Genomic DNA, 138,609 nt, shown 5'->3' on the forward strand with positions numbered 1-138,609 from the left:
TCAACCTCTAGACATTTTGGTAGCCAGCAGATTTTTGCTCCAAAATTACCTGAAATCGAGGAAAGTCACCAGAAAACGTGAGAATGCTTAAGAGTGATAGGAGACTGGGGTACAGAGCCCAAAATCTGGTAACTCCCGACTTTTACACAAGTCAGACCCATTGCATGCTGGGTATTGTAGTCTTACATTAAACTTGGCAATTGGTAAATTGTAAAACAAAAATGACATTACCCAACATGCACTGGAAGACACAGGCTTGGCACATTAGGGCAAGAAAAAAAATGTTGGCTGGTTTCCAAAGTACAAACCAGCCAAAAAGTAACCCAAATCTGTACCTTGGCTAGTTTGTACTTTCAAAATCACTTTTTAAATTAGTAGCCCAATTTGGCTGGAAAACCTCCAACCTGGCAACCCTGGGTGACATGTTAATGTTAAATCTGGTGGAATCAGTGGCTAGTTGCAGCCTATCCAGGTGATTTTTAGAACTCCAGGCTACTAAAGGGCTTTATAGACTTATTTGTATGAGATCACTATTTTAATATAATCCAGCCCTCAAACATGTTGTAAGAAATACATTACATGGAAAAACTTGGACTACACTGATTTTTATTATCCTTTGTTCTCAGTAACGACTAGTTTTATTCATTTGTATTAGGGATGCACCGAATGCACCGAATGCACCGAATCCACTATTTTTGATTTGTCCGAACCCCAGAATCCTTCATGAAAGATTAGTCCGAATACTGAACCTTCATTTGCATATGCAAATGAGGGGTGGGAAGGGGAAAGCATTTGTTACTTCCTTGTTTTCTGACAAAAAGTTGCATTTTCCCTCCTGTATATGCAAATTAGGGTTCGGCCGAATCCTGCTGAAAAAGGCCAAATCCTGGATTCGGAGCATCCCTAATTTGTATGTATTTTGTGTATACTGGATGCGTGAGCCGGAGCTAAAATTATTTGTTCGTTTGGAATAGGGATGCACCGAATCCAGGATTTGGTTCGGGATTCGGCCTTTTTCAGCAGGATTCGGATTCAGCCAAATCCTTCTGCCCGGCCGAACCGAATCCTAATTTGCATATGCAAATTAGGGGGGGAAATGCGTGACTTTTTGTCTGAAAACAAGGAAGTAAAAAATGTTTTCCCCTTCCCACCCCTAATTTGCATATGCAAAGGGTCGGGTTCGGTATTCGGCCGAATCTTTCACAAAGGATTCGGGGGTTCGGCCAAATCCAAAAAAGTGGATTCGGTGCATCCTTCTTTTGGAACATAGAGCACCAGAATCACGTCTTTGCATGGTGAAAGGGTTATATAGGAAGATGTCATTTGTGTTACTTTGCAATCTATTTAAATATAAAAAGCTGCTATGTGCAGCAGATAAATACTGAGCAGTTCTTAAAATTTAAAAAAATATTTATAGTTTTATATTAACTCTCCTGTTTCTATTTCATTTTTCTTGTTTGAGTCATAATATTTCTATGTTTTTTTTTTTTTCATGTTACCTAAAGAAATAACACATTACTTTTTTTTGCATCCTCTTCCCAGAACACACATTTGTACTAAAATTACTCTGGAACCGGTGAAACTCTGGTTTTCATTACAAAAAATAAATAAATATTTTAGGTTTCACACACAAGGTTTTTTCAGGTTATTTATGAAGTTGAAATGAGTTCCACCAGCACTGAAGAAGGATTTGAAAGGTGACATGTTTGGGATTTTTCTTTTGAAATGCTGATTAATATCAACTCCTTAAAGGGCAACTAAAGCCTAAAATAGAATAATGTTAGAAATGCTGTATTTTGTATACTAAATATAAACATGAACTTACTGCACCATAAGCCTAATTAAACAAATGATTTATGATTTTAAAGTTGGAGCAGGGGGCTGTCAACTTTGTTAAAAATCTTTGCAAGACTACGCACATGCTCAGTGTGGTCTGGGCTTCAGTTGGGAGGTTAAGCTTAGGGATCGTCATAAATGATCAAAACAGCACAAGTCAAATAATATCTGCCAGAAGCTGGTACAGCAAGACTGATTAATAATCAGAATATACAGACTGCATTGGGTCTGTGAATACAAATCTACACAATTGTTATAGGGAAACAAACAAAGCTGCTCGAGTTCTGGGAAGTAAGGTGGGGGGGGGCTCCCCCTGTCATTTGAAAGTATGATTGTTTCCCTGCACAGCAGTTAGGGACCATCTGAAGTTTCCTATCTGCAGCAGTCAGAGAGCAATCATTTTTTCCCTATTCATCCCCTTTAAAATGTCCTACATACAGTTGCACAAAACGTTTCTGCATACATACGTGATCAGGTGTATTTCTGCATACATAAATGTCTTGGTGCCGAATCATTTCAGCTGTCGGCTCTACTATTAAAATGTTACTGCCCTGTTTTTGTCACCTGTTGGGAAAAAGAATAACAGCAAATTGAAGTTGGAAGGCTCAATCTTGTCCTGCTTGATTTTTATGATGTATGTGTAAGGAATAGAGGAGGGGCAGGCGATATTTGATTGACAGCTGAAATTTTTAAATGAGCTATGAATGCTTTAATAAAGAATAGAAATTGGAAATGTAAATAAACCCTCAAAATAAATGTATGTAGACTTGCTCAGACCTCTCTTGAGCACTTTTTTGCAATTTACATTTTTCTTTTTAGTTTTAGAAGGTTCACATTCATTTTTAGCAGTTATAAAATTACGGAAACATACAGAAAGGAAATATATCTGCTCCTTGTATAGATATCTCATATATTTATTACTACAGTATTGTTATATGACACTTATGTTCTATACTGGTTTTTTAAAGAACCTGATCAACCAATACTAATACATGCATTTCACCATAGTTAACACTAGATGGCACTAGATACTAGAAACTGATGATTGTTCAGTATATTCTGAAAGCATGCATTTTCAACGTGCACTGTGATAAAATGTGGAGTCATCTTGCTTTTGGGTAAGATTAGCTAGACTCTTTAAGGGCAGATACACATGCTCCAGCGACAAATCTCTTCTTCTTCGACTAATCTCGACGAACTGCCTCCCGCCAGCTAGAATGTAAATCGTTTTCCGAAGTTGACTCATGAGGAAACTTTGGTCGGCTTCAGAAAACAAAGCTCTCCGAGTGCCATCCTGCCGGTGATTTCGATTTTAGCCAATGGGAGGCAGTTCGGGGGGATTAAGAAGAGGCGATTTATCGCTGGCTGACTAAATCTCCCCGAATCTGAGCGCGTCTCTGCCCCAAAGCGGAACATACCCTTAATAAAAAAAAACCTACCCAACATAGACCCTGTTGCCCCCCCCCCCCGCCTGTGCAGATGCCCCTAACTTTTTACCCCTCCTTGCAGGTTCTGTCCAGTGGAGTTCACGGACGCCATCTTCTCTTTACAGATTACAGAATTGGCTGAAGATGGCGCCCGTGAACTCCGCTGGACAGAATCTGCACGGATGTGTAAGTAAAGGGCAGGACTCCACGGACGATTCCGGCGCAATCTGACACGCTGTGCAAAAATGCAGGCGTCACATCGGATGCAACTGAAATAATGTAAGTAATGCTATTGTTGGATAGTGTCGCATTGTAGATGCGTCTGCATCCGACAGTCGTGTTGTGTCGCATCAACAATGCGACATGATCTGACAATAGCATTACTTACCTTATTTCCGTTGCATCCGACGTTATGCCTGCGTTTTTGCACAGAGCGCAGGAATCGTCCGTGGAGTCCGGCACTTAGGGGCTTTTGCCTGGGGGGCAGCTAGGCTGGGGGGAGGTCTATTTAGGGTAGGGTTTTTTTTTTTATTCAGGGTTTGTTTCTCCTTTAACACTTTATTTGTCAATAATGTATGACTATGAAGATTTTTATTCATCCAGGTCATGGTATTTTTAGTATAAGCAATGGACTTACTGAGTAATCATTGAAGATGTATCAATGTTCATCCGAGCAACTTCTTCAGTCCAGCTGACTAGTGTGGGACTAAGTCCTCAGCATATAATTATGTACAATAATGTACGTTCTACATTTACAGATTGAATGGGAATGGAGAAGTGTGACACTAGAGCAGTAGTATGCTGTCTTTAAGAATGATTGTGGAAGTGGTGTTGTTGGTTGTATGCAGATCTGTACTCTTGAATTCAAGTTTTAAAATGCCTATACCAGTTCCTGGACATACACAAGCTATTGTCTTCTCTTGCCTGAACTGACAGACTGGCCTGATAGTGGTCCAGCAATACACTTATGGCACATGGGAAGCATTTGAGCATTTTTTTCACTGCCTGCAAGTTCTGCATCGCAGAGTTATGGCAGTGTAAAACATGTGAAAGCTCCTTTCCTAGCAAATGTATTAGAATTAAACATTAGGAAATAAAAGCCAAATGTGCCAGGTGCCTAATGCAGCCGCACACTAGGATTAGTCCAGTTAAGTGTTTGATGTGCCAAACAAAGAATAAAAATGGCGTTCTAGCTTGCACTGTTGTGGCTAATCTATTGGCAATAAACTGCCTTTCCTTCTCCTTTAAGCATGGAGGCTACCAGATGGTGAAATGTAATTTATCCCTCCCTCCAATGTTGGAGATGTTTATATCATAAGGGCTGTTTGATCACCAATAAAAACGCCATGCTCCCTTCTAATAGTTCTTGCGTCGAAATTCCTTCTGGAGAAAGTCTGGAACCTGGCAGTAAGTTTTCAAAAGGAGGATGTCATTTTAGTTTGTCCAGATACTTTTGGTCATATATTATGCAATGCAGTGATCCAGAGAAGGATACATAGATAGATCTACTTCTATATTACTGTATGTGTTTAACTTTTTTTAACGTGAACAATTAAACTTTATTGTTCACAAATGAGGTACAATTAGGGATGGGCGAATTTTTTCGCCTCGTTTCACTGGAAAAATGATGCCCATAGACTTGTATGGCGTCACAATAAAAAGACGCGCGTCAAATAAAATGTCACCGCGCGACAATATTTTTTGACGCCCATAGACTGTAATGGGCGTTGGCGACATTTCGGAAGTGAAACGGGTCATCCCTAGGTACAATCAATGCATAATAGGTTTGTGGATAATGTAATATATTTATATGCTGCCCCTCAAATTCCAGGCAGCATAGTTTAGTGTCATGAAGGAGCAGGCGTTGAGCGTGCCAGTGTGCATACCCGCAGTAAAGAATGCTTTCAGTTTATGCAGCTGGTTTATATCTGCACTGCACAAGCCCTGGAAAAATGTTGTCCATGAACTACAGAATGTCTTGTGCTCTGGAATACTTAAAATATATCTGTTCCTTCAGTAAACTTTTAACCTATACAGTTATTGTGCCAGGTCATCTAGAAGATTAGGGGGCCCATTTACTTAGCTCGAGTGAAGGAATAGAGGAAAAAAACTTCAAATTTCAAATTTTTTTTTGGCTACTTTGATGATCGAATGGGCTACTTCGACTTTCGACTTCGAACTAAAAATTGTTCAACTATTCGACCATTCGATAGTCTAAGTACTGTCTCTTTAAGACAAAAATTTCGACCCCCTAGTTCGCCACCTAAAAGCTACCGAAGTCAATGTTAGCCAATGGGGAAGGTCCCCATAGGCTTAGCTAGCTGTTTTTGGGCGAAGAAAAATCGTTCGATCGATGGATTAAAATCCTTAGAATTGAACGATTCGAAGGATTTAATCATTCGATCGAACGATTTTTCTTCGCCCAGAAACATCTAACTTCGACAGTCGAATATCGAGGGTTAATTCGATACTCGATATTCGATTCTCGATATTCGACCTTAAATAAATTTGCCCCTAAATGTAGAATTAGATGTAGAAGTCAATGGGGCAAATTCACTAAGGCGCGAAGCGACGAACGCTAGCGTTAATTCGCTAGCGTTTGGCATTTTCGCTACTACGCAAATTCACTAACTACGCAAATTCACTAACTTGCGCAGTGTACTGAACGCTACCTTTTACGCTAGACTTCCTTCGCCACCTCAGACCTGGCAAAGCGCAATAGAGTAGATAGGGATTGTTTAAAAAAAAAAGTTATAATTTTTTCTAAGTCCCAAAAAACACTGGCGTGTTTTCTACATGATGGCTGATAGGCTGAAAAAGATCGAAAAATTTTTGGGGCTCCCCTTCCTCCCCCCTACATTTCCTGACTCATGGCAACTTACCTAGACAGTGGGCACATGTGTAGGGCAAAATAAAAATTTTATTTGCAGATTTGAAGGTTTTCTAGGCATTTGTAGTGCAGATAAGTATTCCTCCATTGAAATCTGAATTTCGCGCCGTATGCAAATTAGCCTTCGCTAGCGCAACTTCGCTTTATATAGCGAAACAACGCTAGCGCAACTCCGCAACCTTACGCTACCCCTGTGCGCAACTTCGGATTTTAGTGAATTTGCGAAGCGCTGGCGAAACTACGCCTGGCGAAGTGCGGCGAAGTTGCGCCTGGCGCAACTTCGCATCTTAGTGAATTTGCCCCAATGGGTGTTGTCCTAGGCCAAATTAAAGCTATTTTTTTCATTTAAGATTTTCAAGTTTTTGGAGTTTATTTGAGCGTGTTAAGTCACAAATTCATTTTTTTTTTACATGATTATATTCAATCGTAGTTGTTATATTTGGATTTTTTAATGAATATACAGACATTCTACGTGTGAGTTTTTTCAAAGTAGAAAAAAAAACTCTAAAACCTCACTTATTCCATTTTTTTATAAACAAGCCAACAAGAATAGACATTTAGATAGTAGTGTGGGAATTCACTCATATGTTAGTCTTATCAAAGTAGAAAGGCTGTGACATCCAAGTTTTTTAAACAAAAATGTGTCTGTTTCATTCAAAATGGAGTTCTAAGAGAGAAGTAACTTGTGCAACAAAAGTAACAATAACTTACAAAGTTCATTAACCAGTACAGGTCTCCTTACAGCTAAGTGCTAGCCCCACTTGAGATAGTTAGTCTATATATCTTTTTACTAGGGATGCACCGAATCCACTATTTTGGATTCGGCCAAATACCGAACCGAATCCTGATTTGCATATGCAAATTAGGAGCAGGAAAGGAAAAAGTGGAAAAAAATTGGTTTGCTTCCTTGTTTTGTAACAAAAAGTCACGTAAAATCCAGCCCTCCCCACAATTTGCATATGCAAATTAGGATTCGGTTCGGCCAGGCACAAGGATTCGGCTGAATCTGAATCATGCCGAAAAAGGCCGAATCCCAAATCGAATCCTGGATTCAGTGCATCCCTACTGTTTACACACCCTTGGTTTTCTCCAGAGTTTTTCACCCAAACTCCTTTCTTCAGAAAGCCTCACAACCTTGCATGCTTCCCTTCAGGGAGCTCCCCTCCACCAGCTAGTGACATCACTCATAGTAGCTGCATTCGTTACCTGCTGAGTCTCATATGCTGGGTCTCATAGAGCATTCTGGAGATGTACCTTCTCTCCAGTATTTTCCCAGACACTGTGCCACAATAGATAACATGATCCATGGATACAATAGTCTTGTACACAATAATTAAACATATCACTGGATACATGGATTTTGATACTAAGGGGCATATTTATTATGCTGTGTAAAAAACGTCAGGATAATACACCAGGCTGTCGTGAACCATTGTTAAATATTTACTTGTGAATTCCCCCAGAAGAAATGTAAAATAGTGGCATCAGATCTGTTGTTCGCATGGTGTAAAATTACACACACCTTGATAAATTTGTCATTTATTTTACACAGCTTTTCATACATTTTTATAAGCGTATTTTGTTTTACCCAGTGTAATAAATATTCCCCTAAATTTGGAATACAAACCCATCCTGGCTATCCACAACAACCGATTTGTGTCAGTAACCAACAGTTCCTTCATCACATCCCCTTCTATCCACATAAATCTCAGGAACCTCATGTGGGATTGTACACTGACCCATTCAAATTGGATTTATTTTTCATTCCCAGGACCCAACTACATCCATGACCAATGTTCCCTCTAAGCTGTGCATGCATATAGTTTTGATGCCATCATACACAAAATTGCGGTGCGCACAAAGGATTTTGTGTGAAAACAAAAATTTCGCATTTATTCTGACCTGCGCACACAAGTTTTAAATGCGCTCACAAAATATTTTTTTTCTCAAGAAAGAATAAGAGGGAATATTGGCCTTGACCCCTGAAAACCACTGTTTAATTTCTTGTAAATAAATGTAATATTCTGTAAATGGGACTACAGTAACGAAATGTAATTCATTTCTGCAGCAGTAAAAAGGCATTTTGCATATCCTTCTTATTTTGTTATCCCTGCCTGATATATTCTGAATTGTTTTCGGCCCAGAGAAGCGCCATTAGGAGGTCAATTAATGTAGTTACTTTCAGCAGTTCATTTAAATTCAACAAATGTTTGTAATGTTGAGTTGTGGAAACAGTTATATTAATGAAAGCAGTTAAGTAGCACCTTCTTCTTAGATCATTTGTATTTCTGGCATTGTTTGATTTTCTTGGTCTTTGCAGCATCATTTATCAAGCACAATTAGCATTTGCTGCTAAAGCCACATTCATTAATAGTCATTCTGAATCTTAGAAAAGTCTAAGCTCTTCTCTGTGAATAGACCTTTGTCTTTTGGCTTTTGATCTGCCAAGCCAGTAATTCATCAGGCAGAGCTCTTGTCTTATAGTGACGTTGCTCTGTTGAATTGCTACAATATTATTTTGGTGGCACAGTCAAAAGTCCTTTTAATTACAAATGAGTCCAAAGTAGTAGTGTTCCCAAAATGAAATCTATACCATTTTGTGTTTCATTAAGATCAACTGATACATTGTTTCAAGTTCATTTCTTATTTATAATGTAGTTCTAAAAATATCTGAAACATTTCTTTAGTTGGATCTTATTACAGTTCTGGGTTATTCCATCTCAGAAATTGCATAAATTATCATTTGTGGGGGTACTGGGTAAAAAAAAACTACTCCCCCAACATTAAGGGATACTGTCATGGAAAAAGAAAATTTCAAAATGAATCAGTTAATAGTGCTACTCCAGCAGAATTTTGCACTGAAATCCATTTCTCAAAAGAGCAAACAGATTTGTTTATATTCAATTTTGAAATCTGACATGGGGCTAGACATATTGTCAATTTCCCAGCTGCCCCTGGTCATGTGACTTGTGCCTGCACTTTAGGAGAGAAATGCTTTCTGGCAGGCTGCTGTTTTTCCTTCTGAATGTGTCTCAGTGGGACATGGGTTTTTACTATTGAGTGTTGTTCTTAGATCTACCAGGCAGCTGTTATCTTGTGTTAGGGAGTTGTTATCTGGTTACTAGGGATGCACCGAATTGCAGTACAGCAGTAAAGAGTTATTGACGTTTATCAGAGCACAAGTCACATGACCAGGGGCAGCTGGGAAATTGACAATATGTCTAGCCCCATGTCAGAGTTCAGATTCAGAAATTGAATATAAAAAAATCAGTTTGCTCTTTTGAGAAATGGATTTCAGTGCAGAATTCTGCTGGAGCAGCACTATTAACTGATTCATTTTGAAAAAATTTTTTTTTCCCATGACAGTATCCCTTTAATGATTTTTTAACAAAATATTTCCCAGCAATAATAATGTTTTCGTTTTTAATCAGATGGAAGGGGAAGTGGGTTGGAAATTATGCGTTTATGGGTAGGACTACATGGACGTTTTCAGTGCGATGCGACAAAAATAAGGTAAATGAATGCATTGGCGCATGATGTCGCAGCTGCACGCTGCGTCTGCATCCGACAGTCGTGTCGCGTCGGATCAACGCTGCGACACCATGCGACGATGCATTCACTTACCTTATTTTTGTCGCATGCGACTTGTAGCAGATGTTTTGTCGCAGCCCGCCGCATCATGATGAAAACGTCCATGTAGTCCTACCCTTTAAGAGACGTGGTGCAACATGTTAGGATCCATGTCCCCTCCCTAACATCAGTCCAATTGTCAAAAACTCAACCAATGAGCAACACGCAAATGTGTGCATTGTTGGAAGGCTACCCTGCAGTGTCACACTGGGATGCCAGGGGCCCACCAGAAAACCTTAGGCCCACTTTCCAAACTATTATTTCTCCTCTCACTCAACCTCTTTATTCTCCTACCCCCATATGTAATAAGAGTCACTAAGTTTGCCCAGGAGCAGTAACCCATACCAACCAATGAGATGTTTGCTTTTAAACAGGTGACCAATAAATGCTATCTGCTGATTGGTTGCTATGGACTACTGCACCTGGGCAAATCGAATGCCTTTTATTACATAACCCCCATTGTCTCTTATATTTACTTATATTCTTCTTATATCTACTATATTCTTTCATTTCCTGATTTTTTTCCCCATAAAGAAATATGGAATGAACATGAAATAAGCTAAATGGTTAGACGCATAAGGGCGCGCTGGGAGTATTCCTGGTATCCCCGTGGGCCAGTCAGACACTAGTACCCTGTAGTTATCATAGCACAGACCGGTAACGTAACTGGAGGGGGGCGGGCCCTGGTGCGGGACGTGCCACCGGGCCCCCGCCCCCCTCCGTACCAGATTATTTGACCGGAAATCGTCAGTGCGCGAGCTGCCGGGGGGCCGTGAGGAGATGCGGGCCCTGGCCCAATTGCACCCCCTAGTCCCCCGGTAGTTCCGCCACTGGCACTGACCTTTACAAAATTAGAGAAAGTTGTGTCCATATCTGCAACTAACTTGTGCACTAATAGCCATATTAATGGCAAATATGGACAGCATGGGGGCTCATTAGGTAGCTGGCTGGAGTTTGATTCCAGCCAGCCACTGTCTGCAATCTACCGAGAGGGGATTCAGTAGGAACTAGACAAGGGTATATGTCTCCCAGGTAGGGTTAAGTAACAAATAAGAGATATGGGGGGCACTATTTACACTCTTCAGGTGTTGTTGCATATGGTGGTGCTATTCCTTAGACCAGGGGTCCCCAACTTTTTTTACCCAAGAGCAACACTCAAGTATAAAATAATATTGGAGAGCAACACAAGCATGCAAATGTAAGGGCTGTAATTGGATATTAGTAGCCCCTATGTGGAGACTCTCCAACAGGAGACTCTGTTTGGCAGTGCGCATGTTTTTTATGCAACTAAAACTTGCCTTTAAGCCAGGAATTTAAAAATAAGCACCTGCTTGGAGGCCACTGGGAGCAATATCCAAGGGGTTGAAGAGCAACATGTTACTCACAAGCAACTGGTTGGAGATCACTGCCTTAGATGTATGGCCACATTCAGCAAAATTTCACAGGAAAGGCAAGCACTTCACCACTTCTTGCTGTGCAAATAAACCTTTATTTTAGCCAGTTGTATCACAACAACAGAACAACATTTCGGGGGGGGGGGGGTTGGACCTCCCTTTGTCAGGTTCCTGAAACGTTGTTCTGTACTTGGAGTGATACAACTGGTTAAAATAAAGGATTATTTGCACAGCACAGTGGTGAAGTGCTTGCCTTTCCTGTTAAATTTTGCTCCCACCTGGCCGGTATTTTACAGGCCTGGCCGGTAAAAATGTTGCTTGATGCCAACCATAAAAATTTTGGAAGGCCGGTATTTTTTTCCAGAAAAGGTGACAACCCTGCTCCCAGGCCTTGTGCTGTAGACCAGTGTATTGATGTTTCAGACAATCAATGCTTAGATAAACATTTCTTTCCCAGTTCTCTTTAAAATATACAGAGCTGTCTTAGGGGCCCAATTAAAGTCATACCTGAAAAAAGGAATGTAGGATTCCCTTCCATGGCTCCTGGTTCCATAGCAATAGGCTGCATGGAGCTTCATGCAATGGATCTTACATCACACTACAGGGAGAACTGCTGCTGCTGCTGCTGCTTTTGAAACTCGGCCAACTCTTGTGCTTCAGAACAGCTCAGTGTTTTCAAAGCAGTAATACCCAAATAAGGTCCCAACTCACTGGGATTGGATTTACACAATATAATACCTAGCGTACAAACTAGATGTCTGATGTCAGCCAGACTCCCTCCTGCCCTTTCTCACTGTCCTGCTTTATATAGAATACTCGGCTCAAACTATAACAAACCTCATGGCACTCAATGCTGCTGTTTGAGCATCTAATCACTCGAGTGCAGAAGAATTAAGAAACCGAGCCTGAAAATTACAAACGACTGGTTTTATTTATTAATGAGCCACCTTTTACTTTTATTTACAGACTTAAAAGTTGATCACCACACAAATAACTTTGTTCCCATTTACTTTACTAAAGAAAAAGCATTTCTCATATTGGTTGCTACATGGTTGCTTGGATAGCTGATAGCAGCATTTGTGCAGTTTTTTTTTACATTTTTTTAAATTAACAGCAAAGTCTACATTGTGTGAGAAATTCATGAAATTGTCATTATGTGGTATAAAGCCATATTTTTACAAAAGAAAACTCATTTCAACAACACACATTTATGTAAATGGCAGTCAGGTCAGCCATCAGGGGGGGGAGAGTTGTAGGGGGCCCCTCTGAGAGCTGCTGACTTCGGGAAGGCATGGACGTTTAAGGGGCCCTGGCCAACAATTTACTTATAATGTGGGTGGGGGGGCCAGGCCACCAATTTTTTTTTCTCATATGGGGTCCTAGCCACCAATCTTTTTTAATGGGGGGCCCTGGCCACAAATGTTGTTTTATGGGGGGCCCTGACCATCAATATCTTTTTAGTTTTTATTAATATGTGGGAACCCTAGCCACCAATATTTTTTTTGTTTTTTTACTGTGTGGTGGGGAGGGCGGACCTGTAGGTGGGGCTTGCAGTGGGCGCAGCCCAGGGGGCCCAAGAAATTTTGTCGTACGGGGCCCTGCGATTTCTGATGGCGGTCCTGATGGCAGCTTAACACCAGCCGCTCTCTTACCTGTGTGGGGAAGCAGATCGTGTCGGCACAGGGGATTGGGTGTGGTCCTGTAGGTGTGGTTTGGGTGGAGAGTGGGTGGAGTACAGGTGGGAAGTGGGCGGGAGGATGAGGATCAGAGTGCACTGGACCCCTCTCAAGATTTTTTTGCAGGGGGGCCTGGCGCACTTGAAAGCAAGATTGTTTTTGGTCTAGGGGCCACAGACAGTTTGTCAGATGACCCCCCAAACACTGAATTCAAGTCACAGTTCAGAGTGAAGCCGGTGGCAGTAACATAATACTTGAAGAGGTCCTGTTGCCTTATGACGATAAAGAAATACCCTTGAAATGGGTGTTTCAACAAGACAATGACCCCAAACACACCAGTAAACGAGCAACATCTTGGTTCCAGACCAACAAGATTGACTTATGAAGTGGCCAGTCCAATCCACGGACCTTAATCCAATAGAAAACTTGTGGGGTGACATCAAAAATGCTGTTTCTGAGGCAAAACCAAGAAATGCAGAAGAATTGTGGAATGTAACAGGTGCCAGAAGTTGGTGGACTCCATACAACACAGATGTGCAGCAGTTCTCAGAAACACTGGTTCTACAACTAAATATTAGTTTAGTCATTCAAAGGAAAGTGAAATCTTGAAACATCTTTCAGTTTATACAGTGAATGTTTGAGTTTGTAAAGAAGAATTCAGACACTGCTATTTTTTGGAACAGCCTAATATTTCCCTTTTTTCAAGGAATAACACAAATGTGATATGTTTCTTCATGTTTTGATTTGGAATAGAATGTGCATTTGCATCCAACATATTAGTTTGTATGGAAATAAAAGCTATTATAAGGATTTTGAGTTGAATTCACTTTTTTTTACAAAACCGCTATTATTCTGAACACAACTGTATGTCCCATGTGGCCCCTCTACAGGTCACTGACTAATTAAGTGAAAGGTCACACGTGTCGTTTTTACGTTGCGTTTTAAAAAGGCACAGTCGAGCGTAAATACGCCAATGAAACCACACATGCATGATATTTGTTTTTCAGGCCGTAGCTTTCTTTTCCCAACATGCATTTCTGTTTTTTCTCATTCCCCACAATTTTACGATCTCCGTCGGACGAAAAATGTCAGGACTCTCCACACACGGTCAGAGAATCGTACGAATCCTCGATTTGTACGATCAGATTTTTGCGTCTATGGCCAGCTTTAGTTGTGCGAAAAAAGCCAAGTGGAAAAAACTTACATGTAGAATGTAGCCGTACTGCTTATCAACACGCAACGTAATTATGTCACCAGCATACAACGCTGTAAATACCTACAGTATATACAAAATCCATCTCGCGAGAGTTTGACCGCGAAGTTGAAAATACGCATCGTATTTAAACAAAGTGTGTTTCCAAACCTGCAGATCCCATGGAGATCAACTATATGGTGTTTACTTGGCGTATTGGCGTTTCTGCTAAAAAACGCAAATACTGGCGTCTTGTGGTGGATGTTGGCTCGCAAGCGCCCTGTGGGAATTGCCATTGTGTGTATTCCATTATTTTCAATAGGGCTTCATTATGTGCGTATTTACTCTCGGCTGTACGTTTTTAAAAACGCAACGTAAAAACGCCCTTGACCTTGAGCTAAGAGTGAGTCAACTACTTCCTGAAACGCAGGAAGTAGTGTTCTGGCTATTATGTTATACATCAAATCACTCCAGCCTTTATACATTACATTTTTGGCTAACTAACTATATTAGAAACATTTTTTATTTTGCACAGCCTATCTATTTACACAGTTTTTACTCTTACACTGAACTGTTCCAATAATTTAAAGCTGGTCCTCCCTTCCCTGCTATTACCGTAATCTTCTGGGAAGGCTTTCACTATTGTTGGTTTGCTTCCAATCGTACGTATTAGGTTAGGCACTGATGTTGGGGTTAAGGTCTGGATCCCATTGGTGTTCCAGTTCAACCCACAAATGTTCAGCTTGGTTGAGGCCAGTCAAGTTCTTTCACACCCATCTATGTAGACCGGTTATATATTGTTATGGATTCAAATAACCCATACTTAAAGTATTTCATATCTCAACTCAAAACAGGTTGCTTGCCAAGGAAATTGTGGGATTTCATTCTGTAATAAAGAAATGTATTATCCTGTGTCCGAAACTGCTATTATATGAAATCTATACCTAGCATGTTGAGTGAGATGACATTGTATTATGTACAGATACAGCAGAGTAAATAGAGGTAGAACAGCATGAAAGTACAAATACACACCAACAATAAGTGATTGCTAAGTTCACTGTAAGAAGAGTCATTGTAATGTTTGGAATCCATTTTCCCTTCTGAAGGTAAAACTCACTGGGGCTTATTTATAAACACTGGGCAAATTTGCCCCTGGGCAGTAACCCATAGCAACCAATCAGTGATTAGCTTTTTTTCCGCCAGCTGCAGGTTGAACACTGAAAGCAATTATCTGATTGGTTGCCATGGGTGCAAATTTGCCCAGTGTTTATACATAACCCCAGTGTGTTCCAAGCTCAGTCTCTTTTTGCATACTTGGCTTTATACATGTCTTGCTTTGAATTTATACCTCCCAACATTTTGGAAGTAAAAAGAGGGACAAAAAAATTTGGCAGGTTATGAAAGTTTGAAAATATTTCTCCTTATCTAAAATGTGTTTTTGTGTCTCAAAATTGTTACAAAGTATCTTATTTGCACCTGTTAGCTGTTCTGGGCTCTCTGCTAAAAGCCAATTAAGTGAGAAACTTTGTTTCTTTTTCTGGCTGTTCAGTGCAGAGAAAAGAGGGACTTTCCAGTACAAATGAGGGACTGCGGGTTGAGCAGTCAAAAGAGGGACTGTCCCTCCGAAAAAGGGACAGTTGGGAGGTATGTGAATTGAGTTATCTTTTTTCTTTGATGACTCTCTCCAAAAGATTCAAACCCCCATCTTATAATAATGTTTATAAACATGGCCATATTCTATTAAACAGGCTCTCACTGGAGGATTCAAACTAGCTGATTCAAACAATATGGCAGCCACACATATGTAGACTGTACGTACAAAGAATGTTATAAACCAACAGTGGAACAGGGGAGCCCTGTATTTAAAAGGGACATATAGGATAAATGAAAACCCCCTAGTTTTGTAGGCAATTATGAGTTATATGGTGTTGGTTTTACATGGTGCTAAAATTAATGTTATCTTTAAAAATAGCCCCTTTATTGCAGCTCCCTATAGATGTTCTCTGGTCCCTGACTGTGTTTCAAATGAGGGGTGGGTGTGTCCTAACGGTCCCTGCCAGAAGCTCAGTAGGAGGGGGACAGCCAATCACAGTCCTGCAGTCACACAAGCACAGACACGCTTCAGTTCCCTATCAGGTCCTACTAGCTGCTGATTGGTTCCTGTCCTACAGTGCAGTGAGCTGAGAGCTGTCGACTCCCCTGCACAGCCTGGGGATTCAGGGAGAAGGAAGTGGAAGAGATGGGAGGGATTATTAGGGTTTTAGCAGAAATATTCAATAAATCAGCCTGAAATACTACTACTACTATAATGCACTGGTACATTCTTATTTTTTTACACTAAATTTCTCTTGCCATTCCTGGGTGTTACATACAGGGCTTATGATATTTCTTAAACTCATTAAAAAAAGGAGAAATTGGGATACCCTTGATTATCTACTCATTATATCCTCTTAATTGTAGTTGAGGTCCGACATAAGTCAGTAAATTGTAAGAAGAAAAGTACCTCACTTGTATCAAGTTAAACCTTTGAACTGGTCACTATTAGACTACTATATCTCTATTTTCTCCAATTAGCTGTGCAGAATTAAAAATATAAAGTGAACACTGATATTGTCACCTAATTAGTTAATAGTCTGTGCAACGTATTACTTAAAGTCATGGAAAAACATGTTTTTTCCAAAACACACCAGTTAGTAGTGCTGCTCCAGTCTAATTCTGCACTGAAATCCATTTCTCAAAAGAGCAAACAGATTTTTTTATATTCAATTTTGAATTCTGACATGGGGCTAGACATATTGTCAATTTCCCAGCTAACCCAGTCATGGGACTTGTGCTCTGATAAACATCAGAAATTTGAAAAAGGCGTATTTTCACAGTCATTTATTTTTTAGACTTTTTTCACTGCACATATTGTGCTATTTTTGGGCTACTTTTGAAGTGCCTGTTGGCTGGTTTTGAAAATGAGACCTGGCAACCCTGTCAGAAAGATCAGCAGGAGAGCAGGGGGCTAGGCTTAGGGAACTGTCAGAAACCATTAAAAATCTTTATTTTCAAATGATTTATATTGCAAAGTTGATTGAAATTATGTTTACTTTTCAAAAAGCTAAAGTTATTTTTTTGTGAAGTTACCCTTTAAAGAAGAATTCAACCCTAAAGTTAAAATATAAAAACCTACCCCCCTACCCTACATTGACCCCCCTCCCTCCAGCCTGTTTCCCCTGGGCAAATGCCCCTAAGTTTTTACTTGCCCCCCCCCGTGCTGATTCTGTCCAGCGGAGTTCACAGGCGCCATCTTCTTCTCTTCAGTAATCTTTGCAAAGTAAGTGCCATATTGGCGCATGAGCAGTTGGAGCAATTTTCTGTGTTGTGACAACTGCTCATTCGCCGAAACTCACTAAAGCTGCTGAAGTGCCGGTCGCAATCCTGCTGGGAATTGTAGTCTTACATCCCCTCACATTTTCCAATGACTTTCCTCAATTTCAGACAATTTTGGGGCAAAAATCTGCTGGCCACCAAAATATGTAGAGGTTGACCTGTTTTACCAATATTTAATGAAATTGTATATGTATTAGGGCCTTATGGGGCAACTATACCTCCTTGGCCCCATCTGTAGTTAAGCCCACTGTTGGACTGGGCCCGAGAAAAAACCTGGTGGGCCCCATCGGCCCAAATTCGCTTCTTAGTGGCGCGACCCCTCTTTGTTGGAGGTGGTGGTGAAATAAAAATGTTCCGCATGCGCACTGATGTCACATTGCGTGCACTGCATACCTTACAAACTCGGCACCACATGTGTGTGGATAAACCCGTCGCTCCAGAGCGGAGAGGGGGGCCCTTAGGCAGTAGCCCCCAAGCACCCCAGTCCGACCCTTGTTATGATGGCAAATCTGTCCCATTTTGCACATATTGTGCTATTATTGGGCTACTATTTAAGTGCCTCTTGGCTGGTTTTGTAGCTGACTTTGGCTGGTTTCAAACAGTGTCGGACTGGCCCACCGGGATACCAGGCAAACTCTGGGTGGGCCCAGGTGTCAGTGGGCCTCTTGCTTCTAACTATTTGGACTATTTCATGGTCATTCCCTATTAGGCTTAATAATGGAAGAATAGAGTATAGGAAGTAGATATAAAAGACTAGGAGAATAAAGAGGTTGAGTGAGGAAAGTGGGCCCATGGTCTAAGGTTTTCTGGTGGGCCCCTGGCATCCCAGTCCGACACTGGTTTCAAAAATGGCAACCCTGGGTCTGATGCCTAGGGGTCATTGGACCTAAATACAGCTGGGGGGGTCTATGTAGGGTAGGGGGAAGGTTTTTGTTTTTTTACTTTAGGGTTTAGTTCTCCTTGAGGAACTTCTGGAATTCATAAGGAACACATCCCTCTCACAACGTTTATATTCCCTTAGCTCTCTGTCCACATTTTTAAGGTCTCAGGTTTGCGTTTAGGGAAATGTCTAACGACAGCAGCCGTAGCTGATGAGACATCAGTGCAGAAGGGGCACATTCACCCTCTGAGAAGCTACAGCAAAAGACTCCATAACTCCTCAGTGCGAATAACGGGACAGCAGAGCCTGCATCTCCCTCCGCCTCTCTCTCTCTCTCTCCCCACAGCTCCCTGAGTCCCGGATGTTGGATCCAATTCTGTTTTATTCACTTCCATAAAAGGGCAGCGGCCGTGGAAGCTCCTCGGGACTTTTTTTTTTCCACACATTCGCTGAATCCAAACATCAGACCCGGAGTTTTCTTTTGCCTTTAATTTGTGAGTCCCGTCTCACCGCCTCCCACACTCCTCCTCCTCCTCACGCTCAGTTTGAGGAGCTGTGACTGCTGCCCAGTGAGAGACAGGGGAGTGACTGTGTGAGACTGTGTGTGTGTGTGTGTCTGTGTGAGTGCGCGCTGCAGGGGAAACCAGATTGAGAAGCAGTGACGTGACCAGAGCTTGGGAAGAGGAGCTGGGGGACTCCATTTGCTCAGAGCTCTCAGGTTGGGAAGGAAAGGAAAGGACAATTACTCGTGCCCCTTGCTGGCGGAGAGGAAGAGGGGAGGGCAAGGTGAGTCGCTGCCTTTATATTACATGGAGCTCTGCTGCTGCAGCTGGTGGGATAGTTTGACTCCCCCTCCTCTCATGAGGCTACTGCTGCTTCTCTCCTCCATCTCACTGAAAGTTTATGTTCCACTCGGGCTGGAGGCGGCAGGACCGGTTGGTTCACTTTGGGAAACAGGTGAACAACGGTTTGTGGAGCAGAGATGTGTAAATAATCCGGGGAGATGAATTAGAGAGAGAGGGAAAGGGGATTCAATCATCATGGGAGCAAAGAAGTGTCTGATCTGGGGCAAGGAGGGGCTCTGCTGGGGGATTTACTCCATTACCCACTCTACAGATACATTACCCACTCTACAGATACATTACCCACTCTACAGATACATTACCCACTCTGATTATTCCCCAACTCTCTAAATCATATTCTCCACAATAACAGGGCGGACTATAAACTACCCCAATTAACCACAAAGTGATTTCTATTGTGTTTGAATGTTTCCTGTCCTTGTGATTATGTCTGTAAGTATGTAGGGAATCTGCTTGAAAAAAGGAACTAAAATGTCCTGAACGCTTGCTATGATTATACTTGTTAGCTAATAAAGGTGTCACCCTTATACCACTTTTGTTCTTTTTTCAAAAGGGTTGCCCTGTAACATGTATGTTTAACATATATATATATATATATATATGTCTTAAGAAACGGGACCAAAACGTTGACAATAAATTTTCTTTTCTAAACTGCATTAAGAAGCCCTGGAGTGCGTCAAATCTTGGGGAACTAATATATATATATGTATATGTATATATATGTGTGTAAAGGTTCCCAGGCGGAACCGAAACGTTGGAGTTATGTGTGTTTAATAAAAAACACTTTGTTCATCGCAAAATGGAGTGTGCTGATCCTTCCAACCTTTATATATATATATATATATATATATATATATATATATGTATGTATGTATGTATGTATATGTATGTATATATATGTATGTATGTATATGTATGTATATGTATGTATATATATGTATATATGTATATATATGTATATATATATGTATATATATATATATGTATATATATATATATGTGTATATATATAAAATCATCTCACTCCACAGTGGCCTTTTTTTTTCAAAATGACACATTTTTCACTGATGCCCTTTGGATAGAACCCGTTTATTTTTAGTCTCCCTAATTCTCCTTTTTTCTTTCTGTTTCACTGGATTAGCTGGAGAAGATCCCGCTGCGTTGGGCTGTGTCTCTCAGTTCTGCAGTCCTGGGTGTGGAAGGGCTGATACATCACCAAGGGAAAAGGGGGGGAGGATGCTAGTGGGATTTCCTCTTAACTTCAGAGCAGTTTGGAATGCAATGCTGCACATTCCCCCTATTATCTTTGATGGAACCCTTTTGCTCATATATATATATATATATATATATATATATATATATATATATATATATATATATATATATATATATATATATATATCTATCAAGGATCCACAAGTTGAAATAAAAACCTTTTTTTCACGAAACATTGGAGTGCGGGTCCCTATCCAATTACTGTATGCTAAAGCCTTGACCCAGCACCCACAGTAATTCCAAGACTGGATCACAGTGCGAGCGTTTGTCTGTGTGTATATATGTATATATATCTCTCAGAATCCTTTTAAGGAGAACATTTTACTTGGGCAGGATCACATGTATACGCACTAATATTCTTTGCCCAGGAAAGAGTGTTACAATGTAGCAATGATGTATGCATGTGCATTTTATTTGCTTTATACATTGCTTGGACATCCTTCATTTTATGGAGTCAGAGATTTTTATTAGGGGTCTGCTTCTAGCTAATGTCATTTCCTCTCTCTTGTCAGGAAAGGAACCATGGCTTTGGATGGTATACGGATGCCAGATGGCTGCTATGCAGATGGAACTTGGGAGTTAAATATCAATGTGACTGATCTGAATCGAGATGTTACCCTGAGGGTTACAGGGGAGGTGCACATTGGAGGGGTGATGCTGAAACTGGTGGAAAAACTTGGTAAGTTGCACAGGCTGTACGTTGGTGTGGTTGTGTTAAAGAACTTGTCTTGGCTTTTTCTGCTATCCCCCCCCCCCCTCAGCCAAGCCAGAAAGAATGGATTCATTTACATGATGCATGGGGAGAAAAAGTTCTGAAGCTGAAAGTTCTGAAGCTGCTTTGTACTGTATGTAATCCTCATGAGGGGTGGGAAACTTGCCGCCCTCTAAGTAATGATGGGCCATAACTCCCCATATCATTTAAAGAGGACCTGTCACCCTAAGAAATAATTCCAAATTCTTTTCTATCATGTTAATTGAGCAAAATGAACTTTACTTACACTGTATTTGTTATTTAAATTCTGTTTCTGTCTTGGAATTAAACAATCACAGCAAGCTGGCAGGAGCCATTATGTAGACACTGTAAGGGTAAGGCCACATGAGGAGATTCGGGGAGATTTTGTCGCCTGGCGACTAATCGCCTCGTCTTTTGCGTGACTATCTCCCCGAACTGCTTCTGTGTTTTTCCCCATAGGCTACAATGCAAAGTCGCCTGCGCTAATGCACACGTGGCGATGCGTTTTCTAAAGTTGCCCGAAGTTGCCTCGTGTGGACTAGCCCTTATTAAGAAAAATTGTGTATCACCCCAAAATCTTGCGTATGCACCAGAATGGGGGACCTAATGCCCTACATAATTATAGAGCCTGAGGAGGGAAGGGGGCAATGTGAGAAGAGCAGTGACATGTAGAAAGTTCTGAATGGAAAGCGAAAGTAAAAGAAATGCCTCAGGCATAGAGGTGGGGCATATAATATTTGATTGACAGCTCAACTATTTCAACAGCTTTATAAGAAGTATGGTAGTTTTAATGAAAAAAAGAATTTGTGATACATGTTTAATTTTTCAGCTTTTTATGTGTAGGTGACATGTCCGCTTTAATGAGAGATGTGGCAGTTCAGCACCGTTTGAACTTCCAGTGGGCCCTCATGCTTCCATCCATTGGGCCTATGTCATGGGCAATCCCTATTTCTGTATGGGAACGAAGAGGCTAAATAAAAATAAAGAACATATGGTAGAGAAAAGAGACTAGAAAAATAAAGAGACTGAGTGAGAAAGGTAAAATAGCTGGAGAGTGGGCCTATGGTCTAAGGTTTTTGGTGGGACACTGGTATCGGTCCAGCACAGGTCCATGGCTGACACCTCTGATGAAGGATATAGCTGGCTTACTTAGTTTTCGGTGTGATTTTCTCCATGATAATGTGTCGCTACTTATTTGTTTTGTACTGCAGAGCCAAGCGCAATGTTCAGTTGCTGGTGAACTGTATTTATCCCAAGAGCAAAACGGGTCAGGGCAGATTCGGGGAGATTAGTTGCCCAACAACAAATCTCTTCTTCGGGGCGACTAATCTCCCCGAATTGCCTTCCCGCCATCTTAAATGTAAATCACCGGCGGGATGGCACTCGGAGCGATTCGTTTTCCGAAGTTGCCTCACGAGGAAACTTCGGGCATCTTCGGAAAACGAATCGATCTGAGTGCCATCCCACCGTGATTTACATCTTAGCCGCAGGGGAGGCAGTTCGGGGAGATTAGTCGCCCGAAGAAGAGGAGATTTGTCGCTTGGCGTCTAATCTCCCAGAATCTGCCTGTGTGCCCTGATCTTTATGGGATGATGGGCAATCAAAACGTATTGATATTCCTCCTTTTTGTTGAGTACTAAATGTTTAGTGTTGCAATTTTAGATATACTTTGTAAAGACTACACTTTTTGCTATACTTTATTACTAGCAGTTATTTAAAAAGACTTAATGGTGATCTGAAAGTAAAAATTTAAAAAAATGCAATTGAAAGCCCTAATGGTGAAAGCTTGTGTCTCAAATAATACATTTGTGTAAGAAAATAAAAGGTGTTTGTGTGTATAAATCCTTTGATAAACATGAGACTAGGAAAGAAGGGTTTTGCTAGTGCAGACCAATGGCAGTCTGTAATAATATGTAATGCTCAGGTGTTGAAATGACAGGTTCTGCATTCAATTGTTACATAGAAACAGGGGTAATTATAGACCCTCTGGGGCAGCACATACCCTTGATTAATTAGTATTTTGCCCACATGGGCTCTTTACATGCATGTATAATACTTTTTATACAATGTAACATCTGCTTGGGACTATTTAGTGCTTCCATAACTATTTCACCACTTCTATATTTAAAAACCCAGTGTTTTTCGGGACAAAGGCTAGATAGTTTTGTATCACTGATTAATTTAAAAGGTATTAGGCCTATAGAAATCAGGTAATATGAAGTTTTCTGTTTATTGTGGAGACTGTAACTGACCTGCTCTACAGCTCCCTCTTTTGTCTGCTGTATCTGCTTTCTGCCTTGGGAATAGCTAGTATTGATCAGCATAAACAAGGGCGTGCTATTTGGTTTGTCCCTATGACAGGCCCTTTTAAAGGGGACCCGGCACCCAAAAAAATTTATTCCAAATCCTATTTTATTATGTTAGTCAAGCAAACTTAACTTTAATTACACTGTATAAATTATTTGAATCTTGTTTGTATCAGCCCTACAACTCATAATTATAACAAGCAGGCAGGAGCCATTTTTTTGGACACTTTTTAAAGGGGTTGTTCAAATTTGAGACAACTTTTAGTATGATGTAGAAAGTGACATTTTTTATTATTGGATGGTTTTTGAGTTATTTCGCTTTTTATTCAGCAGCAATCTGGTAACTAGGGTCCAAATTCCCCTAGCAACCATGCATGGATTTGAATATGAAGAGGAGAGGGCCTAAATAGAAGGATCAGTAATAAAAAGTAACAATACATTTGTAGCCTTACAGAGCATTTGTTTTTTTAGAAGGGAGTCAGCGATGCCCATTTGAAAGCTGCAAAGAGTCAGAAAAAAAAGGAAATAACTATAAAAAAAATATATAATAAAAACCAGTTGAAAAGTTGCTTAGAATTGGACATTCTATAACATAATAAAAGTTACCTTAAAGGTGAATTACCCCTTTAAGGCAAGCCTTGCATCATCTCAAAGTCTTGTTTGTGCACCAGAATGGGGGACCCGATGTCCATCCCGATGTCCTGGCTACACAATTAAATGGTTAAGAGAACAGGGGGAATGTGGGGAGACATCTACGAAGTGCTGAATGGAAAGTGAAAGTAATTGCTCGCCCCGCCTCTATGCCTAAGGCATAGAGGAGGGGCAGACAATATTTGATGGACAGCTTAGATTTTTTTAATGCGTTTACAACAGCTAAGAACGCTTTAATACAAAAAAGTATTTGGATTTCATGTTTAATTTGAAAAGGACTTTTATTATACAGTTTTTTTATGTCTGGGTGACATCCACTTTAACAGAACTTCATGCCCTTACATTGGATTCCATTTTTTTTTTTTTTTTTTGAAACTATTCTTTATTTACTACATGCTCCACTATCCTCACTGGAGACTTCAGGTAGCAGGATCTGTTTGCAAACACAGACATGTAGCCATAGGAATATGATTAGATTTCATTGGTAGCGGTAGCACAACAGAGAAGGGTTTGCTCAAGTAAGGACTGTTATGTCACTTCAAGAATGTGATGGAAGAAATTAAACTGGAATAACTGTAACGTCTGAAAATACACCTTCCAGCTGTAGATTGGTATTTTACCATATATGTGTAATACTAAACATTTCCCAACACTCCAACCTATCATTCCATTCAGTGTTATGTCATGGGGAGGAATAAAGTATAGTGTGTATTTTATTAAGACTGATGTCCTTGCAGGCTTTTCCTTTATTATACTGCCCTGCCTTTGTTATATAACCTTTAGAAAAAAGACTCATTATTATTTGCTATTTTCAGACATGAACAAGTACAGGTATGGGACCTGTTATCTAGAATGCTCGGGACTTTTCCGGATAACGGATCTTTCCGTAATTTGGGTCCTCATGCCTTAAGTCTACTAGAAATTCATTTAAACATTAAGGGGCCCATTTACTTATTTCGAGTAAAGGAATAGGGGAAAAATAGTTCGAATTTCGAATGTTTTTTTTGGCTACTTCGACCATCGAATGGGCTACTTTGACCTTCGACTTAGAATCAAACGATTCGAACTAAAAATCGTTCGACAATTCGAACATTCAATAGTCGAAGTACTGTCTCTTTAAAAAATTCTTCGACCCCCTAGTTCGCCACCTAAAACCTACTGAGGCCAATGTTAGCCTATGGGGAAGGTCCCCATAGGCTTCCTAACAATTTCCTAATCGAAGAAATATACTTTGATCGATGATTTAAAATCCTTCGAAACATTCGATTCAAAGGATTTAATCGTTCGATCATAGGAATAGCGCAAAATCCTTCGACTTCGATATTCGAAGTCGAAGGATTTTACTTCAACGGTCGGATATCGAGGGTTAATTAACCCTTGATATTCGACCCTAGGTAAATTTGCCCCTAAATAAACCCAATAGGCTTCCAATAAGGATTAATTGTATCTTAGTTGGGATCAAGTACAAGCTATTGCTTTATTATTACAGAGAAAAAGGAAATCATTTTTAAAAATTTGGATTATTTGGATAAAATGGAGTCTGTGGGAGACAGCCATTCCGTAATTCCGAGCTTTCTGGATATCGGGTTCCCGGATAAGGGATCCTATACCTGTATAAAATTACAGCCTATTTTGTTAATACAATAATATTTTCATACTTGCATTTGTGTATATGAGCTGGGGTGCCATATTGGTAGTTGGGGAAAAGTAGCAGTATCGCAGCTTCCACTTATATACATTAGTGAATTTCAGGCCGGCCCGATACCTGCAGATTGGGCAGGTTCTGGCCGACCTAGGCTCATCTTTTGCGTGTCGCAGGCAAGTTCAGGTTGAGCTCTTCTGCCTGATTTCCCCCCGTCACCTTATACTGGCAGCTTCCGGTTTTAAAGGCGGGTCTATAAAATAGAGGAGGAAAGCCAGTGCGGGTTTCGGGTCGACTCACACGTCAATAATATGCATGTATGCAAAAATGTAGACAATTAAAATTCTGTGCATATGCAATAAATTAACCTATGACTAAGTATCTTTGATACGAAATGCGTCAGGATTTTTGATGTTTTTAACTTGTTGAAATAAACGTATTTGTTTTATCCAACGAGTGGAACAAGGAGTGCTTGCCAAACCTTCTTGTCCAATAAATTAACCTTTCTTATTTGTTAATCCCTTTTCACCCTTGTAATCCTGTGTAATATAGCAAAATTAGGGGTTGCAAATAAGGGTACAAAATAGGTACATTCTATTTAAAATTATATTGATATAATGGATGTGTTTAATTATCATAGTAAGACATGAGGCTGCAGGCCAAGAGCTTTTATATTGGTCATGGGACTCCAGCTTGACTTCTAATACCCTCAGATTTTGAATTCAAAATATTTGATGTTATAGGCAAGTTTCTACAAGTGGTACCACTGAGCACCTCTTATAAGGATATAGTTTACAGGTTATTCATGGCTCTTGTGTATTATTATAAAATTATGTCATGCAAAAAATATTTGTGGAGTCCTTGATTTAGGCTTTAAAAAATCTGATGAGGGCTGTATCTGGCCCCTGAGTCTCTCTCTGGTTGGACAGTTAACGATTATGGCAGGCATTAAGAATTAATAGCCTCTTTTTATTTGTGTCCATTGGGAAAGACTAGTCTTATTTTTAATTAGATAAAAGGGCCCATGTTATTTAATTACATTAAACTTAAAGGGGACCTGTCACCTACTCCTAAAAAGCTGTGCGATAAAAGCCGTTTGCAAATTAAACATGGAACCCAAATAATTTTTTTCATTAAAGCATCCATACCTGTTAAAAAGGTGTTAAATATCTTAGCTGTCAATCAAATATTACCTGCCCCGCCGCTATGCCTGAGGCATAAAGGCAGGGCAGTCAATTACTTTCACTTTCCATTCAGCACTTCCTAGATGTCACTGCTCTCCCGACATTCCCCCTCCGAATACTTTAATTGTTTAGGGCACTAAGTATAGGCATTAGGTCCCCCATTCTGGTGTATACACAAGATTTTGAGGTGATACACAACTTGTCTTAATAACAGTATACACAAAATGGCTCCTGCCTGCGTACTGTGATTGTGTAATTCCAAGGCTGAAGGAAACAAAATGTAAATATTAAATGTAGTGTAAGTAAATGTTATTTTGCTCAACCAACATGATAAAAACTGATTTGGAATTATTTCTTAGAGTGACAGGTCCCCTTTAAAATGCTATTATCCATTACCAAGGTGTGAGGACAGGAAAACAAAGAATTGTAAAGAGGAAAGCCAGTTGCTTTCTGTCCTCTTGAAATATCTTCAAATGGTTGGTTGGGTTTATCAGTTATTTTTACTCTTACAGAAAACAAGTGAAATGAACTGGTCAAGGTGACTTCTGTAGCTCCATTAAGTGCTTCAAATAAAACCATTAGTCTGCAGAAATGACATGACCTAACCACAGCCTTCTACATTGCAATGATTGATTGCTTATTTTTTTCAACGATATTGTTGACTTCAAATTTGTAGCTAAATGCTTTCACTCTACAGTACCAGAAAGGGCAGCAGTTCTATTATAAATACTGGGTCGGTGATAAAGAATTTTGTGAATCTGAAGCGGGACTCCGTATGGGGGTATTCTGTCCAAGGGACTATTTGTGCTTTTCCTAAGGCATTTGTTAGATTAAGGCAATAATAAGCATTCATGTACTAATGCATTTTCATGGATACCTTTATAATGAGAAATTATTATATCATAATCTTCCTCTAATAAATAGTTAAATTTTTCCATGATTTAGCTCATTTAAAAATATTGGAGAATGAACCCATTTATTAAGTTATTAAATTTCAAAAGAATTTCTCGTCATTAATTCGTTCTAATCCATGAATGTGGCAGCTACGTACTTTTTGTTTGGTTGGATATGTACCTAGGCCAAATATAGTTTCCTTCAAATGAAAAAAACGACAGTTGTGTGTGAATATAAAAGCAAATAGCAAGGACAGGGCTAAATACACTGACCTTCGCTTTGAACCATCCTTCTTTGCAGGTACCGTATATACTCTAGTGTAAGCTGACCTGAGTATAAGCCGAGGTACCTAATTTTACCTACGAAAACTGGGAAAACGTATTGACTCGAGTATAAGCCTAGACACAACTACAGCCCTGTCTCCCAGCAGCGCACATTCCGCCAAAGCGACCCCCCCCAGCGATCAACCGGACTTCTTTGCAAAGTTGATGGTGACAGAGAATTGCGGATTGTCCCACTGTCCCACTACCATGTGCAGAGGGTGCTGTGTGATATTGCCATCACTGTTAATCTTTCGTAAATAACCAACAGAGAGCGCTGTGTGATATTGCAATCACTGTTAATCCTTCATATAACCAACAGAGGGCGCTGTGTGATATTGCAGTCTCTCCCCAAGCGAACTGTTGGTATAGGAATGATTAAAAGTGACTGCAATCTCAGCTACTGCCCACTGACTCGAGTATAAGCCGAGGTAGACTTTTTTCAGCACATTTTGGATGCTGAAAAACTCTGCTTATACTCAAGTATATACGGTAATTGAAAAATTGCTCAGTGGAGGACTGAGTGACTTTACATCAATTGCATTTTGTGTTTACAACTTCTTTAACTGCAGATATTCCTCAAAAGTCAACTTTCTGTCACCCAGTTAATCTGTCCAAGGCCATGTTAGAAAAGGACATCAAATATGCAGTTATCCATCCTCCTGTTGGGAACCACAGATTTCCGTATCCTCCGCCAATTTAAAGTTGTTGGTAGCACTAGATTCTGGAGGAACATGCTTTGATATTTGTGTTAGGGGTGGGAAGGGGAAAACATTTTTTACTTCCTTGTTTTGTGACAAAAAGTCACGCAATTTACCTCCCCACCCCTAATTTGCATATGCAATTTAGAATTCGGTTCGGCCTGGCAGAAGCATTCGGCTGAATCTGAATCCTGCTGAAAAAGGCCGAATCCCGAACTGAATCCTGGATTCAGTGCATCCCTAGTTTCAATCACATGATCCCCTCTCTGCACAGTATTCGGGAATAGTTCCTGTTCAGAAGCAGCTAAATTCTACAGTATAAGAATTTTAGCTGGAAAATAAAAACATGGACTTTCTTTATATTTTACTACTTTGTGTTTGTTTAGTTCATAAAGCTTTGCACCTTTTTGTTATTACCCTTTATATGAAACTGGCATATTAGGCAGCATTTTACAGGGGGATTTTAAAGGAGTTTAATTAACTTTTAGTATGATGTCACGTGTAATATTCTGAGGAGATTTAAAATTGGATTTAATTTTTATTATTTGTGGTTATTTAGCTTTTTATTCAGCCGCTCTCCAGTTTGCAGTTTCAGCAATCTGGTTGCTAGTGTCCAAATTACCCTAGCAACCATGAATTTATTTTAAGAGACTGGAATATGAATAGGAGACAGCCAGGCAGCTAAAATATGAAGATAAGTAATAAAAAGTAGCAATAACAGTAAATGTGTGGTTTATTTCTTTGGTGACCGGAAGGCAAAACAAGGAGACCTCGGTGTTGAGTGTTGTGATTTAAAAAATTCTTATTCTTTGGGTTGTTTAGTTTTGCTTACAGGAATACCTGAAACTATTCTAAAACATTTTTGGCTGCTTACAACTTGATCATTTCAAGCAGGCAACACTCAAGCAATAAACCAGTCTTTCAGGCAAAAGAAATTTGACTGAATCCAAGTCCTGCAAAAAGTGCTAGTATATGTGTGATTCCTGGATTCAGTGCATGCCAGTGGCTCCAATTCTCCAAGCTTTAACAGATTTGAGAAAGTTATCCAATAGCCTAAAAATATTGGTTTTATTAGATACCCTATCAGCAGCCTGGGCAATAGAAATTGATCATAGCATGAAAACATGAATAAATCAACCTGCAGCAAAAACCACAAACCAAGGTAAAACCACTATACCGGAGGTATTGGATACTGAAATAATTGAAAAATCAAGAGTTTTCACGTAAATTCTTACTTGACCACCTCTTGGGAGTTTAGGAGTCTTGGGCCACTTAACATATTTGTTTTTTGGCTATTGTTACTAAAAGCGATCTCATAGCATAGGAGAAATGACTAGACATTACTCAACAATAGGAAATGAAGAAGTAAAAGTATAGGAGAAGTCTGACTCCATAAGTAGCACTGAACTGTTTCCATGAGTACGATTTAATTTTGTTTTCTGAAATACATTGTTCTGTTAAAATAACGGAGACATTTCTACTTAATATAAAGAACAAAAGCATCCGCTGGATGGGTCCTCTGTTTCCTCCCTCCGCTTATATAGAGGAAACTTGAAATGTCTTCTAATGCTGACCTCTGAGATAGATTTGTATGCTTATTAGCATAACATCTGGATTTGTGGCCAGTATGACTTCATGCATTAGGCCCCATTAAGCATATAAAGGCACTGATCCAGTCTTTCAAAAGACTTTTCTATTTTAATCCAACAATGTTAAAGGGATACTGTCATGGGAAAAAAATTTTTTTTCAAAATGAATCAGTTAATAGTGCTGCTCCAGCAGAATTCTGCACTGAAATCCATTTCTCAAAAGAGCAAACAGATTTTTTTTATATTAAATTTTGAAATCTGACATGGGGCTAGACATTTTGTCAATTTCCCAGCTGCCCCAAGTCATGTGACTTGTGCTCTGATAAACTTCAATCACTCTTTACTGCTGTACTGCAAGTTGGAGTGATATCACCCCCCTCCATTTCCTCCCCAGCAGCCAAACAAAAGAACAATGGGAAGGTAACCAGATAGCAGCTCCCTAACACAAGATAACAGCTGCCTGGTAGATCTAAGAACAACACTCAATAGTAAAAACCCATGTCCCACTGAGACACATTCAGTTACATTGAGTAGGAAAAACAGCAGCCTGCCAGAAAGCATTTCTCTCCTAAAGTGCAGGCACAAGTCACATGACCAGGGGCAGCTGGGAAATTGACAAAATGTCTAGCCCCATGTCAGATTTCAAAATTGAATATAAAAAAATCTGTTTCCTCTTTTGAGAAATGGATTTCAGTGCAGAAGTCTGCTGGAGTAGCCCTATTAACTGATGCATTTTGAAAAAAAACGTGTTTTCCGATGACAGGATCCCTTTAATGAACTCATGTGGGCTTCTATATAGGATGAGTAATCTACCTGATTTTCTAGCCTTTTCAATCAGATTTCATTCAATCCCAAACCGGTTTCTACTGGAATACTTTCAATACGAGGCTTTTTAAGCCACCTTCATAATGGAATATGCTTTACCAGTAACCGTATCCTGAGATAGCATTGCTGTATGTTTTGTGCTCATGCATGGAAGTCTGTACATATAGGCATTTAGAGGCTTCCTATGTATCTGATATTTATAAATGGTACAGGCGAATCTGCCACAGCCAAATCAGGAGAGGGAAATAAAGTTGTCTAGCATAATGGGGAAATGCCTGGAACAATATATAATGTTTGTTGGTTTTTAGACTAAACATTATTTGGTTGAGGGGGTGGCGGGAAAAGGATTTGGCTATCTGTATGGAATATGTTTAAAAGGCTTGCCCACCTGTCAAGTCATCTTTACCTGCACAAATAAAGAGCCTAGAAACATTGTAGCTTTTTTTGTGGCTGCTGAAGGGAAGTTATTCAGCTGGGCGGTTACGCCAATTCTTTCTGCGAGGATTTGTTTCCCCCGAAATGCATCTTAAGATAGAACACATGGTCATGTGAGATGGTTATGCGTCCAATAAATTACTGGATACAGGTTTGAAATAGGCAGAACCCGTTTCAGCCCAACTCCCTATCTGTGTCCTCCAAGCATTTTTCTTGATTTACAATGTTTCATGCTCCTCTAGTCTCCAGGAGGAACTGTTTTGTTTATGGATATGCGGATGGATGAGGTTTTCTTATCATAGCAGCTGGATCTTCCACTGGTATTGCATAAACACAGCTTAAAGGGGCTGTAAAGGCAAAAAAAAAAAAAATCTCATTTTAACTTTCATTAATGAAAAAGAAATCTATCTCCAATATACTTTAATTAAAAAATGTCTGACTGTATGCAGTGAAATTTCCCCTTCGTTTTACTTGCTCTGACTGCTGCGGATAGGAAACTTCAGACGGTCCCTAACTGCTCTGCAGGGAAACTATCATACTTTCAAACGGCAGGGGGGAGCCCCCTTCCCACCTTACTTCCCAGAACTCAAGCTGCTTTGTTTGTTTCCCTGTAGAGCAGCCAGTGACCGTGTAGAGATTTGTACCCACAGACCCATTGCAGTCTGCATATTCTGATTATTAATCAGTCTTGCTGTATCGGCTTCTATGGCAGAAATTATTTGACTTCTGCTGTTTTGATAATTTATCACAATCCTTAAAGGAAAACTATACCCCCCCCCCAAACAATGCAGGTCTCTATAAAAAGATATTGCATAAAACAGCTCATATGTAAAACCCTGCTTCATGTAAATAAACCATGTTCATAATAATATACTTTTCTAGTAGTATCTGCCATTGGGTAATCATAAATAGAAAATTGCCATTCTGGGATCGTGCGATTCACGGTGCACACAAACATACCAACAAACCATACTTGTTAGGTCACATGAGCCAATTAACAGACAGCAAAAGACAGAGTTCTGTCTTTTGCTTCCATTCTTTTTCCTGTTACAGTCAGAGTTGTAGTATTTCTGGTCAGGTGATCTCTGAGGCAGCACAGAGACCATCATGAAATGGTGGCTCTGGGCAAGAGATGTAAAAAGGCAATTTACTTAAATATATAGACCAGTTTGGTAAGATTCTTTAATATGCCACTTAGTATGATGTAAACTATCCGTTGCTTAAGTGTTCATTTTGGGGGTATAGTTTTCCTTTAACATCTTTGCAAGACTGAGACTATGCACATGCTCAGTGTGGTCTGGGCTTCTGTTCGGAGGTTAAGCTTAAAGGATAAGGAAAGTCTGTTAGCACTTGGGGGTGCCAAATGTTAGGCACCTCCAAGTGATTGTTTTGAATTACTTGAAACCTCGGGCCGGTGCTCCTATCGCAGAAAACTGCACCGGCCGGGGTTATACCAGTGAGCACCACTTTTTTTTTTTTTATCAGGCTTCTGGTGCAGTAAGTTCATGTTTAGGATACAAAATTTCTAGCATTATTCTATTTTAGACTTTAGTTCCCCTTTAACAGGGTCTCCTCCGAAATCCCCTTCCCTTCGACTTGCAGTGTATGTTAGGTGTTCTACTCTAGGTTTGGCATAAACAGGGAAAATTCCATTGTGTTCTTGCAGGCACTTTCCTTTTATTTGAAAGGGAAAGGCAGTGTCTGTGGCAGGCACTAGGGTGTTCTGTTATAGTTAGGAGTGTGGGAATAGGCCAGGGACTCCGTATTCAAACCCTGCATGTGACATCACCCTTATACAGCCCTCAATGCTACCAACAATTTAAAAACCTTTTTACCTATGCATTCACTTTCCTAAATAAAATATAACTGCTTCACTGATGTTACAGTTAATGGTAATCTATACAAGTAACTGTTCATACTTGAAGTAAAATACCCTATAAGCTGAATGATGATGATTTTAAATGACAGCCCTGGGGCAGCTTCTTATCAGATCCCAACTACAAATCGTTTGTGCCCTTGTTGGGGGCCGCATTAGTATGGTGTAGGGTTTCTGATCTGTATATACAAAGCCAAAGAAGGAGTTGCACATGAAGTAGTGACAGTTGTCTTAAAACTGTGTATTACTAAATGTAGCCATACAACGGGAGATCCGCTTGTTTGGTGATGTCGCCAAATGATTGGATCTCTCCCCGATATGCCCACATTGAGTAGGGCGATATCGGGCTGATCAGATCTAGGGCCCAGCAATCGGATCAGAATAGAGGCAATACAGGCGGTTGGATCAAGGGACTGCATCAACGAACAGATGCAGCTGCAATTTTTTACCCTGCCCAATGGGATCAGAATGGAGGCAATACAGGCGGTCGGATCAAGGGACTGCATCAACCAGGGCCGGAACTAGGGGTAGACAGAGTAGGCACGTGCCTAGGGCGCAAAGCTGGGAGGGCGCCAGGCACGTACCTCCTGTTGCCTACCCCAAGTCCGGTTCCCTTCTTTGCTCTTCTGAGTGAATTCACGCAGGCGCCGCGACTACCGGGCCTGCCTAGGGTGCCTGCCCAGCGTGGTCCGGCACTGGCATCAACGAACAGATGCAGCTGCAATTTTTTACCCTGCCCAATTGACATCTGGCCGACTTTCGGCCACATATCGATCGGGGAATCCCTTTGGAGGGCCCCTACATTCGGGCCAGTAAGCTGCCCGTGTATGGGGGCCTTTAGGGTAGTGGCACACGGGAAGATTTGTCGTCTTCCGTGATTTTTTTTGACGTGGCTACACAGTACAAATCTCCCGAAAATGCCTCTCCATTGCCGGTAATTGAAATCACTGGCAGTATGTCCGACGTATCGGTAACTCGCCCGAAGTTTCCTCCGGAGTCAATTTCGGGTGATGTAGCGATACATTGGACATACTGCCAGCCATTTCAATTACAAGAGATGCAGAAGTATTTTTGGGAGATTTGTCGCCCACAGCCGTGTCAAAAAACACACAATAATTTATTCAGTTTTAGAGATTTTACCCCGAAACATTATTGAAGTGCAATCTGTTAATTTCTGATGCGAATTTCTTAAATGGTATACAGTTGGAACCATGGCCAAACACTACTTTGTATATTAATTAATTAATACATAGCTTAATTTAAAACGTCATTAAATCCTGGAACGTTTGGGAGCTTCTGCTAGTTTGGAGCTATTAACCTAAAATACTGAGTGAAACCAGTGCATGCAACAGTACTGCACTTTGTTTACCTTGCTAATTTGCACTGCTTATTGATTCTTTAAATCAGAATTTACTCACACTGGGGACTTCTGGGTACCTTTCTTCCCATCTTCTGATGGAAAACAAATGTGGGTACAGTTTTTATAAGGTCTTTCTTCAACTCCGAATCTATTTCTAGGAAAAGTGGTTGAGAACATGCTTTGCTCTGAGCACTCTAGTTACCTTTTTTTTCCCCTTGTCTTTCATTTAGGTTAAACATTTGCACAATTAGGTTGATGTTGTGGTAGGTTTGCATTTCACAAGGAAAGCAAAGTGTGACACAGTAATGACGTGGCAGTTTCATGCAGTGAGGGAAAACACATGTGGACTGCATTGACTTATTCCAGATGTCCACTTATTTGTGTTCAATTCCCCTCTCTTTGACATCTGCAGCCCTGTGCCTAGCCAGAACAGCTCTTTGTGTTGGAGATGTGTAGGTGAATACTAAGGGCAGAGGCGTACGCTGCTATTTCGGGAGATTAGTCAGCCAGCGACAAACCGCTTCTTCTTCGGGCGACTAATCTTCCCGACCTGCCTTCCCGCGGGCTAGAATGTAAATCGCCAGCGGGATGGCACTCTGATCGCTTCGGCTTTCTGAAGTCACCCGAAGTTTCCTCATGAGGCAAATTCCGGCGACTTTGGAAAATGAAGCATTCCAAGTGCCATCCCGCCGGTGATATAATTACCTATTTAAATATAGTAGTTTGGTGGTTTTGTTTGCCTCGCCTTTGCTAGTGTTCTTCTATCTCTGGCACATAAAAAAATACAAAAAGGGCAACAATTGCGTAACAGCAGATTCTATAATGTCCGTCTAGCTGGAAAAACCGAGGGTAAACATTGTCTTAATGAAAAACAAAGTCGGCACTTTGGGGGAGATAAATGCTAATTCAACCCTTATGTTGGTTTAAAGCAATAGGAGCATGAGCGAGCATTCCATTTAGTCTATGCTGGAGGTCTTGTCATTCTAAAGGGGGTGGGGTTCTATTTTATTTTTTTAAAACTGTTGAAAATAATTAAGTATGGTATGGCACTGAATATTATGAAAAATGTGTGTGCTAGCCACATATGCCCAAAAAGCAATTTTGGTAGCAAGGCACAGCGATGTAGTGGTTAAACGCTATTGACTTGCAGCACTGGGGTCCTTGTTTTTAATCTGACCAGGACACATTCTCACCGGAATGTGGAAGTTCTCCCAGTAAATGCAGGGATTTCCTTCTGCGCTATAAAAACATACAGGCAAGTTAAATCGCTCCTGCAGACAAGACTTTTGGGGAAATGTAATAACGTCGCAAATAGCACAAATGCAAAATGAGGCTTGATTCTTAATGTAATATTCTTCCTTAAACTGTTATTACATTGCGAATTTTAATAGCGGTTTGCGAATTTTAATTGCGCATTGCCCACTTTTAAGAAGTGCTTGAAAGTGTCGTAATCTTTTGGAGCAAACACAACAACTTTTTCAGTAAGAAGTTTTATTACATTCAGTGCACACTGGCACTAACTATAAAATTCGCAAACTTTCTTCCACTGTTGGAAGTGGTCACTAAAAAGTTTCAGGGTTCACAAAAGCTATATTAAATTCACAGTTTTTCTTCCCTCTATTTTCCAGCTCCTAAGGGCAGGGGCACACGGGCAGATTCGGGGAGATTTAGTCGCCTGAAGAATAGTCGATTTGTCGCCAGGCGGCTAAATCTCCCCGAATCTGCCCGTGTACCCCTGCCCTTATACATTTTTTTCCATGAACCTTTGCTTATCTTGCTATTGTGCCTCCGTCTCCTGCTGTGCTTGAAAACGCTTATCATCCAAACTTTTTTTTTACTGTTCTTTCACCGCATGCGACTGTCTGTATCTGCTAAGTGCCTGGAATAATTGTCCCTGTTTGGCTAATTACTGTCTGGGTGAAATGTACCCTCTCAGGTAGTATCCTGGCAAAAAGTTGTTTCTTACAAGGATCTGTTTGTTCTGCTATCTTTTTGCATTGAGTGCTCGCCACGTGTATCAGATCTGTTGCCAAGGCCTGTGATGCGCAAGGTATTTGAATTGCTACCAGCAGTTTTAATCCAAAGCAGTTTTAGGGCAGAGAAACACGTGCAGGTTCGGGGAGATTAGTCGCCCGGCGACAAATCTCCTCTTCTTCAGGGTGACTAATCTCCCAGAACTACCTTCCCATGCCTTCCCGCTGGCAAGAATGTAAATCGCCGGCGGGATGGCACTCGGAGTGCTTCGTTTTCCGAAGTCGCCTGAAGTTTCCCCGTGAGGCGACTTCCGCTGGTGATTTACATTCCTAAGGGCAGAGACAAACGGTCAGATTTGGGGAAATTAGTCGCCCAGCAACAAATCTCCTCTTCTTCTGGGTGACTAATCTCCCCGAACTGCCTTCCCGCTGACTAGAATCTAAATTGCACGGGATTGCACTTGGAGCACTTCGTTTTTCCGAAGTCGCCGAACTGAGGAAACTTCTGACGACTTTGGAAAACTAAGCGTTCGAGGAGATTAGTCGTCACGAAGAAGAGGAGATTTGTTGTGGGCGAATAATCTGACCGTGTGTCTCTGCCCTTAAGGATCTAAATCTCCGGCGGAATGGCACTCGGAGCGCTTTGTTTTCCGAAGTCGCCTGAAGTTTCCCCGTGAGGCGACTTCCGCTGGTGATTTACATTCCTAAGGGCAGAGACAAACGGTCAGATTTGGGGAAATTAGTCGCCCAGCAACAAATCTCCTCTTCTTCTGGGTGACTAATCTCCCCGAACTGCCTTCCCGCTGACTAGAATCTAAATTGCACGGGATTGCACTTGGAGCACTTCGTTTTTCCGAAGTCGCCGAACTGAGGAAACTTCTGACGACTTTGGAAAACTAAGCGTTCGGGGAGATTAGTCGTCACGAAGAAGAGGAGATTTGTTGTGGGCGAATAATCTGACCGTGTGTCTCTGCCCTTAAGGATCTAAATCTCCGGCGGAATGGCACTCGGAGCGATTTGTTTTCTGAAGTCACCTGAAGTTGCCTCACCAGGAAACTTTGGGCAACTTCGGAAAACTAATCGCTCCATGTGCCATCTTGCCGGCGATTTAGATTCTAGCAGGGGGAGGCAGTTCTGGGAGATTAGTCGCCTCGAAAAAGAGGAGATTTGTTGCTGGGCGACTAATCTCCACGCATTTCTCTGCCCTTAAATGTGGCTATAGATGTTAAGATTTTTAAAAGATCTTTTCGTTATTGTAAGACCATGTTTATCCTGAAATTATCATTTAAATGTAAGAATTATCCATCTACTAAAAATACTATTTCAAGCGATATTGTCTAGTTGAGGCCAGAGAAACCAATCGGTGCCCCCTAACCTCACGCTAATTTGACCGATTTGTCAGATCAAACTAAAATTGGTGAGGTGGAGGAAAAAGGTGTCTATGGTCACCTTTATACTACCAATTTTGGGTGGCCTCATTCAGTATGATAGTGTGGCTAGAATTTGAGAGGCTTAAGCTGGCCATAGATGCAAAGATCCGATCGGACTTCCCCATCTCCTGACCTGCCACTAACCTTCAGTTTAAATAAAGTAGTAAAAGAACAGATCAGCCAATGTTCTGCCCCTGACAGCAATCGTATAAAAGTTATGTCCGACAAAAGCTGGTGACAGTCTCCCACTGAAAATCGTACGATCGGTAATACATGCAGAGAAATTATCGGCAGCCGACAAATCTTTTAACCTGTCCGATCGACTGAACTACCGATGTCCGTGGGACGAAAAATGTCGGAACTCTCCACACACGGTCCAAAAAACCGTACGAATCGAGGATCTTTGCGTCTATGGCCAGCTCAAAGCTGGCCATAGATTTACAGATTTTGTCCTATATCTGATGAACAATCATGCGTTGGAATTTCCCGACATTCAACTAACCCTTCAGATTAAATAAAGTAGTAAAAAGAACAAATCAGACAATGTTCTGGCCATGACAGTTATCTTACAAAAGTTATGTCCTACAAATAGTAGTGACTACCACTAATTGATAATGTCAGGGATGTTATCTTTGACAGAGTCAGAAAACTGACAAAAAACGTCTAAAGGTAGGTAAATTATTAGAGTGTGGTTAAAAATAGATAGAACACCCACGCATAATCAAAATATGAATAGTTACATAGGAAGTGCCAATCACTTGAATTTTTATTGTTGTTCTTTATAGAGATGCAGTGCAAGATTTCCAAAACCTTATTTGCTTCGCCTTCTACATGTGTTACCTGATTGAAACCCAGGCGGCAGGGAACATTCCCTTTAACACATCTGCCAGTTTCATACTTAACATTGTGTACTTTCATGGGGTTTTTCCCCCCCCGTTGGTTTTATTTATCCAAATTCAGCTGGCTTAAAGGGAAACCCCTACTTATGACCACTGAACCTAAATGTTACGAAGTTATCAGCTATACATAATGCTTGGAGCCTGGGCTTTTCTGAATAGAGTTTTTATGTACGGTAATCTGGATCACCATACCTTAAGTCTACTAAAAGCAATACGCTCAGTATTATTTTTGCCAGCAATAATGATTAATACATCTTAGTTACAATCAGGACAAGGAAAGTTAAACTAAAGACGTAGCTAGAAATGTTGTACATTATGTTTTGTGCTTCTGTACCAGCCGAAGGCAACCACAGCCCTTTAGTAGGAAAGATCTGTGTCTCCAAAGATGCCCCAGTAGCTCCCCATCTTCTTTTCTGCTGATTCACTGCACATGCTCTGTGCTGCTGTCACTTACTGAACTTAGGGACCCACTCACAATATACAGTACACATAGAATAGAAATGTCACAATATAAGACTGATTAGTAATTAATACAGATATTTACTACATGGCAGCACAGAAATCAGTTTCATTAGCATCAGAATTTAATAATCAGCCCTGTAGCATCAGCTTATATTACAGACCAAAATCATCTTTTCCTGCTGGATAATTAGTGACGACCCCTAAGCTTAGCTTCTCAACAGCTGCTCAGAGCCCACTGAGCATGTGAGTGTCACAGACACTTTCCAAGATGGTGACCCCCTGTGACAAGTTTGAAGTCCTGGATCATTGCTGCTATTGACAAGCTGAAACTTTAGGCTGGTGCAATAAGTTCACTATATAAAATATGGCCTTGCCATAATTTTGGAACTTTCTAGATATTGGGTTTCTAGATAAGAGATCCTATACCTGTATTTTCTTGAATGAAGGACCCATTTTCAAAGCCTAATGGAGCACAGTGTGATTTTAAAACATTTTTTGCTGCTTCATAGGTGGTTGTAACAGCAAAGCCCTCGCCGCGCACACAACTGCTTATTAAGAACTTCGTAGTCTCTTCTGTGGCATCATTTATTGTTCCATGGGCAGTTTTTCTGGGATCAGAGTGAAAAAGTAACCCTATATTATTATATATTTTTTAGAGCACCTGGCCACCAGTGTGCAGCATTATGTTTGTGTTATGCAATTTCTGGTGTCCCGCACTACATCGTAGAGGTGACTTTTTTTGTTTGGAGAGACACCAGAAGCATGAAAATATCATGCTTACTATTCGTGATCACTATATATAAATAGTGAAAACTAGAATGAACAGATTCCTCATTGGGGCATTGCCTTCATATGCTGAAAACCTTGCCAACTTCAAAAAGCGTTCATTTTCCATTGCCATCATCCAAAAGCTCTTGGTATAATTAAACCTCTGTCTTCCGCACATGAACTCAAACTGCCTTAGGAATCTTGGATATGTCTATACAAAGAATAAAATCTAGTTCTGGGCATCTTTCCTGTACTAGTTATTGTCCTTTGTTGATAAAGCACCAGTATATCCTGGTCTCCTCGGTTTGTACTGAACAATTAAGAAAACAAACAACAACAAAAAAAAGAAAACTCAAGTTTCTAAAATATTTAGAACAAAAGAGGTTCAAGAGTCAAGTTAAGGTTTTCATGGTAGCGGCAACATTCCTCTTTGTAATGAGCTTTTCCTTACTCAATATTGTTAAGCGTCAGACCACACGAGCAGATGTCGCCCCAGTGACAAATCTCCTCTTCTTCAGGGCGACAATCTCCCCGAACTGCCTTCTCCCTGCCCTCCGTCGGTCAAAATCGTCTGGGGGAATGCACTCTTGGATCTTCGATTTCAGAAGTTGCACTAAATTTCCCCGTGAGGCGACTTCGGAAAACTAAGCATCCTTTGAGCCTTTCTCCAGGCGATTTTCATTTTAGCCGGCGGAGGGCAGGAGAAGGGGTTGTTCACCTTCCAAAAACCTTTTTTCAGTTGTTTTTAGATTGTTCCCCAGAAATATTGATTTTTTCAATTACTTTACGTTATTTATTATTTACTGTTTTTCCAAAATCTAAGTTTAAAATTTAAGCCCTGTCTCTGGTGTTTGTCTGGCAGCTCAGTAATTCAGGTGCAGACTCTAAACTGTTACAATTTTGCAACATTTAGTTGATACATCTCTGGAGTATTAGCAACTATTGTATCAATTCCAACAGCTGCCTGTAATGAAACCCAGAGAGTCTGCTCAGCAGGGACAAAGATAAGAAATGTATCAACTAAATGTATCAATTTAGAACAGTTTACGGGGTCAGCGACCCCCTCCCAGAGCTGCTTCCGAAGGTGAAAAATGACACTTTACACTTCAATATATAAAAACGGTCATGCATAGAAAATGGAAAGTAGTAGGAAAAAGTCGTTATTTCTGGTGATCTATCTGAAAACAGCTAGTTGTTTCAAGGTGAATAACCCATATAACATCGACCAACATGTATAGTTTATTTTATTAGTAGGGTTGCCTTAGGCCCGGTTTTGTCATCTTGTGGCCTAGGACAGCAAAATATGATTAGTGGCATGCCACCCAGCCGCTTTCTGAGGAGCATTGGGGACGAGCAGCGGGGAGGTGGGCAGTGGCGGTGCTGGGATCGATCAGCTTAGGGACGTGACCTAGGGGCAACTGGGGAGGAAATCCAGTCCTGGTTGACACCTGTTCGGTTTTGACCCTGACACCCCGGTTTGTTTAAGGGGTGTCCGGGTCAAAACTGCCTGAGATTGAATTGCTGATCACCATGGGCCCCCCACTCCGCTACTTCACGCCCCCCGCTATGTCATGGCCACGCCTGAAATTAGTCTGAAGGACAGGTGGCAACCCTAGTTATAAGTAACTAGGGATGCACCGAATCCACTATTTTGGATTCGGCCGAACCCCCGAATCCTTTGTGAAAGATTCAGCCGAATTCCGAATCCTAATTTGCATATGCAAATTAGTGGTGGGAAAACATTTTTTACTTGTTTTGTGACAAATAGTTATGCAATTTCCCTCCCCATCCCTAATTTGCATATGTAAATTAGGATTCGGTTCTGCCGGGCAGAAGGATTCGGCCGAATCCTGCTGAAAAAGGTTGAATCCCAAACCGAATCCTGGATTCGGTGCACCCCTATTAGTAACATCTGTAGGGGCTTTTCTGGATGAATAATGAATAAAACAATATATAGAACTTTTTCCCCCCTTTTAGTTTCAGGAAAGAAATGTGTTTTCCTAGCCTAGACACCAATATGATAAATTACACTTCGTTATTCTAAGCCCTGGAAAAGCTTTATGTGGCTAGACTTTTGGTATGGGACGTGCTGCTTTATTAGGTATGTTTAACTAATGCCAAGTTAATGCCTTACGGGGCCTTCTGGCTTCTATGCAAGGCAATAGCCTATACTTCTTCCTAAGCAATGCATCTGTCATATATTCTCTGCTTTTGTATGTTGTGGTTTCTTTTTTTGGGCAACTTGCATACATAGCTGTTAAAATCATGATCACAGAAGAATAGTGCTAGATATGTATACATGCAATTAGTGGGGAAATATGCACAAAAAGAGGAGATTGTTTGTTTGTTTATTATCCTACTGTATATAAAACATTTAACGCATTAAGGAGATACTAGAAAATCATGCAAACTTTCAGTGGCGATCCTAGAGGGGGGCGGGCCCTGGTGAGTGACGCACAGCCGGGCCCCACCCCCTCCGTACGGCCGCATTTGCCGGCATTTTCAGCGGCGAACGGACTGCCGGGGGGCCCTGAGGGGGTGTGGGCCCTGGCCCGTTCGCACCCCCTGCTCCCCCTGGTAGTTCCGCCACTGTAAACTTTAAATAAACCCAATAGACTGTTTTGCTTCCTATAAGGATGAATTATATCTTTGTTTGGGGCATGTAGGTACTGTTTTATTATGAGAGAGAAAAAGGAAATCATTTTAAACATTTGTTTTATTTGGATAAAATGCAGTCTATGGGAGGCGGCCTTTTCTGTAATTGGTTTCTGGATAACGGATCCCATACCTGTATCAGATAAGTTTGAGTGAGAGAAGATTGTACACACACCTTCTCAGATCTCAGCACTTACATGCCTCATGTATATTTACATATGTATTTTGCGAGTCCAAAAATCCAGATGTGCTGTCAGGATCTAATTAACTTGCTGCAACCTCGAAGTGTATTCGTGACATACTTGGCAGGGTTAGAGTTTTTTTTCTTTAGGTATTTAGACCTTCAGCTTTTTACTGGATTCTTTGGAAGCTTGCATGGCAAATCTATAATGCATCAAAGCCAGAATTCACTTTAGCAATCGGCTTGTTGCCAAGAATTTTTTGCAGGATTTGGATCCAAAAGCCTTTAGGCAACTGAATTGGAATCTGGCCGCCCCTGTTATTGAAGTGGGCACTTAGGTTCAAGGAATTATTTTGTAATGAAGCTGGAATATTCTCCACCAAGGAAAAGGTTTTGATTGCGCAGGACACTGTCTTTGCAGTGTTAACATTTTCAAATCAGCGGTTGATTTTCTGTGTTGTTGAGTCTGATAATATATAGTCTTGACCTGCAGTGGCTGTTCCCTGGTAGTTGGGTAATCTGAGTAGATTGTTTATACTCTCTTATCTACTGTCAGGTTTCTATCTTAGATACAAGTTTGTGATCTGGTATGGTAAAGACAGTACTTAAGATATCCAGATATTTATTAGTAATCTGCTGAAAGGAGAGCTTTCATGTTGTATTGTACAAGACCTCGTGGCCAAGACTTGCCAGATTAAGTGGTTCCTATTACAATTTATTGGAGTGCTTTCCTTCTGTGCATTAGCTGGAGGGAGCCAGAGATGCCTCCTGATAACTTAGATAGAGATTGGCTGAAATTGGCAAGTACTGGCTCTTTCTGTCTTAGGGCAGGGGCACACATGCAGCTTCGGGGAGATTTAGTCGCCTGGCGACTGATCACCTCTTCTGCGGGGCGACAATCTCCCCAACTGCCTTGCCCCTGCTAAAATGAAAAATTGCCTGCGCCAATGCACTTGCAGCACTTCGATTTCCAATGTCGCCCGAAGTTTCCTCGTGAGGCAACTTCGGAAATCAAAGCGCCTTGAGTGCCATTGTGCTGGCCTTTTCTCATTATAACAGGGGGAAGGCAGTTCGGGGAGATTGTCGCCCCGCAGAAGACGTGATTAGTCGCCAGGCGACAATCTCCCTGAATCTGCCCGTGTGCCCCTGCCCTAAAGGGCAATTCATCTTCATTAGCAAAACTGTAATAACTGAAAAAAAAACACAGCCGGGCGACTAATCTCCCGAATCTGCCTGTGTGCCCTGACCCAAAAAAGCTGCCTTCCAAGACTTTTGGCTCATTAAGGTGAAAACCCCAAAAGGGTGCCTGGTGAACAGAGATACTTCTTGATGGGGTAGCTGGTAGAACAGATACAAATTCTGAAACATCAATACACGTTGTATGAAGGAGGCCACAAAGCATCCGCAGTACTGTGCTGCAAAACTTTTATTCCAAAATAAAGTATTGCGGATGCTTTGTGGCCTCCTTCATACAACGTGTATTGATGAATCTTTTGGTCTTTACGGTGTGACACAATTAAGAAGGTGAGCCCACTTAATAAATGTTAGGGGAAGCGCTGGGGAAATTGCACAGGATTGAAATTCTGAAACATAACTGTCACATAATATGTGATAACTACCAGTATTCCTGCTGGTTTGCCCAATTTGGATCTCTGTATACTTGCAAATGGAATGTATCAATTAGGAAACAAATTGTAACCAATTTTAAATCAAATGCAATACAGTCCGTCGTAGAGCTTTGCTGGACTATAAAATCCTTGAAGAGAAACTGCTTAGTTGTCTGCACTTTTCTGTAAATTGTGTTCAGTATTATATGATCTACAGTTCAATGAAAGGGTTTTGTCCCTCATATATTTGATAAAAAGTAGAAGCACATAATGTCCTTGACTTGCTGTTGAAATGGAAAGGATGCAGGCTGCATTACATTCCCCTTATTATATTTTTAATATCTTGTATCATCTTGTGCATAAAATTCAAAGGTAAATCAAAATTCAGGTGAAACCTTATTGGGCCAGAGTAATATTAAATCAAATTGAAATGCTTTATGGAGAAGCGCTGCATTTTATGAAATAAGTGATCATGACACAGTCCAGCCATCAAGATGTCTCTGTGGCGGCCTAAATCACCAGGGGAAACATGAGCAGAATGTTAACCAGCTAGCCATGTAATTGACCAGGTTTTGTGAAATTTCTACTGTCAATGTCCGTTATTAGTCAGACTCTGAGAGGATCTATATATGAATCTTTTATTTGCTGAATAGAGTATATGTAATCATTTATTGGACTTAAGTAGTCTTATACTACTGAGGGATGTTTACAAAAGTGGGGGCTTGTATTTGCCAATTATAGAACATTAAACATACCCTCTAGCCCAAGAAATTACATATGTGGACAGTGGCGTAACTTCGGATGCCAGGGCCCCCCTGCAAAAAAATTTTCAGGGCCCCCTCTGCACAAAATAGTGGGAGAATTTCATGTATAATATCCCCAGAACTCATAGAAGGATGGCACAGTAGCAATTTCACATATAAATACTCCAGAACTACCAATATATATATATATATATTTATATATATATATAGGGGGTATATTATAAAATATGAGGAGGCAGGAGGAGACTGTATGGGTGATACCAATGTTTATAGGGGGGTATATTATAAAGTAGGAGGAGGAGGAGGGTCAGGAGACTATATGGGAGATACCAATGTATATAGAGGGGTATATTATAAAGTATGAGGAGGGGCAGGAGAATATATGGGAGATACCAATGTACATTATATAGGGGGTATATTATAAAGTATGAGGAGGGGCAGGAGACTATAAGTTAGTGCAAGGTGTATGGGGAGTGAGTTTGTGTTAGGGGGAGCCTGTAATGTATTAGGAGCAGCTATTGGCCAGGCTGGTGCCTCAGGGCTGCATTTACACTGTGTAACCCCCTATGTGTGAGCAGCTGCCCCATAAACTAAACTCGACCCCCTTCCCACCTGTGGCCGGTACCCAGCACTCACCCCACACACTAATCTGTCGCTTCTCTATTCAGACCGAGGCACGCCCTAATGTCACATACACACAGCTACAGGTGACAGAAGCGCGTCCCAAGGCTCGCCACCAATCGAAACACAGGATTCGCACCGAGGCTAGAAACGCACTGGGCGCTGGTTACGTGTGGAAAGAACATGTTTTGTTGTGATGTGCTGCTGCTGGATTGGAGACTATGACAGCCTTTAGTTACTTTTTATTTTAACTATAATGAAAAACGGTTCTTATTTTGCACCAGTGGCGTAACTACCGAGGAAGCGGGCCCCCTGTAGCCCCGCCACCCCCCCCACCCCCCCCCCCCCCCCCCCCGTGACTGCCGGGTCTGCTTCCTCTGTAGTTACGCCACTGTATGTGGACATGTCATTTTGTTATCTTTCAAGTTATGTTGTAGATCTTTGGCAAAAGCATTTTTTGAAAGCAAAACTTACTTTCCTTTCTTTGTTTCCTCTAGACGTTAAGAAAGATTGGTCAGATCATGCACTATGGTGGGAAAAGAAGAAAACGTGGCTCCTCAAAACCCATTGGACACTGGACAAATATGGGATTCAAGCAGATGCCAAGCTGCAGTTTACCCCTCAGCACAAACTCCTACGGTTGCAGCTTCCAAACATGAAGTATGTCAAAGTAAAAGTAAACTTCTCTGACAAGGTCTTCAAAGCTGTCTCTGACATCTGCAAAACCTTTAGTAAGTTTCATGTAATGTACATCTGCTTTGAAATGCACCAAATTACTATTTACCTGACTTTTGTCACAACAGATGAAGTGCTGAAGTGTCATCAGTTTGTTAGACCACATATCACGAAGTTGTAAAATCTCTCACCTCAGCATGTTGTAGTTCTTTTTCTGCTCAGTGTTCATCTTGCAACCTGAGCTTAAATGGGGCTTGAGTGATCTGCGTAAACTTAAATTAAAAGGCTTTTATTAAAAAAAAAAAAAAAAAAAACGCACAGAACATGATTCTTTACATTTTACATATGTTTGTATTGTAGATGTAAAAAGCAAACCACTGTAGGTATCCATTGTAGGTGATGATCAAGCAAAAGCTTATACAAAGTTTAACCTCAAAGCATATGCCATATGCAGTGCTACAGAGATCACCCATATTTGTTTACTGGATGTATTTGGTGAGGTAAAGCTGTTCATATGGGACTGACAGGTGATGCTAGACTTTTAGAGCAGCAAAAGAATTATTGCTGATATTTTAGCACTCCAGTGTTTGCAGTCATAGTATCAACCAGGTGGCTGAGATGACAAAAGGTTTTGTAGTCTGTAGCTCTGCACGGTTCTCTTAGAGTTGGTGGTGGAGAACTAGGGTAAAATACTCAATGCAGGTCCTATTTTTTATAATCCTATCTGTAGCTGGCCAGCAGAGCTGTATTTAACAGCTGGAAGCCACAAACCCTGATGACTATGAAGATTTTCATTCATCCAGTTCATGGTATATCTAGTATAGGTCAATCTAAAAACAACTGGACTTGCTGAGTAATCAATGAAGACGTTTCACTACTCATCCGAGCAGCTTCTTCAGTTCAACTGACTGGTGGGCTAAACTCAGCTGTCTTTCTACACTTAAAAGACAAGGGACACTCCTTTGAAGATAGCAAGGTCCATATCTTGGATAGAGAAGACCGCTGATTTGAACGAGGCGTGAAAGAGGCGATTCATGTCAAGGTGGAGAGACCATCTCTGAACAGAGGCGGGGGCCTTCGACACCACTTGTCTGCTACATACAATGCTGTCTTAACATCTGTACCCCGGCGGATTCAGAACACTTCACACATCCATTCATGCAACTCTCACAAGTAAAGGTGGCCATACACGGGCCGATAAAAGCTGCCGACAGGCCGTGTCGGCAGCTTATTGGCCCGTGTATGGGGCCCCCCGATGGGCTTCACAGATCGAGATCTGTCCAAAAGTCGGCCTAATCTCGATCGGATGGGACAGAAAATCCCGTCGGATCGCGGCCGTATCTATTCGTTGATGTGGTCCCGCGATCCGACCGCCTGTTAAGGCATTGTTAGGATCCGATCGTTGGGCCCTAGGGCCCACGATCGAATCAGCCCGATATTGCCCACCTCAAGGTGGGCATATCGGAGGGAGATCCGCTCGTTTGGCGACATTGCCAAACGAGCGGATCTCTCAGTGTATGGCCAAATTAACACCTCTTTCTAGGAGTTGCATGACACATTGAATAATCCTATCACAACTACACAGAATCAACACACCTGTGAATTTCTTCAGATGTCACCTCTCTGAAGAGTTACAATGTGCCATTGTAAATGGATTAGTGGAAGAGTTTATATGCCGAGAACTTCCCACACCAGTCAGTTGAACTGAAGAAGCTGCTCGGATGAGTAGTGAAACGTCTTCAGTGATTACTCAGCAAATCCAGTTGTTTTTAGATTGACCTATACTAGATACAAACCCTGATGAAACTCCTTAGGGCTCTTACACATGGGAGGTTTTTCCTGCGCTCCCCTGTGTTGCGCTTTCTTCCGTTCAGCCGCAGGAGTAGACGCACTCAATTATTGTGAAGGGGTCTGTACTCACACAGACCCATGTAAGCGCCAAACGCAGGTGGGACGCAACATGTTGCATTTCACCTGCGTTCGGCGCATACATGCGTCTGTGTGAGTACAGCCCCCTTCACAATAATTGAGTGCGTCTACTCCTGCGCTCCCCTGTGGCTGAACGGAAGAAAGCGCAACACAGGGGAGCGCAGGTAAAACCTCCTGTGTGTAAGAGCCCGTATACTATTTTTTTTTTTAATTTTTACACACTCCCACCAAGTCCCACAATTTCAGCCTTTCCATAGAAAAGAGAAACATCTGTGGTGCACAGTAAACATTATTTGCATTGCCTACAGCTGATGTTGTTTGAGGTTCCATAATTTTGCCTTTACATCCTCTCCCCAACCAAGGCAGCTCTGAATCCCTAACCTAAGGGTCTGTTGAGCTTTGCTTGATTGTTGTGCTTGTTACTGTCGCAGCATTTTTAGAAAAACTGATTTTATTGTATTATAAATGTGGTTTATGTCAAAATACGGTCAATAACACAAGAAGAGCAGACCAGTTTGTTTATGAATATCTATTTTGCTTAATGCATTGATTTGTGTCCTCGTGGATAGGTAGGGCTGTCCTCTCATGCTTAGAAAATATACATTTTAATGCTGTTTTGAAGCAGAAGAGTAAAGTAATACATGCAGATGAAGAGTTCACAATGCAGAGGTCAAAGATGATGACTCGTTGCTGTTCTTTAGAATGAGCTTTCATTGATCTAGGAGATGGCTGGAGTAATTCATTTAAAAAAAAAAAAAAAAGTGGAAGTTGTAATTCTGCTCAGCTACATGATTATTATTCAAGTCTCTTACCGATCAATGGGTTAGTGGCCTGGCTAATGAGCTGGCTTCAATATAGCTAATTGTGTTCTGCTGAGCTTTGAAAGCTGCACAGTAGTGACTTTGTTCAAAGAAGTGAGCTGCATCTATGGGTAGACTGTAAGAATTTCAGTCTCTTACAGATGCCGATTGTTGCTCACAATATCCACACTGACTGAGCGACCTTTGTAATTCCTGGAACAATGACCGAGTGACACTTTCATCGAAATGTCTCAAATATCAGACAGAAGAAAAAAAAAATCAAGTTGTTACATTAATCTCAAGTGTGTTTGTTAGTGCAGGATGCCTGGGAAGTAAAAAGGATTTTTACAATGATATATAGTTAGGCCCATAAATCTTTGGACAGCGACAACTTTTTTCTAATTTTGGTTCTGTACATTACCACAATGGATTTTTAATGAAACAACTCAGATGCAGTTGAGCTGCAGACTTGAACAAAAAGATTGCATAAAAATGTGAGGAACTAAAGCCTTTTTTTTTATTTTTTTTTTAATAACAATCGCTCAAAAGTAATTGGACAATTTACTCAAGGGCTATTTCATGGGCAGGTGTGGGCAATTTCTTCGTTATATCATTATCAATGAATCGGATAAAAGCCCTTGTGTTGATTTTATTATGTTTGTGGAAGATTTTGCTGTGAACAGACAACATGCGGTCAAAGGAGCTCTCCATGCAGGTGAAACAAGTCATCCTTAAGCTGCAGAAACAGAAAACCATCTGAGAAATTGCTACAATATTAGGAGTGGCAAATCCTACAGTTTGGTACATCCTGAGAAAAAAGGAAAGCAGTGGTGAACTCAGCAACGCAAAAAGACCTGGACCTCCACAGAAGACAACAGTGGTGGATGATCGCAAAATCATTTCCATGGTGAAGAGAAACCCCTTCACAACAGCCAAACAAGTGAACAACACTCTCCAGGAGGTAGAGTATCCATATCCAAGTCTACCATAAAGAGAAGACTGCATGAAAGTAAATACAGAGGGTGCACTGCAAGGTGCAAGCCACTCATAAGCATCAAGAATAGAAAGGTTAGATTGGACTTTGCTAAAAAAAAAAAAAAATCTAAAAAAGCCAGCACAATTTTGTAAAAACATTCTTTGGACTGATGAAACCAAGATCAACCTCTTCCAGAATGATGGCAATAAAAAAGTATGGAGAAGGCGTGGAACAGCTCATGATACAAAGCATAGCACATCGTGTATAAAACATGGTGGAGGCAGTGTGATGGCTTGGGCGTGCATGGCTGCCAGTGGCACTGGGACACTAGTGTTTATCCATCATGTGACACAGGACAGAAGCACAAGAATGAATTCTGAGGTGTTCAGAGACACTGTCTGCTCAAATCCAGCTAAATGCAGTCACATTGATTGGGAGGTGTTTCATAATACAGATGGACAATGACCCAAAACATACAGCCAAAGCAACCTAGGCGTTTATTTAAGCAAAGAAGTGGAATATTCTTGAATGGCCAAGTCAGTCACCTGATCTGAACCCAATTGAGCTGCATTTCACTTGTTGAAGACTAAATTTCTGAACAGAAAGGCCCCCAAGCAAATCACAACTGAAAGCCGCTGCAGTAAAGACCTGGCAGAGCATTAAAAAGGAGGAAACCCAGAATCTGGTGATGTTCAAGACTTCAGGCTGTCGTTGCCAGCAAACAGTTTTCAACCAAGTATTAGAAATGAACATTTTATTTTCAGTTTTTTAATTTGTCCAATTACTTTTGAGCCCCTGAAATGAAGTGATTGTGTTAAAAAAAGGCTTTAGTTCCTCACATTTTTATGCAATCTTTTTGTTCAACCCACTGAATTAAATCTGAAAGTCTGCAGTTCAACTGCATCTGAGTTGTTTCATTTAAAGTTTTATTGTGACAATGTACAGAACCAAAATTAGAAAAAAAGTTGTCTCTGTCCAAAGATGTATGGGCCCAACTGTATATTTGCAGCCCTTAAAGGAAAACTATACCCCCCAAACAATGTAGGTCTCTATTAAAGGGGAAGGAAACCTCGTCGGCGCTAACCACCCTCCCCCCTCCCGTGTATTGCCCCCCCTCCCTCCTCCCCCCTGGCCTACCCCTCCCGCTGGGCAAATGCCCCTAACTTGTTACTTGCCCTTCTGTGCAGGTCCAGTCCAGGGAGTTCACAGGCGACATCTTCTTCCACGCGATCTTCTTCCTCCTTTGACCGGCGCATGCGCAGTAGGATCGTTTCGCCGGTACGATCTACTGCGCATGCACGTGACTTTTGGCGCATGTGCAGTAGATCCGTCCCGGCGAAACGATCCTACTGCGTATGCGCCAAAACGCCGGTCAAAGGAGGAAGAAGATCGCGTGGAAGAAGATGTCGCCTGTGAACTCCTTGGACTGGACCTGCGCAGAAGGGTAAGTAACAAGTTAGGGGCATTTGCCCAGCGGGACGGGTAGGCCAGGGGGGAGGAGTGAGGGGGGGCAATACACGGGAGGGGGGAGGGGGGTTAGCGCCGACGAGGTTTCCTTCCCCTTTAAAAGATACTGAGTAAAACAGCTCATGTGTAAAACCCTGCTCCATGTAAATGAACCATTATTATAATATACTTTTTTAGTAGTATGTGCCATTGGGTAATCATAAATAGAAAATTGCCATTTTAAAAAATAAGGGCCACCCCCAGAGATCGTAAGATTCACTGTGCACACATACAAACCACATGTAAGGTCACATGAGCCAATTAACAGACAGAGTTGTGCCTTTTGCTTCCTCACTTCTTCCTGTTACAGTTAGTGTTGTAGTATTTCTGGTCAGGTGATCTCTGAGGCAGCACAGATAGAGTCATGAAATGGTGGTTCAAGGCAAGAGATGTAAAAGGGCAATATTTATGTAAATATATATTCCAGTTTGGTAAGATTCTTTAATATGTTATTCAATTTGATATAAACTACCTGTTGCTTAAGTATTCATTTTGGGGGTATAGTTTTCCTTTAAATATATAAATATAATTTATTCAGTTGGGCATGAATGATCATAAAATGACTTAACCATAGAGGACTTTGTAAAAGCAGCATTTTGGTGGTACATTGTCTAGAATAGACATTATTATACAAAATTGTAACTGGAGGCTCACACACAAACTTTGTTCAGCAGAAGGGCAAGATCTACTTTTTATATTTAACTGTGCCTTTCAGTGTAAATTTCCATTCTGATTAAAGTATTTGAACTCGTGCATTCCTAGTACCAATGATCAAGTATCTCTTGAATGCTTTGTGATACTTCAGGTTTGTTATGCTTCCCACTCCACCTGAGAGCAAAAACCCTTGAAAATATTCGCACAACCTTGACAGTTTTGGCAGCGGGAGAAAAGACTTCATTTGCTTTCTTGCCCCACCTGTACACTAATATGTTAATGGCCATGTGCTCCATGTGGTAAGGTAGTTTATACTCGAGTAGCAAGGCTACTACTTGTCAAAGTGTTTGCAGATCCACCTCTTCTTATTCACCAGGCGAGTGATCCTCCTTTTTTGGAAATCTATGCGGATATAGCAGAAAATGTCTGTTTCTACCATTGGGTTAGGCAACACCAGGTTCTTTCTTTTATATTGTGCCACAGGAAAAAAGAAACGGGGATTATTGGGGTTACCTAACAAACTGCCCACCCCCTGGAATCTGAGTTTACATCTCGTTTAAAGCAACACAAAATGGCGTTCTTATTGTGATGAAAATAAAATAAGCTCATAAGACACAACAAGTCTAAAATTCTAAAATTATTTGTAGTAAAAAAAATGTATTTATTTTTGTTCTTGGATCAAAAAATTAACTTTCCATACAGGGGAAAATTAGAGCCAGATGTGTGATTTGGAGATCTATTGTAACATGAAATATTCTGCTTAGCAAACCCTACCCTGCGTAGACCAACCTCCCTCCTCCCCCACAGCCCCCCCCCCCGGGCAAATGCCCCTTATTTTTTTACTTACCCCTCCGTGCAAATCTGTCCCCCCTCAGTTCACGGCAGCCATCTTCTTTTCTTCGTTAAACTTCGGAAGCAAACTTTTTTATCGCGGCATGTGCAGTTGGAGTAAATGTTCTGGCCCCGAACGACTGCGCATGCCCGAAAGTCACGAAAATTCCCGAAAGATTTCCGAAATTTTCCGGACTTTCGGCACATGCGCAGTTGTTTGGGACCAGAAAACTACTCCAACTGCACATGCACCGAAAATGAAGGTCTGCTTCCGAAGTTTAACAAAGAAAAGAAGATGAGGGGGACAGATCTGCACAGAGGGGTAAGAAAAAAATTAGGTGCATTTGCCCGGGGGAGCAGTTGGGCTGTGGGGGAGGAGGGAGGTTGGTCTATGCAGGGTAGGGTTTTTTTTCTAGTACGGGTTTGTTTCTCCTTTAAGGAGCAGTATTTGGATTGGCTAAACAATTTTGGATTTTGATGCATCTCCAATGAGCACATATACATTGTTTTATTCATGTTCGTTAAGTCAATAGCAGGAGGTTGTGGTGGGTAATAGCGTTTTTGGGCGTTATAGATTTCTAACTGAAATTCATTGTTCTTAATTTAAGTGTTGAGTACATAACGTGCATTAGCTGTGTCCGATAACCGAGCCAAATACCAGAACAGGCATTTCAGGAAAGCAGGATTGTTGGCTTCTGGCATCCAGTGATGCACTTCTTTTCCAGCCACTCTATTTCCATTACACAGACGCAGGAATGGGTTTAGGGTTACTAAAATGGCTCCCTGTAAAGGGGAGTGTTCGTGTCAAAGGATGATTCTGTAACTGGTGGACAAGAAGAAATCTATCTGAAATTCCCAGCATTCAGTGCAAAGCAAAAATGCTATAATAAAATGCTAGTCTTATTAGTAAAATGTTAGCATTAATAAAATGTGTAAATGTACAGCGGGAGTGATAAAATGTTGTATTTTATTATAAATAGACTAAATAGATCATGCAATAGATCTCGAGTGACGAGAAGCCCACCCAAACCCGCATATTTACCCCACTTTGATCCTCTAATTGACCCAGACCCGCAACTGCCGTATCCGCAACCTGACTCGCCGACCACCATCAAACCGGAAGCGATGTTGCTGCAAACCGGAAGTGACATCATCAAACGTGGGCAGGGACAGAAACAAGTTCTGTGAAACTTTAAAAGGAGTAAAATATATAGACAATATTACATAAGATAAGAAATTTAGATGAGACCCACAGACCTGCATCTATACCCGCACCTGAAAATCCTCCCCTCATTCCACAGGGTGCCCGCTTTTTTTTTTTTTTTTTGCGGGTAACCAGCAGGTACCCAACCCGCTGCAGGAATCTACCTAGTGCTAAACTACCCCCCCACCAAGTTACACCCTAGGTATGTGCCTCTTTTTTGCCTACCCCTGCTAGAAATGCGCAGACTTGCGATATGGTCACTGGTCTCTCACATCTTTAATGGATTAGAATGTGTCATGGTCGATTTTATTTTTTTCTCTTTTTTTTGGGGGGGGGGGCTGGATTAATTCTGCATACATAAGCAGAATTTGCGCTTATAAAGGTGCCTCCTTTCTTTTTTTGTGCACACGAAAGCCCACACAACCATAGGGAGAACAAATATTGGGCTTGAATGTCATCTTCTTTTTCTTGTGTGGAGGATTTGGTTTTCAGTGTATCCCTGAATTAGTTAAAACGTTTTAGAAGAAACGTTCCAAGAAACCTTTTTATTTTTAAAGGAGAAGGAAAGCTCCAAGACAGTTTATTGCCAACAGATTAGCCACAATAGTGCAAGCTAGAACGCTATATTTATTCTGCAGAATGCTTTACCATACCTGAGTAAACCGCTCTAGACACTGCCTCTGTTTGTTTAGGATAGAAGCTGCCATATTAGCTTGCTGTGACATCACTACCTGCCTGAGTCTCTCCCTGCTAATTTACAGCTCTGAGCTCAGATTACAGCAGGGATGGGAGGGGGAGAGGAGCAAACTGAGCATGCTCAAGCCCTGCCCTGGAGGTTTTTGCTGAAAACAGGAAGTCTGATACAGAAGCCCATGAGGACACAATAAAAGCAAAGAAATGCTGTGTTTCTTTTGACAGAGGACTCAGAGCAGCATTACTTTGAGGGTTAACTGGTGTATTTATATAGACCTTTCTGATAAAGCTTACTTAATTTTAGCCTTTCCTTTTCCTTTGAGGAGGCTTCACTATATTAATAATTGTTCATTAAAGTATCTGGTCTTATGTTGAAATATGATTTGACTTTCCTTATTTCTCTTACTTCTTCGCAGACATTCGACATCCAGAGGAACTTTCCCTGCTTAGGAAACCCAGGGATCCTACAAAGAAAAAAAAGAAAAAAATTGATGATCAGTGTGAAGATAACATTCTCGAACTTGAGGGGCCTTTGCTGACTCCAGGTTCTGGTAAGTTCAAATGTACTTCAAAAGAAAGTTGTGGAGTGGAATTCACTCCGTAATGCTGTTTTTGCAGGGCCAAGAACAAGAACGGGCAATACTTTCTGTATTCGCTTGCTGTGAGACTGTATTTTCTTGATATGTTGCTCTGGATGGTATAAATGAAAATGTATAAGCAGATGTTGTCTCTCAATCCCAGCTTCATCACAGCCGGCTAAATCCTTCTCTGTTAAATTCTATTTAAAAGATTAGTAACATGAAAGTTTTTTTTCTTAAAAAAATTGTTTCTACATAATGAAAAAAACCACCAAGACACATTTAACTTTAAATTCGCAAAGTCTTTATTAAGAAATAACTTACAGATTCTCCGCTTGCGCTCCTCTTCAGAAAGGGCTACAATCCATCGTCGATTTCTCCTCCCTGCCTTCTATATGAGAAATCGAGTGCCGCACAATTGTTTGTTGCCATTTCTGAAGAGGAGCGCAAGTGGAGAATCGGTAAGTATTATTTCTTAATAAAGACTTTGCGAAAGTGTCTTGGGTGTTTTTTTTTATTTTTCCGTTAAATACAAACAAATATTTTTTTGTTATTGATCCTTTAACACTGGGCGAAGGTTCTGGGCAAAAAAAGTCCGTAATCCTCGTGTTTTATAACTGCTTTGTGCACCCTTTAATCAAATATTCTAGGAATCAGATAGCAAGCTCCGTTCCTCAGAAATGGCTGTCCAACTAGAGTTCTGCCAGACTAATTTGGCCCTCCAGGTGATTTCTGGGGATCCCAACCTGCTTAAAGGAGAACTAAAGCTTAACTAAAGAAGTAGGACAAAAATGTTTTACATTATGTTTTGTGCTTCTGTACCAGCCCAAGGCAACCACAGCCCTTTAGCAGTAAAGATCTGTGTCTCCAAAGATGCCCCAGTAGCTCCCCATCTTCTTTTCTGCTGATTCACTGCACATGCTCTGTGCTGCTGTCTCTTACTGAGCTTAGGGTTTGGCTCAAAATTTACTGTGTATATATAGAATATAAACAAGGCTGATTAGTAAATAATTAAGGTAAACTATTCCTCCAAAATGAATACATAAGCAACAGTTATATCAAATTAAGTGATATTTCAGAAAATCTTACCTAACAAGGGAAAGTTGTGCTCACCACTAATTTTTAAAAAACATTAGGCGGGGGTACAATGAGGCTGTGACCACAAAATACATATAGACATATACAAGAGTCCTCTGCACTCAACCCATTATCAATATATTTAAGACAGAGACATTTTGTGCATACTGCTACTGAAAAATATCTTACCCTTTAACCAAAACAATGGGTTGAGTGCAGAGGACTCTTGTATGTGTCTATGTATGTATGTATGTATGTATGTATGTGTATATGTATGTATGTATGTATGTGTGTGTGTATATATATATATATATATATATATCTATATCTATATCTATATCTATATCTATATCTATATCTATATCTATATCTATATCTATATCTATATCTATATCTATATCTATATCTATATCTATATCTATATCTATATCTATATCTATATCTATATCTATATCTATATCTATATCTATATCTATATCTATATCTATATCTATATCTATATCTATATCTATATCTATATCTATATCTATATCCAGAAACTACAGCTCTAACGGTAATAGGGAGAAGTGTGGAAGCACTTGGCTTGGCTCATGTGACCTAATATATTTGGTTTGTGTGCACTGTGCTTCCTAGGATCCCAGGGGGACGGCCCCTATTTTTTTTAAAATGCCATTTTTCTATTTATGATTACCGAATAGCACATACTACTAACAAAGTATATTATTATAAAAATGGTTCATTTACATGAAGCAGGGTTTTACATATGTTATGCATTATATTTTTATAGAGACCTACATTGTTCGTGGGTATAGTTTTCCTTTATGGTGGTGGCAGATGGGGAGATAGTCGCCCAGCAACAAATCTTTTCTTCTGCGGGCGACTAATCTCCCGAAACGCCATTCCGCCGGCAAGAATACAAATCACTGGCAGGATGGCATACAAATCGATTTGGATTTCCGAAGTTTCCTTGTGAGGCAACTTTGGGCGACTTCGGAAATGTATGCCATCCCGCCGGCGATTCGTATTTTTGCCGCCGGAATGGCGTTTCAGGAGATTAGTCGCCCACAGTAGAGAGGATCTGTCGCTGGACGACTAATCTGCCCGAAGAAGAGACAATTTGTCACCTAAATCTCCCCAAATCTTCGTATGTGTCTCTGCCCTTACTCTGTGGATCTTATCAGTAAACTCGTTTGACATGATTTATCTTTGCTTCTGTCCCCTGGCCCTCTGTCCCTCTGCAATCCTTCTCTTTGCTATTTCATTCCGTTCTCTTTCCAATCTTTTCTCTAGGAACTGAGGTTCTTTACATTGGCCCAGTAAAAGGTGAGTCCTGGGCTCTTTCCATCTCTGCTCTGCTGCTTTTTATACTGTCCTGTTTCAAGCCTTTGTTTTCCATCTTGCTGAGTTGTGGAGTATGCAGAAATCTGATTGTGTTTATATGTGCTTGCGACATTTGTTGGGACTTTGTTCAGTGTCTTAATTTCTGTCTGTTTTAACTAGGGAGTATTTATTCCAGCCCTGGTTTGTACAGTAAAACCATGACACCGACATATGACTCACGCGATGGTAGCCCCTTGTCACCGACTTCTGCCTGGTTTGGAGATAGCGCCCTTTCTGAAGGAAATCCTGGAATACTTGCCGTCAGTCAGCCAATAACTTCACCGGAGATCTTGGCCAAAATGTACAAGCCACAAACCCTTCTTGACAAGGCCAAAATAAACCAAGGGTATGTATTGCGGATAAAAAGAAACCGGTTGTCTGTCCTGCTCAAGAAGCATGGTGGCCTAGATGTCTTATCATTCAACATCACTGAGTTTTATTTAGTAGATTTAGGAAAGGATGAGCTTTTAGTGCACATTTAAGGGCTTCAGCACACGGGCAGATTCAGGGAGATTGGCGACTAATTGCCTCTTCTTCGGGGCGACAATCTCCCCGAACTGTCTTCCCTGCCTTTCACCCTGCTAAAATGAAAAATCGACAAATGCGGCAATGCACTTGCGGCGCTTCGGTTTCTGAAGTCGCCCGAAGTTTAAACACGATTAAATAACGATTCCTTGGATTTTATACCAGTTCGTTTGTTGCCTGATCTTTCTTGAGATTTGACACCGATTACCGTATGTACTCGAGTATAAGCCGAGTTTTTCAGCCCCCAAAATATGCTGAAAAACTCTACCTCGGCTTATACTCGGGTCAAGCGCAAAAACGGTCGCCGGCGTCCAAGAATAGTTGCCGGCGTCCAAGAATAGTTGCCGGCGTCCAAGAATAGTTGCCGGCGTCCAAGAATAGTTGCCGGCGTCCAAGAATAGTTGCCGGCGTCCAAGAATAGTTGCCGGCGTCCAAGAATAGTTGCCGGCGTCCAAGAATAGTTGCCGGCGTCCAAGAATAGTTGCCGGCGTCCAAGAATAGTTGCCGGCGTCCAAGAATAGTTGCCGGCGTCCAAGAATAGTTGCCGGCGTCCAAGAATAGTCGCCGGCGTCCAAGAATAGTCTCCAAGAATATTCGCCGGCGTCCAAGAATGGTCGCCGGCATCCAAAAACTAGACGCCGGCACCTCCAATGGGAGCAGAAACCCTCAAATCTTACCCGAAGCTGCTGCATTTCTCACCCTAGGCCTATACCTGAGTCAATAAGCTTTCACAGTTTTTGGAGGTAAAATTTGGTACCGCGGTTTATACTCGGGACGGCTTATACTCGAGTATATACGGTACCTACAGTTATTATCAAGGTCAATACCTTCAATTATGCACCAGGAAAAGAGTTTGCCTCAAAATGCAGACAGGTTCCTCTGGAACAGTTATATTAAACTCTCATAATCTTTGTTTTTCCTGCAAATGTGGCAGTAACAATACCCAGTGTGACTGGCACAGGGAGTTACAGATTTGAGAGGTACAGCAGTCAAGCACCCCATATGTAGCTACTGGAAGGCTTTGCTCCGTTTGTTGCTCACTGAGCAATTCATGTTGGTGTGATTAAACTGCTCAATCAGCTGTCCAACCTATTTATACTGCTAAGATTTTAAAGTGGTTGTTCACCTTTAAATTCACTTTTAGTATGACGTAGACTTTGATATTCTGAAACAATTGGCAATTGCTTTTTATTTTTTGTGGTTTTTCACTTATTTAGCTATTAAATAGCTATAAAAAAAAACAAATTGTCTTAAAGAATAGGACATTCTATAACATACTAAGGGGGTTATTTACTAAATGCTAAAAGCCCGAACATTTTTTTTTCTTTTTAGTATGAAATCTGAATTTTTTTGTGGTAAAAAAAAAAACAACCACTAATATTTCAGGATTTATTATACCCGGAGGATGGAAAGAGTCCAAATCCGAAAATCCGCCATCTCAGATCTACCGAGGTTGCAAATAAGTTAATGGGAGAAGTCCCAAAGATTTTTTTGATCTGCGCTGGGTTTTGTGCAATAATCTGAATATTTCAGGGTTTACGGGCAAAAATCAAATAAAAATCAGGTGGAAAATCATTCGGTTTTTTTTTCCTGCAAACAAAATTTTCGGGAAAGTGTATTAATAAGTGAGAAAAAACCTGTGCGAATTTGGTCACAGCGAATCGCCCCTTATTGGTGCCTGCAAGGAGGACGCACAGAGATGTCTGCTTTTTATTGCAGGTGCCATTTGCACATTTAATTTCAGACAGAGAAGGATGGAAGTGGATATGCATTTTATAGCATGATTGGATTGCTTAGCATGTATGATTTTTATGTGGTTCCTCCTGTCCCTGATGAATAAACATAACATAAAAAATTAAAGGGGTTGTTCACCTTTAAAGGGATACTGTCATGGGAAAAAAAATTTTTTTCAAAATGAATCAGTTAATAGTGCTGCTCCAGCAGAAATCTGCACTGAAATCCATTTCTCAAAAGAGCAAACAGATTTTTTTTATATTCACTTTTGAAATCTGACATGGTGCTAGACATATTGTCAATTTCCCAGCTGCCCCTGGTATATTCCAAGGGACCTGTTATCTAATATTGTTACAATTACGTATCTGCTTATCTAGATACATTTGAATTGTTACAAAAGTATTGTATCTTCTGTTCTGGCTGTTCTGGGCTCTCTGCCAAAAGCCAATTAAGTTAGAAACTTTGTTTCTTTTTCTGGCTGTTCAGTGCAGAGAAAATGGAACTTTCCAGTATAAATGAGGGACTGCGGGTTGAGCTGTCAAAAGAGGGGCTGTCCCTCTAAAAACAGAACAGTTGGGAGGTATGTGTAAGATGAACAACCCTTTTACTGTGTATTACATAGGGATGGACCGAATCCACTATTTTGGATTCGCCCTAATCCTAATTTGCATATGCAAAATTAGGATTAGGATTGCATATGCAAATTAGGGGTGGGAAGGGGAAAACATTTTTACTTCCTTGTTTTGTGACAAAAAATCATGTGATTTCCCTCCCTGACACTAATTTGCATATGCGGATTCGGTTCGACCAGGCATTGTACTTTTAATATATTGGTTTTGTAGTCCACCTTCTATTTATTTTCGTAATTGGTTTTTATCCCAAATAGGACCTTGGGGATTGAAGGTGTGCAGTCTCTATCAATATAATACCCTTCCCCCATCCGTCACAGCAATTTATTTCTATATTTCAGGAATATGGTCAATAAATAATAGTTTATAATAAGTGATCGTGCCCCAACGTGTGATTTAAGCTCTGTCCTGTTTTTAGGTGGCTGGATTCCGCTAGATCTCTCATGGAGCAAGCTGTGAAAGAAAATGATGCCTTATTACTTCGATTCAAGTACCACAGCTTTTTTGATTTAAATCCAAAGGTATTTTGATCCTTTCTTGTTATGAGATTTTGCATCCAAAATACTCTCTCACATGGTACCTGCCCTTGCTGAGCAAGTTAGAAATTGAAATCTATCTTCTGGCTATTTGAGAAACATGCAAGATAGGGATAAAATATGGACACTTTAGTCCCATAATTTGTCTGTCTTTTCCATTTCATCTCCAAATGTAACATTTTATGTCCCTTCACTTAACACTCAACACCTCAGAATTCACTTTAAAGGAGAACTAAACCCTAAAAATGAATATGGCCAAAAATGCCATATTTTATATACTGAACTTATTGCACCAGCCTAAAGTTTCAGTTTGTCAATAGCAGCAATGATCCAGGACTTCAAACTTGTCACAGGGGGTCACCATCTTGGAAAGTGTCTGTGACACTCACATGCTCAGTGGGCTCTGAGCAGCTGTTGAGAAGCTAAGCTTAGGGGTCGTCACTAATTATCCAGCAGAAAATGAGCTTCCCCTGTAATATAAGCTGATGCTACAGGGCTGATTATTACATTCTGATGCTAATTGCACTGGTTTCTGTGCTGCCATGTAGTAATTATCTGTATTAATTACTAATCAGCCTTATATTGTGACATTTCTATTCTATGTGTACTGTATATTGTGAGTGGGTCCCTAAGCTCAGTAAGTGACAGCAGCACAGAGCATGTGCAGTGAATCAGCAGAAAAGAAGATCGGGAGCTACTGGGGCATCTTTGGCAGGGTCAGACTGGGGGGCCCAGGGCCCATCGGGACCGCTGTCCAGGGCCCCCCCTCCGGCCGCCCTGCCCCTGGCGGCTGGTGAGCACGCATGCATGCTGCCGCAATCGGCGCTGGCGGCGCTGAGACGATTTTTTTTTTTTTGAGGATTTCAAAATTGAGAGAGGGGATCTGGCCCGGCAGGGGCCCATGCAGGGGCGGGGCCCACCAGGTTTTTTTCCCGGTGTCCCGCCAGGCCAGTCCGACACTGATCTTTGGAGACACAGATCTTTACTGCTAAAGGGCTTTGGTTGCCTTGGGCTGTTACAGAAGCACAAAACATAATGTACAACATTTATAGCTACTTCTTTAGTTAGGCTTAAGTTCTCCTTTAAATATTTCTTCTTCCCTAATATAATGGGAATAATGGAATAATGACAGCCCGTTAGTATATGCTTTATATATACTGCTAAAATCTTTTTGGCCTGTCTTGTAATCTTAGCTGCCATGTGGGCAAACCTGTTGCAACTATTCAAGCCAGCACTTTCTCTTGAAGTTTTAAAGCTGAGATAGACAACCTTTGGCACAGCAGCTGTTGCTGGTGAGGGATGCTGGGAGTTACAACTCGGCAAATGCTCAAATGCCACCCATTGCCATTCCGGCTCCACAAATGCATTATCCAAACATCCACCATTGCCCCTGTGTATAGTGAGAATAGCTACAACTGGTGTGTAAACTTGTGTCTGTAGCTGTCGGGAAGTTACAGAAACTGGTGGGTGGCAGAAGAGTTTAGGATGGGTGGCAGCTGGTAGAAGCTGAATAGATTGTAGGAATTTCTGGACTGTAGATCACCAGTGTGTGTTTAGCACGTTGCTGTATGGAAGCCCCAGCTGTGGATTTCCAAGAAATATTAGGAGTTAAATTCACAAACAAACTGTCAAGAATTGCTGTACGTATACTTACCAGCCTTCCAGAGTAGTTTGGATTCAGACTGTCAGAGCATTTAAAGGACTAAACTAAATAAGTAGCTAGAAATGTTGTATATTGTGTTTTGGGCTTCTGTACCAGCCCAAGGCAACCACAGCCCTTTAGCAGTGATATATGCCAGGGAAGATGCCCCAGTAGCTCCCGATCTTCTTTTCTGCTGATTCACTGCACATGCTCTGTGCTGCTGTCACTTACTGAGCTTAGGGACCCACTCACAATATACAGTACACATAGAATAGAAATGTCACAATATAAGGCTGATTAGTAATTAATACAGATAATTACTACATGGCAGCACAGAAACCAATTAGCATCAGAATTTAATAATCAGCCCTGTAGCATCAGCTTATATTACAGGGGAAGCTCATTTTCTGCTGGATAATTAGTGACGACCCCTAAGCTTAGCTTCTCAACAGCTGCTCAGAGCCCACTGAGCATGTGAGTGTCACAGACACTTTCCAAGATGGTGACCCCCTGTGACAAGTTTGAAGTCCTGGATCATTGCTGCTATTGACAAGCTGAAACTTAGGCTAGTGCAATAAATTCAGTATGTAAAATATGGCATTTCTAGCCACATTCATTTTTAGGGTTTGGTTCTTCTTTAAACCTCTGTTCATTTATTGCAATTAGCTGTTTAAGAATTGCAGTATGCATCCGGATTTGCCACAGGTATAATGTGGGGTCTGGGGACAATAATTGTAAGTGTGTAGGGCTGCTGTATGTTACAATATATTCTACTAACCCACACAAAAATGCTTATGACATAAACTAACCTTAAAGGGATCCTGTCATCGGAAAACATGTTTTATAAGTGCTACTCCAGCAGAATTCTGCACTAAAATCCATTTGTCAAAAGAGCAAACAGATTTTTTTTATATTCAATTTTGAAATCTGACATGGGGCTAGACATTTTGTCAATTTCCCAGCTGCCCCTGGTCATGTTACTTGTTCCTGCACTTTAGGAGAGAAATACTTTCTGTCAGGCTGCTGTTTTTCCTTCTCAATGTAACTGAATGTGTCTCATTGAGACATGGGTTTTTACTATTGAGTGCTGTTCTTAGATCTACCAGGCAGCTGTTATCTTGTGTTAGGGAGCTGCTATCTGGTTACCTTCCCATTGTTCTTTTGTTTGGCTGCTGGGGGGAAAAGGGAGTAGGTGATACCACTCCAACTTGCAGAACAGCAGTAAAGAGTGACTGAAGTTTATCAGAGCACAAGTCACATGACTTGGGGCAGCTGGGAAATTGACAATATGTCTAGCCCCATGTCAGATTTCAAAATTGAATATAAAAAAATCTGTTTGCTCTTTTGAGAAATGGATTTCAGTGCAGAATTCTGCTGGAGCAGCACTATTAACTGGTGCGTTTTGATTTTTTTTTTTCCCATGACAGTATCCCTTTAAATATCTTTCAGCTGACTTGGCTATTTTTGAAATTTGTATCTTTCACACTCTGCTACACTTTTTATAATTTCCAATTCTTGAGCATTGGCTGTGCTTTTAAGCAATGGCTGCTTTTTGGCACAACAGATGTAGTTGACTTCCTGGAAATCAAGCGACTGACATTGATTTTTTTTATATTCAGTAGACGTTTCCTCTTGGTGGAAGCCCAAAGCAGCTCTGGCCTTATACATTTCTTGGAGATCCACATCCATGCCCCAGCCTTTTCCTTTACTTTATATCACATTACTCACTGCAATTAAGGCACACTGAATAGGCCACCCCATTTGCAAAAATGGGGCGGCAATTCCAAACATTTTGATCCCCCTGCTCCCTCTAGTGATACTTCCCATGTTCACACTTATTTTGTTATTGCTGCTAATGTTCTTGCAAGTGTTTACTGTCCCCAGTTTTTTATTTTTGTCATTTTGTTTTCTCTTGTCCCATTCCAGCTTTCTTTTCTCTGTACTGATCCTCTGTGTCTTTTTATTCTTTAGTATGATGCAATTCGAATCAACCAGCTTTATGAACAAGCAAAATGGGCCATTCTTCTAGAGGAAATTGAGTGTACAGAAGAAGAGATGATGATGTTTGCAGCTCTGCAGGTATTGTCCGTACATTCTGTCAGTAATTTGCAGACTTTGCCAGTACCTAACACATCTTGTCACTAGTATGTTCTGGAAAGGCAAAACTGGATTTGTTTGTTGTGCTGGCGGATGTTTTGGTCCTGCTGATCTAATTAAAATACTTCTGCTCCTCACCCAATACGTGGGTTGGTCCTTTCAGTACATAAGGTTGCTGAACTCTTCCTGGCAGGGACTTACTCTGTTCTTATAATTTTATCTAGCTAGAATGTAAGCTATGTTAACCCCAGAAAAAGAAGAGACTATAAATTAGTTTCCTGCTATAGATTTAAATCCATGCGTTATGTTCGCAAGTGTCAGGGCACACAGGCAGACAAATCTCCTCTTCTTCGGTGCTACTAATCTCCCAAAACTGCCGCCCTGCAGGCTAAAATGAAAATCGCCAGTGGGATGGCACTGGGGTGATTCTTTTTCTGAAGTCACCTGAAATTTCCTCACGAGGAAACTTCAGGCAACTTCGGAAAACGAATCGCTCAGAGTGCCATCCCACCGTCGATATTGATTTTAGCCGGCTGGGAGGCAGTTCAGGCAGATTAGTCGCCCCGAATCTGCCTGTGTGCCCTGACCCTAAAAGCAATATCTTCTCTGATCCTTTGTGGACCAAAAGCTCACATAGTTTGTCAGACTCTATGTCAGAACTTTGACAGTTGTCTAGAGTTGCAGCATGGCCTAAATACAGACTGTCATCGATTTTGTGTCCAAAAGGTCAGAAGCTTTGACGATTCCCAGCAGCACCTGTTAGTGGTCTCAAAGGGATAGAACGGGATTTAAACTGAAAAATTGTTGCCTGTTTGCTCATGTATAATTTAAGAACCCAATGGATGTGCTTTCATCGTTTATCTGTTTATTAGATATAAATTAGTTATAGTGCAAAGCTCATTTAAAGGTGAGAGTGATATTCTGAGATAATTGGTTTTCATTTTATATTATTTGTAGTTTTGTAGTTATTTAGCATTTTATTCAGCAGCTCTCCAGTCTGAACACTAGCAACCGCATTGCTTAAATTGCAATCACCCTAGCAACCATGCATTGATTTGAATAAGAGACTGGAATGTGAATAGGAGAGGACCTGAATAGAAAGATGAGTAATAAAAAGTAGCAATAACAATACATTTGTAGCCTTACAAAGCATTTGCTTTTTATAAGGGGTCAGCGACGCCCATTTGAAAGCTGCAAAGAGTCAGAAGAAAAAGGCATATAATTATAAAACTATAAAATATAATCAAAACCAATTGAAAAGTTGCTTAGAATTGGCCATTCTATAACATACTAAACGTTACCTTAAAGGTGAACCACCCCTTTAACCTCTTCTACATCTACATAATATACATTTGTTTTTGTCCATGCTCTGCTTTTATTGTGCAGGTATTATCTATCTATCTATCTATCTATCTATAACAAACAAGGGAAAGTTGTGCTCACCACTATTTTTTAAAACCATTAGGCGGGGGTGCAATGAGGCTGTGACCACAAAATACATATGTATAATGAAGCAATAGAATTCTTAATGAATCAGATGAAAAGTAAGCGTAGGACTGGCCAGATATGGGATGACTTTGATGTAGTTGGCCATCTTAAATATATTGCAATATATGGACAAACAATCCCTGTTTTGTTTAAAGGGTAAGGCATTTTTCAGTAGCAGTATGCACAAAATGTCTCTGTCTTAAATATATTGATAATGGGTTGAGTGCAGAGGACTCTTGTATTTGTCTATATATATCTACATATATATCTATATCTATCTATATATATATAATATATCTGTCTTATCTGTCTTATCTGTCTTATCTGTCTTATCTGTCTTATCTGTCTTATCTGTCTTATCTGTCTTATCTGTCTTATCTGTCTTATCTGTCTTATCTGTCTTATCTGTCTTATCTATCTATAGAGAGATATAGAATTGGCTCAAATGAACACACTGGAATGTATTCATTCTGTATTTGATTTTTCTGGATATTGGGTTTCCGAACAAGCGACCTGTACAAGGCTGCATAATTTGTTAGAGGATTTTTAAATGTTCCATTCATTTATGTATTAATAATGCCTTTAAGAGTGGCTTTGGGTGACTTCTTGAACAAGCTTATTATCCAAGGCTATTTTGTACTTTAGGATCTACAGTTGGATTAGTACAGGTACTGAGATATATATATATATACACACATTGAAATATGTGGGTGTATAGATAGGCCTGTTTATGTGTATGATGCATGTTTGCTGGGGATTGTTTGAACTTGGACTGTTGTCCTATTTTTAACCAAAATTAACTATGTAACTGTGTGAGCTTAACGGTTTTCTTGGACAAACCCAGAACTTATTTTCTGTGGCATCACATCAGCAGAGATATGGGAAAGTGGTTGCATTTCCACTTTTCTTTTTTGGTACCATGGAAATGTGATGTATTTTCCTTAACACAGCTGTTAGCTCTGGCTTGTACCTTTTATAAATGGCTGGGTAATAGTGGAGGAATTTGTGACTTCCATACGAGACAAAGCTGCTTGAGAAGACTCAAGATCAAATAAGTATTGCTTCATGTTCATAGGCTTTGGTTGGCTGTGCTAATGTTTTCTGTAAATAATCACGAAAGTTGCTACGTGAGTTGTCTTGGTCTGTAGTAAATGATTCATATATTAAAAGCCCTGATGTCAGGATGTTCCTAGTTAGGCGCACAGTCTGGGAATGCAAAATGGCTGGTGCCGCAATGTTACAGGAGACTCTGCTGTCATCTAGGCTGCTGATTCATGAATGATCTCCCTCAGTGCATGAAACCTGAGGCTGGACAAGTGAGAAATCCCTCAAATATACAAATATAAATGTATATATAATATATAAATATCCATGCTTTTGTTCACAAGGACCCACCATAGATCTTTGCAGAGAATCAATGTACCAGTACTGAAATTAGTCTCCTAATAATTCAAACTATATACTTATATTTAATCAACTTCATTCTTATACGCACGTAAAATTAACTTAGCCTCACACTTTGCCGTCACGGTCTACTTAAGGAATTCTTGGTGTAGAAGAAGAAGAAAGCATAGCAGCTGGCACGTTCTGCTAATGTTGTGGGGGGGGGGGTAGTGTGCTTTTTGAGAAAAAACATATTTCTTAGTGAAATTAACTTCTTTTCCTGTTGTCTCATGGGATGAGCTTGTGTGATCCATACAGCCCTGGGGTTGCAGCATTTTCTGGAGAGAGTGCTATTGTATTGACCTTGAACATAGCCATACAGTGAAATCCTATTTAAGTAATGTGATTGCTCAGCTGTACTGAACACACAAGCATGGCCACGTGAACAAGTGTGTGCTTCCCACCCCCATTCTTCCGGAAATGTTAAATCCTGGCTACTTGTTCTCCCAGCAAAGTAAAAAAAACTCTTCTTAATTCCCACCAGCTTCGAGCTTTTGGCTTTCCCTGGAGAAAACTTCAAAAAAATGACAATATTTTCAACCCTCTTCCTTTCAGCAGTGCTGGTAGTAGCAGGTTCTGTAAAATCAAAGTACTGAAGCTGTTCTATGTTATAAAGTTTGAGAAAAATAAACAGATTTTTTTTTTTGCAAAGTCACCTTTAGCAGCAATAACCTTTGCACACTGCGGTCCATTCCTCCATCTACTATTCCTCAAACCGTGTATTAGATTCTCAACTGGATCAAAGGGGTTGATCACCTTTTTAGTACAAGATTGCCCAAAAGGTGGATCAGGAGCCACAAGTAGACCTTTAGCTGGTGATCAGTAGATCTCAAGACACTGCCAACAGATTGTCTATCTTTAACCCCCTTGTTTCATTCTTTTTGTTCAGATATTTATTATGTTACGGACACATAAGACAGGGGTCCCCAACCTTTTTTGGCCCAGGGACCAAAGAAGAGCCAAATTTTTTTGCAAGGACCGGAGGGGGTTGAGAGGGGTCGGGAAGGGGGTCTGAGGGTCGGGAAGGGGGTCAGAGTTGGTCGGATGGGGTTGTAGGGGTCCATTTAGTTAATTGTTCGGTGCCCCTCTTCAGGACTTGTCCGCGGCCTGCCGGTTGGGGACCACTGACATAAGAAATAGTTGTTTGACGACTTTAGGTTACTAGATTTAACAATGTAATATTTAAGTAATATTTTCAATGGAACAGAATGCTAAAGCTTTTATGGATATAGATCATAATGGGACAACGTTACTAAGAGTAGACCTCGTATTAGTAAAGCGTGGGCACTCCTGCTTTAGTATGGTGTAGAGAGTGATATTCTGGGACAAATTTGCCATTGGTTATAAATTTTTTGTTACTTGTTATTTAGCTTTCCTGCTAAACTGCTCTCCAGTTTGCAATTTGAGTAATCTGGTTGCCAGGGTCCAAATTAACATAGCAACCATGCATTGATTGGAATAAGAGACTGGAATATGAATAGGAGAGGGTCTAAAAATAAGGGATGCCCCGAATCCAGGATTCCGTTCGGGATTTCAGCCTTTTTCAGCAGGATTCCGATTCGGCCAATCCAAATCCTAATTTGTATATGCAAGTTAGGGGTGCAGATGAAAATCATGTGACTTTTTGTCACAAAGCAAGGAAGTAAAAAATGTTTCCCCTTCCCACCGCTAATTTGCAAATACAAATTAGGATTTGGTTCGGTATTTGGCCGTATCTTTCGCAAAGGATTCGGGGGTTCAGCCAAATCCAGAATAGTGGATTCGGTGCATCCCTACTAAAAATGACGATTAATAAAAAAGTAACAATAAGAGCACATTTATAGTTTTTTTTTAGATGGGGTCAGTGACACCGGTTTGATGGAAAGAGTTCCATCAATTATTCACAGCCTCAGAATCCATTAGGTTACCAACTTAAAACTGTGATGACCTTGGAAGGAAGAAAAGGGCATCAGTGCAAATAATATGGTACACAAACAGATTTAAAAATGCAAAGCGGATAGAATCCTTTATTTCCCATTTAATACTTCTGATGGGAATATACCAAAAAAAAAAGAAAATTTATGTTCATAAGCCTACCGGTTCTGAGGTTCTCAGGTTTCAGTTGACTAAACGCCAGATGTTTTGCCTTTTTTATATTTGCCAATAAGTTATTTAATACTTTTCAGCTTTAACTGTCTTTATGCCTAAAGAATTTACAGGAAATATTAGAATTGTGAAATTATTGTACAGCACTGCACACTGGCACTGGGATGATATCTAATAATATATTATAACTTGTTTTCCTAGTACCATATCAACAAGTTGTCAGTCATGTCTTCTGAAAACCACTACAACAACAGTGACAAAGAAGTGGATGAGGTTGACGCTGCTCTTTCAGACCTAGAGATCACTTTGGAAGGAGGCAAAACATCAACTATTCTGGTGGAAAAAAAATTTACCATAAAAATGACTTCTATGTTTAAAAGACATTTTTCTGTTACTAGGTTTAAACAAACTGTATTAGACTGCATTAAATATTAATGTAAACAATAACGATTTGCCTTAAAGGAGAAGGAAAGGCTAAAATTAAGTAAGCTTTATCAGAAAGGTCTATATAAATATACCAGTAAACCCTCAAAGTAATGCTGCTCTGAGTCCTCTGTCAAAAGAAACACTGCATTTCTTGTGTACATATGGACTTCTGTATCAGACTTCCTGTTTTCAGCTTAAACCTCCAGGGCTTGGGCTTGAGCATGCTCAGTTTGCTCCTCTCTACCCCTCTCCCTCCTCCCCTCCCTGCTGTAATCTGAGACCAGAGCTATGAGTGAGCAGGAAGTGATGTCACACCAATATGGCAGCTGCTATCCTAAACAAACAGAGAGAGCTTCTAGAGCGTTTTACTCTGGTATGGTAAAGCATTCTGCAGATTAAATATAGTCTTACAGCTTGCACTATTGTGGCTAAACTATTGGCAATAAACTGCTTTGTTAGCTTTCTTTCTCCTTTTAAAGGGGAAAAAACACCCAGTTAAACAGAGCACTTGTTTTTTGTATTGATTGGCAGCTTCCATACGACTTTCCTTAGCTGAAGCATTCTGCATAAAAGACAAAATAATTGTACCTCTAGGGGCTGATTTAAGGACACTGGATTCTATGAACAATTTAGCACCTGTCAGAAATTGTTCTGTATTGGTCCAATACACACACAAAAAAAAAAAAACTGGTCAGATGCAGTCTATTTGGAACAATATGGTATAAACAGAAGTTCTTGTTCTCTCTCCAGCTTCTCCCTGGAAAAATATCCTTGTGTTTGTTTTGAAGGGGTCAGCACCTCTCCCGTAATATAGCTTAGAAGCAAAATGAAATAAGCACAACAAGGCAAGTGAAGAGGGGAGATCCCTGCACGTTTATTACATCATAGAGTAACGTTTCAGGGGCACACCTTCTTCATGTTCTTAAATCCGCCTCCATGGATACTATTCTTTAGCTCAAGTGAGTGCTTTTTTGAGTTGAGGACCGTCTGTTACCGCTGTTAAAATGCCTGTGCATTAGGCTCATGAGACATGGGATGTGTTCAAATTTGTACAGCGCCCAAATACTGTGGAAGTGTCTGTCTTTTGTTTTGTCCAAAAAGCTCAAATGTACAGTTTCTCTGCTGGCTAAAACCTGCAGAGAATATGACCCATATACCATGAACCTATAGTAACATCTTTAATTTTCATCCATATAATTAGTTGGAGGTTTTTGTCTCTCCCCCATTATGCCCTAATGAATTCCTTTGAATCCTTTGAAGCGTGCTCATGTTTCTCGCAGCTATAAGCCCTTATGTACAAGGTACTGGAAAACGGACTAGTCATTCATTTGCAATAATCCGTGTAGGATAATATTTCCCACCAAGGACTCTGGGAACTGCTATATGCCTAAAACTACATCTACCTCAATTACTTTGTTTAGCTTGGAAAATCGCTTGAGCCAAACAATACCTGTACCTGCTGGCAGCAATATCCGATATTCTTTAGAATGATTCTATACATGTTCAAAGCTGCCCCAGGGAGGCTACCTAAACGCTGCTCACTGCAAATAGTTCCACATATATAAGATTTGTAGGATTGTGGTTGGCTGGTTAATATAAAATAACAAATGGAAGCTCAGTTAAGTCCATAAATCTTTGGACAGAGACAACTTTTTTCTAATTTTGGATCTGTACATTACCACAATGAATTTTAAATGAAACAACTCAGATGCAGTTGAACTGCAGACTTTCAGCTTTAATTGTCATCAGTGGGTTGAACAAAAATGTGAGGAACTAAAGTGTTTTTTTTTTTTTTAACACAATCACTTCATTTCAGGGGCTCAAAAGTAATTGGACCATTGACTCAAAGGCTATTTCATGGGCAGGTGTGGGCAATTCCTTCGTTATGTCATTATCAATGGAGCAGATAAAAGCCCTGGAGTTGATTGGGGGGTGCTTATATGTGGAAGATTTTGCTGTGAACAGACAACATGTGGTCAAAGGAGCTCTCCAAGCAGGTGAAACAAGTTATCCTTAAGCTGCAAAAACAGAAAAAACACATCCAAGAAATTGCTACAATATTAGGAGTGGCAAAATCTACAGTTTGGTACATCATGAGAAAGAAAGAAATCACTGGTGAACTCAGCAACATAAAAAGACCTGGACGTCCATGGAAGGTGGATGATCGCAGAATCATTTCCATGGTGAAGAGAAACCCGTTCACAACAGCCAAACAAGTGAACCACACTCTCCAGGAGGTAGAGTATCCATATCCAAGTCTACCATAAAGAGAAGACTGCATGAAAGTAAATACAGAGGGTGCACTACAAGGGGCAAGCCACTCATAAAGGCTAGATTGGATTTTGCTAAAAAAAAAAAAAAAAGAAAAACATATAAAAAAGCCAGCACAGTTCTGGAAAAACATTCTTTGGACAGATGAAACCAAGATCAACCTCTACCAGAATGATGGCAAGAAAAAAGGCGAAGGCGTGGAACAGCGCATGATCCAAAGCATAGCACATCATGTATAAAACATTTGGGAGGCAGTGTGATGGCTTGAGTGTGCATGTCTGGGACACTAGTGTTTATCCATCATGTGACACAAGACAGAAGCAGCCGAATGAATTCTGAGATGTTCAGAGACACTGCTCAAATCCAGCTAAATGCAGTCACATTGGTTGGGAGGCGTTTCATAATGACCCAAAACATACAGCCAAAGCAACCCAGGAGTTTATTAAAGCAAAGAAGTGGAATATTCTTGAATGGCCAAGTCAGTGACCTGATCTGAACACAATTGAGCAGCATTTCACTTGTTAAAGACTAAACTTCGGACAGAAAGGCCCACAAACAAACAGCAACTGAAAGCCGCTGCAGTAAAGGCCTGGCAGAGCATTAAAAAGGAGGAAACCCAAAATCTGGTGATGTCCATGAGTTCAACACTTCAGGCTGTCATTGCCAGCAAAGGGTTTTCAACCAAGTATTAGAAATGAACATTTTATTTTCAGTTTTTTAATTTCTCCAATTACCTTTGAGCCCCTGAAATGAAGTGATTGTGTTAAAAATAGGCTTTAGTTCCTCACATTTTTATGCAATCTTTTTGTTCAACCCACTGAATTAAAGCTGAAAGTCTGCAGTTCAACTGCATCTGAGTTGTTTCATTAAAAATTCATTGTGGTGATGTACAGAACCAAAATTAGAAAAAAAGTTGTCTCTGTCCAAATATTTATGGACTTAACTGTATCTAATAATAGAGACTATTGAGGCATGATGGGAATTGAAGTTTGACAGCTGGAAGTCTACATGTTTAGCATATCTGGTTTGTGCGCATTTCTATAATAACAGTAATTTTTTGTTGTATGTTTTTTTACTTTAGGGAGACATTACTTCTATTCCTGAACTTACAGACTACTTAAAGGTTTTCAAGTAAGTAGTTTACTATAATTATGGTTATTGGATCTTTTTCCATAGCTATCTTAGTCTTTACCATCTATTCTCCATCCTTGGAAAAAGATCCCAAAAACGAGTGCTTTTTCTTTAACTGTATGTGAAGAAATGCATGAACATAAAGCAGTGATGTCTTACACTCGGCTCTCAAGTTGTTGTACTGTAGCAGGTGGCACATCTTTGATACGCACTGAAAATATTTTATATTATCTACATTATCTACCTTAATTTTGCTTGCCTTGCCCAGATATTAGTACTGCAGAAAGAGAAATATTTGCTTATGAATTCCAGTACTGCTTCTAGGATTTGCTTGATGCAGTTGTTTCCCAAACAGCAGACCATGACTCCACCAATAATGATTGCGTTGGTTATGAGAATCCACCCACACCCACATCCACGTGATCTTCACACAATAAATGATGTCTGCACTCTGCTATATTTAGTGCAATACCCAGCAGCTCCAGATCATCCTCTCTGTTATCTAATTAAATTTTGGAAGGACACCAGAGAAAGTGGGCATGAAACTAGCACTGTTTCAATGTTCAGCTTGTGGCTGCGCCTGTAGAGAAATGAGCATCTGAAAGAGCTAAAGCAGACACAATATGTCATACTTGTCTCTGGTTTAGTTTATTAATTTGGATTTGTAGGTGTAGGAAGTTTACACTAAAATGTGTATTGTTCCTTGCGAGGGCTAACTGAAGAATTGCTGAAAAATATAAGGTAGTATCCCATTGGAAGTGAGCATATACTATATTTATAGTATTTTTTCTTTTTTCCCCCAAATAGAGAACAGCCTAGATAATACCTTGTTTCCCAGTTACTCTTAACTATTGGTGGTCTCTATTCTATTTGCCTTTGTTGTAACTGCTTAAAAGTTTATATTCGGACTCCTGGCCTTTCCAAAGACACATACAGGGAGGGTAGGGGTCACTGAAGCATTGGCTTTCCATACTGTAGAACAGAGGTCCCCAACCTTTTTTTACCCGTGAGCCACATTCAAATGTAAAAAGATTTGGAGAGCAACACAAGCATGAAAAAGTCCCTTGGGGTGCCAAATAAGGGCTGTGATTGGCTACTTGGTAGCCCCTATGTGAACTGGCAGCCTACAAGAGGCTCTACTTGGCACTACACTTAGTTTTTATGTAACCAAAACTTGCTTCCAAGCCTTCAAAAATTAGCACCTGCTTTGAGGACACAGAGAGCACCATCCAAGGGGTTGGAGAGCAACATGTTGCTCACGAGCTACTGGTTGGGGATCACTACTGTAGAATGTCTGACTTGCAGAATGTGCACCTGATAAAAAATATAATGTGCAGCCAAGACTGAGTTTGGAAACTAGTGGATATTTGCGCAATGAAATCCCAGTTATGTGGTGCCAACATTTCAGCCTGTGTTGCCTAAAGAGACACTATTTCTACATTCTTTTTGTAAGTGTGCAATACAAATATTAGGAGAATGTGTTTGCCCCAGCCCACAAAAAAACAAATCTGTGAAGCTGTTATTTAAGGTGGCCAAACACAAGCAGATTTAACCTGCCACTTTGGCCCCTCAGACCCAGTTGGCAACTTATCTGCCCATTATGGGGCCCTCAGATGGGTGTATTCGAATGATATCTAAGTTTTTCAGCCAGATATCATTTGAATAGAAATCTGGCAGGTTTAAAAACCTAGACCACGCAAGGACCATATCTGCTTGGGGTCCTTACCCCAATAGCCTGCTGTGTTGTTGTTGTTGTTGTTGTTGTAGTTATCCAGTCATTTGGCTTTCTCTTCAGCCCATTTCAAGGTGAGCAAATCTGGTAAAGATTCTCTTGTTTAGAGACCTCGAATGAGCAGTTCTTTTCAATGTATGGACAACTTTACTATACTTAAGAACCCTTCCTCAGGAGTGTTTTTTACTGTGCTGCCCTGCATTCAGTTTAAATGCATTCAGTCACAAGGGACTGCAGGAAGCATCCAGCTCTTCTTAATGGGGCTGTACCGACAGGCGCATGATGCATTCAGAACTTACATGCACCTGTGTCCGTACTGGGCCATTTAAATTAATAGGGTGGGTTCATTCCTGCGCTCCCCTGCAGGTGAACACATTTAAACTGAACGCAGCGAAAATGCTCTTGAAGAAGAACCTTAAAACTGTTAGTTGGTTCTCCCCTCTATTGAGCTGAAAATTAAGTGCATAGTGTCCTTTTAATTGGCCTCTACACTGCCTGTTTATTATATTTCTTACAGGGATGGTAACACCAAAAATGAAATGAAAAATGAAAGTGTTTTAAAGTAATTAAAATATAATCTGGTAAACCTGGTGCGTTTGCTTTAGAAAACACTACTATAGTTTATATAAACAAGCTGCTGTGTAGCCATGGGGCAGTCATTCAAGCACAGGATACACAGTAGATAACAGATAAGTACTACTATAGTTTATATAAACAAGCTGCTGTGTAGGCATGGGGGCAGCCATTCAAGCACAGGATACACAGTAGATAACAGATAAGTACTACTATAGTTTATATAAACAAGCTGCTGTGTAGGCATGGGGGCAGTCATTCAAGCACAGGATACACAGTAGATAACAGATAAGTACTACTATAGTTTATATAAACAAGCTGCTGTGTAGGCATGGGGGCAGCCATTCAAGCACAGGATACACAGTAGATAACAGATAAGTACTACTATAGTTTATATAAACAAGCTGCTGTGTAGCCATGGGGGCAGCCATTCAAGCACAGGATACACAGTAGATAACAGATAAGTACTACTATAGTTTATATAAACAAGATGCTGTGTAGCCATGGGGGCATTTCTACTGGTTATAGCTAAAGCTCTCGACTTTTCTGGGAGGTCATTTATAGTGTTTAGATGCTTCATTCTGATCAGTGAAACAACCTGGCAGTCAAAACACCACCACCTGTTCGGTGTTTTGCCCTTATTACTCATTTTAATTGCTTATGATGTGTATCCTGTGTGTCAATGCCGTTGTTTTTTGGATTTGTTTTGTTATACAACCTCTCTCATTTGCTGCAGGCCAAAGAAACTGACCCTTAAAGGCTACAAGCCGTATTGGTGCACATTCAAAGACACATCCATTTCTTGCTACAAGAGTAAAGAAGAATCAAATGGAACTCCAGCTCATCAGATGAACTTAAGAGGTAAGAAAAGCCTTTAGAAGACGCAGTGATAGGAAATCTACTGTTCATTTACGGTCCATGTTTCCGGTATGGATATGGAAAGAGAAAAATGTTGCTGTTTCTTGGTTGGTGGGGGTTAAGCGTCTGCTTTTATGCTTGTATAGAGTAACTCCATACAAAGATCCCTGCTTAGTGTTTCAGTCTTGCAATAAACACACAATGATGTCAGCTCCCAGTACAGAGAAATGCAAAAATAGACTGGAATGCCATTTTGGGAACACTGACACACACTGGTTCCTGCTGACTATGCCTACAAGAATTTTTCCAGGAGTTGTGCTCATCATTATGTCAGGACATCTTCAATAAACTCTACCTAAAATCTTAAAGGTGTATTTTGGGCCCAACCCTCCCTTTGGGGGTTAGGGGCACTCATTGATACATTATTAGAACATTACATTAACCCATTTGCCTATGGTGGTACCATAAAATATGGTGTTGGATAAAATAAAAACATGTGATGTACCCCCCACCCATGTAGACCTCCTCCTTCCTCCCCCCAGGCCAACAACCCCTCGGGGAAATGCCCCATACTCCATACTTACCCCTTGTCGCAGATTCTTCCAGATTCTTCCAGCGGAGTTCAACGCATCCATCTTCCGTCTCCTCTTTAAGCTGACTGGGAGATCGGCAATTTCTGTGTAATTCTGCGCATGCGCAGTTGCAGCAAACCAGCAAACTGCTGGCTTACAGAGGAAGCAGAAGATGGATGCGTGGAACTCGCTGCAGGGTCAGACTGGGGGGCCCGGGGCCCACCAAGACTGCGGTCCAGGGCCCCCGTCCCCTTACTGTGACACGCCATGCGGCGCCCCATCAGCTGCGTGTCGCTGAAAATTATTTATTTTATTTTTTTTTTCATTTTAAAAACGAGCATCGGGAGAGGGGGTCTGGCCCGGCGGGAGCCCATGAGGGTCGGGGCCCACCATGGTTTTTACCGGTGTCCTGCCGGGCCAGTCCGACACTGCTCAGCTGGAAGAATCTGCGCTGAGGGGTAAGTATGGAGTATGGGGCATTTCCCCGGGGGGTAGTTAGCCTGCAGGGAGGGGGTTTACGTGGGGTGGGGGGTACGGGTTTTTTTGCAAAAAGGGTTTCCTTCTTTAAGTTCATCCAGAGCACTGCAAAGGGGAGAAATGTTGTGTTTACATCAATAGCAGAAATGCTTTAGTACACCGTTATGTTCATCTAGGGTACTACAGGTATGGGATACCGTTATCCAGAAAGCTCTGAATTACGGAAAGGCCGTCTCCCATAGACTTCAGTAGCTTGTACTTGATCCAAACTAAGATATAATCAATCATCATTGGAATCAGAACAAGCCAGTTTGGTTTATTTAAAGTTTAGATGATTTTCTAGTAGTAGTTGAGGTATGAAGCTCCAGCTTACGGAAAGATCCATTATCCGGAAAAACCCTGGTCCCAATCATTTTGGATAACAGGTCCCATACCTGTACTGGAATAGTGAATATGCTTGAACTCTGACCAATACTTTTCTTTGTTTACATCCAGGACAGAAGTGATAAAATGATCACGCAGTATATAAAGGGTTCTGTTGCTGTGTTACACTATGCAATTTAGTTCATAGCCCAGTGATCCTTCTAGTTTTGTTCATCACAGCCACTAAACGAGAAGTGAGCATTCTCTGGTCATTCCAGCACAAATCTCAATTCATTTAGGTTATAGGTAGGTTTCATCGACGTTCTCTGTTTAGCCCAATATGGCTTATACAGCACATTCAGCTGTGCAGAGGGTAAGCTTAAAAGGGAAGTAACGTCTAAAATAGAATAAGGCTAGAAATGCTGTATTTTGTATACTAAATATAAACATGAATGTACTGCACCACAAGCCTAATCAAACAAATGATTTATGGTTTCAAAGTTGGCCACAGAGGGTCACCATCTTGTAACTTTGTTATACATCTTTGCAAGACTAAGACTGTGCACATGCTCAGTGTGGTCTGAGCTGCTTAGGGATTGTCATAAATTATCAAAACCACACAAGTCAAATAATATCTGCAAGACTGATTAAAGGGGACCCGTCACCCCCAAAAAAATATTCAAAATCCTATTTTATCACATTAGTCAAGCAAAATGAACTTTACTTACACTATATAAATTATTTGAATCTTGTTTCCTTCAGTCTCGGAATTAACAATTATAGCATGTAGGCAGGAGCTATTTTGTGGACACTGTTATTAAGACAAGCCTTGTATCATCTCAGAATCTTGTTTGTGCACCAGAATGGGGGACCTGATGTCCATCCCCATGCCCTGGTTACACAATTAAATGGTGAAGAGAACGGGGGAATGTGGGGAGAGCAGTGACATGTAGGAAGTGCTGAATGGAAAGTGAAAGTAATTGTCTGCCCCGCCTCTATGCCCAGCGCATAGAGGAGGGGCAGACAATATTTGATTGACAGCTGAGATTTTTAAATGAGCTTACAACAGCTATGGATGTTTTAATAAAAAATTTTGGATTTCATGTTTAATTTGAAAAGGACTTTTATTATACAGATGTTTGTTTCTGGTTGACGAGTCCACTTTAATAATCAGAATATACAGACTGCACTGGGTCCTGTGTTGTCATGTAATCTAATGTGGATTTTATAGTATTTGTATTGTTTAATACAAACTTTCTCCAACTCTGCAGAACCAGTGGCTGCAGCAAAATAATCCTCCAAATAGAATCCCAGTTTATCTGTTTAAATCTGGCTCCATGATCTTTGTCCCTGCAGCTGGAGTTGGAAACGGTAAAGGGGATGTAAAGCCAGAATAAAATCCAATACAAATCTCTACACAGTCGCAGACTGCTCTACAGGGAAACAAACAAAGCTGCTTGAGTTCTGCATGGCTGGGAAGTAAGGCGGGGGGCTCCCCCTGCTGTTAATAAGTATGATTGTTTCCCTGCAGAGCAGTTAGGGACCGTCTGACAATTCCTACCCACAGCAGTAAATGAAGGGAGAATTTCACTGCAAACAGTCAGGTTTCTTATAAAAACGGTACACATTTTTTAATTAAAGTATATTGGAGATAGGTTTCTTTTTCAAAAAAGAAAGTAAAAATTTGATTATTTCTTTTTGCCTTTATATGCCCTTTAATGTAATAAATCCTGGATTGTTGTATATGTACATGTATATTGTATATTTATGTACTGTGCATCCTAATCTCTGTGTGCAAGGAACACCTTGCATACCTTTGTCAACCAGTTTTCTTGTATTACTTCTGCAGGTTGTGAAGTGACACCAGATGTTAACATATCCGGTCAGAAGTTCAACATTAAACTCCTCATACCAGTTGCTGAGGGCATGAATGAGATCTGGCTCCGCTGTGAAAATGTAAGTGTTTTGGTACTGAATATTTAATCATGCAACTGAATTCATAGTTCTAAGTCCATCTTAATGACTTGTCCTCTTTTCACTTGCCCTGTTCTGACGATGTGTTACAATTACAGTGCTCGGGGGATGGTTTATTTTTACATTAAAGTGATAGCGACACGTTCCTATAAAAATCATAGGAACGTTTCGGTATCAAGCAGGTGCTGCACCCGGAATAGTTCCCCCCTCAAAGAGGGCGGAGTGACCCTTCCATAGGCTGAAGTCCTGTTTTTATTTCTAATTAGCCCAGTGTTGGACTGGGACACCAGGGGCCCACCCAAAAACCTTAGACCAGGGGCCCACCCGAAAACCTTAGACCAAGGGCCCACCCGAAAACCTTAGACCAAGGGCCCACCCGAAAACCTTAGACCAGGGGCCCACCCAAAAACCTTAGACCAGGGGCCCACCCAAAAACCTTAGACCAGGGGCCCACCCAAAAACCTTAGACCAGGGGCCCACCCAAATACTTTAGACCAGGGGCCCACTCTCAGTACTATTATTCTTCCTCTATTCTCCTAGTCTCTTTTCTTTACATACTATAATCTATTATTCCATTTGTTTTCATACCTCCCAACTGTCCCATTTTTAGAGGGACAGTCCCTCTTTTGACAGCTCAACCCGCACTCCCTCGTTTGTACTGGAAAGTCCTGATTTTCGCTGCAATGAATAGGCAGAAAAAGAAACAATGTTTCTAACTTAATTGGCTTTTGGCAGAGAGCCCAAAACAGCCAGAGCTGCAGATAAGATACTTTTGTAACAATTTTGAGATAAGCAAATAAGTAACAATATAAGATAACAGGTCTCTTGGGAGAAGTTAAGGTGGCCATAGACGTAGAGATCGGCTCGTTTGGCAATATCGCCAAACGAACGGATCTCTCCCCGATAAGCCCACATTGAAGTGGGTGATATCGGGCTGATCCGATTGGTGGCCCTAGGGCCCAACGATTGGATCATAATGCATCTGATACGGGTGGTCGGATTGCGAGATTGCACACATACATAGATGCAGATGTGATCCGAGGGGATTTTTTAATCTGCCCGATTGAGATATGGCCAAGGGGATTTTATCTGCCAGATCGGGAAAGCCCGTTGGATGGCGTCACACATGGGCCAATAAGCTTCTGACTCGGTCTGTCGCCAGCTTTTATCGGCTCATGTATGGGGGCCTTTAGACTCACAGCTTAAAGGGCAATTCACGTTCATAAGCTGCCAAATTTTGTAAAATGAACATGGTAATTAGGGAATGTGGCCACAAAACTGGGTGTGGTCAAAAAAATTGCAGCGCTTTTGTCCCTCTTTTTATTTCGAAAATGTTGGGAGGTATGTGTTTATCCTCTTTGTCCTCATAAAAATAGGAAATGGCCATGAAACAGGCCAAATGTTTAGCAGCACGAGGGCCCAATGACACTTGGGCCCACCAGGAGTTTTCCTGGTATCCCGGTGGGCCAGTCCAATACTGAATTAGCCTATGGAAGGATCGTGCCGTCCCCAGCCCAGCGTCACTGAAACAGCACAGAAGATCATTTAGTCGGGATGTCGGGCTATTGCAGGTTCGCAGGGCTGGGGGCGGCTTTGGGAACTATTCCGGGTGCAGCACCTACTTGATACTGACATGTTCCTATGATTTTTATAGGAATATGTCGGTATCGCTTTAATATGTAGATACAAATACTAATACACTTTTCTCTAATGGCAGGAAAAGCAGTACGCACACTGGATGGCAGCTTGTAGGTTGGCCTCCAAGGGCAAAACCATGGCAGACAGTTCTTATAATCTGGAGGTGCAGAATATTCTGTCTTTCTTGAAGATGCAGCATCTTAACCCAGACCCCCAGTTTATTCCTGATCAAGTCAACTCCGATATAAACCCTGAATGTGTTGTTTCTCCTCGATATCTGAAGAAGTACAAGAACAAGCAGGTACTGTACAATCTCTAATGCAGAGCGGCTCCTTTGGTTAGAATAACATGCACCACTGCGTGACTTTGCTTTCTAATTTTATATTTTCTTTCATTTCTCATCTTTGTATGAGTTAAATGGGGATTTTAAAGGGATCCTGTCATCGGAAAACATGTTTTTTTCCAAAACGCATCAGTTAATAGTGCTACTCCAGCAGAATTCTGCACTGAAATCCATTTCTCAAAAGAGCAAACAGATTTTTTTATATTCGGTTTTGAAATCTGACATGGGGCTAGACATTTTGTCAATTTCCCAGCTGCCCCTGGTCATGTGACTTGTGCCTGCACTTTAGGAGAGAAATGCTTTCTGTCAGGCTGCTGTTTTTACTTGTTAATGTAACTGAATGTGTCTCAGTGGGACATGGGTTTTACTATTGAGTGTTGTTCTTAGATCTACCAGGGAGCTGTTATCTTGTGTTAGGGAGCTGCTATCTGGTTACCTTCCCATTGTTCTGTTGTTAGGCTGCTGGGGGGGAAAGGGAGGAGGTGATATAACTCCAACTTGCAGTAAAGAGTGATTGAAGTTTATCAGAGCACAAGTCACAGGACTTGGGGCAGCTGGGAAATTGACAATATGTCTAGCCCCATGTCAGATTTCAAAATGTAATATAAAAAAAATCTGTTTGCTCTTTTGAGAAATGGATTTCAGCGCAGAATTCTGCTGGAGCAGCACTATTAACTGATTCATTTTGAAAAAATGTTTTTTCCCATGACAGTATCCCTTTAACTTGTACTTGTGACCAGTTGCTCCTTTTGCAAGAAACATTGAAGGTATCAAAACAGTTCAGCATTCCTTGCCTCCCGCCCCATAAATCCCAGGCTGTTTTCTCATGGGATTTGACATCAGATGTAACTTTTCTGTCCCCAGACCCACTGGGCCGCTGTGTGATTTAGGAATTGCTGCGCCAGGAGAATGCGAGGAATGTGTAACTGCAAACAGAAGTAAACAGAGTTATCTAGGAAAATAATTAAATGTACTCAAAGCGTTAATTGGAATGTTTTAGAATGCGTGTGCCAAGATTTTCCACTTCAGGGGTTAATATACATTTGGTGCCGATTTTAATGGGGATATTTTACACATGTGAGTTATACATGGCTTTTAAAACTAAAAACTGCTGAAAAAAAAGAGGGAGTGAGCCCTACTCCCACTCCAGTGGGAACCTTTGCAGCTGTTTGTCAAAGTCCGACACTAATCCCCACAGCTGTCTCTGCACATTCTCCCTTTCAAGTGAGAGGAAGAGAAAGCAGCATTTGTTTACATTGAGGCACTTCTTCTGTGCCAGGGACTCTGCCCAAACTGCTTAGTGTTGGCACATGCTTTGTATAGGACAAAGTAGCAGTTATTTCAAACTGTCCAGCAGCATATACCGGTACCTTAATAAATAGCAAATATTTAAGGTGTTACTGTGCACACCGGCTGCTAATTTAGATCCTATGTTTGCAAAAATGCCTCCTAAAATATAAGACAAACAGGCTCTGTTAATATGTTCCATTTATTTTCTGTACAATATCAGGGAAAAGCCAACTGAGGGCATCAAGATCCTTTCTCTGCATATCTGCACTTATGTGCTGGCAATGCCACATTATGGGGCACATTAACTAAAGGGCGAAATGACTAACGCTGGCAATGATTCGCCAGCGTGACGTTATTTCGCTGATTTACGTTACGGGCGCAGGCATCACTTCACAAGCAAAGGAGATAGAGGCTAGTGTTGCTTCGCACTCTAACGCCAGGCGAATTTTCACTCTGGCGAATGAACGTAACTACGCAAATTCACTAAGATGCGGATTTTACTGAAAGTTACCTCATTTTCCAGACTTGCCTTCGACCAGCTCAGATCAGGCGGAGTGGAATGGAGTGCATAGGACTTCCACAATTTTTAGTGGAACATTTTTCTAAGTCCCAAAAAACGCAGGTTTCGCAGGGCTGGGGGCGGCTTTGAGGGGAACTATTCCGGGTGCAGCACCTACTTGATACTGACTCATTCTTTTGTTTTTTTTTAGAGTGATAGCCTGCAAAGGTCCGTAAACTTTTTTTTGGGTAACCGGGTTCCCCCCTCCATTTTCTCCAACATAAACTATACAGTGGGCTCATGTGTAGGGTAATATAACAACTCTATTGTATTTGTTAAGGTTCCCTGGACTTGTGTAATGTATTTGCTGCAACATATACGTCCATTCAACTTTATCATTTCCCACCATATGCAAATTAGACATGAGTGAAGACCTCTAGCGAAGTTGCGCTAAGATTTGCGAGAAAATTCTCCAGCGTTCAGTGCCCTAGACGCAACTTTGCATTTTAATAAATTAGCATTGTCTTAGCGAATTTTCGCATGGCAAAGTGTTGCGATGGCTGTGAAGCCGTCGCTGGCGAATTTGCGCGGCTTAGTAAATGTACCCCTATATTTCTTCCCCCGCTGAACTAAACAGAATCAAAATTTCACTACCAGGGCTAAAATTGCATTGGTGTGTACAGAGGGTGCATCAAAGCAAACTGGCTGCCCTATCTCCTATGAAAATATGCAAACAAAGAATATTATATATAATAAATGGGACTTGCTATATAAAGGAGAATAAATGCTGGCTAGACACTGCAGTTCAGGTATGGGACCTGTTATCCAGAATGCTTGGGACCTGGGGTTTTCCTGATAACGGATCTTTCAGTAATTTAGATCTTCATACCATAAGTCTACTAGAAAATCATGTAAACATTAAAGGAGAAGGAAAGTCTTCTTGCATTTAGGGTGCCAAATGTTAGGCACTCCCAAGTGATTGTATTGACTTACCTGAAACCCTGGGCCAGTGCTCCTATCAGCAGAAAACTGCACCAGCCCGGGGTTATTCCTCTTTTTTTGTGCAGTAGAGTGAAAGGCTGAACTTTATCTAAAAAGTCGCCTATTTCATTCTACTGTGCATTCGTCTGCCCTGGAAAATTTGAAGAAAGAAGAAGCCGGAAGAAGATCGCTCCGTGGTGCTCACTGGTATAACCCTTGACCGGTGCAGTTTTCTGCTGATAGGGGCACCAGCCCGGGGTTTCAGGTAAGTAAATACAATCACTGGAAGTTGCCTAAAATTTGGCACCCCAAGTGCAAAAAGACTTTTCTTCTCCTTTAAATAAACCCAATAGACTGATTTTGCTTCCAATAAGGATTAATTAGATCTTTGTTTGGATCAAGTATAATGGACTGTTTAGTTATCACAGTGAAAAAGGAAATCATTTTTAAAAATTCAGATTAATTGGATATAATCGAGCCCGTGGGAGATTGTCTTTCCGTAATTCAGAGCTTTCTGGATAATAGATCCCATACCTTTATTAATAACTCCCTTTAAAGGGTATCACAACCCAAGCAGAATACAGTAGCCATTCTATAGTGTTGATCCCTGTGCTTCTTGTTTGTATATGTCTGTCCATTAAGTGCCGCAATGCTTCACCAATTCCCATAAAGCTCTATTCTATGCTTCCTTCCTCACTCCTGCGCTTGTGCATTGTTTTGCTTCCTTTTCTGTTGGATATTATTATTTGCATGTTTTTGCCTGCAGCTTTTTCTGTGCTTGTTGCTTTAAACCTCATGCTTTTGTTTTTATTTCTTCCCGCTTTATATTGTGCCCTCCTCTCTCCACGCTGCCACCTACAGCCAGGCTATGTAAGAGACTTGGTAAGTGACCGCAAGCAGGGACTAATCTTGTCTCACATGGACATGTTTTTGTGGGCTGAACTGTTATTCAGTCTAAACTAGCTTTTCTAATAAAACTGTATAACATCAATGTGATGGAGCTCAGTAGATCAGCTCCATCACCTGCTGCCCATAACTGTATAATGCAGTGAAATACCCCTCTGTTAATAAGACTGGCATCAATATCATTTCTATTGACTAGGCTGGTGAAGCTGAAAGCCTTTCCATTAGAAAAATGCTGGTATAGGTATGGGATCTATTATCCGGAAACCCAATATCCAGAAAACTCCGAATTATGGAAACGCCGTCTCCCATATACTCCATTATTATGAAATAATCTAATATCTTTAAAATGATTTCCTTTTTCTCTGTAATAATAAAACAGTACCTTGTACTTGATCTCAACTAAAGGCCCCCATACATGGGCCGATAAAAGCCGCCAACAGACATCATCTTATTGGCCCGTGTGTGGGGCCCTCCGACGGGCCAGATCTCTATCGGTCAGGTTAAAAAATCCCATTAGATTGCGGCTGCATCTGTGCTTTTATGCAGTCCCCCATATCGGAAGCATTATGGTCGTTGGATCAGCCTATCGCCCACCTCAATGTGAGCATATCGGGGAGAGATCCGCTCGTTTAGCGACACCGCCAAATGAGCAGATCTCTACGTCTATGGCCACCTTAAAGGGGACCCGTCACCCAATAAAATGATTACAAATCCTATTTTTTCACATTAGTCAAGCAAAATGAGCTTTAATTACACTATATAAATTATTTGAATCATGTTTCCATCAGTCTGGGAATTCATAATTATAACAAGCAGGCAGGAGCCATTTTGTGGACACTGTTATTAAGACAAGTCTTGTATCATCTCAGAATCTTGTTTGTGCACCAGAATGGGGGAGCTGATGTCCATCCTCATGCCCTGGCTACACAATTAAATGGTTAAGAGAGCTGGGGGAATGTAGGGAGAGCAGTGACATCTAGGAAGTGCTGAATGGAAAGTGAAAGTAATTGCTTGCCCCGCCTCTATGCTTAAGGCATAAAGCAGGGGCAGGCAATATTTGATTGACAGCTAAGAATTTTAAATGAGCTTATTACAGCTATGAATGCTTTAATAAAAAAAAGAAATTGGATTTCATATTTAATTTGAAAAGGACTTTTATTATACAGATTATGTCTGGGCGACGGGTCCACTTTAAGATATAATTAATCCTTATTGGAAGCAAAACCAGTCTATTGGGTTTATTTAATTTTTACATGATTTTTTAAGTAGACTTGAGACATGAAGATCCAAATTAGGGAAACCCCCAGGTCCCAAGCATTGTGTATAACAGATCCCATACCTGTACCAGTACCCTTGTCTGGAAACCATCTAAGGGTCAAGCTTTCTTCCAGAATACCTTCCATACTTTCCACAAAGCCAGAGATTCTTGACCTTTATGGCTTGGGGCCCAATAGCTGGTCACAATGATTCAGGGTGTATTTCCCCTTTATAAGTCAATAGAAGCTAAAAGAAGGCACATAATAAATAATTTAAAACGAATTTGTGGGACCTTGAGCCAACTCCCGTCTGGGTCCCCTGGGGATAAGCAAATCTCTGGGCTGAACCTGCTCGTCTCACCCTGTATCTCTTTGCATGTGGCTTTTGCAAGTGTTTTCAATTACCCAAGTCCACACTGCCTGTTTGATATACAGTATGTTTTTAACATTCACAGGAATTTTGAGACCTGGCTAAATGGGAGAGTTTTCATGAGGTTGTTTACTTGTGATATTTTGGACTGTTTGTGGGCTTTTTATATCTGCAGTCTGTTCCAAGTTGCAGTACGTTCTGATCACAAAGTATGTGTTTTATACATTCCTTTAAATGCATTTTTGGAACAGACATACTGTGCCTAATATAAAGTAAATATCTACCATATTTATTGCTTGGATTGAAGTGTTCGTTTTGGCTTATTATAACATTTGGACGCAGCTTATTTACATTCCTCTTCCCAAAGCTACAGCTCGTACAAGATCGACGTTGGAACCCCACTAATGAATCCAATACCTTGTTATAATAACGATTTCTGTTGCACGTTGCCAAACTGGAGGAAAATAATTCTATCAGTAATTCTCTTGCAGTCATTTATAGCAGCCCGACTTTCAAGGGAATATTACTCCCCACCGCCTGCTGAAATACTGTAATATAACATGTTAAAGGAATGTTTACATGATGTTTATTAGTGGAGTTTAGCATTATGCTGATCGGCTTTCCAATCATTTAACATTCACGGGAGTTGAACGGCATTACATGTTGAATAGTTCTATATTTCTTCTCTTTCTGTGTCCTCTGCTAGTAATGTTTATAGAGTGGGTTTTGTTATAAAGGCTCTTGAGAGGTGGCCCAATCAAACGAATGCTGGTTTTTTTTTTTGCTCCGTCAAATGATGGCTGTGTGAAGCTTTTATTTCAAGCAAACTAATGTTTCTAATCTTGTTCAGATCACAGCCAGGATCCTGGAGGCACATCAGAATGTAGCACAGATGAGCCTGATTGAGGCTAAAATGAGGTTTATTCAGGCCTGGCAATCTCTGCCGGAATTTGGCATGACCCACTTTCTCGCCAGGTCAGTAGACAAAACTGAATACGTTTGGATAAAATTAACAAGTCTGTTTATGTGCTAAATCTTTGTCCATACACTTAATATGAATCTTCAAGCACAAAGTGATTATATCTAAATAATTTAAACTGTTGTACATTTTATTTATATATAGTGTATATAATATGCAGTCCAGATATCGACTCCCAAACATAAGACATATGCCAGTGCTAATCAAAAAAATAAATAAATACATCACTATTTTGGATTCGGCCAAATCCTTTGTGAAGGATTCAGCCGAATACCAAACCAAATCCTAATTTACATAAGCAATTTAGGGGTGGGAAGGGTAAAACATTTTTTACTTCCTTGTTTTTTGACAAAAAGTCACATGATTTCCCTCTCCTTCTTCGGCCGAATCCAAATCCTGTTTAAAAAAGCTGAATCCTGGCCGAAACCGGATCCGATTCCTGGATTAGGTGCACCCCTAGTAGAAAACATTCACGCCCAATATACAAAAACATTTTCACCACTCTTTATTGCACCATGTTCACGTCATCGAAATTCGATCCTGACGACGATCCCCAGTGGATTGAAACGCGTTGATGTGAACATGGTGCAATAAAGACTGGAGAAATTTTATAAATGATATCTCCACAGCAAAAGACTTGCTTGAAAAATACCTTTTTATTGTGCAAAATCAACGTTTTGGTCACTTTATTCAGGTTGTCTGAATAATGTGACGAAACGTTGATTTTGCAAAATAAATGGGTTCATTTATTCATTTTTTAAGCAAGTCCTGTGAGTGCTAAGTTCTTGCTGTGGATGTATTTGCTGATTTTTTTTTTGTGTTCCCTCCATTACTATGTGCAATATCCAAGGGGTTGGTGAGCAACATGTTGGTCACGAGGCAATGGTTGGAGATCAGTGCGCTAAATTAATAAGACTAAGTTTTACCTGCAACTTACTTGCTGCTTTCAAAGTAAACCTCCCAACTTGGCTGCCCTTTTATTAGACACCAGTGGGATCACCTGACTATAGCTGGGAAGGGTGGGAGCTACAACATGGAGCTGGTCACTGCTCCTGTATAACTATAACAAACAAGGGAAAGTTGTGCTCACCACTCATTTTTAAAACCATTAAGCGGGGGTGCAATGAGGCTGTGACCACATTCTTTTTTTCTTATTCAGTTAGAGCAGTGATCCCCAACCAGTGGCTTGTGAGTAACATGTTGCTCACCAACCAACCTCTTGGATATTGCTCCCAGTGGCCTCAAAGTAGGTGCTTTCTGGTTTGGAGGCAGGTTTTGGCTGTGTAAAAATATGGGGTACTGCCAAACAGAGGCTAATGTAGGCTGCTCTTTGAATGAAAAGGTTGGGGACCCCTGATTTAAAGTCTTACTGAATTCTGTTGTGATTTATAAAGACTCCATCACCTTTAATAATGCTATGAAGTTGTCCTGGCCCACTTATTTTAATCTGACGTTAACTTAAAAATGTGGTGTATTGTCCATGAATAGTTTGCTTAGGTAGGGTAACTCTGTGGCATGTTCTGGGACAAGTATTTCTGAAGTTTTTTCTAGATCCCATGAAGCCAGAATCAGTGCTGTCATGGCCAATTATGAAGCACGGAATTGATGGCAAAGTGCATAGAATCGGCACACGTCACAATGTTTCTGCACTTTACATTCAGCAGCGTTGTATTAATGAGGAGTGGGCTGGGGTGGAATTTGGGCTCACTTTAGACTCTAGTGAGTGTGTACTTATAACTATTTGTTTTGCAAAGAAGAAAAACAATGAAAACATCGGCGTACAAGTACATGTAAGCTTGCAGGTGCCTAGCAAACATTCACTGGAATATGTTTATGCATTACCTTCACAGAAAAATCAGTAACCAGATCAAATGCGATGCAGTGTTGTGAATGTGTAAATTCAGCAGCAGTTGTTATTAGTGTGTTATTAAAAGTTAAGTGGCCCTCTAATGCACTAAATTGTTTTCTATTGCTGGAGATAATGACAATATTGCAGCTGCCACTGGGAGTATGAATTATATGCCTCTGTGGGAACGTCTCATATTTTACATTCTTCCAAACATATTTCAGCAGCACTCCGATATATAGTGAAAATTCAATTTATTTGTGCAACAGGTGAAGTAGCAACGTTTCAGGCTTTAACCAGCCCTTTATCAAGCTTAGCTTGATAAAGGGCTGGTTAAGCCCAAAGCTTTACCTGTTGCACAAATAAATACATTTTTTCTATTGCTGGATATAAAGCCTAAGCTTGATAAAGGGCTGGTAATGTTGCTTCACCTGTTGCATAAATAAATAGAATTTTCACTATATCGGAGTGCGGCTGAAATACTGTATGTTTGGAAGTATGGATCGGACCTGAGCAGACAGTCGGCACCCGACGCTACAAAAAACGGTGAGGATTGTGTAGCACTACTTTGTGTGTTTGCTCATATTTTCTCTTGTCTCCTGCAACTATATTAGTAAGTCTTGTTTAGTTGTTATTGCATTGGCAGGAGTTATTTTATATATGCCGTCCTGTAGTTCCATAAGATATCAGCCAGTCTCTGCTGGGGTGTTGAACATTTTGGGCACATGTGGGAGATCTTTAGGGGCTCAGTGCAGCAAACTGACCAGGCACCGTGTCCCTGTTTTAAATCTTTTTTTCCTGCACTGTGAGGAGAGTGCGCATTGCTCTGTAATTCCTGCTTACAAACTAACGGCAACACGTGTTGTACAGGTTCCAAGGAGGCAAAAAAGAAGAACTGATTGGAATTACATACAACAGGCTGATTAGAATGGATGCAAGCACTGGAGATGCGATCAAGACCTGGCGCTTCAGCAACATGAAACAGTGGAACGTCAACTGGGAAATAAAAATGGTAAATGTGGAATTTCATTGGGATCGCGCTGTAGAGAAGTCGCTGTGGAATGTTAAATGCAGAAAATGATTTCTTGCTTCTTTTTCTAACCGTAGACAAGACATTATTTTGAAGCTGCATTTAAAGTGTTTGTTGCCCCCACACCACTTGCATATTCTAGCTTTGTTCTCTATTCTTTATCTGGTTAATACGACAGTATAAGCAACTTTGATTTATCTCTCTGTATTCCATTGAAGTTATATTGCACTTTTCTACTTATGGTGTTTTGCAAATGTGTAACTTTCAGGAAGATCAGACAGATGAATGCTAGCCTTAGTAATAGCGCTTAGTGAGCCAGGAGTGAATTTGTGGCAAATTTCCGATTTTCACTGCCGGCGAACAAATGTTGTGTAGTTGCCGGGAAAGTTTAACCAGCGTCAAAAAGTTACAATTAAAGCAATTAAAGCACACCCATTGACTTTCAAGTTGTCACCGGCGTCAGAATTGTCACCGGCGACTAATTTGACGCCTGCAAACTGATGTCAGCGTCAAAATTTGCATTTCGCGGGGAATTATCGAATTTTTCAGCGAAACTAGACAAATTCGCCCATCACTAATGGCGCTTCATTATTGTACTGAGTAGCAGCCCTCCTAGTAATGATTAAAAGTAATATTATGATTATTATTAATAACATTAACATAACTGCAACATTGTACAATTAATGGGTGTAGACATTTAAAATACAGGTATGGGACCCATTATCAGCAAACCTGCTATCCAGAAAGCTCAGAATTAAGGAAAGGCCGTCTCCCATAGACTTCATTTTATCCAAATAATGAAAAATTTGAAAAATGATTTTCCTTTTTCTGTGTAATAATAAAACAGTAGCTTGTACTTGATCTCAACTAAGATATAATTAATCCTTATTGGAAGCAAAACCAGCCTATTGGGTTTATTTAATGTTTACATAATTTTCTAGTAGACGTAAGGTATGATGATCCAAGTTATGGAAACATCCATTATCCGGAAAAAATCAGGTCTACAGCATTCTGGATAATAGGTCCCATACCTGCACAGGAAAACACACATAATCCACCAGTAACTAACACAAGAGGTGAAGAGGGGTTTGTTCAAAAGAGCTGAATATGGGGGTGTTTGTAGGTGCTGAAATAGTGTACAGAATGCCAAAAATAATCCACTGGGGCTCATTTATCAAAACTGGGCAAATTTGCCAATGGGCAGTAACCCATGGCAACTAATCAGATTGCTGCATTCATTGTTCTACTTGCAGCTGGCTTTAAAAAGTTAATCACTGATTGGTTGCTATAGGTAACTGCCCATGGACAAATTTGCCCAGTGTTGATAAATGATCCCCACAGTGTTCCGTAGCCCTTAAAGCTACATACACAGATAATTTGTAAGTGGGAGCAGAAAGCTTTGCACATCCCCCAGGTATTTAGCTAGTAAGTGATCAGGTCCATGCACTCTGCTAAACAACATTATGAATGTGCTTCTTGTAACAATCCATATTGTGCCGGCAGGTGACTGTGGAGTTTGCAGATGAAATGCGTCTGTCGTTCATATGTGCCGAAGCGGACTGCAAAGTAGTTCATGAATTCATCGGCGGTTATATTTTCCTGTCGACGCGAGCAAAGGACCAGAATGAGAGCCTAGACGAGGAGATGTTCTTCAAGCTTACCAGTGGTTGGCTGTGATTCAATTTACCCATGAGCTTTTTTTTTATCTCTACATATGCTGCTTAAAAGAAGAATAAAAATAAGCTTGAAATGTATCCATCCTATGAAATGTTTTGCATTTAACAAGATCTGTGTGCGCTAATTTGGACACCTCGATTCACCTAGTTCTGCCTGAGGTCGGTGGTGGGTATTTGCTAAGCAGTTTTGTCTGGCAGTGACGGGATTTATCCCACCCGAGCTATGAAAGGGGATGAGAATCCGAAATAGAGTCCTGCACGGAACCAATTTCTAAGACCCCGAACCTGCATATTTATCCACTTTGATCCACTACCCGCAACTTCCTTTTCCGCAACGTGCCGACCACCATCAAACAGGAAGTGATGTTGCTGCAAACCGGAAGTGACCTCATCGAAAGTGGACGGGACAGAAAAATTTTAAAAATAGACAATATAAGATAAGAAATTTAGATGAGACCCGCGACCCGCATCTATACCCACACCTGAAAAGCCTACCCTCGTTCCGCAGGGTACCCAACCCGCTGCAGGACTCTAATCCGAAAGCCATTTACCCACACCAGGACCCAGGCGCTTAAACTATCCAACATCTATTTATCACGTGTAATGCATGGGGTTTTTCTATTTGCCTAATAATGGTGACCTCGCGGTTTTTAAACTCTCCTGCCTTTTAACCCTTTGGAGGGGGGCAGAGTGCACACTTGCTTAGCACTCAGGGTTAACCATTTTCAGCTGGTCATTTCACTACATCAGATCAAACTGAACTCTCTGACTGTCCTGAAAATGAAAAGTAATGTTCCATCTGTAACCTGTTTTCTTCCTTCGTATATCGTCTTCGCTTTCATTCTGTCTAACACCGTATAGTATTATGACAACACGTAGTATTCACCAGCGTACTCACGTCAGATATGCAATATTTCGTGACAATATGAAGTAAAGGTCTAATGAAGTATACATTTTTGTGTAACTTATGTACAAACACAAATTTTATAATAATTGTACAGTTTTATCTTTTTTTTTTTTGGTTTGTTTTTCATTAGCCACGTTTGCCTTAGATCTAGTGTATCTGCATTTGATTGTTATGCCTGTATTGATGTATGCCTTTAAAACATATGCCTTAATATTTAGAATCAACCTATTTCACTACAGTATGTGTCCCTGTTTTTGACTGAATTATGAGATGGTTTTTTTTTTTTTCATAGATTGGACAGACTGCAGATAAGGTGCCTTGGGACTAGATGGTGCTCAGTTATTATTAGACATTGATTGTAATAAAATATGAGGACGGGCCTAACTGAACCTTGAGTCTTGTCAGCAGTTGTCTTCAACCTGTAACTCTTTCTCTGTTGTTGAACTTCAAGGAGAAGGAACATCTTCTTGCACTTTGGGTGCCAAATGTTAGGCATCCCCAAGTGAATGTATTTACTTACCTGAAACCCCGGGCCAGTGCTCCTATCAGCAGAAAACTGCACCGGCCCGGGGTTATACCAGTGAGCACCACGGAGCGATCCTCTTCCGGCTTCTTCTTTCTTCAAATTTCCCGGGGCAGACGCATGCGCAGTAGAATGAAAAAGCCGACTTTTTAGTTAAAGTTTGGCTTTTCACTCTAATGCGCAGCCGCAAGAAGAAGTAAGAAACCGGAAAAGAAGCGTTCTGTGGTGCTCACTGGTATAACCCCGGGCCGGTGCAGTTTTCTGCTGATTGGAGCACCAGCCCGGGGTTTCAGGCAAGTCAATACAATCACTTGGGGTGCCTAACATTTAGCACCCCAGTAGTTAACGACTTTCCTTCTCCTTTCAGTGTCCAACAACAGGAGAGCTGCAGGTAGAAAACTGCTACAGGAATATTCTATTTTATTTTACACCTCAGGAGGGAATGCTTCTATATAAAAAACAACAAATAAATTAATTAATACATTATATATATATATATATAATGGTATACTAGTCTCTATTGGGCCTGTCCAAAAGGGCCCATGATTTTTGGGATAAAGCCCCCAGTTCCTAAGGGCATAAGCATCAAAAACAAAAAAGGTTATCCCAAAACTCAATATTATATCAAAAATATCTACTCTTTATTCATAAATCATGTTAAAAAATAGGCATACAGACCACATGGTATTCCACCTTATGCGTTTCATACCCCCTGGTACTTATTTATAGGCATGATAGGTTTATGCAATGCCTATGAATAAGTACCAGGGGGTATGAAACGCGTAAGGCGGAATACCATGTGGTCTGAATGCCTAACATGATTTTTGAATAAAGAGTAAATGCTTCTTTATAGCCAAATCCCACTTTGCTGACACAGGCTTTATATTCGACAAATAGAAAGGTGATTGGAATCCACTTATTTATTCCTAACCTCGGAACATGCCTTTCTTGAATGCCAAAGCCAAAAGAATCTGATTTGTGTATCTACAGAAAGTGCTGTGAGTTATTAGTAATGCCTGGCCATTAACAGATATATAATACACAAAAGCCATGAATATCTTGTAAATGATATCCTTATAAACGGTGAGTTCTGATGTCATTTCTGTCACATGACTCATTGAAACTTGTGTATTATAATAAATAAATTACCCCCAGTTGTAAAATATGAGGATATTAGAAGTTACCTCGGAGTTCCATGACCTGTATAAAAACACTCGGCCTTCGGCCTCGTGTTTTTATATGGTCATGAAACTCCTTGGTAACTTATAATATCCTTATATTTTACAAGAGGGGCTACTTTATTCACTATATTATATATATTCACACCACAGCCCATTAGTGAGATATATAGTGAATAAAGTACCCCCTCTTGTAAATTATAAGGATATTATAAGTTACCGAGGAGTTTCATGACCATATAAAAACACGAGGCCGAAGGCCGAGTGTTTTTATACAGGTCATGGAACTCCGAGGTAACTTCTAATATCCTCATATTTTACAACTGGGGGTACTTTATTTATTATAATACACAAGTTTCAATGAGTCATGTGACAGAAATGACATCAGAACTCACCGTTTATAAGGATATCATTTACAAGATATTCATGGCGTTTGTGTACGATATAGTAATATCTATAGGTGCTGAGTAATGCAGGTAATTGTACATCAAGTCATCTTCAATTTTCACTGTATCCAAAATCGAAGTGTTAATTCACATAGATGGGAACCCGTTTGCCTGTTCCAACCCCAAGTTTCAGAAGTGTTCTTAATGTTAGGCCCTAATTTAAAGGGCAAACACTAGGAGGCTCAGCTCCTTACTATGCACTACAAATCTTAACTGCTGCTTGGAAGCCATAGTCAGGTCGGCAACCAAGTACTGAACTGCCTTTTCTTTTGAGCTACGTTCTATCAGGTTGTTGGTTTATTAAATGTCGAAGTCCCCACTTGTCACTATAGGGTTAATAATGAAATGAAAGAATTTTTGCCAATGCATAATGTTATAGCTGCATGAAACACTTTTTACTGCTGCAAAGTTCTGTGTTCAAACATGTTTATGATATGAATTAAAACTGTATAAATGCTTTTTATTTTAAATAAAAGATAACCTTTTATTTATGGGGTTTGGGGTTTTCTGTATGGTTAGAAATGCCAAAGTTCTACATTGGTTCTGGCTCAGACAGCCACGTATAGAATGACATTCAGCACATGTAGTGTAAAGGCAAAAAAATAAAATCCCATTTTTACTTTCTTTAATGAAAACGAAACCTATCTCCAATATACTTTAATGAAAAAATGTCTACTTTTTTTTTATAAGAAATCTGACTGTATGCAGTGAAATTCCCCCTTTATTTACTTGCTCTGACTGCTGTGGATAGGAAACTTCAGACGGTCCCTAACTGCTCTGCAGGGAAACAATCATACTTATTAACAGCAGGGGAGCCCCCGCCTTACCTCCCAGTCATCCAGAACTCAAGCAGCTTTGTTTGTTTCCCTGTAGAGCAGTCGGCGATTGTGTAGAGATTTGTATTGGACTTTATTTTTGCCTTTTTATCCCCTTTGAGTTGGAGAAAGTTTGTATTAAACAATACAAAAACTATAAAATCCACATTAGATCACATGACAACACAGGACCCAGTGCAGTCTGTATATTCTGATTATTAATCAGCCTTGCTGTATCGGCTTCTGGCAGATATTATTTGACTTGTGCTGTTTTGATAATTTATGACGATCCCTAAGCAGCCCAGACCACACTGAGCATGTGCACAGTCTTGGTCCTGCAAATATGGATAACTAGTTACAAGATGGTGACCAACTTTGAAAGCATAAATCATTTCTTTTATTAGGTTTGTGGTGCAGTAAGTTCATGTTTATATTTAGTATACGAAATACAGCATTTCTAGCATTATTCTATTTTAGACTTTAGTTCCCCTTTAAAATCAAGTCACATGGGGTCACCACCTTGGAAAGTGTCTGTGACACTCACATGCTCAGTGGGCTCTGAGCAGCTGTTGAGAAGCTAAGCTTAGGGCTCGTCACTAATTATCCAGCAGAAAATTAGGTTTGTCTGTAATATAAGCTGATGCTACAGGGCTGATTATTAAATTCTGATGCTAATTGCACTGGTTTCTGTGCTGCCATGTAGTAATTATCTGTATTAATTACTAATCAGCCTTATATTGTGACATTTCTATTCTATGTGTACTGTATATTGTGAGTGGGTCCCTAAGCTCAGTAAGTGACAGCAGTACAGAGCATGTGCAGTGAATCGGCAGAAAAGAAGATGGGGAGCTACTGGGGCATCTTTGGAGACACAGATCTTTACTGCTAAAGGGCTGTGGTTGCCTTGGGCTGGTACAGAAGCCCAAAACATAATGTACAACATTTCTAGCTACTTCTTTGGTTAAGATTTAGTTCTCCTTTAAAGGCTCCCAGCTTTCCCACTAGAGCTCCTGAGCTAAGGGTAAGTGCACAATGGTCTTACTACTCGGTCACACTGGTTGCTGGGGGATTTTAAATGCACTACACCCTTCTAATGCTCACAAATAGTGTAGGACTCGCGTACAATGAGGAACCTTGACGTGGCACTGAGAGTCACAGAACATTGCTAGAATTAATCATTATTATATACAGTATATACAGAATTTGTCTCATTATTTTCTGAAAAATACTGACCAAATCTGCACGGGTTTTTTCCCCTCATTTATCAATACATTTTCCTGAAAATTTCCTGTGCTGGAAAAACCCCCACAAAATCATGAAAAAAACCGGAATCGTATGAATTTTTTCAGATTTTCCACCAGATTTTTGCCTGAAAACCACAAAATCTTGGGATTATTGCACGAAACCCAGCGCAGATCTTCGGAACTTCTCCCATCGACTTATATGCAACCTCGGCAGATCTGAGATGCTGGATTCGGGCTTATTCCATCCTCGGGGTATAATAAATAGTAAAAAAAATTAATTTTTCGGGTTTTTGATATTCGGACTTTAATAAATAGCCCCCTACATTTCTAAGCTGCTCAAAACACTTTGGATTCAGAGAAGCGATCTCATTTAGTCCTGTAGATGCTTTAGAAATATGCTACCACTGTATGTAGAGAGTCCAGTTGTGAATTCCCAACGCAAGTTTTACTGATGCCAAGTAAAATGCCCCCCCCCCGTAGCGATGAGCGAATCTGTGGTGTTTCGCTTCACTGAAAAATTCACGTATTTACCGAAAAATAAAATAATTTTGACGTACAACGATTTTGTATACGCGCTACTATTTTCTCCAAATGCATTAGGGTTTGTCCACACGAGGAGATTCGGGGAGATTTTGTCGCCTGGCGACTAATCGCCTCGTCTTTTGAGCGACTATCTCCCCGAACTGCCTCAGCGTGTTTTCTCATAGGCTACAATGAAAAGTCGCCTGCGCTAATGCACACGCGGCGATGCGTTTTCAATAGTCGCCCAAAGTTGCCTCAGTTCGAGGAGATAGTTGCTCAGAAGACGAGGCGATTAGTCGCCATGCTACAAAATCTCCCCGAATCTCCTTGTGTGGCCTTACCCTTAAAGTCAATGGCTGTCCGAATAATTTTGACGCGCAACAATTTTTCTTTTGCCATGTCGGCTTTTTCGCCGGTGAATTTTCATCGCAGTTTATCGAATTTTTTCTATGGCGGCGAATCACGGAAATTTGCCATGAATCCATGCCTGGCGAATTTATTCACCCATCACATTATTCGCCTGTGCAATTGCCTGTGTCATCCTATATAATAAAGTTGAAGTGTCTCTGCGTCCAGTCCCTGTGTCCGTGGGATTGCGCTACTGCGCATGTGCCCCACGGACCGTCTCTAGCGAATGTTCTAGCGCCCGTTAATTTAACGGGCTTAATGTCTAGTAATTAATAAAACCAAGATCACATTCACACAACACACGGATTCATTTCAGGAGCCATGTAATAAGCAGAGAAAACACTACCAGCCATTTGTCCTGCAAGCTTTGCAATGTATTGGCTCTGCTTCTCCGTATTATTGTGATGCCTAAAATGGAAACACATTTGCAGAAGCGAATTACGTGACTCATGTTGGCCTGGCTTTTTTAACATTTATTTTTGTCGTAGCCTTGTAATTAGTGGGCAGCTCCCAGACAGTTTGGTTAAATGTCGTTTTGAAATTGCTTTCCCATTATTTCCCCACTCATAACACATCATTTTACATAAATATAACTCCTAGTTATACTTTGCACCGGTTTTACAATGTCCAGGTGTTTATTCTGTACCACTGGGAACTGTTAGTTCAAATAACAGAAAGTAAAGCTTTACCAAACCTCCCACATGTTGCCGAGAGAAAAGAACCCTTTCCAGCAGGACAAAACAACACCGGAATGACCAAAGAATAAAAAAAGTCATATTGTTGCCAAAATCTGCAAAGACATAACATACCTCCCAACATTTTGGAAATAAAAAGAGGAACCGAAAATCGGAGCAATTCGTTTTCTGAAGTTGCCTCACGAGGAAAATTCGGGGTGAATTTGGAAAACGAATCACTCCGAGCGCCAACCGGCTGCCAATTTGCATTTTACCCCCAAGAAGAGGAGATTTGTTGCCGGGCAACTAATCTCCCTAAATCTGCCTGTGTGCCCTGACCCCTAGGGTAAGGGCACACGGGGAGATTCAGGGAGATTTATTTGCCCGGCAACTAATCACCTCTTCTTCTTCCCAATCTGCCTTCCCCCAGGCTATAATGAGAAATCGCCAGCGGGATAGCACTCGCGTCGCTTCATTTTCCGAAGTCGCCCGAGGCAACTTTGGGCTACTTCAGAAATTGAAGCGCTGCGAGTGCCATCCCGCTGGCGATTTTTCATTATAGCCGGGGGAAGGCAGATCGGGGAGATTGTCGCCCCGAAGGAAGAAGAGGCGATTAGTCGCTGGGCGGCTAAATCTCCCCGACCTTAAGCTGTGAGTCTTAACTTCTCCCAAGGGACCTGTTATCTAAATTGTTACAATTAGTTATTTGTTTGTATCTTATCTGAACCTCCTGGCTGTTCTGGGCTCTCTGCCAAAAGCCAATTAAGTTAGAAACATTGTTTATTTTTTAGCTTTCAAAAGCGGGACTGTCCCGCTGAAAATGGGACAGTTGGGAGGAATTGGAATAAATATAGAGAAAGTAGACCCCATAGGGGAAAGGGGCCTAGACCGCGGGACCTGCTTCCTCTATAGCCGCTCTACTGTCTGAAAATTCACGCGCCTGCTACAAGCTATCTGCGGAAGGCAGGTGCAAGCAAACTGGAAGGGGGTGGCCCCTCTGAAGATGTTTTTGTGGGCCGGAGCCTGGCAACACATTGTTACACCACTGTGCAAAGTTGGTACTTTTTTACAATAGAAGAAGAGATGCATTTGCTGTATAGAAGGGGTCAGCGACGCCCATATGAAAGCTGCAAAGAGTCAGAAGAAAAGGCAAATAACTATAAAACTATAAAAAAAAAAAATAACGAAAGCCAATTGAAAAGTTGCTTAGAATTGACCATTCTATAACATGCGAAAAGTTACCTTAAAGGGATACTGTCATGGGAAAAAATGTTTTTTTCAAAAATCATCCATTAATAGTGCTGCTCCAGCAGAATTCTGCACTGAAATCCATTTCTCAAAAGAGCAAACAGATTTTTTATATTCAATTTTGAAATCTGACATGGGGCTAGACATATTGTCAATTTCCCAGCTGCCCCAAGTCATGTGACTTGTGCTCTGATAAACTTCAATCACTCTTTACTGCTGTACTGCAAGTTGGAGTGATATCACCCCCTCCCTTTCAACCCCCCACAGCAGCCAAACAAAAGAACAATGGGAAGGTAACCAGATAGCAGCTCCCTAACACAAGATAACAACTGCCTGGAAGATCTAAGAACAATACTCAATAGTAAAAACCCATGTCCCACTGAGACACATTCAGTTACATTGAGAAGGAAAAACAGCAGCCTGCCAGAAAGCATTTCTCTCCTAAAGTGCAGGCACAAGTCACATGACCAGGGGCAGCTGGGAAATTGACAAAATGTCTAGCCCCATGTCAGATTTCAAAATTGAATATAAAAAAATCTGTTTGCTCTTTTGAGAAATGGATTTCAGTGCAGAATTCTGCTGGAGCAGCACTATTAACTGATTCATTTTGAAGAAATCATGTTTTCTGATGACAGGATCCCTTTAAAGGTAAACCATCCCTTTAAGTGAAAGCTGTTTGGCTACTTTTGAATTCCCTATTCAACGGCTGGGTTTTATTGTATTCCTAGATAATCAAGTAGAGCCAGAATTATCTTCAGGTTTGTATGGTTCATTTTGAAGCCTAGAATATTCCTACATGTTTGTATATATAAAATGGGTTTTAACGCAACATCTTGTTGCAAAAAGTATTGACCAAATGTATTCCAGTCGTCTCAAGATGATCAGGATTGAGACACTGGCGCCTGACAGTCAGGAAAATGTCCACCCACAGGAGTGTCATCGGGTTTATTTTAAGGGTTATAATTAGAGGGGCCCCTTTTGTGCACATCTAGAACGTTATTGACAGGCCAAGAGGTCTGAGCACATAGACCTTCCCACACAGACATTTATAAGAACTAGATGCCTCCACTACTGTCATACAATAAACATAGAAATGCTAATTATGTGTGATCAATAAAGTTCCACTTGAATATGCTGATCCCTACTGTTTCCTGACAAAACATTTCTATTTTAAAGTGCAAGGTGGAGTGAAGGCTTCTGGGTGTTCAGCTTTAAAGGAGAAGGAAACCTAGTCGGTGCAAAAACCCTCCCCCCCCCCGTGTGTTGCCCACCCTCCCTCCTCCCCCCTGGACTACCCGCCCCGCTGGGCAAATGCCCCTAACTTGTTGGAAAACTTTGTGACTTTTGGCGCATGCGCAGTAGACTCGTACCGGCGAAATGCTCCTACTGCGCATGCGCCAAAAACGCCGGTCAAAGCAGGAAGAAGATCGCGTGGAAGAAGATGTCGTCTGTGAACTCCCTGGACTGGACCTGCGCAGAAGGGTAAGTAACAAGTTAGGGGCATTTGCCCAGCGGGACAGGTAGGCCAGGGGGGAGGAGGGAGGGGGGGCAACACACGGGAGGGGGGGAGGGTTTTTGCACCGACTGGGTTTCCTTCTCCTTTAAAATGTACATTTAAAAATGGTGTGCAAAAGCCAAGAGTAAAAGTAAAAAATAGAAGAATCAGGTTAAGGGTCAGGGCACACACTAAGATTCAGGGAGATTTAGTTGCCCAGCAACTAATCGCCTCTTCTTTGGGCGACTAATCTCCCTGAAAAGCCTTCCCGTCGGCTAAAATCTATATTGGTGATCGGAGCGCTTAGTTTTCGAAGTCGTCCGAAGTTTCCTTGTGAGGCAACTTCGGGTGACTTCGGAAAACGAAGCCCCGCGTGTGCCTTCCCCCAGGCGATTTTCATTTTAGCCGGCAGAGGGCAGGCAGTTCGGGGAGATTGTCGCCCCGAAGAAGTGGAGATTCGTCGATGGGGCGACGAATCTCCCCGAATCTGCTTGTGTGGCCTGAACGTTAAGGTATGGTTATCTACATTATGGAATGATGATGTGAAATTCTCAAGTATTCCAGATAACAGATCCCAGACCTGTATTGGCTTTGCACATTGCGTGGGAGTGATTTTGTCCCATGGCAGCAGGTTTTTCATGTAAGCTGCCTGCCCTTGTGCACCCCGGTTTTTAAATAGTGTCACAGATTCTTAATTAGTTTGGATCAAGGCTTGTGGTCATTGTATTTTTGTTCTTGTGCCACTCCAGTGTTACTTTAGCCTTGTGTTTGAAATCTACTAAAAGATAAACGTTTGGCTCCGATTTTTTGCAGATTAACAGCATTCGCCTTATTTTGCGCCATTCATTCTTCATTTTGTTTTAATAAGATGCCAAACCCCTGCTGATTAAAAGCAGCCCTACAGAATAATTCTAAAACCATAAATTGTTACTGTAGATGTGGATGGACTGTATTGCTAGGGCTGGGCCTGCATAATATGGCTCTGTGTCGGACACTTTACTTACAGATGTGAAACACATATATAAAAAAACACACAAGAGGGAACCAGCTGTTATGTGGCAAATTATTTTGAGATGGTTTGAGCCAAGATAAAGCTTTTTGGGCAACTTACAAAGCAATATGTCTGATGCAAACCCGCACTGCGCACTGCTGTAACACACTGTACCTATAGAATAGTATGGTGGTAGTACAGGTATGGGACCTATTATCCAGAATGCTTGGAACCTGGGGTTTTCCGGATAAAGGATCTTTCAAAAATATGGATCTTCATACCTGAAGGGGCAAATTCATCAAGGGTCGATATTCGACTGGGAATGAAAATCTTTCGACTTCGAATATCGAAGTCGAAGGATTTTGCGCAAATACTTCGATCGAACAATCGAAGGAATCAAACGATTCGAAGGATTTTAATCCAACGATCGAAGGAATATCCTTCGACCAAAAAAACTTAGGCAAGCCTATAGGGACCTTCCCCATAGGCTAACATTGACTTCGGTAGCTTTTAGGTGGTGAACTAGGGGGTCGAAGTTTTTTCTTAAAGAGACAGTACTTCGACTATCGAAAGGTCGAATAGTCGAACGATTTTTATTTCGAATCCTTCGATTCGAAGTCGAAGGTCAAAGTAGCCCATTCGATGGTCAAAGTAGCCAAAAAAACAATTCGAAATTCGAAGTATTTTTTCTTCTATTCCTTCACTCAAAGTTAATGAATTGGCCCCCTAGGCTACTAGAAAATCATAAAAACATTAAATAAACCCAATACTCTGGTTTTGCTTCCAATAAGGATTAATTATATCTTAGTTTGTATCAAGTACAAGGTACTGTTTTATTATTATGGAGAAAAAAGTTTTTTTATTTTAAATTTGGATTATTTGGATAAAATGGAGTCTCTCGAAGACAGCCTTTCCATAATTCGTAGCTTTCTGCATAATGGGTTTCTGAATCACATGCCTGTAGTATAATGCTGAAGGGAAAGTGAAAAAAATCTGCTAAAACATATATTGATCAAAGTGAGGACAGCCAAAAGACAACAGTGCTCTAGAGAATATGTTATCATGACCTGCATTCCTACAGTAAATGGACAGACGGAGGCCAGAGGTAAGTAATTCTCTATACATGTAGTTTGTTTATTACACAGGCGTTAGCTGCAACAGATTTAACTATCATACGCATAGCTTAATTGCAAACTTGTAACTTAAGGTGGCCATAGACGTAGAGATCAGCTCATTTGGCGATGTTGCCAAACGTGTGGTCTCTGCCCAATATGCCAACATTGAGGTGGGTGATATCGGGCAGATCTGATCATAGGCCCTAGGGCCCAACGATGGGATCAGAATGCATCCGATATGGGAGGTCAGATCACGGGGCCGAATAAACACACAAATGCGGCCGCTCAGGGCAGCCATCAGGGGGGACAGGGGGGAGAGTTGTAGGGGGCCCAGAGGGTAAGGGGGGCCCCGGCCATGCCACACTTACTTGATTATACGGGCCCCCCATCTTTCTGAGAGTTGCTGACTTCGGGAAGGCATGGACGTTTAAGTGGCCCTGGCCACCAATTTTCTTATAATGTGTGTGGGGGGGGGCCCTGGCCACCAATTTTCTTATAATGTGTGGGGGGGGGCCCTGGCCACCAATTTTTTTTTCTCATGTGGGCTCCTAGCCACCAATATTTTTTAATGGGGGGGGGCCCTGGCCACAAATGTTTTTTTATGGGGGGCCCTGACCACCAATATCTCGCATGGGGCCCTGCGATTTCTGATGGTGGTCCTGCGGCCGCGATCCGACGGGATTTTTTAACCTACCCGATCGAGATCTGGGAAGCCCGTCGGTTGGTCTGTCGGTAGCTTTTATTGGCCCATGTATGGGGGACTTAACAGCTACAGGAAAGGCATTTATACCACTAGACTTCAAGCTACAATATGGCTAGGAACACACTTTATGTGGATATTCTTTTTGGGATAGATGGCAGCCTATGAGGCTATGGCACTAGCAGATGAAAGGAGACCCCATACACACACACAAGCTATATATTATTTATACGACATGTTCTGCCCATAAAATGGAGCCCCTTGCAGCTAAATGAGTCTCAGGGATTCAGGGCCGGATTTACATAGTGAGCGCCCTTAGGCCCACTGCCGTTTGTTGCCCATGTCCCCTCCTCTTTATCTGTGCAAATTTTCATCATCTGGACCGAAACAATGGGCATTTAAAAAATTATTGTATCTCCAGCGCATCCCCAGTGTTTTTGAACCAATGTGAGTGTGGTTGGGCAGCATGCTGTCCCGCTAAAATCCTACCACCCTAGGCGGCCTTTCCACAAATCCGGGCCTGCAGGGATAGGGTTGCCACCCAGCCGGTATTTTACCGGCCTTGCCGGTAAAATACCTGGCAAGGCCGGGGCCGGTATTACAAATTTACCGGCAATGTAGCTGCCGGTAAATTTGTAATATGATTAAAAGGAGCCCTCGGCCTGCCCCCAATCCCCTGGAACTTACCTTTTCTTTTACTTCTTCTAGTGTCTGTGGTGTGGCCACGCCCCTTTTGACATCACGGCCCACCCCTTTTGATGTCACGGTCCGCCCCTTTGTGTCTCCGCCCCCCAGCAGCCGGTAAAACATTTCAAAAAAGGTGGCAACCCTATGCAGGGATCAAGACAGCATAGGAAGAGCCTCACAAGACACAGAGTCTTTCAGTTACTACGGAAATTGATGAAGAGCTGTTTGCACAAAAGACAGAAAGATCAGAGAGATAAATGGAAAATCAGGAAGCTGTTTAATTAGAAATGGCCAAGGAGTGGAGGATTTATCTAAGGAAGGAAAAGGTCAACAGTTTAAAAAGCAGAGGACACATCCAAAAAACTTGGAACATAGATTTGCTGTATTTTTAGAAGCTGAGAGACATGTTAAGTAATTTTACTTATGGTTATTTAAACAATAGTGTAAATAGTGTAGTATGGTGGGGCCCCTATGGCACCGCTAACTAATATGTGCCATTACCACCATGGAGCAATTTAAGCTGATTAAAGGGGTCTTGTATTTCTGGTTGTTGCAATAGTTATTTCGGATGGGAGTCCTACTGGTGCTCTCCCCAATCCCCCATTACTGAAGGTGAGCAAAGGGCCAAGGATCTCATTGTAACCTCAGGAATGAAGTCTATATAATTCAGTATATTGTGAGTGGGTCCCTAAGCTCAGTAAGTGACAGCAGCACAGAGCATGTGCAGTGAATCAGCAGAAAAGAAGGGTGGGACTGGGGAGCCCAGGGGCCACCGGGACTGCTGTCCCCCGCCCCCCTGCTGTGACACTTGGTGTGATTGCATGAAGGAGCATGCGCACATGCGCTAGGGTTGCCACCTTTATGTCTGGCTGAGACCGGGCGGGGGGCAGGACCGTGACGACAGTGGGCGTGCCTGTGATGTCAGTGGGCAGACCCGTGATGTCAGTTGGCGGGGCTATGACGCGGCGATCAGCAATTGGCTGATCGCCGTGTCAATCAAGGGAATCCTGCCCGGTTTTCCTTATTTGGAAAACCGGGCAGGAAGTATAGACCCGGGCAGCCCCTCAAAATACCGGGCTGTCCGGGTCAAAACCAGAGAGGTGGCAACCCTAACATGTGCAGATGTCACGGCGCCAGAATTTTTTTACAAATTTTTTTTTCAGACAATTCCTAGTGAAAAAAATCCGAAAACCTCTAAAAGTCCAAATTGATTTAATAATGCAACTCCATTGTTAGTGCCCCATTTCCTTTGAGCATTTATTCATGTGTGCCTTAATGGTGGAATGTATTGGTTAATAAAGGCAATTATTTAATAATATTATGGCAACATGCAGTGTCTCACCAAGGTTCCGTGTTCCAGAGCGATGCTGTGGGTACAGGCACGTTAGAAAAAAAGGTCTTTGTTAAAGGGATCCTGTCATCAGAAAACATGTTTTTTTCAAAATTCGTCAGTTAATAGAGCTGCTCCAGCAGAATTCTGCACTGAAATCCATTTCTCAAAAGAGCAAACAGATTTTTTTTATATTCAATTTTGAAATCTGACATGGGGCTAGATATATTGTCAATTTCCCAGCTGCCCCTGGTCATGTGACTTGTGCCTGCACTTTAGGAGAGAAATGCTTTCTGGCAGGCTGCTGTTTTTCCTTCTCAATGTAACTGAATGTGTCTCAGTGGGACATGGGTTTTTACTATTGAGTGCTGTTCTTAGATCTACCAGGCAGCTGTTATCTTGTGTTAGGGAGCTGCTATCTGGTTACCTTCCCATTGTTCTGTTGTTTGGCTGCTGGGGGGGAGGGAGGGGGTGATATCACTCCAACTTGCAGTACAGCAGTAAAGAGTGATTGAAGTTTATCAGAGCACAAGTCACATGACTTAGGGCAGCTGGGAAATTGACAAAATGTCTATCCCCATGTCAGATTTCAGAATTGAATACAAAAAAAAATCTGTTTGCTCTTTTGAGAAATGGATTTCAGTGCAGAATTCTGCTGGAACAGCACTATTAACTGATGTTTTTTGAAAAAAATATTTTTCCCCATGACAGTATCCCTTTAACTCATGTGTTTCTGTCCAGTGGAACAAACATAAAAAAAGCAATGCACTGGAACACATGAATCAATACCTAGAAGACCTTATCCATCACACTAGATCTAGCCAGAGAGGATACTCCGCTAATGATACAGTTCTCTTTCATTTGTTTATAATGGAGTGCTGACCCCTAGTGAATTTTGCCATTTATTTCACTAAGATTTTAACCAGGATATTTTATTTTTCTGATTAAAGGGGATGTTCACCTTTTTAACAGTTTTTGCAAATAAATAGATCTGGCCATTTGAATAATATTTGCAATTTGTTTGAATGTTTTCAATATACTGTATCTACCTACATCCTTAGGCCTCTTCTCTCTGCCCAAGCCAGGGGATCGTCAACACCAGCGGAGAGGAAGAAACCCAAGTATTTATTGCTACTGTGCCTACCCCTTTCATTTTCAATTCCCTGATCTGATTGGCTAATGCAATTCAGCCAATCATATCAATGACTAGCAAAGGAAAGCTTTAAGGGCAGTGCTAGGCACACTAGGGGATTGCACCATTCTCTCTAAAGTTTCAGAGTTATGGTCCCAGTTGTGCACCATGATGTCCCTGTGGTTGTCTGTACTTTATCATATCACTCAAAGTTGCTCTTGGTAGAGTTGGCCCAGCTCTGTGGTAGGTTAGGCATTTAGTAATGTCACCTATAGACTGCCACTTATTTTACTCGCTGCCTCATTGCAGACTAGTTACAATAGTTCCTAAGTTTGTTCTTGTCTGTTTGTGATTTCTTATTTGATTGCTCTCAAATGCCCTTGTAACTCCTATGTTTGCCACCTACCCGTGTCATTGACCTGACTTGACTAAACTGACTTCTTGAACCTTGATTTTGGCTGGTATTCCAAATTTCAAAGCTACCCACACATAAATATAATTTATAAACATTTTATTCACAACATACTGAAGAAATATTTTTGGCAGCGGATGGCTTAGAAGCTCATTGGAGGATGATGGCATTTTCTCTGGGTCATAGGTTTGTGTTTTAATGGTTTTGAAGCCCACATAGAGTTGAACCAGGGACCCAATGTTCCTGTGCTGTTTGCATTACCGCTGCTCTATGTGAGCAGACAACTAAGGCCCTGGTTCACTCCTATGGCTATGCTTTGTAACGGCAAGTAAGAAATGGCTTGTTTCACCAATCTGGCCACAGGTGATCTGTGTACGCCATTAGTCTGGCTATGAAACCCCCTGCAATGACTCATTGCCCAACATAGGTATATTCTCTGGGTGTGATTCTCATCTGATTTTCTGTTCCGGACCTTTGCCTGTTTTTGACTTTGTTGTATAGCTGCCTGAACTGACCCTTGCCTGTTTGTCCACTCTTCTGGATTCTGACTTTGTACCTTGTTACCAATTTTGACCCCGGCCAGTTTATCCTGACTACGCTCCTGATTCTGTTCTGAACTGTCTGGTTGGTACTGTCATAGCCTATTCCATGACTCCACTCTCTGTTCCTTGTTCCTCCTGTATATGTTATGGTTCCCTTGCCTGCCAGGAACTTTCTCCCTGGTCCTCTCACTTTAAGACCTGGCGGCACCTGAGTAGCAGAGGGCTCCTCCCAAAGCGAAAAGTCATTGTTATAGGCAGAAGACTGAGCTGGGACCGGGACCATGGGATTGTTCTGGGTTTGGGATACCATACGTGACATTTGTCTTCACCCTCCTTGGATCCACCTTCAATAACAGGGTATGTTGTCTGATTTGATTTATCTAATCAAAAGGTGCCTTTAAATTTTCAGGATGAAAGAGCAATATATGACCTAAAGGTTCTATGTTTGGAAGCAGATAGTTGTGGCCTTAAAGCCACTGATATTGAATTGAGTGAAATCAACAGGTTAAAAGGTAAATCTGATTATCTGGTTCATTTCAGAGGGTCTTATTTAGGATACATTTCAGGAAAATATTTGGGCTTCAATGGGTGTGAAATTAGCTCCCACTTAAGAAACCCTGTATATGGGTTAGTAGGACAGTAAACAATTAGCATAGTTTTTAGGAAGGAATCTGTAGGTAATTCCCTTTTTAGGGCAGATTGAACTGCAGAGCAGATAAAGAGAATGGATCTATATCTGTGGATTTGATATTCTCTCCATATTTTGAAGTCTACTTTTGTGAAAGCCATTAGGCAGGATATGTCTGTTTTGTTGGGTGGGGATAATAGAAATAGTAAAGCACTCCAAGTAGATGCACCCATAATTTATTACCTATTATAGTGGGCAATTACATGATGTCAAGTATATAGTAAATAGATATCATCCGGTTCTATATAGTGACAGCAAACGACAGCAAGTTTTATATCACGAAAATGCTTTGCCCCCAAGTGATGTTAATCTTAATCCCAGGATTTGGTTAAGCACCATGGGAATGTATCAATGTGGTGCACAAAGCACTTTATGGAATGTAATAGGGGAGACGTTGCATGTCCCAAGATACAGGAAAACAAGAGGGTATTAGCCACTGGCAGAGCTGGGGATCTGATGCCAAATCTTTTTCACAAGGAAACCTGGATCTTCACACTGGATATGTGACAGCCCAAAGGCCTGAATTCATTGTGGGGTTTTGTGAATAGAACTTCTGAAGTGGCGCGTTGTCTACAAACTGTTTGGCATAGAAGTTTTATTTGTGTGCACCTAAGCCCTTTCTTTCAGTTAAGCTGCTGAAAATAACCTCATTTGTTAGTATTTCATTTAATTCCGCATCATACCAGTTTGTGTTTCTGAACAAATGCAACTCCATGTTGATGTGTTTTTATGATTTCCTGTTTTTATCTGGAATAGCTTTTTTTGGAAGGTTGAATGTTAGTGTCATTTCTGGATTTGGAGATGAAAGGGCATGTTTGCGAACAGTTTATATTTATATTAACTGGTGACACATTTTGAACTCTTATACAGTGTAATCCTTGTAAATAGTATGGAGCAAGTTTGCCAATATTGTGTATGAAGTACTCTGATGCCTTGTGATATATTGTATCTGTTTCTGCAGTGTTTGCAAGTAGAAATGTTACTTCATTGAAGTCTGGTTATTGTTAAAGGGTTAATTATTTGTATAATTCAGTTCTGATGTCCCATCCCTTTTAGGTTTTAACCAGCGTGCTAATGTTACTGAACCCTGTGCAGGGCAAGTACATATGTAGGCAGGGCCACCCTCAGGGGGGCACAGGGGGTACCTGGCCTAAAGGGGGGCTGTGCTGCACTTTTCAAAATAGCCTGGCAGTGTGGAAGCCGTGCTGACTTTTCTGAAGTCCTGAACTGCCGAAATCTCCAAACTGAGAAAATACCCGAAGTCATGAAAAGAGCCGAACTTGAAGTCCCGAAGCGGCGAAAAGATCTGAAGTCACGAAAAGAGCCAAATTTAAGGTGACCATAGACACACAGATCCTATCGTACGAATCGAGGATTCGTACGATTTTCGGATCGTGTGTGGGGAGTGCTGACAGCTTTCGTCCACGGAGATCGGTCGTTTGGTCGATCGTCAGGTTTGATTTTGACCCGACCGATCCTGTCGGAGCCCATGGCACATCGTAATCGGATCGTTCTGCCATAGGACCAAACAAATCAGTTTACCCCCAATATAGCCATGCTCGTTAATGGCACATCGGGGAAAGATCCGCTCGTTTGGTGATGTTGCCAAACGAGCGGATCTTTGCGTCTATGGCCACCTTTAGTCCCGAAGCTGCGAAAAGATCTGAAGTCACAAAAAGAGATGAAAAGCCGAAGTCCCGAACAGCCGAAATCTCCAAGCTGCGAAAGGACCTTTTTACCCATAAAGTGGATCACCGTACCAGAGGCCTCCCCTTTAGACTAGAAGAAAAGAACTTTTATTTGAAGCAACGTAGGGGGTTCTTCACAGTCAGGACAGTGAGGTTGTGGAATGCACTGCCGGGTGATGTTGTGATGCTGATTCAGTTAATGACTATAAGAATGGCTTGGATGATTTCTTGGACAGACATAATATCAAAGGCTATTGTGATACTAAACTCTATAGTCAGTATAGATATGGGTATATAGAATTTAATTAAAAGTAGGGAGGGGTGTGTGTATGGATGCTGGGTTTTCATTTGGAGGGGTTGAACTTGATGGACTTTGTCTTTTTTCAACCCAATTTAACTATGTAACTATGTAACTATGAAGCATCATTTTTACCGGCCAGGTGGCAACCCTACTGAACACCACTGTGTGTTTTTTTAATTTGTTTTTTAACTTTTATGGGGGGGCCCTGGCGCCGACATTTTTTTAAAGTTATGGGGAGGCCCTGACCACCATTGATTTTTAAAAAAAACTTTTATGGGGGGCCCCGGCGCCACAGTTCTTTTTTAACTTATAGGGGGGGGCCTTACTGTTTTCAGTGCTGATGTCTGTGTGGTCTTTTAACTGTGTGGGGCTTAGGGGCTGGGTGGAGGCCAGGGGGCCCCGGTAATGTTATATGAGACCCTGTGATTTCTAATGGCGGTGTCTAACCGCAGGAAGAGTTGTGAGCAGGACCGGCGTCTGATCTCTCTCCCGTCACTGTATTATAGTCGGCTGTAGCCTGAGAGACAAGGGCAGCCACCCAATATCATTGAGCACAGTGGACATTATAGGCGGTGTGAGCTGAAACTCTAATTAACTCTAATTGCTGACACTCCATATATGGTGTTGGCTTCATTCATTCTCCATACTGAGTTTTATTCGTGTCACACGAGTATAGCAAGGCTGTGTCCCAATGTCTATTCATTACTGAGGCGTAAAGCTCCAGTCTGCCCCCTAGTGGCAACAATAGCAATTATAAGCCACACATTCCCTCATATGTAATAAAAGGCAGAGCAGTAACCCATAGCAACCAATAAGATGTCTTCTTTTAAAGGACAAGGAAAGGCAAAAAAATAAAAAGTTTTTTACTTTCTTTAATGAAAAAGAAACCTATCTGCAATATACTTTAATTAAAAAATCTGTACCGTTTTTATGCACTGTATGCAGTGAATTTCTCCCTTCATTTACTGCTGTGGATAGGAATTGTCAGACGGCATCCCTAAGGGTATTATCAGGGGATGCACCGAATCCAGGATTCGGCCTTTTTCAGCATGTGAACATGCTCAGTTTGCTCCCCCCCCCTCCCTTCTCTGCTGTAATCTGAACCCAGAGCCGTAAGTGAGCAGGGAGAGACTCAGGCAGGAAGTGATGTCACACCAAGCTAATACTGCAGCTGCTATCCTAAACAAACGGCTTCTAGTGCTTTTTACTCTGGTATAATAAAACATTCTACAGAATAAATATAGCATTCTAGCTTGTACTACTGCAGCTAATCTATTGGCAATAAAATGCCTCTGTAGCTTTCCTTCTCTTTTAAAGGTATGAAAATCCAAATTATGGAAAGATCGGTTATCCGGAAAACCTCTGATCCCGAGCATCCTGAATAACGGGTCCCATACTTGTAGTATTATAAACTACTGTACATGAATTCTCCTTTATTGTAAAGTGACATGCTTGGATTACTTGGTGTGAGCAGATATAAAATATCTCCTATTGTAAAATATAAGGATAATATAAGTCACCGAGGAGTTCCAAGGCTGAGTGCTTTTATACATGTCATGGAACTCCAAGGTTACTTCTAATATATAAATAAATATATATGGTGAGTAATGATGGCATTTTATTATAACAGATGACATCACTACTCACCGTTTATAACAGATGACATCACTACTCACCGTTTCTAAAGATATAATTTACAGGATATTCACGGCTCTTGTGGATTATAAAAACAATATATAAAGTTACTTGTAATTACTGCTCAGAAGGCCCAGAAATACAAATCTGACCAACTTAATAGTATTCATTCAAATCATTTCTTTTCAGTCTGTTTATTTGAAAAACAACAGTTCAATTTAATATGAAGAAACAAGAAATCTTCCGGCCTAAGCCACAATATAAATTGCATAACAAGTAAGTCTTAGTATAGAATTATTTGTTAAAAATCCACAGAACTTCTAAACCTATAAAATGTATTTACAAAACACAAAAGTTTAGCAAACAGTTCATTACTAAAGACGTTTCTTATAAATTAAATAACTTTTAATAGAAACAGTCCTCTTTTCTCCTGTCATTTGCATTGTGTTTCATGTGACCACGTTATCTTACAAATAAAGGAAAAAAAAAAAAAAAAAGCTTCAAGTATGAAAAAAGTGCATTATTGCAATATTACCTCTTCTCAAGTCGGAAAATATTTTGGGATTTAGTAAAACAGCTGTGTAAAACGTAGTAAAATGATCAGTGCCAATCACGCATCCATTAACAAAGCCCCGATATAGTCGAGAAACTCCAAAAGCAGCACCTGGGCAAGAAGACGACTGGGCAAATGTGTATGTGGTGAGCTCCAGGCTTTTTGAATCCATTTCGGGCTACTGCAATACTAACCATCTATTATCCCTCATGGGCTGCAGACACCTGCATGTTTCCAAGTTCATCTTCATCATCAAGTGTCCGTTTGAGACTGCCTACAAACAACAAAGAGAAAATGTCAAAGAATATTAAACTTTAAACTGGTCAACCAGTGGTTAATGGTAGTGTGACAACAGCCCCCCTCACAGTTACTAGCCATTGAAGCCCCGCCCATTTTGCCTCTTGTGTAGAATTACCAATGGAATTTCATCCCAGAAATAAAGAGTCACAAATTAAGTCCCAGGCTATTACTAAAGTGCAAATAAACTGAACCTAGAGGTATTTGAATTAAAGGAACAGTTCAGTGTAAAAATAAATAAAAACTGGATAAAATATTTCTAACAGTTAGCCAAATATGTAAAGTATAAAGGCTGGAGTGACTGGATGTCTAACATAATAGCCAGAACACTACTTCCTGCTTTGCAGCTCTCTAACTCTGAGTTAGTCAGCGACAATAAGGGTGGCCACATGGGACATAACTGTTCAGTGAGTCTATAATTGATCCTCAGCATTCAGCTCAGATTCAAAAGCAAACAATTATGACCCATGTGTCCCCCCCTCAAGTCTCTGATTGGTTACTGCCTGGTAACCAATAAGTGGAAACCAAGAGAGCTGTGAAGCAGGAAGTAGTGTTCTGGTTATCATGTTACACATCCAATCACTCCAGCCTTTATATATTACATTTTTGGCTAACTATATTAGAATTTTTTTTTTCTTTTGGAATTAGCCAATCTAGAACATACTAAAAACTTAAAGCTGATCCACCCCTTTATAAAAAATTTACGGTTTCAAAAAATATTCAAGCAGACACCTTTTTTGCTGCAGTTTTGCTCAAATCCAAAAATTTTGAGCGTTGATAAAACAACCCCTTGCAGTCATGTGACTTATTACGAGAGTTTATGAGTTAGAAGGTCACAGTGGGCAGAGGCGAGAGAGTGGGGAATACATTTTACAGCAATGGAACCAGTGAGTAGTGAGTGGAAGAGAAAGGAAAAGAAATATGTAAGCGCCAAACATAGGCAGAGAAGACAATGGTAATGGGAGTGTTTGTGTTATTATTGCTAATGTCTGTAGGTTTCTGATAGAGGGCACATTCAATGCCACATAAATAGCAGCTGCTTTACCAGTAGCACCAGACTGAATACATAACGGCCTTCCCAGCTGCAGAGGAGACATCATTTTGATGGTTAATTTTGCTAGATAGATGGCTTCATATTCCTAGAAGAAATAAGCACAGACCTCACCACTTTGATAAATGCACCAAATAACTGAAAGTGTCAAGTCCAGGGACATTAAAGGAGAATTCAAACCGCATAAAAAAAACCCTACCCTACGTAGACCCTCCTCCCCCACCCCCCAGCCTACCTGGTACCCGGCAACCAAAAACTGAAAGACGTGGAAGAAAACGGAAAACTACCATTCGAATGGATAGAAGAATAGGCAAAATGTCAAAGACTCAGCCAATGGTCAGCTCCAGGAAGATCAAAGACAGTCTAAAGTTACATGTGAGTAATGTTACAATTAAAAGACGCCTATGTGAAGCCAAGATATCGGCAAGAAGCCCCTGCAAAGTCCCAATGTTGAAAAAAAGACCTGCTGAAGAGGCTACAATTTGCCAAAGAACACACTAGGGCTCATTTATAAACACTGGGCAAATTTGCCCATGGGCAGTTGTCTATAGCAACCAATCAGTGATTAGCTTTTTAAAGCTAGCTGCAAGTAGCAATTTGATTGGTTGCCATGGGTTACTGCCCATGGGCAAATTTGCCAAGTGTTGATTAAAGAGACCCCATTGACTGGCCTAAAGAGAAATGGCACAACATTGTGGACTGATGAAAGCAAGATTGTTCTTTTTGGGTCTACAGTTTGTCAGCCGAGCCCCAAACATGGAATTCAAGTCACAGTACAGAGTGAAGAAAGCAAAGTCAGTGGCACAAGCATCATGATATGGGGATGTTTCTCATACTATGGTGTTGGGCCTATTTATCACATACCAGGGATCAGTTTCAATACATCAAAATACTTGAAGAGATCATGTTGCCTAATGCCGATAAGGAAATACCCTTGAAATGGGGGTTTCAACAAGACAACGACCGCAAACACACCAGTAAACGAGCAACATCTTGGCTCCAAACCAACAAGATTGATGTTATGAAGTGGCCAGTCCAATCCCTGGACCTTAATCCAATAGAAAACTTGTAGGGTGACATCAGAAATGCTGTTTGTGAGGCAAAACCAAGAAATGCAGAAGAATTGTGGAATGTAACAGGTGCCAGAAGTTGGTGGACTCCATACAACACAGATGTGCAGCAGTTCTCAGAAACACTGGTTATACAACTAAATATTAGTTCAGTGATTCAAAGGAAAACAAAATCATGTTTTAGTTTATACAGTGCGTTCCCAATGCATTTGCATGTATGGAAATAAAAGCTATTATAAGGATTTTGAGCTTTATTCACTTTTTTAAAACACACTATTATTGTGAACACAACTGTAAATTGGTTGGGGTTTAGTGCTGCACTAAATCCATATTTTTTGCATTGGGCCAAAGACCTATCTCTTCACAGAAGAATCGTCCAGATACTAACCTGAATCCAAACTTTAATAAGTATAACCAATCAAAATCAGTTTGCACTAAACACGATTCATAGTATCATAATGTTGTCCAGGTGCTCCAGCCCCAGACTCTCAGCTTAGGGAAGTGGATGATATCATAGAAGTGCATAAAGGATAGGCACACTGAAGATTCCCAAAAGCCAGGCCATCCAAAAAAGTAGCAGTAGAAAAAAAAAAAAAAAAATTATCGATACCATCATCAATGCAGCCCTATAGGTGTCATGCCTACAGGACACTTAGGGGCCGATTCACTAAGGGTCGAATTTCGAAGTTAAAAATACTTCGAAATTCGACCCTCGGATTGAAATCCTTCGACTTCGAATATCGAAGTCGAAGGATTTAGCGCTAATCCTGCGATCGATCGATCGAAGGATTTTTCGTTCAATCGAACGATTAAATCCTTCGAATCGAACGATTCGAAGGATTTTAATCCAACGATCGAAGGAAAATCCTTCGATCAAAAAATCACAGGCAAGCCTATGGGGACCTTCCCCATAGGCTAACATTGACTTCGGTAGCTTTTAGCTGCCGAAGTAGGGGGTCGAAGTTTTTTTTAAAGGGGAAGTACTTCGACTATCGAATGGTCGAATAGTCGAACGATTTTTCGTTCGATTCGTTCGATTTCGTTCGAATTCGAATGAATTTAACCAATTCGATGGTCGAAGTACCCAAAAAATACTTCGAAATTCGAAGTATTTTTCATTCGAATCCTTCACTCGAGCTTAGTGAATCAGCCCCTTAATCATAGAGCATAGGATCTTTAGTGTGCCCGTCCCTTTATGAAGTGTTCAGATTTGGCTAGACTCAACATTTCACATTTCGGCTCTTGAAATGTCCTCAGGGCAAAGAGCTGAAACGTTGAATAAACAAAATTTTTTTTGCAATACAAGACCTGAGAGCGAACTTTTTACTGGATGCACCGAATCCACTAGGCCGAACCCCCAAATCCTTCAAAAAAAAGATATGGCCATATTAGGAGTGTGAATGGGGAAAACATTTTTTACTTCCTTGTTTTGTGACAAAGTCATGGGATTTCCCTCCCTGCCCCTAATACGGCCGAAGGATTCGGCCAAATCCTGCTGAAAGGCCGAATCCCGGATTCGGTGCATTATATATATATATATATATATATATATACACATACATACATACATACATACATACATACATACATACATACATACATACATACATACATACATACATACATACATACATACATACATACATACATACATACATACATACATACATACATACATACATACATACATACATACATACATACATACATACATACATACATACATACATACATACATACATACATACATACATACATACATACATACATACATACATACATACATACATACATACATACATACATACATACATACATACAGATATGGTACCGCACTCCTGGGATTTCTTTAAAAAAATGAATACTTACATATATATAGTCTCCATAACTTACATATGTATGTGTTGGTGTATGCATGTATAGGAAATAATAAGTGAGGCTACCTGAAGCTGGTGAACAAATCCAGCGTTGGGATTAATACAGAATCTTCTCTCCTGGACATATGTAAAGGCATCCCTTGACAAAAGGGGAGAAAGGCAGTTAGATGTAGTTACATGAACACAAAGAGGTTAGTTTAGGACTCACAGATCCACTGATCCACCTGCAAACCACTGGGAGGCAGTAAATGACAAGAAGTTGATAGGACCAGAGGGAACTTGTACCAATACATATATTGTATATTAAAACCATGCAATGTCACAATGCACAAAAGTTGCCAGTCATCATCTCAATGTCACCAACAGGAATTGCCAGAAAAGCAGCAACTCCCATAGGCAGCAATAGTGATACTACATGAAAACATAACTTTTCAATTGCTGTGTGCATCCAGGCCTGGATTGGAAAGTTGTAGATTCCGGCAAATGCCAGAGCGGCTGCTGAAAGATGTCACTATTTATTGATCCTGTGGTGGGAACTGTTATGGCCTCTCTGTACTTTTACATGCCAGGAACTATTATGAATATCAGTCCAGACCTGTGTACAATAGTGTTTAGAATTAAGACGTGTTGGTCAGCTTGCAGGAAGGGTTGGGACCCTTAATATCAGCGGGGGGTGATCTGGTTGATGAGAACAGAGAAAAAGCAGAGATTCTGAACTGTTATTTTTCATCTGTCTACATAAATGAGGAACCACTTATTAAAATTAAAGTTTCCTTTTTAATAGTCCCAATTCCAGTAATACAACTCATGATGCACGGTTCATGCAAAAGGAAATTCAACAGGGACTAGAACATGTTGCTATAAACGAAGGTCAGGGGACGAAAGGTATCCATCCCAAGGTAGTTTGCGAGCTTAGCTCTCTGATTGCCAAACCTCTTTATTTAATTTTTCAGGATTCATTGAGGTCTAGCATAGTGCCGAAAGACTGACGAATTGCTAATGTGGTGCGGTTATTCAAAAAGAAATCCCGTTCTCAGCCTCAAAACTATAGGCCACTTAGTCTGTCAGTGGTAGGAAAGCTTTTCTAAGGGGCATTAAGGAATAAAGTACTTGACTTCATTGCAAATAATAATACTGTGAGTTTGTGCCAGCATGGTTTTATGTGCAATAGATCTTGCCAGACTAATTTAATGCTTTTTATGAGGTGAGCAGGGACCTCAATTCTGGGATGGCAGTGGATGTGATCTACTTAAACTAAAGCATTTGATACAGTGCCACACAGAAGGTTACTGGTTAAATTGTACTTGGTCCTTTGCTTTTCAACTTGTTTATTCATGACCTGGGCATTGAAAGTACAGTTTCTAGTTTTGCTGAAGAGGTTCACCAAACCAGAAGCCACCCCTTTAGACTAGAGGAGAAGAACTTTCATTTGAAGCAGTGTAGCTTGCTCTTCACAGTGAGGTTGTGGAATGCCCTGCCAAAATGATGTAACTGCTGATTCTGTTAATGCTTTTAAGAGTTGTTTGGATGATTTCTTGGACAAGCATAATATCCAAGACTATTGTGATAGTAAAATCTTCAGTTAGTATAGATATGGGTATATATAGTTTATGTGAGTATAAGGAGGGGTCAGTGTAAGTGTATGAATGTATGGATGCTGGGTTTCATTTGGAGGGGTTGAACTTGATGGACTTGGTCTTTTTTCAACCCAATTTAACTATGTAACCATGTATGGAAAATAACTTAGGGAGACCCAATAGGGAAAAAAGGTACTATTAAACTTACCTGTATTTTATTCCAAATGTCTCCATAATATAAGCAATTACTAAGGCAGCGCTTCTAGAGATCCCTGCATTGCCGTGGATAAGGACCTTTCCTGCACAAAACAGACATAACGTGAATTCATGCAGTCACAACACATGCACTAAAAGTAACAATACTGTGGATACTGGATACAGTCACCAGATATATAGGCACAAACTGACAATGGGCTCAGTCTGGGGGGCATAGTTTTTCTTTAACAGTTGGACGGCCACCTAGTTATATGTTGTGTACACACATTTATTACAAGTTATAACAACAAATCAAATACAATTCTTTCTGCACACCATCTTTTTAATCAGTTAATTTTATAATGTGATCAGGTATCCCGTTTATGCCTGTTCTACACTGTTGTAGCTAAGCTTGTTAGTATGAATGAGAGTCTCTGACAAAACACCACAGACCATACTAAAAAATATTTCAATACAAAAGTGGTGCTGCAACACGTTTCAAAGTATTGTGCAAATCAGGTGTTAAATACAAAGTTTACATACCAGTGTTAATTTCCATATTATATACATGCCACCCAGCATTAACAGTATACAAGTCAGATAGTGGACACTTCAGGCAAGGGAATCACCCCAATATTTTGGCAACATTTTTTGTCAAGGAGTGGGAGGCACAATAAAGTCTATGGGAGACAAATTTTGACGTGCAAAATTTGGAGTCTATGGGCATCTTTTCGCGGGAAAAACTGCCGATAACTTTCGCTCATCACTAATCACGAGGCCGTACAACTCAACAGAATACTTTGCTAGGTAAATAAATTCCAAATGTATTTGGACTTCAGGAGGGTATAATATATCCTTTACCCTTTGATTCGGTTCCGGATTCAGCCTTTTTGCAGCAGGATTCAGATTCGGCCGAACCTAATCCGAATCCTAATTTGCATATGTAAACTAGGGCCAGGTAGGGAAATCACGTCACAAAAGAAGATTCCCCCCCCCCCCATTTCCCTTCCGTGTATATGCAAATTAGGATTCGGTTCATTTTTTGGACCGAACCATTCACCAAGGATTCAGGGATTCGGCTGAATCCCAAATAGTGGATTCTGTGCATCCCTACCGTTTGTTACGAATAGTTTTTTTTTTTGCATAATAACAGAGCTACTGATAACCATTGTGCTCGTTTCTATAAGTACTGTAGAAGAAGCAGTAAACTAATTTGGACATTACCTCCAGTTTGTAAACATCCATCAATAAATTCCTTGGACTGTATATAGGGAAAAAAATAAAAGGGTAAAATGATCATTTAGAAAAATGATTTGATGCCTATGGATTTATAGTTATTAGTTACCAGGCAGGAACAGATCAGTGACGTGAGGGGGTGGGGGCCACATGGGTCATAACGGTTTGCTTTCGACTCTGAGCTGAATGCGGAGGATCAATTGCAAACTTTTGAACAGTTATGTTATTAACAAATCTCAGTAATAAAATAAGAACCAAGGTTTTACTGTGACTGTATTAACTGATAATAGTCAAGATGAAGCTGGGGTGAATCCGAAGAAAAACAACAAACAAAATTACCGTTAGGAAAAAGCGAATTATGTTTTCAACTGGATTATCTGCAATGTCCAGCACTAAGTACCTGGCAACAGAAAAGGAACAAAGATGTAGCATTTGCTTGGGCTCCTCATACAGTTCCTAACCAATGAAATACATTAGAAATTGTTGGTCAAAATTTAAAGTCTCACAACTCAAACTGTAGTTTAAAAGAGAACTACACTCAAATAATAAAGTGTTGAGCTTAAAGGGGTTGTTCAATTTCAAACACTTTTTAGCTGTTTGTTCACCATAAAAAAAAAAAATTCAATACATTTTTTCAATTGCTTTCCATCTTTTATTTTTTTACAGTTTTCCCAAAATTTAAGTTTAAAGTTGAATGTTTGTGTCTCTGGTGTTTGAGTCTGGCAGCTCAGTCATTCAGGTGCAGATTCTGAACTGTTATAATTTTGCAGCATTAGTTGATCCATTTCTCAGCAGCATCTCTGGAGTATTAGCAACTATTGTATCAATTCGAACAGCTGCTGAACCAAATCCTAATTTACATATGCTAATTAGGGGTTGGAAGGGGAAACGTTTTTTACTTCCTTGTTTTGTGACAAAAAGGATTTGGTTCGGCCGGGCAGAAGGATTCGGCTGAATCCTGCTGAAAAAAGGCTGAATCCCGAACCGAATCCTTGATTCGGTGTATCCCTACTCTGAAGTAAAATACAAGAGCGAAGCACTCATGGAATGGAGTATTTACTGGAGGAGAGATAACTCCTTATATATTGTTTCAATAGTCAGAACAAGCTGAATCAACGGTTGTGTAGGAGCAGGCACTCAATGAGAAGTCCTCCAAAAAAGTGTGTATCAAAATTCAAGTATAAATGTATTCATGTACAAAAAGAGGTAGCCTTACACGATTTGTGTTAAGCAGTAATGGGACCGGTTATCCAGAATAGGCGGGGCCTAGGGTTTTCGTGATAAGGATCTTTCTGTAATTTGGATCTTCATACTTAAAGGGAAGCTGACACCAAAAAAAAATCTTTTAAAAAAAAAAAACGATTCTTGAAGTTACCTATAGGTCATGCTGACTGTTTTCTCCTTAAAGCTTTTTTTCACTTCATAAATTCAATTCTGCATCCGACTGTGGCAGCCAGACTCCTGCTTCCTGTCAGAATGTGAGCTTATGATGTCACGAAGGGGGAGGGGCTTCCCCTCCTTTTGCTATCTCTCTCTGGCGTCTGTGAGCTGTGTGTGCTTTAGTAACTGATTTGCTAAGTACTGTAACTTGGTCATCATTTATATAGTTTGTTTATTATATAATGAAGTATAAATGCATATTCATTTTCTTTCTCACAGTGTCACACTGTTTCTGTATGAAGCAATTGATTTTGTTGGCGCTGTGATATCACATTCTTACACGCGTGTTCGTCCCTGTGTTGCAATAAAGTTCATTGAAGAAAAAGTATGGGTATGGGCTGCTTTCCAATTTGTTGGGAGTCGCAGGCTTCTCCCATTCAGTTTATGAACAGAATTAGAACTTGGTCAGTAGATTCTGGGTAAAGATGGACGCGCCGGAGCAGCAGGACAGTAAGGACTCTGTGGAATTGTTGGAGCAAGTGGAGCTGCACATTGATAATGTGAGGAGATAGTAGTTCAGTCTGGTTCATTGCTATAATGAATGGAGATTGTGGGCGCCCTTGTTGGGACGAGACAGAGGGGGGAAACAGGAGTAGCGGAGGGAGTCAGTGGAGTGGGACAGCAGTGTGGAGAATCTGAGGAAAAAAAAACCAAAGGGCTGCTGCAAAGGGCTCTCTCTCCCTCACGCTGCCCCCTCTTTGTAACTCCAGTCTCTGTATGTAAGAAGAAAGGTGGGAGTATTTTGGAGCAGGCAGCAACAGACAGTGTCGCCTATCGAGTTACAAAGAGGGGGGCAGCATTTCTAATAAACTTAAGGTATGAAGATCCAAATTACGGAAAGACCCGTTATACAGAAAGGCCTGGGTCCCAAGGACTCTGGATATTAGGTCCAATATCTGTACAAGAAAACATTTCTTATTTGATCTTTACACACCTGTTTTTTAAAGTTAAAGTTTTTTTAATTTGTCTAATTACATTTGAGCACCTGAAATGAAGCGATTGTGTTAAAAAAAGGCTTTAGTTCCTCACAATCTTTTTGTTCAACCCACTGACTGAATTAAAGCTGAAAGTCTGCAGTTCAACTGCATCTTAGTTTTTCATTTAAAATTCATTGTGATAATGTACAGAACCAAAATTAGAAAAAAAAAGTTCTCTGTCCAAAGATTTATGGGCCTAACTAGATTTTTTATTTTGGATCTATATTAATTGTCCCTGTTTGTTGCATGTAATCCAAAAGGGCTTGCAATTATTTATTGAAACCTAACGGTTCTGTTTAGCCGACTTGTTATGTCCTTAAAGGAAGCATATTAAATCTCTGCACCCATAAAAATGTTTTTCTTTTGCAATTAGTAGTGATAAATGACCATTAAGGAAGGACAGCTTCAGCATTGGTCATGCCGGACCCTACTTTCCAAATACCTTCAAATAAAATCAGTGCTGCTCTAGGGAATGAGTGTTGTCTAGGCATGCATAGTAGTGAAGAACGCAGCCCTGTTCTAATACAGAAAAATTATACCCCTAGATGATCTTGGCATAGTGCTTTGGTTAAGTGATAACTAGCTATAACAATAAATTAACTGATTTCTGCTCAATTTAAGTATTTGGAAATCTGCTTCATTGCATTTTAAAGGTAAACAGGAATGTTGTACCACAATAGTTGAACTTTGCAAAATGTAAATCCCATTTAAATTTAAAATACAAACAATGTATATAGGAAACTTGCATATATAGATTTTTTTTAATTACCAGGGTAGAAACTTGCTAAAGAAACTAACATCCTGCAGCCTTTTCTACTTTGTTGAAATACTGAACACTGAAGCCAAGGCCTAACAATATATTCCATATGACACTTCATGAACAAACTTACCTAAATAACTGCTGAAAGTTTGGTTTAATAAAATTGGCTTCAATGTTTTGTCTGATGCAGATGACATGAGTTATGCCACATTTCTGAAGTACGGAGAGCTGGAAAAGAAAGAAATCCCCTTTAAACACACCATTAGAGAGACCTCAAACAATACGAGATTCAGTCAGACATACAAATCAGGCATTTGAGACAGCTATAACAGAGTTTTGGCTTCTCCCTTTCATACCTTGCTTTTCATTGCTGCTGAATATGGACCCAAAAATAAGCCAGGTAAAATTTCCTTAAAAAGAAAAAAAGTTGAAGAATGAGAACATGAGAATAGCTTTAATAGGGCAATTTTTAAAATTAAGTTAGATCCAATTTAATGTTGTAGCTGGTCTCCAACAACGGCATTTAGGATCCAAGACACATTCTAAGTGCCTGCTGCTGCAATAACATTGGAAGAACGATATATTATAGCTGCAAGGGACCAAGTACAGACCCCTGCAGTAATCCACAAACAGGCCACCCCTTCAGACTAGAGGAAAATAACTTTCATTTGAAGCAAAGTAGGTGGTTCTTCACAGTGAGGACAGTGAGGTTGTGGAATGCACTGCCGGGTGATTATGTGATGCGGATTCTGTTAATGCCTTTAAGAGTGGCTTGGATGATTTCTTGGACAAGCATAATATCCAAGGCTATGGTGATACTAAAATCTACAATTAATATAGCTATTGGTATATATATTCTATGTGAGTGGATGGCCGAGTTGGTATGTTTGGAAGTTGGGTTTCATTTGGAGGGGTTGAATTGTGCTTAAAGGAGAAGGAAAGATTAAAACTAAGTAAGTCTTATCAGAAAGGTCCACCTAAATATACCAGTAAACCCTCAAAGTAATGTTGCTCTGAGTCCCCTGTCAAAAGAAACACTGCATTTCTTTCCTTCTATTGTGTACACATGGGCTTCTGTATCAGACTTCCTGCCTTCAGCTTAAACCTCCTTGCCCTGGGCGTGAGCATGCTCAGTTTGCTCCTCTTCCCCCCATCCTCCCTTCTCTGATGTAATCTGAGCCCAGAGTTATGAGTGAGCAGGGAGAGACTCAGGCAGGAAGTGATGTTACACCAAGCTAATATGGCAGCTGCTATCCTAAACAGACTGCTTCTATAGCTTTTTACTCAGGTATGGTAAAACATTTACAGAATAAATATAGCATTCTAGCTTGCACTATTGCAGCTAATCTATTGGCAATAAAATGCCTCCGTAGCTTTCCTTCTCCTTTAAGGGCATGCATGAACATGCTGGACAGGCCAAGTTATTGGTATCTATACTTTCATGGCTAAAGGAAACATTACATAGACACTGCTCAACTTTACTTTGCTTCAAACAGAACAATAGCCAAGATGATGTTGGAGAAGAATGAGGAAAGACATCAGCAACAGGGGGGTAAGAGATGCAATGCCATCTGCACATTGGTATGACAGGCAGAAGTGTGTGTGTGTGTGTGTGTGTGTGTGTGTGTGTGTGTGTGTGTGTGTGTGTGTTTCCAGCATGTGCACTTTATTATATGCTCCTCTCCAAACTACAACAATTCAAGAAATTCCGATAATTTTGTATACATCTTTGTTCATTGTTATATACCTCTCCTTTTACATGGAGACCCTAGAATTATTTATGCTCAGGACTTCTTTCACTCCTTCACCTCTTTTCTAACTCAGTAGAGATTGGGGTAGATCTTCTCTTGCCCAATACCAATAAAAAAACATTTTCTTTACCATTATTCCTACATTAGGTTGATTTTGTCCCTTATTTCAAATCCTACTTTGATTGTGTACTTTTACAATGTACATTCATTTTCTATTTTTAGCAGTTTGATACACATTATACACTGCCAATACCAGGCTGGTGACAACCTAGAAACGGCAACTCTAGGTAGAGTCCTGCAGCGGGTAGTGTACCTGCAGGTTAACCACAAAAACCTGCGGTACCCTGCGAGGTGCGGTTAGTAAGCTCCGGGTGCGGGTATAGACGCTGGTCGGCTTCTCAATAGCAAGTTTTGCTCCTTTTTTCTGATCACGCCTACTTCCGATGATGTCACTTCCGGTTTACAATGACAGCACTTCCTGATTATCAGCGGGTCGCACTTGCGGATAAGGTACTTGCAGGTCTGGTCAGGTAGGGGGGTCCAAGCGGGTAAGAATGTGGGTTGCGGAGTGCAAGTACAGGTCGGGTAAGTGAATTAAGTGAAAAATAGGGTCACTGACACTCCTGGTCTTCAAGAGAGCTGCTGAGCTGAATGAAGCCTTCCTAGCAGAAAAGTCTAAAATTTTAAATCTTAGAAAGCACTATTAAAATTAAGTAAAATGCAAAAGTGCTCAGAGAAGCACCATGAATCTGCACCACTTCACCCCTATAGTTTCTCCCTTCTGTCCCCTTACCGCAAAGGTTTGAAGCACAATATATTACTCTAAATGAAGCCCCATGCCATTATGCTTAATCAGGGACTAATTTTTTCTGGACCTTGTGTTAAATGAACCCATAACTCTTTCCAAACTCCTCTGTACCTTTTCTAGAATATATAGCACTGCAACATTTTTATTTAAAATTACCAAAGAAGTAGTGATGTGTGGGTTGGGATTACCACGACCCGGACCCGACCCTAACCCACCCTCCCTTAGCGGGCGCAGCATCTATAGAAGACAAACCGGAAGTCGGAAGCCGGCATTTGACAGTGGCGGGCAGGGACAACAGGAGAAGAGCTAAACCCACACCCGTGTGCGAAGTTGGCCCAAACCCGCCCGAGCCGCAGGTATCCTCATCACTACAATGAGGATTTTATGTATTCTAACAAGCTAACAAACAAATGCATAAGGAACAGTAAAATGTTTTCTTTCAAGTATGAAAATGATTTGCAATTTTCCTCAGTCATATTTCTATTCATATTAGTGACAGCAGCCTTAATACTGTCTTGCACCTAAAGTAAATCTCCCCATAGACGCGACGATTCTTCTTGCCGAACGACCGATTTTAGGGAAGTCCCAACCAATCCTTCGAAATTACCGTGCGGTTAGTGGGATTCGAACGATCGTACATTTTACGATTTTTCGTCTGAAATCTGTCAGGAAATCGATCGGCCATGCCAAAAAATCTTTGTCGGCCCCAGTGCAATCTATCTATGTCTGCAGGGCCAAGCAGGCAGCTCCCCTTTGTTTTCCTGGCAAATTGGTCTTTTTAGTCGATGGTAAATTTGTACGATCGTTCTGAGAAGATCGTGGTCTCACGATGAGGATCTGATCTTTTAAAAATCTCAACATCTATGGCCAGCTTAACACAATATATAATATGTAATGTTGGAATGCTTTTGGCACTTACGACAAATATGATCGAAGAAGCATATCAATAATGAGGGAAACAAAAATCTTTGCAAAAAGGTTCAAGAATCTGACCAATATTTTATTGATATTCTGTGAAAAGTTAACCATACCTGCATTTCCCTTCTCATTGGATAGGTCCAGTCCTTTGGGGGAAAAAAACAGCATGTCAATTGAATTGCAATGAAATTAGAACTATATGTTTTTTTAATAATGTGACCCACAGTATAGTCTCTGGAAACACCGGCAGTACAGGTATAGAACCTATTATCCAGAATGCTTGGGAACTGGGGATCCTTTATCCAGATCTCCGTAATTTGGATCTTCATACCTTAAGTCTACTAGAAAATATAGACATTAAAAAAAATCCTATAGGCTGGTTTTGCTTCCAATAACTATTAATTATATCGTAGTTTAGATCAGGTACAGTGTATTGTTTTATTATTAAAGAGAAAAAGGGAAATCACTTTAAAAATTTGGATTAAAAATTAACTTTGGTTGGACACAATGACAATTTCTGAGAAACGCCACGTAGAATCTAAAAAGTGAACCCTGCAGCTAGGATTCTAGAACATAACATTTAGAAAGCCTACACCAAATCAACCCATGCAGTAACCAAACCATTGGACTCAAATGAAACACAATATTGGGCTATATGAATAGACTTACTCTAGGATGTTCATAGCCATTAATTAGTCAGTTTTATTTTTTCAAAAAAAATTATGCCTGCACACTCTTTTGATGGATGGGGAGTATAGATCAACTTTTTGAACATAAAATGTATACTGATGACATATACCTATGAATTTGGTATGCCTTCATAGCCTTCTAAATATACGAGGATCTAGACACTACAAAATGACAATTCCAGAAAGTCTTCTAAAGAACTAAACTACCAAATTGCAACTCTTTTATGATTCATTTTCTAAAAATTAAATCAAGACATGCCATCTAGAGTATTTAATAATGCTATGAGATATAAATATTCACAAAACCACATATACATAGGATAAACCACCCTTCTAGAGACCCAAAAATTAAAATGGTATATGATTTTTTACAGCTGCTAAATATTGTAGTTAGCTATATGTTTTATGAACTCAAAAAGATAAACTGTTTCAAGCCAAATTGTAAATGTTTTTGTTTCCAAAAAGTCTAAAGATCAACTCCCAATTTACTCTTCTCCAACATGTTGTATACAAACATTAAGACAATATTCATTAATATAAATGACACAGGTCAAATAATAAAAACAACACATACAATTTTCTATGGCTTTGGCCCCTGCAAAAGCCCTTAATCATAAGGTAACCCCATGAAAACGATATATATCTTAGATATATACGGGTTTAAACGGGGATATATACAGGACGTTTAAACGGGTGCCTGTGTCTACGTACAAAATGAGCTAACTGCAAATCCTTTCTAAATGTAGTGGGTTTACAAAATTTCCAAATATTGACTAAAAGCTGCATTTTTTTCATTATAGTTTCTCACAATAGCTCTTGAGTAAAAACACCAATTATCAATATAAACGTCAAGTTTCTTCTGAGAAATAGGATTACTCAAGTAATACGATTACTGTCATGACCCTGAAAGAACAAACATTTTGGCCCCTCCAAATTAAACAAAGTATGTTTTAGGCATCACAAAGATCCCTAAAACCTACACATTTACATAGATGATCGCCTGATGTGTTCAAAATGGGTAACGAAGCCTTTATATAAAAGTCCCAATAAAATCACATAAAATGGAATTCAAAACTTACAAAAACCTCACACAATTTACAAATGTATGTAAGCAATATGGTTTTTTGGGGGGTAGCATGACAATGTGATGTCTAAGAGCTACGGACTATAATGATACCACTTACTGACAAGGAACCAAAAATGTGTTGTTTCTAGATACATGCATAATATTGCATTAAAATTTAAATTTCAGCAACACACACATAGTGCATTTATGTGTGGCAAAAGGCAGAAGAAATGTGTTTTTTTTTTAAATATTTCTAAAACATTAATTCAACATTTTTAATTAAAAAGAAAAGTACACCACCCTGTATGTTTCCAAACTATTTATTTTTCACTTTTTTTTTTAATAAAAAAAATTAAACATTTTTTTCCTGGATCATCTCTCTCCTACATCAATTGCACCAATACCATCAATTCACAACTGTCTCACTCTATGCAATTTCAAAGTGCATGTGCTTTCCTATACTTAATTTACCAATTAAAAAAAAAATTTTTTTTTAAAAAAAGTCAAAAATAAATAATAGTTTGGAGACATACGGGGTGGTGTCCTTTTCTTTTTTAATTTTTAGTAAATAAAAATTTCAATCAATTGGTTGTTTCACCCCGTTTTCTCTTCAAATGAAAAAAGTTCTGTGCGGTATACAAAAAAAAAATTAATTAAATTGCCACTCTGCAACATTTTACCTTATAAACAGCTAAAGAAAAACCATGATAAATATTAATGCAATGAGTATTCTGCATATTTATTACCAAACTATTCAGATGATCCCTAAAACATGAAAAAGGCATATGATATTTCATTGCTAACACTTCTGCCCCTCCTCCAACTACAATATTATACATTAAATGGTTAAATATTGTGTCCAGATCGTTTCATTTTGATCAAAAACTAACCAAAATGAACCACTTTCCATCCTTAAAAGGAAAGGATTGCGAAAATGAAAATGTAATATTAGTTCACTATATTGAAATAAGAAACTTTCTAAATAAAATCAATTAAAGGGGAACTCCAAAAAAATTTAGCTTTTTGAAAAGTAAACACAATTTCAAGCAACTTTGCAATATACATCATTTAAAAAATATGCAGACTTTTCATGATTATTATTGGTTTCTAACAGTTCCCTAAGCCTAGCCCCAGCTCTCCTGCGGTTCTTTCTGACTACTTTGCTGAGATACCTGACTACTGTTACTTTGTATCAACAGCCATCTGTCCTGGATGTGTAACATAATAGCCAGAACACTATTTCCTGCTTTTCAGCTAACTGAGTTAGTCAGTGACTTGAAGGGGGGCCACATGGTACATTTCTGTTCAGTGAGTTTGTAATTGATCCTCAGCATTCAGCTCAGATTCAAAAGCAACAGATTTGACCCATGTGCCCCCCCCCAAGTCTCTGATTGGTTACTGCTGGTAACCAGGGGAAGTCAGTGTAAACCAAGAGAGCTGAAAAGCAGGAAGTAGTGTTCTGGCTATTTTGTTAGACATCCAGTCACTCCAGCCTTTATACATTATGTTTTTGGCTAACTAACTATATTAGACATTTTTTTATTTTGCACAGCCTATTTACCCAGTTTTTATTTTCACACTTAACAAGCCTTGCATCATCTCAGAATCTCGTTTGTGCACCAGAACGGGGGACCCGATGTCCATTCCCACTCACTGGTTACACAATTAAATGGTGATGAGAACGGGGGGAATGTGAGGAGAGCAGCGACACCTAGAAATTGCTTAATGGAAAGTGAAAGTAATTGTCTGCCCCTAAGGCATAGAGGAGGAGCAGACAATATTTGATTGACAGCTGAGATTTTAAAATGAGTTTACAGCTATGAATGTTTTAATAAAAAAGAAAAAAGAATTTGGGTTTCATGTTTAATTTGAAATGGACTTTTATTATACAGCCTTGTGTGTCTGGGTGACAGGTCCCCTTTAAATACAATTGTTTCCTTTAACTTCCACGTGGCTTTGTTGTCAGCCAGGAATAGCACAGAATATAAATCGCACAGAATATAAATCGCACAGAACATCTGAAGGGGACAGTGTAGGAGATTGATTCGTAAACAGCAGCATGTGAGCTGAATTACTGAATAGGCTGAACTGTAACAAGACTAGAGGAGAAGCCTAGTGATGGCTGTAGTTGTATACAGGGTGATTTAGGGCAGCACAGAGCAGACACACCCGCTTCCCCAGACTCTGCAGCACAACAAACACTGGAGCTGCGAGTACTACAGGTTGCTGCTGTACAACCGCTCGGAGCCTCGATTCGGAAACCATTACACAAATAGGGAAATGCCCTGCAGTGCCCTATTGTCAGTCCCTCCCCCGCTGGCACACTATCTGGCACACTATCAGGCACACTATCTGGCACACTAATAACAGGCCCTTACTCACCTCAGCTTCTTCCTTGCACAGGGGCAGAGAAGGAAACTGTAACTTCACGTCCTCCATTCTCAGCGGCCTCGGTGCTTTGAGGGCTTTGGTGTAGCGAGTGGTTTAATGTGACAGACCGAACGCGAGAACTAGACCGGCAGTAGGATCACACACTGTTGCCCCCGGCGCCATGCTGCAGCCTACAAACCGACGCGCGTGCAAAGCTCCTGGAGGCGGGAGCGCGCACGTATTGTATCTCTTGCGCGAGCCTCTACGTCTCTACAGTCCTCACTAAAATACTGCCCCAGAGTGACTAGGTTGGCGGTTTTCCAGCCCAAATGGGCTACTAATTTAAAGCCCAGCCGGTTTTTGAAGATACAAACTAGCCAAGGTATGGATTTCGACTTTTTTAGGCCTTTGGCTGGTTTGTACTTTGGAAACCAACCAATGTTATTTCTAATGTGCAAAAGCCTGTGTCTCCCTATGCATGTTGGGTAATGTAGTTTTTGTTTAACAATTGCCAAGTTTAAAAATACCCAGCATGCAATGGGACTAACTTGTGTATAAGTCAGGAGTTACCAGATTTTGGCGTCTGTACCCCAGTCTCCCATCCCATTCTCGCCTTTTCCCGTTACTTTCCTCAATTTTAGACCTGTTCTACCCATATTTATTGAAATTGTATATGTATTAGGGCCTTATGGGGCTCCTATTAGTGTTGCCACCTTTTGAAATGGTCATACCTCCCAACTGTCCCTTTTTCGGAGGGACAGTCCCTCTTTTGACAGCTCAACCCGCAGTCCCTCATTTGTACTGGAAAGTCCCTCTTTTCTCTGCACTGAACAGCCAGAAAAAGTTTCTCACTTAATTGGCTTTTACCAGAGCCCAGAACAGCTAACAGGTGCAAATAAGATACTTTGTAACAATTTTGAGACACAAAAACACAGTTTAGATAAGGAGAAATATTTTCAAACTTTCATAACCTGCCAAATTTTGTAAAACTAACATGGTAATTAGGGGGTGTGGCCACAGAAAGGGGTGTGGTCAAAAAATTGCTGCGCTACGTGTGGGAAAAAAATTTTTGTCCCTCCTTTTACTTCCAAAATGTTGGGAGGTATGAAATGATGGAGACCGGGCAGAGGGTTGGGCCATGTCATAGATGGGCGTGTCCATGACATCAGGAGCGAGGCTATGACTCGGCGATTGGCCGATTGACGTGTCAATCATTGCCCGGATTCCTTATTTGGAAAACCGGGCAGGAAGTTTTGACCCGGGCAGCCCTTCAAAATAGGCCCCTATACCTCCTGGTCCCCGCGATGTAGTTACGTCCTTGATGACAAGCAATTCTGTTACATTTTGCTTCATGGAAAAATTTGCAAAACAGTGAAAATTGTGGTGTATTTTCACATAAATTCATTTATTTTTTAGACTTTTTTTCATTGCACACATTGTGCTGTTTTTGGGCTACTTTTGAAGTGCCTCTTGGCTAGTTTTGGGCTGGTTTAGGTCTAATTTTCAAAACCAGCCAAAGTCAGCTACAAAACCAGCCCAAAACCAGTCAAGAGGCACTTCAAAAGTAGCCCAAAAACAGCACAATATGTGCAGTGAAAAAAAAGTCTAACAAATAAATGAATTTATATGAAAATATGCCTTTTTCAAATTTTCCATTAAGAAAATGGGACAGATTCGCCCGTCACCAGGGGCATAACTACAGAGGGGGGCCCAGGAGGTATCTTTGCTACCAAACAAATATTGGTAAAACAGGTACATTTTCACAGCTGACATTCTGGATGCTGCATTATAAGCACCCGGCATGTGTATTATGTGCCATAAGTAGGGATGCACCAAATCCAGGATTCGGTTCGGGATTCGGCCTTTTTCAGCAAAATTCGGCTGAACCTTCTGCCCGGCCGAACCAAATTTGCATATGCAAATTAGGGGAGGGAAATCGCATGACTTTTCGTCACAAAACAAGGAAGTTAAATTTTTTCCCCTTCCTTGCATATGCAAATTAGAGTTTGGATTCGGTTCGGTATTCGGCCAAATCTTTCACAAAAGATTCGGGGGTTCGGCTTAATCCAAAATAATGGATTCGGTGCATCCCTAGCCATAAGACCCCCTAACAGAACGGAGACCCTAGAAAACCATATATTTTCTAAAAGTACACATTCTGATGAATCCAAAATGGGTAAAAACAGTTTTCTACTGCAAACTACCAAACTGCAGAGCCATGCTAAATGTAACGGGTTTTTATGTCATTTTTATAAATCGTCCCAAAGCTTGCATTTTACCCCATTATATGCCTCACATTTCATAACAAACCGGCATAAAACTTACACAGATGCAACCCCTCTGCACTATAAAAGGAAAAGAAAACTTTGTACCTTTCACCATCATTTAACCCTGAACTTTTACCTATTCAAATGATTAAATACAGGCAGTAGTCTCTCCATCTAAATTATACTAAGAGATCTCTTACTAGCTTGCCCACCCAGACGACCCCTTCTTGGTGGGCAACACAACGGACAGATACAACTTGGTATTGGAGCAATGAAAGTACCCTCCAGAGCAATATTATTCAATATGTGATGGAATCCCTCCTCCCCACCCTACCCCCTTATTTAAATGAATCACTCTATGCTATATGCCATGCATAACCGAAGTACTGTCCTCTACTGCATTAGTGACTCTAAACAGGGCACTAGGGATCGGGAAACCATTAAACAATAAGAAGTGATGGTATTAAGCACTTACACCGATGCAACCCTGCACTGGTAAAATTAAGAGGCCCACTTATCAAAGGTCGAATTTCTAATCCATGTGAATTTCTTTTAATTCAAATATACTTACAATTCAACTGGGAGATTATTTAAGAAAAAAATTGAATGTCTAATATTCGATTGAATGGTTCCGACCTGAAAATTTGAATTGTATTCCATTCGTACGAATCGAGTTTTTCTACCGAAAAAAAACCTTGAATGCCTGGAAGGCTATTAACATCTCCAAATGGCTCAACAGACCTCTGTCATTGACTTGTAAATGAACTTGGCAGGTTTTAGGTGGCGAATATTCAAATTAGGACTGTTTCCATGGTGGAGGTGTGATAAATCTCGCATTTGGATAGGGGGAATAAAATTAGAATGTGTGAATTTTGACACTCAAAAATTGAAATAGAATATGCTGGACTCCTCTCTATGGTTTACATCAGCATCTTTTAGAGAATACCTGAAAATAATGCCTGTGGAATGGCTTACTGTGCTTTTACCCATCACTGTAACGGGCCTGCTTAATAGCACATTCATTTTATTTCTTGTTGCTTCAGGGAAATGCCCTGGAAAATATTTACTTCTCCCCCACACCATCTTTCCTCTCCACGAACCATGAACAGATGATGCTATTGCACATTATAACGGACCCTCATATTGGTAACGACCCCAGTTCTACCCCCATCCCCTGTACCATCCTAGAATGTAGACTACCAGGGGGTTCGCCTCAGACAGTTAACTTTTCCTCATTTTGATGCTGCAATAACACATTTGTTTGTTAAGCAGAGCCTTCATGCCTCTGTATACATGGAATTACTTGTTTTCTCTTGGTTCCTAACTCAACTGTAGGCTTGATCGCCCAGTTTGCTACAGAAATATAATTGTTCTGAACTTGCACAGTGTAATCCTGTGCTAAAATATCTCTAGATATACACGAGTGGCTTAGGTTGATAGGATGATGTAAAGTTCTGATGACACTGAGGAGCAGATATATCAAGGGTCGAATTTCGAGGGGTTAAATCCCACGAAATTCGACTGGGGAATAGAATCGAATAGGCAATTGGGGCGAATAGTCTCAAGATTGAATGATCTATCGAATGCCTTTTTATTCGATCAAAAACTTAGAAAACAAGCCTATGGGACTTTCCCATAGGCTTTTAAAGCAATTCGGTAGGTTTTAGGTGGCGAAGTAGGCAGTCAAAGTATTTTTAAAAGAGACAGTACTTCGACTATCGAATGGGCGAATAGTCGCAGCGTTTTTGCGCTCGATCTTTTCGAATCATTCTACTCAGGCGAATTTACGCCAATTCGATAGTCAAGGAGCACAAAAACGACTCGAAATTCGTTTTTTTTTTTTTTCCCTCTATTCATTCACCCGAGCTTGGTGAATGTGCCCCACAATGTTAGCCAGGCCCTAGTTGCAGGGGCCGTGCTCTTCACATTCACCGTCCAGCAGGGTAGCTATATTGATTGCCAAAAAACTTGAATTTCTCAATTGACGATACTAAGATATGTCTACGTCAAGAGCCATATAGGCCACCATAAATACACCCTTGTTAAAGGACCAGTAACATCAAAAAATGTAATTGTTTTAAAGTAATAAAAATATAATGCAGTGTTGCCCTGCACTAGTAAAACTGCTGTATTTGCTTCAGAACCACTACTATTGTTTATATAAATAAGCTGCTGTGTAGCAATGGGGGCAGCTATTCAAAGGAGAAAAGGCTCAAGTTAAACAGCAGATAAGCTCTGTAGAACATAATGGTGTTATCTGTTATCCATTATTCATCCTGTGCCATATAGCCGTTTTTCAATTTTCGCCATTGCTACACAGCAGCTTGTTTATATGAACTATAGTAGAGATTCTGAAGCAAACACACCAGTTTTACCAGTGCAGGGCAACACTACATGATATTTTCATTACTTTAAAACACTTTCAATTTTTGGCGCTACTGTTCCTTTAATATACATATCTTCCTGATGCTGACCAAGACACGTAATTTGCAATCATCATGCAAACTCTTGAAAACTTTATGACAGGCACTCTTATCTTAGGGGAGGACTTTAATGTCCCTTTAGAGCCTCATATTGAAGGTTCATCTGGGAATTCCAGTATTTCACTGGTAATTTGCACAACATTTTGAAAACATCTACATGTTTCAGTAAATGTTTGGTGTATAACATCATCTTAGTTATAAAGAATTAAATTTTACTCACCAAGACATAATTATACGGGAATAGACTACTTATTCATATCCCAACATGACCTAGCAGAAGTGGTTAGTTCACATATACACCTTAGGAACTTCTTGGACCATGCAGCTATTTCCATAACACTTTTACCCCCAAGTTCAGGCAACTCCAATCCCTCATGGCGCTTTAACGAATGCTTTCTGAAAGACCCAACTTAGTAAAAAACAGGTGAAAGCATTCCTAGTGTACACTATGAACATACACATTACATAAAAAAAAAAATACAAGAGATATAGAGGTTGTGTTCTAGTAGAGTAGTTTACCAGGAATTGCAGTTCTAGGTTTGTAGTTTCTAGTAGA

The 138,609-nt window shown here is 40.6% G+C and overlaps 2 protein-coding genes across 11 annotated transcripts; one reads left to right on the plus strand and one right to left on the minus strand.

Annotated features, from left to right (window-relative positions):
* Positions 1–18,547: 18,547 nt before the first annotated feature.
* fermt2.S (FERM domain containing kindlin 2 S homeolog) lies at positions 18,548–95,130 on the plus strand. 7 transcript variants are annotated; one of them, XM_041575192.1, is made up of 17 exons: positions 18,548–19,086; positions 20,951–21,117; positions 46,812–47,045; positions 55,999–56,133; positions 58,528–58,560; positions 58,738–58,963; positions 61,924–62,026; positions 65,655–65,762; positions 70,998–71,132; positions 74,575–74,624; positions 77,666–77,790; positions 81,049–81,155; positions 82,891–83,112; positions 86,786–86,806; positions 89,307–89,431; positions 92,152–92,293; positions 93,815–95,130. In XM_041575192.1, the coding sequence occupies exons 2-17, from the start codon at positions 20,961–20,963 to the stop codon at positions 93,986–93,988; spliced, it is 2,097 nt and encodes a 698-aa protein (XP_041431126.1). In that variant the 5' UTR covers positions 18,548–19,086; positions 20,951–20,960; the 3' UTR covers positions 93,989–95,130. The 7 variants fall into 7 exon arrangements, with proteins under 7 accessions (XP_041431126.1, XP_041431127.1, XP_041431124.1 ...); XM_041575193.1 differs by having other exon boundaries at positions 20,956–21,117; XM_041575190.1 differs by lacking the exon at positions 18,548–19,086 and adding an exon at positions 19,093–19,257 and having other exon boundaries at positions 20,956–21,117.
* Positions 95,131–114,846: 19,716 nt separating this feature from the next.
* styx.S (serine/threonine/tyrosine interacting protein S homeolog) lies at positions 114,847–133,581 on the minus strand. Of its 4 annotated transcripts, NM_001094995.1 has the most exon segments (10): positions 114,847–115,495; positions 116,564–116,657; positions 119,583–119,655; positions 121,302–121,392; positions 122,513–122,549; positions 122,864–122,924; positions 125,832–125,929; positions 126,058–126,111; positions 129,292–129,324; positions 133,316–133,502. In NM_001094995.1, coding segments are annotated over 10 exon segments (672 nt in total). In that variant the 5' UTR covers positions 133,373–133,502; the 3' UTR covers positions 114,847–115,421.
* Between the last annotated feature and the right edge of the window lie 5,028 nt (positions 133,582–138,609).

This window comes from Xenopus laevis, chromosome 8S (assembly GCF_017654675.1).
Source record: "Xenopus laevis strain J_2021 chromosome 8S, Xenopus_laevis_v10.1, whole genome shotgun sequence".
NCBI classification, from domain to species: domain Eukaryota; kingdom Metazoa; phylum Chordata; class Amphibia; order Anura; family Pipidae; genus Xenopus; species Xenopus laevis.

Bases quoted from the DNA above. Each gene is read 5' to 3' on its own strand.
- fermt2.S (XM_041575190.1), top strand. From the start codon at position 19,110: ATGGAGCTCTGCTGCTGCAGCTGGTGGGATAGTTTGACTCCCCCTCCT. The intron at 81,156-82,890 runs GTAAGTGTTTTG...CTCTAATGGCAG, and splicing joins TCTGGCTCCGCTGTGAAAAT to GAAAAGCAGTACGCACACTG. The intron at 89,432-92,151 runs GTCAGTAGACAA...CGTGTTGTACAG, and splicing joins ATGACCCACTTTCTCGCCAG to GTTCCAAGGAGGCAAAAAAG.
- styx.S (XM_041574287.1), bottom strand. From the start codon at position 133,372: ATGGAGGACGTGAAGTTACAGTTTCCTTCTCTGCCCCTGTGCAAGGAA. The intron at 121,393-122,512 runs GTAATGTCCAAA...TGTTTTGTGCAG, and splicing joins TGGATGTTTACAAACTGGAG to GAAAGGTCCTTATCCACGGC. The intron at 115,496-116,563 runs GTAAAGCAGCTG...TGTTGTTTGTAG, and splicing joins TATTCAGTCTGGTGCTACTG to GCAGTCTCAAACGGACACTT.